This window comes from Coffea arabica, chromosome 1c (assembly GCF_036785885.1).
Source record: "Coffea arabica cultivar ET-39 chromosome 1c, Coffea Arabica ET-39 HiFi, whole genome shotgun sequence".
Lineage (NCBI taxonomy): Eukaryota > Viridiplantae > Streptophyta > Magnoliopsida > Gentianales > Rubiaceae > Coffea > Coffea arabica.
Window position 1 is genome coordinate 51,301,369 of NC_092310.1, and position 141,974 is coordinate 51,443,342.

Below are 141,974 nucleotides of genomic sequence, written 5' to 3' on the forward strand. Positions count from 1 at the left end.
GACCAGATACTTTTGAAGATGTAAATAGAACTTTTGGCGATTGTATATATTATAAATAGTACCCTTTCGTTTATTATAGTTTTATTAGTTTTGTGTTTCGAGTCCTGGCGCGAGTTAGGCAGGCGTCCCGCCAATACCCTAGGGTTTGCCCTTGGGAGAAGCGAGGGCGTCACAGGTAGTTAGTTTTCTGTATAATCAAACCACCATAAAAGTAAAATCAATGGATGCATCCACCGAATGGAGGAAAGCAGGTAGTTTAAAGGTTTTGAAGAGTTGGCGTGCTATGGCAGTGTGTTCATCAACACACATTTTTTTTCCATAGACATCGATTCATTCCTGTTGTTTTTCTGGTTTTTCTGGCATAAACCATGTGGCATCAGTAATAAAAGTCTCTACTGTTCTTGTTGTCCTTGAAATTTCCTATAATTTTATACGGTAAACATACAGAACTAAAGAGATCCATTTACCAATCTACAAGAATTCTTGTCTTGCATGGTTACAAGACTGCAAATTATTGCCTTTTTGAATGTCAAAATTCTTTTTCAATATATGATTTTTTAACCTTCCACCTCTCTCCACAAATCTTTGTACTCATAACTGTCAAATTCAGGATTTGAATTTTAAACTTTATAGCAAAAAGAACTTAAAAGAACTCTAAGACCCCTTTCTTATCCACTGGCTAATCCAAGTGATTGCTGCATCAAGGTAAAATGTAAAAAAGGAAATGGGATTACTCACATTGCGCAAGTGCTTTAAACTATGTTGAGGTCAGTAATACATGGCACTGTCAAACTATTGATGAGCAAAGCTGCAGTGCTGAATTGGAGAAATATGAGGTCCAAGTCCAAAACAAGCAAACTCTCAACTACATTTTGTCTCGAAAAACTCATGACATGAGATTAGTAACTTTGTTGGAAGACATTCATCAATTAAGATTGTTGTTTCAAATGTGCTCCTTGTATTTAGTTAGTAAAGAACATAATCATATTTGTAGTAGGATTAGCTCATATGCCTTAGGTATAATTCAAGATGAGACTGATTGTATAGCTCTATTGAGCCTTTGCTCGCAATTGTACAGTTTTGACAATCTATAAGAATCGTTTTGACAAAAAAAAAAAGAGTAATACAATGCACATCCATCTTCATAAGGAAACTTATTGTCATTTTTCTTGTAGTATATAGCTGTTCCAAGGCCAAAAATAAAATCCCCTTTTTAATCTTTATTTAAAGGTTCACGACAGTTTAAAATACTTAGTGAAAATCTAATGTCAAATTAACAAGAGTAATCCATTAGCTAAATTAGCAAAATTGCAAGCAATGGAAGGATTGCAATTAAATTTACTTAATATGCCTATGAAGGTTCCTTAAAATAAAACCAATGGAAGGGTTGTGATTACTGCTTTGCTAGCAAGGCAACTATGAGAATATAGAAAAATTTACCTGCAAGATGTCACCAATCTTAGTAGAGGTTGAATTGTTAGGCAAAAACTTCAAATTACTAAAAATTATATTTTAAGTGTCAAGCAAATGTATTTATTGTGTTTTGTATATCATGCAGCTACTTATAGAATTTGGTTTTGACACTTTGTTCTACATTTTGGAACTACTTTCACAAATGTAATTATCAATTTCATAATTTCTCTCTTATTATTCATAGTTCACATGATTGTGAAAATTGAGAAACATCATGGACTAACTACTTGAATTTCAATCACTTGTTATGGAATTAAACATCTTTGCAACATGGGTTAGACATTCTCAAATAGTAGAGTTATTATTATTCTCCATATAATATGCAAGTATTGAATAGATAAAAAAGAATAAGTAATTGGCACAAATGGTAAACTAGATTTAATTAAACAACTTCATGATAGTAAGATTTCAAGAGGATACTTTTAAAACTGAACATAGAAAAACAGCCATAAGTAAGTGAAATGGTATTTTGAAGTTCTTAAAATTAAAACTCAAAAGAAACCAAAAAAAGAAATTCTTGAAAAGAAAAAATGCAAAATCAATAAACCAGGAAAATAAATATAGCCATTTACAATTAACACCCTGCGAATTTAAGTTAGGTACCCAAAATTTTGCTACAAAATTTCTAGGAAGTGACCGTTAGTTTGAAAAACATTTTTGCTTTTATAAATTCAAAACAAAGAAATTTGTTGGCGGGTGACAACTAAATCACCACAGCTCTTCCCGCCAAATTGTTCATATTATTAAGGTTGGTGTCCTGTTCTATGTACCGTGCTATTGGGATTTTATAGTACCAAAACAGTCCACTAAAGCTCACCCACACTCGGAATTTTATTCATTTTAAGCGAGTTGACTCAGCTTGTCCGCGTCAATACAGATATTTTCTGGCACCTAATTCTTAATAATTTCTTCTGGCCTCTTGTCAATATTTGGTTTCTTGTTGAAAATTTTTCAATTGTTCATTTATTATTTTCCCAGCATACGATTTTGACCCCCAATTACCAATGGAAGAGCACAAACTTGATTTAAAAGAAATTCATAATTTTCAAAATTTATCTATCATTTTTAAAATTACAATTTAAACTGAGTGATATCACTACTACATATTTGTCATGCTGTGGATGTTAGGGAAAAAATTATTTTTAGAGGAAAATTATAGATAATAAAACATGAAATTGATGCTAACATTTTTTTTTGTCATCAAAGATGATGTTAATTGCTTACATTTTTATAGAGGAGATAAGCAGGAAGTTTCAACTTCAAAATCTTCCACTCATAAAAAAAAAAAACTATAATTAGACAAATTAAAAAACTTTTCAATCAAACAAGCTTAGAACAAACAACATAAATAAATAAACTTTATTTATTCCTTAGAGTGAAATTCAATTTGTATTTGTCTTATTATCTTCTCTGAGTAACAGTGAACGTATAGTGCAAAAAATTAGATAAAGTATTCATTTACATAAGTGTATAAGTAAAAATTAATTTCTTACATTTTCTTTTAAGATAAGATGAGTAATTCCCTATTTATTTTTATAACCAAAAAAGTAAAAACATGTAGATATACAACCAGAAATCTAGACCCAGATCTTCTTCAAAGGTACAATTAAGTTCAAACTTTTATTGAATAGTTTTCTTTTAAATTAAATTATAGAAAAAATCGTTGATAATAATGAAATAAATGTAAAATGAAAATCCTCGGGACCGACTCAGGCAAGCGAGTCACAACTCACGAGTGGCCAGGTGGGATTCGCCCTGGTTTCCATCAGCCCAGTAGGCAACAGAAATATAAAAGAAAAAATGAAACACAAAATATGGTAGAAAAAATCATCAAATACTACTCAAATACTACTACTACTACTCAATAGACCCAGAGAGAGAGACCCCATCGCCCTCAATCCCCCAATTCACCATTATAATTGAGCACTTCTTACCATAAATTACAAGAGTGGTTCAGGTTTTCCTCTATCTTTTAGGGCTCTATCCCGAAATCTCAATGGCGGCGAATCATCTCAGAGCAAAGGTACGATTTCGATTTTCCCATATAACATTTGTGTCAAATCGATTGACTGAAGCTTCAAGATATCCTTAATATTTTTTTTTTTTGAATTTCTGATTGATGGTTTTAATTTGATTTATTTGCTATGGAATGAAGCCCTAAGCTTCTGAATTTGGATTTGGTTTTTGTGGTTGTTGTTCTTGTGGTTGTATAGGTTTGATTGGAAGCTAGATGGTTTCTGTTTGTTACTGGAAAAAGGGAGGGCACCTCGAAACCCTAGATAGGTTTTGCTGGGATTTGTGGTGGATTCATTTGGGAGTTGGTTTGGATTTGATTGAGGATTGGAAATAAGATGGAGGATGCGGAAGTTAGATTGGAGAGGAAAAGGGGGCGGAAAAGGAAGAGAGTTGATGTTCAGAATGTGGAAATGGATGTAGATGGGAAGAAGAGGGCAGTGGTGACACGGTCGAAGAGGCTGGTGGGGTGTTATGTGAGGAAGGAATTCGAGGGGAGTGGGTTTTATTTGGGGAAGGTTGTTTCGTATGATATGGGGTTGTATAGGGTTGATTATGAGGATGGGGATTGTGAGGATTTGGAGAGTGGTGAAGTGAGGAGCTTTTTGATTGATGAGAGTGAAATAGACGGTGAGTGGATGGAGCGCAAAAATAAGTTGGATGCTTTATTGTTGCATAAAGACAAGGATGTAGAGGCAATTAATGAATTGAAAACCGAGAATGCGGTCCCATTAGAGTCTGCAAATGTCGTTGCCAATGCTCAGGTCAAAGAAACGTCTGCAGTTAGCGAGTTGATTAATGCTAATTGTGATGCTGAAATTGAGGGCGTTCAAATTGATTATGATGCTAATGTTGACTCAGTGAGTGATTCCTGTGAGGATGAGGAAATCAGTTCAGAGGTGGAAGTGCCGGTTGTTCCGCCACCAGAGCTGCCTCCCTCTTCGTGGAATATTGGGGTTCCAGCAGAGGATGTGTCACACCTTCTTTCCGTATATAGTTTTCTGCGCTCGTTTAGTATTCAGCTGTTTTTGAGTCCCTTTGGACTGGATGATTTTGTGGGATCACTCATCTGTTCTGCTCCGAACACATTGTTGGACTCTGTCCATGTAGCTCTCATGCGTGTTTTGAGGCATTATTTCGAAAAGCTCTCACTGGATGGTTCGGAGCTCGCATCAAAGTGCTTGAGGTAATTGAATTTCATCTTTTTCTGAAAAATTAATGGGTTATGAATGTATTTGTTGGTAAGTTATGTACTAGAGGCAACCACTACCGATCTTGTGGCCATCACATACTGATTCAGTTCTTGGTTCCACTGCACAGTCATACCAATACTGATGCAGATATCTAATTTTCCACGTACTAGATTTCCTGATACTTTATATCATCAGCATCCAGTATCATTTACTGCTCTGTTCTGGTAAGCAAGTATTGCCTGATTAGGAGTTGTTAAAAGATATTGTTATTAATAACCATGAATCCTGTTAGAATTTCCAAGCTAATTGTTGTGCGGTCGTTTTCAGCATTTCTTTGTGCATTGACTATGATAATGGTAAGTTTGAGTTGTGATAGATCTGAGAAATGAAAGCACTGATCACCGCTTTAAGCAATCTTAATTTTCTTATGATGTATGGTAAGATGCAGTTCTTTTATAACATGGCTAATTTAGGTTACTTTTCTTGCTTGCAGAGGCATGGATTGGAGCTTGCTAGATACATTGACCTGGCCTATTTATCTGGTTCACTATTTAATGGTGATGGGCTACACAGATGGTCCCGAATGGAAAGGATTTTTTATCCATGCACTGGAGAGAGAATATTACACTTTATCTGCTGGTAAGAAGCTCTTGATTTTGCAAATCTTGTGTGATGATGTTTTAGATTCTGAGGAATTAAGAGCAGAGATTGACATTCGCGAAGAATCAGAAGGGGGAATAGATCCAGATACGGGAATGGTTGTTGCTCCCGTGGCTGGACCAAGAAGAGTTCATCCTAGAAATTCCAAAACTTCTGCTTGTAAAGGTCAAGAAGCAATGCAAATTATTGCCCAAAGTCGTGAAATGAAGTCATTTTCCAACTCTGGTAATTTGGGGTTGAGTGTTCAGGGACAAGATGGTATTTCGGATATGGATCAGGATGGTAATGGCGATGAATGCCGTCTTTGTGGCATGGATGGGACCTTGCTTTGTTGTGATGGGTGCCCAGCATCTTATCATTCCAGATGCATAGGAGTGTGCAAAGTGTTCATACCAGAAGGGCCATGGTATTGTCCCGAGTGTACAATAAATAAGGTAGGGCCAAGAATCACAAAGGGAACCACATTAAAAGGAGCCGAAGTATTTGGTGTTGATGTCTATTCTCAAGCATTTATCGGTGCTTGTGATCATTTACTTGTGTATGTACTTGTTCCTTATCTGGATTGCTTTTCTTTCGTTTATTTTTAAATGCTAATGAATTTTCTTAAAGCTTCATGTTTATGATTAACATTGAATTCTCAGGCTAAATGCTTCAACAAATTTACATTCCTGCGCAAGATATTACAGTAAAAATGATATTCCATGTGTCCTTCAAGCACTTCTTTCAAGTGTGGAGCATATTGTTATGTACAAGGAAATATGCAAGGCTATCATCCAGTATTGGGAAATTCCAGAAGACATCATTTCATTTACTGAAACATCTGAAATTGCTGATCATCAGTTAGCAGAAGAGCATCTTAATTGCACCATGCCATCATCTGTAATGCCATTGGGCTTGGTAAGTCATAATGTTCCAGAGACACTCCGAAGTGAGGATACTTCAAGCTGTATTTTTGGTGCTAATTCAGGAAACATGAACAAGGCCTCTTTGAGTGCAGTAACATCTGATCATGCTGTTCAACAGGGAAATGGAGATGCATCTATAGAAACAGTTGGCCCTCAAATGAATATCCCTGGGGAGGTTCAAGTGAAATACACTGTGTTTCCAGGTTCTCTTGACCAGGGGACTGTTCAGTCTGATTTCATGTCAAGAGAAAAGTCAGGCCCAGAGACTGCTACATGTATGTCAACAAATATGTTTGGTAATTGCAGGGACTACGTGAGTGGACCTTATGTGACACCTAAACTTGCTGTTGCCCATAAACACATCAAGATCAGGGTTGGTAAAAGTTTCCATGGTACAGAAAATGCTATCTCATACATGGGATCTTCCTTTAAAACCCAGGGATATGTCAATAACTATCTACATGGAGATTTTGCTGCATCAGCTGCTGCTAAGCTGGCAGTTCTTTCATCTGAAGAAAACCAGGTTTCTGGGTCTCACTCATCAGATCGTCGGAAACTTATTTCCGCTAATATATCACTTCAAGTAAAAGCATTTTCGTCAGTAGCTACGCGCTTTTTCTGGCCTCATACAGAGAAAAAGCTCATTGAAGTACCAAGGGAAAGGTGTAGTTGGTGTTTTTGTTGTAAAGCTTCTGTTTCGAGCAAAAGAGGGTGCTTGTTGAATGCAGCTGTGGCAAATGCCATAAAGGGTTCTATGAAGATTTTTGCTGGTCTTCGTCATGCAAAGAGTGGAGAGGGATGTCTTCCTGGAATTGCTACATATATTATGTTCATGGAGGAGAGTCTAAGTGGTCTAACTGTCGGCCCCTTTCTAAGTTCAGCATTTAGAAGACAATGGCGCACACAAATGGAGCATGCTAATACCTGTGGTGCATTAAAGTTACTTTTACTTGAGGTCTCTCTCTCTCTCTCTCTCTCTGTTTGTGTGTCTTTGTGTCTGTTTGTGGCCCCCTTATACAAGTCATTGAGTTACTACCTCTACTCCAAGCAATTTAGCCATTTATTTATTTACATTGTGGATCATGTTTATCTACTGGTTTTGCTAAGTGGACTTTCTGACAATTGCTTACTCTTTCCAACCCCTTATCCACAGTTTAAGTTAACCTGCTATGCAAAGAGTAGTGGTTTCACTTAATGTCGTGGAGTATTTTCATTTGCCTGGTGTATTGAAATCTTTTCCTTTTTTGGTTGAGGTATTGAGGTTTTACTTTATTTACTAAAGAAAAGAAAGGGCAAAAGTTTTTTACTTGACGGTTTAGATAAGGAAAGTTTGTAAAATATGGAAGTTACATTCTCAAATAAATGGTGCAGTAGTGAGTGCTCATTAATCTGGCTTTAGATGAGCCTGATTTTCGTCTGACTTCTTAATTGCTGCTGTGTGAGTTATTTGCATTTTCTATCTATTATATTTCTGCATTTAGCTGATTTAACAGGTTTATTTCATTGCACAAAAGGTTAACATACTTATTCATACATTGGGTAAGGTAGGTTTCAGAGTGAGAATCAAATATTTCGTGGTGGTTGATGGTTTTGTTGCTCATGAGTGAATTGGGGATTCTGTTCTCTATTTCCATTTCCCTTCCCCTCCCACATCTTTCTTCCCGCCCCTGCCCCGCTAAAAGAGTTGAAGAAAAATCAAGTTTTAAGAATAGACTAGCCTTTTCCTTTTGCCATTTATGGCTTTAAAAGCCTGTTATTGTTATGGCTGGTGCTGGTGTTGTTCCATTAGATACTTTGTCTCAGCAACTCATAGGTTTTGTACCTTCATTCATATTGTGCTGTTTTTGAATGTCTAAACTTGATGTTCCAGTTACATTAAGACTGTAATTTTTTTGCAGCTTGAGGAAAATATTCGTACCATTGCTCTTTCTGGGGACTGGGTTAAGCTTGTTGATGGTTGGTCAGCTGAGTCTTCTGTCACTCCAAATGCTGTTAATGCTTCTGGATCCACTCAGAAACGTAGACCAGGGAGACGTGGAAGGAAAACATCTGTCATGACGGAAGTTACTGCGGATGATAGCCAGGACATATTGGCTGACTTTACTTGGTGGCGAGGTGGTAAGCTGACAAAGCTTTTATTACAAAAAGGGGTTCTGCCTCGCATACTGGTGAAGAAATCTGCACGTCAAGGTACTGAAAGTTTTTTTGACTCTTCCATGGAAACTTGAACTGCTTCTATTTTCATTTTCCTATTTGATCTGTGTTACTCTTTTATAAACATAAATCTAGTTGTCATGGCAAGGAGTAACTAACACAATTTGGAGTAGCAGGTGGTTCAAGAAAAATACCTGGCATTTACTATGTTGAAGCATCTGATACTCCTAAAAGAAGCAGACGACTTGTTTGGCGAGCTGCTGTTGAGATGAGCAAGAATATTTCCCAGCTTGCACTTCATGTTTGTTCTCTTCTCAACCTATTCTGCTCTTGGGTGCATTTATACGTGCCCTTCATTTTTTTCTTTGGTATTTTTTCCATCATCAGAATGTTATGAGCTAGTGTGTTTTGGATGGTTTTTACTTTTCAGACTGCCTTTAATTCATGAAATTGACTCTTGTAACAGGTTAGGTACCTAGATTTTCATGTGAGATGGAATGATCTTGTTCGCCCAGAGCAGAATATTCAGGATGTAAAAGGCCCAGAAACAGAGGCTTCTGCTTTTAGAAATGCTTATGTTAGTGATAAAAGAGTCATTGATAATGATGCTACATATTGTGTTGCTTTTGGGAATCAGAAGCATCTTCCTTCTCGTGTGATGAAGAACATAATTAAAGTGGAGCAAACCCAAGATGGAAAGGAGAAATATTGGTTTTCGGAGACACGCATTCCCTTGTATTTGATCAAGGAGTTTGAAGAAAATGCAGCGAAAGTTCTGATACAAAAAACAGACAAGCCCGTAAATGCAACTGTAAACTTGCAAAGGAGGAGGTTGAAAGCTTTCCGGAAAGATGTATTTTCTTATCTTGCACGAAAGAGGGATACTAAGGATATGTGCTGTTGTGCTTTGTGTAAACAAGATGTTTTAATGGGGTAATTCTTCTGCATATTCCTATTTTCTTTTAGTTCTTTTACTATTTGTCAATTAATTGAGGTTTTCTTTATCTTTTATGCACAGGGATGCTGTCAAGTGTAGTGTTTGCAAAGGTATTACAAAATACTTTTCTGTATTTTATGACTTTTTTAGCAAGTTAGAAAGTTATTATGCCTTTTACTTTCTTGTTTGTCGGGTTCAAGTTTTTGAAGATAATGAGAGCCTTGTTATGGTTCAATTCGTCGCCAGCGATTTTACCCATACCCACAATCCCAGAAAAAAAAAGAATGAGAAAAAAAAAAAGAGTAGAGGGCTAAAGTCATGGAGAAAAGTAGGAAAGGAAGATGTTGAATGAAAGGCTGAAGTTTTAATAGCACATCTAGCCTTCCATCCCTATATGTAGGGAAAAGATGAGCTTTAATATGGACATGTAGGGATGGTAACAATTAATTTGGCAGATATGTCCTCTTATACATGCCTATAATCAAACTATTATCAGCTTCGTGAGAATCTTGAAATGCTATTAGCATATGTGTTTTACATGCTCCTTGGGAATCTTGAAATGCTAGTTTCACATGTTTTACATTGTTAAACTTTAAGGAAAGTGACCAACTGTATGCATTTTGACTAAGTCTTTAATTTATTAGAACTGCAATGTTTACCAGATTATATTTCTGTCATGCAATCTTACTTCTATGATAAAAGTGTCACTTGTGACATTCAAGGACTCTCTCACTAATTTCACTGTCTAATAAAGTACCGTGCCACTCTCTCAGTCTTTACCCAATTTACACATGAGACAAACTTGTTACCAGATTGCTCTTCCTAAATTATCACTCTGGTCAGAATTGATCTCATTATCTCTCTCTAGTCAAGACATTGTGTCTTAACAGAAAGGGGAATTACTAATTTTCTTCAAAAAGTTTCTCCTCAAATTCTACCTGGGAACTGTTATTTACCATTCCTTTTCCCCCTGTTCTCGGATCTTCTTGGACAGTTTTCTTTTCAACTTTCTTGTTGTTTTGTAATTGTGAAATCAATTTACCTATGTACAAAACAAAGAACCTAGAATGTATATTCTGCCTAGTTTGGAAGTTTAAGAGAGTTCTTTTGTGCCGGACAATATTTTCAATTTTTTTGGAAAATTTGCAGCCTTAGTTTTTATTGGACTGGAATATGGATAAAGTTTGCTTTGAAAAGCTTCTTTTTCTGCCTTCTGTGGAAACAAATGACCATTTGCTTCCTGTTTCTGCCATTGGAGTGAAGAATGCAGAAAGGGCTTTCCTTTGAAAGCATTGCTTTTGGATTTAGATGTATCTTCTGTTCCTGACAAAATGCTACAAAGGTGTTTTCTTTAAAGCTTTAAAGTTCTATAGATATTTTGGAGAACACAAAATTTTAAAAATACATTGACAGTGCAAAACATTTGGAAATTGTTGGAAGTTGTTTGAATCATATTAGAAAGTTTTGTTTCTTTTTGTTGGATACTGTAGTTGAGCTTCAGACTTTCTATGGCAATATCTGGCTGGCTTGTCCCTTAGTTTGTTAGAAATGTATTTGTTGTGAACTTTTATGTTCTTTCCTTTCAGGGTAGAGAACTGATTTAGATAAAGAAATGTGCCATACATGCACCCTCAGCTTGTCGATGATGCGTTTCCTATGACTCCACAATTTTTTGCATGTGGCTGAATTTATGATAAATTAACTATCTTTTGACATCCAAGCTATTTCAGATGCTTGCCTGTGCATGCAAAGTAAAACATTATTGGTCAACCTATTTCAGACGTTAATCATGTCATTTAATGTCTGTTTTCCATTATCCTTGGGTTAATTTTGTTTATTCTTAGATGCAATGTGATTTTAAACCAGCAAAAAGCGAGAGGCTCTGAATATGAACACCTCTAGGACCACCTTTGGTTTCGTATAGACATGTACTTATTGAGAAATATATATATTTTTTGGTTGGCAAGTTTGGCCCTTCTCATTCTATTCTGGAATTTATTAACTAAAAACTTGACAATTTGGTACAGGTGCCTGTCATGAGCAGTGTACTGTAAGTTCAACAGTTCACATCAATGAGGAAGTTGAATTCCTGATCATTTGCAAGCAGTGCTACCACTCTAAAGCTCTGAGTCAAACTGAAAATAATTATGAATCTCCAACAAGTCCTTTACTTTTGCAGCGACAGGAATTTGCTCCAGTGATGGTGAGGAAAGCTGAAAACCCAATTGGTTGTGATCAGCCATCAATGGCTGTCAAAACTGTACAACATGCTTCAGATTCAAAATCAATTAATGCCTCTAAATCCGGATCCACAAGCAAACGGAAATTATGTTCTTGGGGTCTGATCTGGAGGAAGAAAAATTGTGAAGACACTGGGAGTGATTTCAGATCAAAAAATATTCTTCTGAAGGGCAGTAGAGACTTCGGGCTGTCTGGGCCCCTCTGCCACCTTTGTCGTCAGCCATATAATTGTGATCTAACGTACATTCGCTGTGAAACTTGCTTAAGTAAGCTCAATATACCTAATGTGTTGCACCTGTCTTTTTGTTACCCTTGGTTTTCTGGAAAATAACATTGCTTTGGTCTGTGGTCATTCTCAGACTGGTATCATGGAGAAGCTGTTGAACTCCAGGAGTCAAAGATTTCCGATCTGCTGGGTTTCAAATGTTGCAGGTGTAGGAGGATTAGATCGCCTGTGTGCCCTTACTTGGATCCAGACAGCAAAAAGCAATTAGAGGAGAAGAAGACACGCAGTAAGCCTGCAAAGCAAGATGAGAAGGACCCCAGTGTGGATGTTGTCCCTCAGCAAGTCAAGCTGGAACCTGCTATGCCTCATTTGCCTGCAATGGAACAAGTGGTGTATGTAGCAGAGGATGATCCTCTACTTTTTAATCATACGAGAGTTGAGCAGATAACCGAACAGAACTCTAGTGTTGATTATGAGTGGAATGCTACAAGTGTTTCTGGGTTCGGGCCACAAAAACTGCCTGTTAGAAGGCACAATAAACGTGATAAGGAAGAAGATTGTTCTTTAGCTGGCAATTCAGCTCATGATGACTTGTCAGCTTTTGGAGGAAATGTCTTTAACTCTGCAGACGAGTCATTGTCTCAGGTTCAGTGGGATCCTACTGCAAGTGGCTTTGGTGATGGTATGATGTTCAACTATGAAGACCTCAGCTTTGAGGATATGGAGTTTGAGCCTCAGACTTATTTTTCATTTAATGAGTTGCTTGCATCTGATGATGGTGTTCAACAGGATGTAGTTGGTTCAGCTGAGGATGTGGCAGAGAACTGGGAGAATTCATCCATTCTACCAAGCGATGGGGTTGTTGATGCATCTTTCAATCAGCAAGAACCTTCAAGCTTGGTTAAACATGCAGTTAATGCAGTGCCTTGTAGAATGTGCACTCGTTATGAACCCTGCCCTGACCTTTGTTGTCAGATTTGTGGTATCCTTATTCACAGTCATTGTTCTCCATGGATTGAGCAGTCATTGAGGGATGGTGGCTGGAGATGTGGTAATTGTCGCGAATGGTTTTAGTTGATCTGCAATCCATGTTAGAATGCTGCTTTGTCCAATAAGCTCTTACTTGAGGTGGTAGAGTGGAGTATGCCGAAAGAAAACGCACGCTTAGTGAGCACCATTAAGAGAAGAAGTCAAAACGGTAAGAATTCCTGGTTTGGATCTTTTGGAAGATGGGAATTCCCGTCTCAGCATTGTCCCATATAGGTTTTTCAAAATTAAAGCCCCTATCAAGTTGAGTTTTGGGGCCAATAGAGATAAGCAAAATATTTTTTTGTATGCTTATCTGATTTTTGGTTTGGCTGTATACAACAATGTTTTAGCTGGCATTTTGAAAATCAGTACCAACATCTGTCCTAGCTTTACAGTGATATACGTGTTCTAGCTTTATAGTTGCATTATGTTGGAGATTGGAGGTTCAAATGTCACCCTAAAGATGACTTGAGCCAGGAAAAGTACGGATTTATGAAAGTACCCATCGAGTATAATTTGCTACTAACGTGCTTCCCCAGGGGAAACCTTTATGGTAGGAAGGCGTTCTATCGTAGGTAGAGGAGCAGAGCATGACACGTGTATTTGGAAATAAAGGTGTTAACGGATCGATTATATTGTAGTCGTAACGCGCGTGGAGAATAGTCATATAGAAACATTGTATGTGATTTGGTATATTTTAATACTCTGCCATTTTCAAGACATTGATCAAACATGATCAGTTCAATTTCTTTTATTTTCTCCAAAAACTTTCATTTTTTCTTCTTATATCTTTTCGTTTTCAATACATCAGTTTGGACCAAAAAAATAAAATAAAATTAAAAATATGTAAAAGATTCATAAATTAACTGAAAAACACTTTATAGACTATCGAAAACATTATTTTTGTAACTTGCAAAAACTTCAAATAAACATTCAAGAACTAACTATTGGTATTTAAAAAATGCATTATATTTTATCGAATCAGAATAAATCCTTATACTTTTTTATTTTTATTTGTTTTAAATATACTCAAGTTTTGGTAATAAAAAGTAAGACAACAAAAGGGTAAATTTGGAATTACATTTTTTAATGTACTCAAAATGAATTTTTTAAGTATTATATTTTAAAATGAGTTGTAAATAAACAAATAGTTTAAAGTAAGGGAGGCAAGTGAGTTTCACACCCAAAAAAAAAAAAAAAAGAGAAGCAAGTGAGATTTTTTAAAATTTGTGAGTGCCAAGTAAAATTGTTAGAAACCTTCAGGGAGGTTTATGAAATTATCCCAAACAAAAATTTAGAATGAATAAGTTGCTTTTTATAACGGTTCTAAAGGTTGTTTGAGATTTTATAAATTAGGTGTCTTGAGTTTGCTAAAAAAATTTCTTGCATATCTATAGCTAGTGGAAACGGAGTTTAAACTTGCTATAGGTTAGTTTCTTATTTTTTATTGTATCCTAAAGGGTAATTTGCCATTCAACCTAATTTTATTCTGATTTTATCCAACTAATAAATTGGCTTATGGAAAAATGGGTAAATGGATAATTTATGGAGGAAAGCCATAAAGAGTTGGTGTTTTATTGGAAAACGGGTTTATTTTTATTTTATCCGATAAATAAATTTATTTATGGAAAAAGGGTACTTTGTTCTTATAATGGAGGAAATCCATAAAGAACTGGTGTTTTATTGGAAAACGGATTTATTTTTATTTTATCCGATAAATAAATTTGTGTATGGGAAAATGGGTATTCTATTCTTATAATGGAGGAAAGCCATAAAGAATTGGTGTTTTATTAGAAACGGGTTTATTTTTATTTTATCTGATAAATAAATTTGTTTATGGGAGCATAGGTACTCTGTTCTTATAATGGAGGAAAGCCATAAAGAGCTGATATTTGATGAGAAAATGATACTTTAGAATACCAATGGATAACAGTTAAAACACATTCACAGATTTCGTATTTTAAATAATGAGATTGTTTTTAGGGGTGTTTTTATGGTTGTTTTTTGGGATATTTTTAGAATTTAAGAATTATTTGATATATTTTATAAAAATTTCAGCCACCCACCACCACACACTGGGACCACGGGCTAGCGATTTTGTGTATTTTGCACACCGACCCATAAAGAGCAGATGCTTTGTTCATATGTTGGAGGAGTGCCATAAAGAGCTGGTATGTTATGGGTAAATGGGCACTTCATGCAGTGATAGGGTACAATTTGTTAGTAATTTTATTATTAATTTTCCCTTTTATCCCTGACAAATATTGTGTTAATTGCTGATATTTACTCATATTTGGTATGTGGACGTAATTTCAGGAATAAAGCAGAAAACTACCAAAAGGAGGGATTTTATGGAAAATATGGAGACTTCTAAGGGCTTCAATGCTTGGGTCCTTGAATTTGTGGGGACCACAAGCTAGTGGAAGGCATCTAGTCATTTGGACTCTTAAAAGAAAGCTACGGAAAGAGACTTGGGGGCAAGAAGTACTTTGAAGGCTTTGTCCACATGTGTGGGGACCACCTAGATAGCCTTTAGTCATCTTTCTTTTATTGCTTAAATAGAGATAACGTAGAGTAGCAGAGGGATATCTCTGGTTTTAGTCTTTTAGTGTAGCTTTACTTTTTCCTTCTTTTGACTGGCCTCTGGCACACGCCAGGTGTTCGACAAAATTCCCCAACGGGAAAAACACCTTTTATTCCTTGCTTCTTAATAGAAAACGCTATGCCTTTGCAATCCATTAATTCGTGTGGTGATTTAATTATGCGGCGTGGCTAAATCTTCCATCTAGTCAAGGATCAACTCGACGGCGCAGTCCCGAAAACCTGTGAGATCTAATTAGTTTTCACGCGTTCCTTAATTTATTAATAATTGCACGTTGCCTGCTTGTATTTTCATGGGATTATTTTATTAATTGGATGTCAAGGGCCCGATGTTCAATGTGATTTATTAGTCTCGTGCCAATTTAGTCAATTAAATCCGTAATTGTTTGATTGATTAATATTAGTGGCAACTGGTGTGTTTACACATTAGGGGAACGTGCAATCTAATTTAAATAACCCTCGTAGCGTGTTATTGGTTAGGGCTAGGTTTTTCTAATATTAATGCAATTGGGAAATTAATTCCTACGGTCGTACCTAGGAGTATTTTCTGGTTAGGGGTGATCAATGGTCGTACCTTGGTTATCAATAATTTAAGGAAAAATTGGTCGTCAGACTATAACTAACCTATTAATAAATTAAGTGAACCTCTCCTGCATCAATGATCGGATAAATGGACTGTGCCTGAGTAGTTGTATCCTTGGCTAGAACTTATTTATTCTTGATTTAATTCCTGCTTTACTTGTGCTAGTGATTTATTTATTTTTAATTAAATTGTTTAATTATTTTTAGTTCCATTCCGGTGAAATCCCCCCTTATCAATTGGACTTTAAAAAGAGACAGATATCCCCAGTCCCTGAGGAGACGACTTTACTTGCCACTGCCTACTATTTTTGCCAACTAATTAATTCTGGTATATCGGGTTCAGCAAACTCTTCGGGAACAGGGTGAATCAAGTAACCCATTGCACACCTAGAGTCCCTGCTCCAGTACCTAGGATTAATTATTGACAGCTCTTAGTGGTATCTAGGTTCTATATTATTATTATTATTGCACAGGTTGACGACCTGTCATGCAGCAAAACTGTAAATTGGTAGCATTTCTATAAAGAATAAATGAAAAACGGGTATAATTGGCCATTTGCTCTGATTTTATCTGATAAATAAATTAATAATCTTACGATACCCTGCATAACTAATAAAAATTTTTTGAAAAAATGGGTATAACATGTTAAACCCACATATTCGCCATTTACTCTGACTGTATCTAATAAATAAATTATTAATCTTTCGGTACTCTAGACTTATGAAATGGAGACTGGTGGGTTATGCATGCAACATGAATTAAATAAATAATTCATGGAGGAGTGATATAAAGAGTTGGTAATTCATTGAAAAAAGGGGAAAATGAGCACTTTATGGAGGAAAGCCAAAAATAAATAGTAATTAATGGGAACACGGGTATTACATATTAAACCCATTTATTCACTAGAAATTTTACTCTGATTTTATCTTGTGAATAAATTAGTATTTTTGGAATTTATATATAATTAATTTTTTTCTTTTGCATTTCTATAAAAAATTAATCGAAAATTTTTTTTCGAGAGCGCAAAAATTCACAAGTCAAAAGAGTTGGTCTAAAAGGGAAAGAAATAGCTGAATATCATTGTTTTAAGTACTAAATAAATAGATGTAAAATGCTTGTTAAAAATTGGTACTTTGATCATATAATGAAAGAAAACTATAAAGAACAAGCCATTTACGGGAAAAGTTTTCATTAATAAAAATACGTAACCTGAGGGGGAGAGGGGGCCAATTGGGGTGGGAGTGGTAGTAGCAGTGTGTGGTGGGTGGCGACAGGGGTGGTGGTGGGAGGGAGAAGAAAAGGGAGGAAGGAGAGGGAGAAGAGAGGAGAGTGAAAGAGGAAGAAAATAGAGAGAGAGAGAGAGAGAGAGAGGGAGAAAATAGAGAGAGAGAGAGAGAGAGAGAGAGAGAGAGAGGGAGGGAGGAGAAGGGGGGTGGCAATGGGTAGGATGAGAGGTAGGAGTAGTTATCAGATGGACCGCTCCTGAACTGTTCACGGCTAAGATTTGGCCCAAAAAAATTGTACGGTTCAGATCACTTCTTGTACCTTGTTTTTAACAATGTGTGTGGAGCCCACAAAAATTTGTTCTAAAGTTACGCGTTGTGTAAATAAAGTTACGTCATGTGCAAACAAAATTACGCGGTGTGAAAATACACAAAATCGCTAGCCCGTGGTCCCAGTGGGTGGTGGTGGGTGGTTGAAATTTTTATAAAATATCTCAAATAATTCTTAAATTCTAAAAATATCCCAAAATACAACCATAAAAACACCCCTAAAAACAATCTCATTATTTAAAATACCAAATTTGTGAATGTGTTTTAATTGTTATCCATTGGTATCTTAAAGTATCATTTTTCCATCAAATATCAGCTCTTTATGGCTTTCCTCCATTATAAGAACAGGGTACCTATGTTCCCATAAACAAATTTATTTATCAAATAAAATAAAAATAAACCCGTTTCCAATAAAACACCAACTCTTTATGGCTTTCCTCCATTATAAGAACAGAGTACCTATTTTCCCATACATAAATTTATTTATCGGATAAAATAAAAATAAATCCGTTTTCCAATACAACACCAGCTCTTTATGGTTTTCTTCCATTATAGGAACAGAGTTCCCATTTTTTCATAAACAAATTTATTTATCGGATAAAATAAAAAAACCTATTTTCCAATAAAACACCAGTTCTTTATGATTTTCCTCCATAAATTATCCATTTACCCATTTTTCCATATGCTAATTTATTAGTTGGATAAAATCAGAATAAAATTAGGTTGAATGGCAAATTACCCTTTAGGATACAATGGAAAACAAAAAACTAACCTATAGTAAGATTAAACTTCGTTTCCACTAGCTATAGATTATTTTTGCAAACTCAAGACACCTAATATATAAAGTCTCAAACAACCTTTAGAACCATTATAAAAAGCAACTTATTCATTCTAAATTTTTGTTTGGGATAATTTCATAAACCTCCCCGGAGGTTTCTAACAATTTTACTTTGCACTCACAAATATTGAAAAATCTCACTTGCGTCCCTCACTTTAAACTATTTGTTTATTTACAGCTCATTTTAAAATATAATATTTAAAAAATTCATTTTGAGTCTTACTTTAATATTCTAAATTTACCCTTTTGTTGTCTTACTTTTTATTACCAAAACTTGAGTATATTAAAAACAAATAAAAATAAAAAAGTATAAGGATTTATTCTGATTCAATAAAATATAGTGCATTTTTTAAATACCAATAGTTAGTATTTGGATGTTTATTTGAAGTTTTTGCAAGTTACAAAGATAATGTTTTGGATAGTCTATAAAGTATTTTTCAATTAATTTATGAATCTTTTACATATTTTCAATTTTATTTTATTTTTTGGTCCTAACTGATGTATTGAAAACGAAAAAGATACAAGAAGAAAAAATGAGAGTTTTTGAAGAAAATGAAAGAAATTGAACTGATCATGTTTGATCAATGTCTTGAAAATGATAGAGTATTAAAATATATCAAATCATATACAATGTTTCTATATGGCTAACATTCTCCACGCGTGTTAAGACTATAACATAATCGATCTGTTAGCACCTTTATTTCTAAATACACGTGTCATACTTTGCTCCTCTACCTACGGTAGGACGGTAAATGCCCTTCCTACCATAAAGGTATCCGCTTCCCAGTGCCATAATTGAGAAGACAGTTTTCATTCACCCTTTTCTCTGTAGTTTTCTTCATAGATTTGCTGTAGGCCCTCCTAGAAGGAAAGCACCAGTAAAAGGTGGAGCCTGTCATTTTCGAGGACTGGAATCGACTAATGTTTGGGATGAGAACAAATATATTTTCTTCATGGATTTGCTCTATAGGCCGTCCTAAAAGAAAAGGACCAATGTAACGTACAGTCAATCCTTTGAGGAGTGGTGTAAATTAAAAGATTTACAATAAGGGATGAGAACAAATATCTCGTAACAATATTAGTGCTAAGGATTACGTTAAAACTGTTGTCCCAATTTAGAGATACACCCGTCTCACATTCATTTGTATTTCATGGCCGTCTGCTTCAAATTCCTAACTCGTGTACTTTTCCCTCCCACGTACCAGCAAAATTTCATGTTTTCCTTGGTAAGGATTTCAGCACCTCCAAGCTTTGTAAGGATTGCAACACTTCCAAGTTTCTCTTGCCACACTATCCTTTAAGTTAGAGGAATTTAACATCTTTGATCAACCTACCATCGATGACAGTCCAACATATTTTTGATGAGCCTCTGCTTCAGGAATATTCATACAAGATGTTGTTGCATTTACGGGTTCTGGTTTGGTATTTTGGCCAAATGCAACTACTAGTCTCTCAAAATTGATTTTCTCGTCTTCACGCTTAACTAGAAATTACAATTCTTCAGATGAGATCCATTTCATCCAAAAAAATTGAGTGAGATACTTTAGTAGCACTAGTTCTTGAACCTCTCGCTTCCCATCATCCCATGAGGGTGCCCGGGTTTTCCTGAGAAGAGGAAATGTACTGTGTTTCTGTGGTAGCGTGTGTTGAATGGTTGGGAGCAGGGATACTATTTATCATATAAACTATACATAAACATAGTACCATACATGAGCATGGATGATCATAAAAAATACCTACATCCTATGCCAATTATCTGGGAAGTTATAACATGGCGTGGTTATGTAGCGTATATATACCAGTAGCAATCCCAAGGCTACATTGATCAAGAGCATCCAACCAAAAAACTGTTGGTTGATTACTTTTTTTTTTTTTTTGGTATAACCCACAGATATCCGCATGTGTTTTGCAATTTACGACTAATCTTGTTTGAGTCACATCAGACCTCCTTTGCAGGGAAAGTTCTCCTAATATTGTTTTTTTTCCATTCCCATGTTTTTTGAATCCAAGACCTCATGTTCAAAAGATGCAAGCCTCTTCACTTGCACCGACATCCGTTGGTGTTGGGTGATTACTTAGTCTATTAGATTCCGTTGACAATTCTTCGACAGAATTGAGGGTTGAAGTTGTAGAAAAGCTATCTGGCATTTTGTCTTGGTGGTCATCTTAAATATGCGTTCAAAAGCTGTACGCGCTGGCCAAAATAGATATGGAGAGGGCTGCTTGTGGTCATTAGTCCATCTGGGGATCTTGAGAGTGCATGGAGTAATTGTCGCTTCCGTTTAGATTAACTGTTTTTCGGGGCATTTTTGAAAAATTTTACTGTAGCAGAGTTTTCATAGTATATTTTAAAAAATATTTTGAAATATTTAAGAGTAGAAGAGTTTTTAGAATATATTTTGAAATATTTAAGAGTAGAAGAGTTTTTAGAATATATTTTAGAATTTTTTTAAACAAAAAAAATTTTTTGACTACTTTTTAAAAATTTTAATAATAGTATTTGGAAAGCTAGTTTTTGAGAAACTCTTAAATCCAATTTGAGAGTGACTGTTTTTTCTTGGGCTGAGACTCGTAGTGTTCTTTTGACCAATTGTCAGCTAGGAGTAGTGGCTTGGTTTTCAACTGGTGGTAGAGCCGCTGGCTCAGCCACAGCAGGTAAGCATGCCAAAACATTGTATCTAGTCAGATTTCTGTCCTTGAAGGAATAGTAGATCCTGATTTGGAAGTAGACAGTTTCATCTCTCAATCTTCATTTAGGAGCTGGATATGAGGCCCTTCATTCTGCAAAGGGAGATAATGGAGGATAGCATCGATGAGTTTTTGTTGGACTGCACGAAGCAAAGAAGAATTCTTGATAAAAACAAGATAACCTGGAGCGCCATATCCGCAACGTCTTCACTTGTAATTCCAATGAGCATCTCAGGTAAGGCTCCAAACAAAAGCAGATGTAAAGGGAAAATCACAAAGAAGATCGAAGCTTGTTTATCCGAGACCCTCACTCAAATATACTGTATATAGATCTCTTGTCGTCTTGAGATATACGATCACTAGCCTAAAGAAAATAGATAAATCAACATCACGACCTTTTCTGTGCTGAAAAAATTGCTGTTTTCTGTTAAAAATACATCACGAACAAATCTAATAGATACAATTGGTCGGAACCACCCCAGGCAATCCCATGTGCTATTTCATTATACAGAAACCAATTAATGAAGCCTCGCTACTTTAGAAGGGGAAAAAAAATATAAGGAAAAGTGAGAAATAAGAAAGCCCCCAACCCGGAAGGAGAAAACCTCACTCAAAGAACTACATGGTTGAAAAAGAATCTCAAAACTTCGATCTCCAAGAAGCCCAACACCAACAATGCTAAGCCGATCAGATACAATGGTACAGCCCTGAATCCCGCCAGCCCTTGCACTGTATTGTTCGAAACCCACCTCAATTTCCGGGGATGCTTGGGCAGGCTGTCTGTATAATCAATTTTACAATAATCGTCATTGACAAATTCTTCAATGATGAAATAAGGAACTCAAAACAAGCCAGCAAGCAAAGCCCCGGGATCAGATGTTGCCGAAGGTGAGGGTGGAATTGTTGGCTGAGGTTGTGGAGGTACTGGTGCAGGCGGTCGGGCAACTAGAGGGATGCTGACTAATTGTTCTTTAATAAATTCCTTCAACCTGTACATCATCCAGAAGAGCATGTTTCGGGTTCAAATTCAAGCTTATATCATACAATTGAAAGGTAAAGACTTCTGATAGAACTCAAAGCAAAACACGTACTCAAAAGTTAGAGTAGGATCGCCTGAGGCAACAGTCATCCGTAGTTGAGTTCTATCTGCTGGATCCGTTTCTACTCTAAGCTGCATAACCAACAGACCATCACATCAGAATGATAGACATGTTTTCATAGTAGCAAAAGAGAAATAAATCACAAGCAACCTTTACTAAATAAAATGGGACGAAAGTCTACGGTACTAATAAAATAAACAAAGAGGAAAAAAATAATGAAGTACATATTCTTGGAATAGTTTAATCACGTATATTAGCATTACGTGGAGAAAACAAAGAACCAAACCCACTCAAGAACCCGGATGACAGTAAAATGGACAGTAAAGTGGCAGCCATTCTTAGAAATAAAGCCACAACTGGCTTACCAAACACAACATAGCTCGTGTACTCTCTGAATAGAAAGTTGTGCTGGCAACCAAATTGTTTGGGTTTGGATCCTGCAAAGAAAATAAGAGGTTAATGCTATGAGCATTTATATGCAGTTAGGAATGATTCAAATGTAAAGAACACAAACAGGATAAAGTGAAAAACTTACAAGCCCTGGACAAACCATCAACCTGTAACTGTTGAACAAATTGGCCATTTCTAGAAGTGGCATTGGTCTTACTCCTCTAACCTGGTCAAATGGAATAGGATAGTCAAGTTATACAAGTAGATCACTATTGCTGAATATATAGTCAAACTAAAAAATAAAGCGAAAAATACCACTTCTTGAAGCTTTAGAGGAGGTCCAGAAAGTGATCTCCACTGGGGGAAAAACTCTTCACCGGACACTTGTATAGGCTGAAGAAACTTATTCAAGACAGCAGGAAGGCGAAGTTTTACATTGACCTGTTAAGTGATCAGGGAAAGATTATTCAGAATTATACCACAAGTATTATGAGAAAATAAAAAGAATTCCAAACCAAAACCCAATAAAAAAAATATAATAAATGACCCTAGAAATTTCATACTCAAAATCAGTTCGTTTAAATGCCAAAAGCTTTATTATGGGGTTACAATACCACATGACTCGAAAACTTGTAGGAAAAATCCAGAACAGCCACATCCCTACTTGGCCGGAGATTAACAACCTCAAGTGGGCATTGCACCTAAACAACAAAACCAGATGCTTTTAATGGATGAACAATCTTAAAAGAAATGCACACAGAGAAGAAAATGGAAAATAAACCTGCAGTTAACCAACCTGTGCTCTTGGGGGTATAGTCTCTGGTACAAGTGAGAGTTCCAATTTTAAGTGAGCTGGGGGCAATATTAAAGCTTGAACTGAAACAAGTGGTGATGTATTCTTATTTCCAAGGAAAAGCACTAATCGCCCATGTGGGGCTCTCCATTCTGCTTTAATGCCAATCTGAAATTACTCAACCCCAAGAAATCAGTTGTCTACAGAGAAGGCTTAAAGGAGGCTTGAGCAGGCCCATCCAAACTGCAAAACTGAGAGCATACCTGAATATAAGGATCCTCATACAGCACGCCACTGTCCTTTAGGCACAAAGCCTGAAACCTTTCGGCAATATTTCCAATTGGCTGCAAGCAATGATCAGAGAGGAAACTCAAAATCATAAACACCACAAGAAATGACATAATCATCATAAACACCAAAGGAAGTCCTATGCCATTTGCAAAAACTAAATGTACAAAAAACTCATCAAAGTCATTTTCCTTGACATGGAATCTGTATGGAGAAATACGCTTGCGTGTTACAGAAGAAAACAGTGAAAAAGCTAAAAATTAAAATAAGAACAAACTCATTCACGCAAATTACACCCTAGGGAAAAATCCAGCTAAAACTTCTTAATGTACTGCCAATTCTTAAATTTTTGCAACCGTAAAATCTAGAAAATGTTGTCTCCACTACTGGACAGTGCTAATATTAGCCTACAACTTGCACAAGAAAGCACCTGGACAGTGTTCATCTGGCCTTCAACAGGAGCAATAGCCAACGCCTCCCCTGCATTTGGCGCACCAGCCAAACCAGAGGCCTGAATATGCTCAGCTTCAGCAGTAGCACTAGGAGGGCCTTCAATAGCCATTGGACCCAGGAGATCTTCAAAGGGCGGATCCACAACAGTGAGTGTGCCATTTGCTTCAGTCACAGCTGGATCTGGAGATTCACCATCCTGAAAATTTATACATCAAATTATAATCTGATGTGACAGTGAAGAAGTAGAGCGTCCATATCAACAATTGGCTCACTAAAATCCAGGGAAGGTCATCTCACCACATTACTCATGGCAGGCACCTTTACAAGACTGATCTGGCTCACAGTTGAAGGTCCATTAGCAGGGTGCTGGTCGGTCACCACCAAAGCATTAGAGTTCTGCTGCTGAGCACGCAACTTTATTGCACTTTGCTCAGCAGTATCAGCCTCAGAATTTTCAGCTTTCTTAATCAACGCAGACTGCATAACAAAAAAACATCACCACAATTTTTATCAATCATGGATCAGAATAATACAATAATCAACTTTAAAATGAAAATCAAGTCAAAGAGTGCTTCTTCCACAATGCTGATTGCTGTAATTGATGAAACAGACAATTGGAGAATAAATGAGAAACTCATATGCACACCTGTCGCTCAGGGAACTTTGGCATTTCAGCTAATATATCCATCAAAGCTGCACCTTTCCTACTCAGTTCAATATACTCAACAGCCCGCTGTTGTAGTTCAACATCAATACAACTTCCATACCTGAAAGTATGTTAAAATGTGCCAGTGACATTGAAGAAATTAAGTCATTCACTGGATGAATTTCAAATTAAAACGTGAAATTATCTCACTTGTTGAATATTGCCCCAATTTGAGACTGTAGCTCCGGGTCAGGTGGTTGGGTGTGCATCAAAATCTTTGCATATGATGAAAGAAGAATAGAAACTGTTGGAGTCCTGAACAAACATATTGAAATGAGGGAGGGATAGCAATGAATAAATACTGAGAATGAAAGACAACAAAGCCCAAAATCCTTACGAAACAGAAGGAAGCTTCTCATGTATGACACTGAAAATTTCTTTTGGATTACATCCAGGCCGTCTAGCCAGAAGATGGCTGTACTCTCCAAGAATATATGCACTTACCTATTCCAAAAAAAATTCAGAATTACAGGAAACTCAGTATTCAGAAAGGCCAAGTGGAGTCTACTTTATCAGTTGACTGCATTAAAATAAAAAGCACCACAAAATCAAATTCTGCTAATTGATTTTCCTCCTTGAAGATCAACAAGTAATATGCAGAATGCTTGGCATGTCATTAACATGAAGCTCTATAAAAATGTTCAAATGGGAAATTGATCTAGTAGAGTCTCTGATAATAGAAAATATCAGCAGGCATAATTAGATAGAGTAAGTGAAACTGATAGATAAAAGAACTATGTTCATTTACATCTCTGTTATGTATGCATAAACAAAGTACATACAATGTACATATATATATGCTTATTCTCCCCAAAAGACTACCCATTGCGTTGATCGACATGATTTTGCTATTTGGAAACCAAGACTAGAAGGCATTGTAAATGATCATCATATTCCTGTTAATCAAATTTGAAGGCAATGGGAACAAACCTTAACCATAGTTTCATGAACAGCAGGCTTATCAAGATACTCTCTGGCTTTCAGTGCAGCATAAGGCTGATAAAGAATACAAAGACATAGGTTACTCGTATGAAGATTTAAATTATATAAATCCAGAAAAGAGCTACCCTCGTTACCTGTAAATCCTCGTTATTCGTAACGAACTGCACCACACGAAACCAAATGTCATCACTGACAAAATCCCCTGCCTTGTCAATCAACTGAAGGATGACATCCACATACCTACAAGTGAAAAGTGAAAAGCATTACATATGGACTCTATTACTAGGTTACTGAATATTTGTTTAGGTTGGTCTTTGAATGAATGGGCGGATCAAATCCCATACCGACTTTTTGGACTTGAAAGCCTACAAACTATAGTACTCGAAGTTCCTGAGTTTCCTACTACTACTTGTTAGATTCAAAATTTGTGCAAATTACAGTACTTGAAGCTCCTAAGAATACCAATCCCACCCAGGAATTTGCAATTCAAGCATACACCAAATCAACCAAGTAGAATGACTAAGCTTGATAGCAAAATATGTATTTATCTTTGGAGACATTTCCATACCATGACAAATCAGGGGCAAACTTCTCTGATAGAATTGCAATTTTTAGTGACAATTCTTCACGCATAGCAAAGTCTGCAGAGCTGAGATACTGAAAACAGATAAACATTAGCACGGGAAAGAACTTCATTTGCATTAGTACAAAAGCAACTACATACGAATAATAATTTAGAAGCTAGACAGGACATCTGCAGTGCTTGGTCCAGCATATATATATATATATATATACAGACATACATATAGATATATACCTGTAATAATTCTTCAACTATGTCCTTTGCGTTGGAAACATCACACATGCCATATAGCAAATCAAGTGCACGCCTTCGGATGCTGTTGATAAGAATAAGAGTCAATCATAAGAAAGATAAATAACAGATTTTTGTATTTAGTTTGTGAGAGACTTGTGGTGTGATATAATTTGTGTTTCATCATCACTTGTTTTGTGCCTCAGGTCCGGCCCCTATTAATTCTATATTTTCATTGGGTACTACTAAACCTTACTTACCCAAAAAAAAAAAAAGAAGATAATTAGCGGATGGCTTAACACTCCAATGTATACATGTTAAGAAAAAAACCACACAAACACACACACACAAAAACAATCTCACAGGAAAAAAAATATTTGAACTGAAAGACCTTAATAGTAACCTACTGATGTTTTAGCAAAATAAAGAAGCTCCGACATCCAGTGAAAATTTCTTATTTCTTTGAATTAGTATCTTAAGTTCTAGGTAACCAACCTTGTATATTACACGTGAAAATATTTCTTACATGATACGACCATGTATCTCACTCTACATGCCTTCAGTTACCTCTTGTGCAGCTGTTAGAAAAGAGAACCACGAGGGAAATTCCACAGAAGAACACAAAGTACTTCATCTACCTGATATCAGGATCCTTTAATGAGGTAATGATCTGGGCTTGATGTCTTTTTATAATGTCCTGTACATCTGTTACCATTAACATCCGCGTCATATTCTCCTGTGTCACAGAACAAAGAAAGTAACCAGGTCAGTGCCACCATCTCAAACTTTCTAATATGAGAGTGGATGGGCCACATCTGCAGGCTCTAAACATCACTTATTAGGACAATGCAAACAACCTATTTAAGCAGCAGAAGTATATAGGACAATACAAAAACAGCAGGAAGGAAGAAGGGTAGGACATCAGAGACTTCAGTGCATAGAAAGCGGAAAGGAACAACTTACCAAGCCAAGATATCGAATATTTGGCTCACGCACAGCAATAAATTTCCCAAGCAGTGCAACACACTGGGACATCATCTCTTTTTCAGCATCAAGATGCATGACCTGAATAAAAGATGACAAAATTTGGAAAAATACCACTAAGTATGTGCATAGATGAAATAGTTTGAAATGAACCACTACTTCAAAGCAAGTTGCATCATGGTTTTCTAGAGCAACCTTAACACATTTAAGAAAGCAATGGCTATAACTGAGATACAATTAAACAGCATATTTGCAATGATATATCAAGTTCGGAATTCTGCCTAAAAGTCTCTTGAAATAGCATGACACAACTACCAAGTCTATTCATTCTAGCCAGGAAACATAAAGAGCTAATAAGAATAAGATTCTTTTTTTTATGAGACATTTCAAGAACAAAATTCCACAGCAGTATAGCTCAAAACCAAAATGTTCATACTTGTTTTTTTACTCATTTGATACTAAATCCAAATTCAGAAAATCAATTACTTCTCAAATTTTGTACTTGCAGTAGGAAAGGAAATTTAACTGACACTATTACCTTTCCACTCATATTGCTCAATCTCAAACATATCTCAAGCAGTAATTATAATTCTTCCAAAAGAAACTATGGAAATAATGCAAATCAATCGGCCTCTTGGCTCAAATTTACTGTTGAAAAATCTACCCATCAAAAGAATCCTAAAACAAATGATCACTAACTACAGTACAACACACTCAATGGTAACTTACAAGAGCAAGGGCTTCAAAAAGCACAGCATGGGATGCATTATTCTTGTTGACATTTTTCACTACATCAGTTCCCATGAGTATCCGTTGTAAAACCTAATTAACCAAGATAAATCAAACATCATATCCAATAACAAGTAATACACTGGGATATAAGATTCAGTGAAGAAACCATCAAAAACTTCATTTGTAAAGGAAGAACACCTCAAATAATGATCTTCTAGTGTTTGGATCTTCAACAGTAGGAAAATACTGAAGAGCCCTCATTGTCTTAACCTGGATCATGTAATAGTGATTATTAAACATAACTAACAATTTAAAACGTCACTTAAAGAAATATATTGCATGATACTAATTGATGAAAAAAATTGAATTGATATAATCACCCACTTTTTTCCTTTTTAGAAATCCATTCACACCACAAAATTATGCAAGATGCAATGGCAACTAAACTACATCAAAGAATACCCTTCTACATTCTATAACTGCTTCTCTCTAAGTGCGTACCCGTTCATCCTGTAAATCAATCTCGTTCAACCTAAGAACTTACAGATAATTTAAGATTTAAGATCATTCCTAAAAAAGTCCTAAATCATAATTTTTGTTGCTAATTGTAAGAGCAATTTCTGTAAACGTGTCTTGATTTATGAAGGCTCACCATAGAAACCTGCAAAAAGTATTATGCACAGACAAGTTTCTTGGTACTTACTGACACACACCAGAATATGTTGAAATACAAAAGAAGAAAGCCCATCAAAGAAAATTTTCTGCGCTATACCTACCAAAGGATTTTCTCCTGCGAGTAACATGATTTCCCTTGTATGCTCAATTCAACTCCAATAATGTGATTTTAATAAATGCACCAAGATTAACCCCTCAAATCAATTAGTTCCAGCTTTGAAATTATAATCCATGCACTTTTGGGATTCACAAATTCGTAGTCCTCTAAAATCTAGAATTATGCTCCACCTGAATTGTCCAAATTAAAAAAGGATCCAATACAAGTGAATTTACATCTTTACAGTTTAAGATGGAGTTCTCTGTTGAGAATTATGCTCAAACCCAAAATCTTGGACTCAAGAAACAATAAATGCAAGTTAACCATTCAACATGAGTTATTTACAGTATTGCAGCCCTAACAACTAACTCGGAGTTTAACAGAAAAGGCATACAAACCTGAAGCCAGGGAGATGGAATACCATAGTAAGTGTATTCTTGTGGAATATCTTGGTTCCTTGCCAGCCTTTCCAAAATTTTAACACACTTTGGCAGACAACTCCAGTATGTGTCATGGTTATGCGACACTAAGGCAACTAAAAGGCTCATTGAAGATGTTAAGACACCCAAATCACGTTCATCTAACAGTTGTGCCATTCGATCTGACCTGATAATAACAACAAATAGCTTATCAAATTTGCAATGGTACAATTATCCATCAAATATGTCTACAATTTTATACTAATTACCAGCCATCCACATTCACAACATCAGGATTTTTTCTAAACAGGCGTAGGAGACATAAAGCAGCCTTCTTCCTCACAAGGGGCCTGCAACTACTGGATAGCTGAAGGGAAAGAAACTGTCAACAAAAATATTCAACTCATTAGTACTCAAACAAAAGTCAAGAAACTGTCTGCTTACAAGTAATTTTTGAACATCAGGTGCAAGTGATTCAGCAAACTCCCTCCCACCAATATTTCCGACCTGTACAAGGCAACAAATAAAGACATAACAAAAATAAAACGAAAAAAGAATAAAAGAAATTTGCTAATTATCTAGAAAGGTCTATAACCATACCAGAGTCAGTGCTAGGCACTGGAAAGTCTCATTTCTACCGATGATATCATTCCGGACTGTATTAATAGCTAATCTCAAAAAGTCGTGATTCTCATTTAGCAAACACGATGTCACTATGTACCCAACCTGCAGCCAGATCGAGTCAGTTGAACATTCCCACAATAACATCATTGTCCCAAAGCAGAATCAAATTAGTTTAGTAGAAAAGTTCATGAATGTAAGCAGTAAATAAATCCTATGAAGGATACCCTAAAGCATCTATTTAACAAATTAGGAAGAATTTTTCTACATTTCCCAGGCAAGAGCTAAATTCAAAAAGACATCAACATCCCTATTGCACGCATATTACAGAATCAACTTTGAACATTCAAACGAAATTCGCTGACTATTTCCAGATTTTATAATGGACCTGTTTTTGTGCTGCTGCTTTGACCTCACAATGTGCCAGAAAGCTTACTAAGCAAAGTCACAAGCAACATCCGCTCAGCATTTGATAATTTTACTGGTTCAATGGGTGTAGCAAACGACTGTCCATAAAATTGGCACAAGGCATCCAAGAACAAATCCAAAAATCAAAAGTTCTTAATCCTCCAACTGATTGTTGCATTCAATTGGCAATAAAGTTTAAATCATTTCAAAACCAATAGTTACAGTTTGATTCCATCAATTATTACAAGTACTGCATAAGGATGGAAAAAGCACATCTATATAACAAATGAAAAAAAATGTAAAGTGCTGCAGCAAATTCAAAACTTTTTAGATGCATGCTTAACATGAGATAATCGTCATGAGTTGACAGGATCCAGTTTTTAATGAATGTCATCTATCTCACACAGAGTCTATTTTAGTGCATGTAAGCAACTAGAAATATAGCATAGCAAAATAATTATCACACATGCAATAAGAACTATCCAGCACATGTATTGTAGTGAACGACTAGCTTATTTAAGTTGATTGCAATCAAACGTAGTTGGGTTCTGAGTAATTGATTGAAACCTTATTGCCAAAAGTAACAATACTAGCATTACAAGACAAGATCATTGCATTGTGTTATCAAAAACTGAGGTCATCAGGTACCTGCTTTTCAGGATACTTGGGAGCAGATATTAAAGAAACGGCTTCCATGTGACCAAAGTCCACATCATAACCAAGCATGTATATGTAAAGCATTTTCCAGACGTATTTCTTCTTCTCATAAGGAGTCAAACCCTGTAGTGAACAAAACATATGTAAAAAAACTCATACAATACCAAAATCAGACTCATCTCTAAGATACAGTTGAAAATTTTGATTGCACAGAATATAACAAAATTTGCAAGCAATATGAATGCCAAAATGACAAGCAGAGCAATATGCTGAAAAATATTGCTGACAAAAAATTTCTAAAAAAATATTAAACTTGACCAGCCCCAAGGGAAGCTACAAACTCCAAATTTAGCAAATAAAAACTGGCCGTAAGAGACACCCCGAAAATTGTAAGTAAGAAAAAAAAAATGCAGACAATTTCGATTCTGCAATAACACCCTAAGGAAGTCCATTACTCAGAGCTCTTGTCATAACTGAACAGTTTGTTCAACTTCATATATCTAAGGATTGGTTAAAGAATTTGTAACGACTTTGGGTCACATACTACTCACAACTTGGTTTACGCAATTGAAATTTCTAATTCTGCAACAAATGAAGGATCAAGATCAAACAAATAACCAGGAGATCACATCAGTAGTTTGGGCTACAAAAGTTGTTGGCATAGGGCACTGATTTGTTACAGTTTGCACCAGAATGGCCCCCTATGGTCTCGCAACGTGGTGAATTGGGACATTGTTAGACAATGAAGTAACTTCACAGCATGTTCAACCAAGGACAGGAGATGATTGCAAGACATGAAGGTTCATTGAGAAGAAATACATAAGGCTGAGTTCTGATAACTTTACCTAAGCATTGCTGCTGATGGACAGTGATTAGGCTACAAAACTTTGTTTAAGTAGCTCAGGCCATGGTAATTGCAACTGTAATTTTGAAAAATCAATTTTCAAAGACATCACCTTCCCAAGATCCCCACCAAAAAACAAAAATCAGTGAGCTTCATGTAGCTCCCAGTGATTGCGCTGATGATGGCTATATGCATTAGCCTCAGGATCAGAGTATGGCCACAATAAGTGACAGGCTCAAGTAGATAAGTAAAGCAGGAAAAGAGAAAAAATAAAAATAACATAGGTCAGCAAAAATGATACCGCACACAACAAGAACGTTTTGATAAATTAATCTTCATTTTAAGATTGAAACAAAGAAGGACTACAGTTTCCTTCTGCCTTTGCAGTAAAATATTCTAAAATTGAAGAGGAGGTCTTGGTTAGTGAGCATTTGAAACAAGGAAACTTCCACAATCCCAAATAAAAGCCTACTTGGCTTTTAGCTGAAACGAATCTCACCATGATTACTAGGGGAAATCCTTGGACAACAACGCCAGTCACCTCAGAGTCAATGACGCACAAACATCACTTGCCATATCTCTCATATTTTGAAAATGTTACTATATACCCTGCTTCCTGAATATCAATCTGTCGTGTACAGTCTTCTAACCCTTATCCACTTAAAACTTGTCTCTTTCACTACTTAGTTGAGCATTAACAAACTCCATGGATTACCTTTTTCCCTTGCTATAGGCCACCACCCAGAAAAGGAACAACAACAAAGAGGCTGGTGCAATTTATGTATGAATGCTTAAGTCTTCTTAACGATTCTACATATAGCAACAAGGTCATGAAGTTCAAGGCTTAATCATAACTTAACTGAACATACTAGCGAATTATTCTAAACCACAAATCCAGGAAGGTATGGTGGGACCCCCAGCTCCTACCAGTTCACACAGATCATACCATGTCTTTGCCATGGATTGAATGTGTTATAAGCTGTGCAAGTAGTGCAGTACTTTCCCGATTATACTGAATTTGGAGAAATAGCCGTGCATGATCTAACAACGTCCATCAAATAACATCGAAGAAATCACAACTTTCATCCAAGTAATTTTCAGTGCTGAAAGTACAAGAAGAAAATGAAGGTTTAGCGAAAAAGAAAAAAAAAGCAGCCACAAATGCCAATATTTCAACATTACTCGTCTACACCCCTTCCGAATTATCAGCATTCACTACCAACAAAATGCTAGCTCATTTTCATTTCTTAACACATTTTTTCTTCTTTTGTCCAACTAACCCTTTCCAAACATAAATTCCATCTAAGATTATCAACTCAAAATTTCTGAACTAGAAAGGCCTCTACTAATCAAATTGCCAATGACAGAATTCAAAAAGAAAGTAAGCATCCAAAACGAGCCAAAATTACAAAACCATAAAACACTCCAAACACATTTCGACTAAGCCTTAAAAAGTGAATTCGGACTTCAAATTCCACAAATTTTAAACTAAGCCAACACATTCAAAGCCCTCTTTATTCGATAAAAAACCTAATTTACACAAATGCACCACTTAAACACAAAAAAACCTAAACACAACTCCACAAAAATACAGTCCCCTCAGCTCAACAGCTCATATCGAATTAAAAAAAGCTTTTAAAAAAATGATTACAAGAAAGAAAAATAAATGAAGTACCTTTTCATTTTTGAAGCGAGTACGGATATTGCCGAGCTCTTTATCGACGCGGAGGCGTTCTTGTTCTTTGTTCTGGCAATTGCGGACGTCGCTGATGAACACCGACAGCCCTCTCATGCCAGACAACGCCATCTCCAAGCGGTCCGATCACAACTCCGGTCCAGATCCAACTCAAAACGCTTGGTCCGGTTACAATTGAAAGATCTTAATCCTCTGCTTTGGTTTCTTCAAAATGAATGCATCTAATCAAAATTCCAGGTGGAATTCACCGAGTAAAAATCAAAATGCTGAGAGTGAAAAATAATGTTTAGGGTTTGAATTTACAAATAGAGAGAGAACAGTGGGTGTGTGGAGGCGTGATCTAGAGAGAGACAGAGGTGGACTGAGGAGAAAATTTGGAAAGAGCCGTCGGGGCCCGATAGATAGGCTGATGAGGAAGAAAGACGACTTTTTTTTCCCTTTTTTTTTAGTATACTACAATTTTTTACAGCAGATGACGCCATCATTTCGCTTTTTTTTTATTTTTGTTTTATTTATTGACTCCGCTATAATAATTAGCATTAACATTTAAAACTCGATTTTTATTTTTCTTTTTGGGTTTGGTTTTTAGTTCCCAATTTAAAGCTTGTTGACTGGAAAAGAACCAGAAGGATGTGGATCCGGGACCCGAAAAGGGATGGGTTTGTGGTTTGACCGTTCGAAGCACAAATGCGAAAGGCCTGTTGAAAATGTCAGAAACTTTCATCAGTTGTTCTTTTGCCTATTTTGTGATTTTCCACCGAAATTTTTTTTTACATTTTCTATGAATATATTTACCGGTCACCTTCTTTTCTCACATAAATAAAATCGTTATAATACGTTTTTTTATTAAAAAAAATCCTAAATATAGCAATTCAAACACCTAAATCTCCCTCTTTTTTTTTTATAGTTTTTTGTTGATGAATGCTGCCTATGAACTTCAAGTTTATCATTGGTTTTTTATTTCACATTTGGTTAATTGTTTTCATAAGTTGAAGTGACCGTACGTTTTTTTGTTAGTATTAGGCTGCAAGAAATGAAGGCAAAAGGCTATAAATATATCCAAAGCAAAGCAACTAAAAAGGCATAAAGAGATATTTTAAATGAAAACTTAATTGTTATTACTGCAGTTTTAAATAGTAGCAAAAATAGCCCGAACATATACCATATAGTTCTTTCAAACCTATCTTACCATTAATTAGATTGTAGTATTGTTTTATTTTATCATACGGTCTGTCTAACAGGAACTTTCTGAGCGCTTGTTAAAATATATTTCAGGTATTAAATTTTTAAAAATGTAAAATTAATTAGAAAAAGTGTATAAATACAAAAAAAAAAGATAATAACTATTAGTATGTATATGCATATAATATATTAGATAGAATTTAGACGTATTAATGATTGTTCAATTGTCATATTTGATCGGTTAAAATACAAGCATTTAGATTCGAAATCTAATTATTTATCACACATAGTAGAGTAATTTAACTCAGACCAAATGTTCAAAGATTTTTTTCACAAATGGATACTGTGGTAATGAGGGAACAAGAAATTCATGAAAATCATAGGAATGTTGTTATTCAAGAAATTCCAGTCTCCTTCCGTCATTTTACTTGGTTCTTTCCCTTCTGGACATCACAGATGTAAGCCTGATAATACCCTTGTCGGGCGAATACTCGACCCTAAACCACCAACTTGAGAGAGAAGGTCCAAATAAGGCTTATCTTTGGCGTTTCTAGAATTGATTTCCCAACCATATTATGACCTTCTATGATGTAAACGGGTTGAACTTTGAACCATTGTGCTTTTGGGCTCGAAGAATTTGGCAAAAGTCGGTCCACTTTTTTGACTCTTCATAGGCTCGTAGCACTCAATGCTGACTTGTCAAAACAACCCATTGGAGACAAGAGGAAATTTCGCTGCAAATGTTCACACATAGACTTAGGACGCTAAAAGTTTCAGCAGAGATCATTAGGGGTGCCCAGGGTCAGGGATCATAAATTCCATGTATGTACGAATTCACTGTCGCTAATCACACGTAGCGATCAACAAAATTACATTCCATACTGTAACCCAGTTGAATCGGTTAATCTGTGAGATAGGATTTGAGTGTACATGATAATTTAATCTTCTTCTACGTATAAAAAACAAAAAAGAATTAGATTAACAAATCAAACAATACAATATTTTTTTTCAAATCAATAAGAGTATTTAATCTAACAATTCTAAAAATCTATCAACAAAATAGAAAATCAAAACACATTAGATAATTTAAACACCGAATATTATAAACATTTGTTTCCGTTTTCTCTATTTCTTGAAAGCAATCGATATTATTTTTTTTAAAATAAGGATGACAAGTTACTCCACAACCAAACATGTAAGTTTTAAACATTAAAAACAAAATAATTAGTAGAGTGATGGAGTTGATAGGATTTACGAGAAAAGAAAAGAAGTTTTGGAACAAAAAAAAAAAGGGAGAAGAAGAGTAAATGAAATTAGTGGCGACGCATGTAGAAAGTGAAAAAGGTAATTGGGAGATAGAATTAGATAGATAAGTTTATAAGTTTTGAAAAATAAAATATATAATAGTTCTCATAATTCAATTATTAGTAAATTAAATTGACTAAATAATTATGAGTTGGAGTTGAGGTTTGGATTTGGCTACTAGTTATCCTAACCCATCCCACATATCCTAGATAGGGACGGCAACGGGGCGGGGTTGGGGCGGGGGATGCTGCCTACAAACTCCCCCCACCCCGTCCCAGCCTCGCCCCGCCCCGCTTCCCCTGCATGTGCTTTCGCGGGGTTAATAAAAATTTGTTATATAATTTTATTATGATTAAATTTTAGCAAATAATCAAATACTAAAATATCAACACATCATCAAATTATTATTCATTGTAATTTTATAATTGAAACTTATAAAAACAATCAAACAAAAATTATTTAAATACAATCCAACATGATGAAATAAATATAACTAAAGTAGTCAAGTTTTCACTTTTGGCACAAATACAATCACTAATTCATTATTGTGTTTGTGCTTTTTTTAAGAAAAAAATGTTATTGTATTAAGTGTAATTAAGAATTTAGTATCAATGTATTAGTAAATTTAGTATAATCAATTAATAATTTGTATTAGTACACATATATAATTATTAGTATAATTAATAATATCAATTATATTATATATACTAATAGACATTATATAATACATATAACTAATAATATCATTATCATAAGTTTGTAACTAATTAAATTATATATTATATGTATAATTATATACATATATTTATTTTTTTAAAGCGGGTGGCGGGACGGGGGTACACTCCCCCGGTCCCCGCCCCGGTTAGACGCCCCGTTTCTAAGCGGGGAGAAAAAAATTCCTCCCACCCCCGCCCCAACTTCCTCCCCATTAGCCCCCCGCGGGACGGGTGCTCGCGGTCACCTGCTCCCATTGTCATCCCTAATCCTAGACATTTGTGCTACAGACGCATATATGTCCAAATAATCATGATTTTCAAAAATTGAGAACCATATTCTAATATAATTTTTTAAATAGATTCGAGTAACCTAATTATTTCAAGAATTGCAAGTTCATTACCCTATTTTTTTATTTGGATTAAGTCGATTTTCTTGATTATCTACTTTTTCTTCTATTCTTTTTGAACACCTGATGGACTATATATATATGCAATCAAATTCCTGTCTTTCTACCATGTTTACTGTACATGTCTTTCTACCGTCCAGCTGACATCCTGTTTGTTGTTAAAAAATCAGAGCCATTTCTTTCTGATAATTGACACATTTTTAAGTCCAACGGATATATGGCACCAAACAAGCCCCAAGATACAACAGTGCATTCTCCAAAAATGTTCTACTTGTTTTTTGGACTCCCCACTCAAGCTTGAAGCAAGGACTTGCCAAAAACCAAAATTTACAATTAACATTGCATAGTTTTGAAATAAAATAATTTACTTCACAAATTCCAATCACTTTTTTATCTTCTCAATTACCTTTTATCTCACATACATCACATCACTAAAAGTACTACAGTAATTATCTCAAATAAATCATTCAAATAAACTCCTATCGAAACAAACCCAACAATTTTTTTGCTCAAGCCAAGGGCATCATCAGCTCTCTCTCTTTCCTTTACTATTTCTTCTTTCTGCTATTTCCTTCTTTTATTCAAGCTAGGGAAAACACCACTCTCCTGGCAGCAGGGCGGGGTTGGAGAAGGGCTGGGAAAGCTTAAACCAAAAAAATCTAACCTAATGAATATTTCAATCAATCAAAAATACATGGATGAGATATCTGATGGATGCTATTATTGCACTCCACTCCATTTTGCCCAATCTACAAACTGCATTCCACCATAGATGTTGTTAGCAAATCGCACACCAACTGTGAAGGCCATTGCAACAGGTGGGACTCGCTTTGCTACAGGCGATGCTTCGACCAATCGCTCCAAGCCATTAATAATCTGATAACGAGTATTGGAGGAGACTGCTAGGAAAACACCTGGCGACAAATGAGAATAATGAATAACACCAAATGAATGAGAACAAGCAACTCATGGCAGAAGTTCTCTTAAAAAATCTTCCAATTCAAGCCCCAAGCAACGGCTTGTCCAGAATACTGGTTAACAAGTTAAGACTCTTAGGTTCTTTTTTTCTGAAAGAAGATTGTTGGAGGCTTGAACTTTAGCCACATATCTCAAGGAATTTAACCAGAAGGAGAACACCAAGGTTCAAGCATAGGTCTTTCTTTTCATGTCCGTCAGCAACTTAAATCAAAGGCACATGAGATGGCAGAAATAAGAAATCCATCAGATTGTTATCAAACATGTGCTTCAATGACACAGGCAGAAGGAAGGAAAAATGACTAGCACCAGGGAAACGAAGAACAATGTACCCAATCAAGTTATTAAATTTCAGAAAAATTTGAAGAATAGCTCAAACCTATATGATTCGCAGACTACATCCAAATTTAAGAAGCATAAGATCCTTTCATAGAATTGTATTCACTCAAGCGTTCTTTTCCAAAAAAAAAAAAAATCACGCGGTTGATTTGACCGTGCAATTGGCACTTACCCTGCGCCTAAGAAATTGGAAGTCATATGTTCATCAGGCCATCAGGAAAAAATTAGAAGAGAGAAAAAGGAAAAAAGAAAAGAACATAGATAAGTCAGAGAGAGTCCAAGTCTTTAAGGATTGAGTGCCTCAGAATCAAAGTATGCAACATGATAATAAAAGGTAGTGAAGCTTTAAATGCATAATGGAAACCTCACTCTGACGCAACAAAATCAGATAGTACACGCAGTGGCAGCAATAGAAAGGATAGGTTGGGTAGTATCAAGTAAAATACCCCAGAGAGCTGCACTCTTTACTAAAGGGGGAACTGGAATATCCTTTTCTGACTTCTTGATGTTCCTGAAAGATAAAAAGAAGCACGGTATAGATCTGGGGCCATTTAAGAATGTGCACTGCCAAATTTTCTGGACATCTCCACTCAAATTTCATCAGAATGACATATAGTCCATTAATGCTTATCCGAACAAGAAAAATGTGAAAGAATAGACTGAATAATTGTGCCACAGTGAGGTACGTAATACTATCTCGAGTTCCTCATTTTGTGTGCTTAATTGAAGGGATTTATGGGGCCAATGTGAAGGTTAATATGAATAATGGCTCTCTCAATACAGTGGAGAAAGCAAAACTTTAATTCTTTCAAGTGTGCTGAATATGATGAACTTACTTTTCTAAAAGGTTGATTTAGGAAAATAATGGATAATTTGACCAATTTGTTCCATCATCAAAATTGCTGCTTTCAACTTATTATATTATTCAAAATCCACTTTCTAAGAGCAAGTGATTAAAAAATTTAATCTCTTGTTTAGTTTCACTTCCCATTTTTCAGTGCAAAGATTACTTTTTAAAAACTGCATACACCAGTGAAATGATAATTAGAGATGTGAATCATATTTTTTGTTATTTCATGCTTTCAGTCCAGAGCTTTACAGTGAGTTTAAGAAAAGATAATTACTTTAATTCAATACCCAAGAGAACAACATACAATAAGAATTATTCTCGTTCCAAAAGCCTAGAAACTATTTCATAGTCCAATAGCAAGTAATAGCACGAAGTTATCTAAAAAGACATACACCTTTTAGCAGTCATAATCAAATTTGCTATGCCTTGACCGATAAGCCCACAGCCAAATCCAACTGCACCATATAATACACCCTGGATCGAGCATAAGTTAGGTTGTCAATAAGAGAAATATTCAACAAGGATCCGACAGAAAGTAGCACAAAAAATCACAGATGAACTGGGAAAGCAAGATGTTAACATTGGAACAAGAATGCATGCCATTAAAAGAAAAAAGTGGATCAGGGAAAGCTTTTAACTAAATAAAATGAGATGATAGGGGACATATGCTCCCTTCAAGACTTGAAGCCTGGTAACCAAATATAGTAATTGTCACCCGGTGTATTTACAAAATGTATTACCTTGTAAAAGTATGTAGCGATTCGTTGCCGGACTGAAAATTTGCATCCTGGCCTTTCAGCTTCAAAAACACTAGAACCAAAATATTCACAATTAAACACCTAAATAGTCAGTTGTAACAGCAAACAAGATGCACGCAATTCTGCTAGCCCAATAAACACCAGAAGTATAAGACTAAAAAGGGGCATGGGATTGAGGTATTCACAGGACACTCAAGTATTAACTAATTAATCTTATATTAGGCACAAACCCTGTCAAAATTGGGATAGTAGCAATTAAAATACAATCAGCTGATAGTTTGCAATATTTAATGGTATTCAGTACAACATGGGGTAATGCATGCTTTAAAAGGAGAAAAATCTTTAGTCCTAATACTTGGAGTAACTCTGAAACTGAGTTATATCTCTAACATGCAGACTAGTAATTGAGGCTATAAATCCTAATTGTGCAACAGAAGTAGCTGGAATTATTTATATAAGAGCATCACCTAATGATCGGTTGATTGCCTAAATCAACAACCTTTGAGGTTTTGACCAACACAAGCAAAATTTTTTCCTGTATAATTTGGCTGGTCATGACATATGTTGGGTAATCAAAGACACTCAGTTGCTAGTTTTACTTTACAGCTTTGCAATCTTTAAAATGCATTCCAATCTGGAAGAATAGGAAGCAATTTATTCAAATCTTATACACCTGACTTGACTTTAAGGTTTCTATACGTGAATCTCTAACTTTCAAGTCACAACAGATGTTTTCTTTTGAAATGCAATATTTTATCATCAACTGCTTCCTACCACCAGATTGCTGGTTTTCAACAGCCCCTTGATCAGCTTCAATGGCAATATCTATGTTATGATAAAGTCAACCACACAAGGGGTCATCACTATACTGTTAAAAGATGAAAGAGAACAAATGACAGTAACATTAAGATCCTATAAGCTATTATACCTGCTTGGGAGAGAAGCAGTGGCAAGTTGTAGTCGCCCTAAAAAGCCACTCGAAACAGATCTCTTCCCAATACGAGCATAAGGTGCCAGCATGCCAACCAGAGCAATGTCAACTACCACCCCAACCAAAACATCTGCAGCATACAATTCGAACTCGGCCCAAAAATCCTTACCCCTCTTCTGAACTTCCGCAAATGTTGCACAACAAGTATCAATGACCACCTAAAATACAAGACATCCAGTTACTTATGACAGCCCAACAGAAAATACATTAACAAAAGTTGGATAACTTGTTGAAACTAAACTGGAAAGTTCACCACAAAAGTCCAGTCTACAAGGTTGAAAGCTACAAACTCGATTTCAACCTCATCCATGAAATTATTCTTTAGTTTGTGCATTTTTCTGCCATGCAACTTCACAGGTTCAAAGAATACAGGAAAACAGACATAATGCATCACTCTAATGTCAATGTTGTCACTTCAGGTTCCATTTGGTATTTGTGTCAAGCATTTCATGCATCCACAAGAAAAGCAAGCCCTGACAAACTCCAAAAAACAGCCGAAACAGCTAAACGAGTATCCCTAAACCATTCCGTATGGACCAAAATGAGCAACTGTCCTTGATTAACGATTAGAATAAAAACACACATCCCACAGGCATAACTGCCATAGCTAAGCTCAAAGAATAATCCTTTTTGGCAAGCAATACATGTTCCCATACATAATAATTCAACATTATAACCCAGTTCAAAGTCTTAAACTAACCTCTGTCCCAACTTTAAACAAAAACGCTGGATCAGCAAGCATTCGATTCCTGAGCATAGAGCAGTACCTCATCAAGAATCCCAACGGCCAAACTGACCCCTGCATTATGAATTCAATCCAGAAACACTCCAATTAACAATCCATCGACCAACAGTATCAAGATGGCAATAGCAACAAATCCATGACCAGGGGAAAAAATTTAAACATCATAAGCAGGCATTTCCACCTGTAAACCCAAATAACGGCTAAGAATCAAGCTCCGAATCCCGGTGGTCTCGGCAGCTTCTAACATATCAGAAGGCAGAGTCGCCCCTCGTTTTTCAGCTTCTCTCATCACTTCTTCAAACTTCAAAAGAGGCCCAAACTCTTTTTCATCAAAATCACCTTCTTCTTCTTCATCTCCGCCCCCGCCCCCGCCACCGCCACCGCCACCGCCAGACGGCAATCGCCCATTGCCGCCATCTCCTCCACTTCCATTATCAATTCTGGGTTCCTCTATAACCTCCTTGAGAGCACTCGTTTTCGCAATATAATCCGATTCGCTACATTTGAGCTGAAACACTTGGCAACTGTTACTCCTATTATTTTCCCTGAAACTACCATCATTTCTGATTGAAAAGCTGGAAAAGGTCGAGTTTTTGGAAGAACCCAAAAGCCTGAACTGGAAGTCAACACTCTGGGCAGCGAATTGGTTGCTTTCATTTGGCGAAATTGACAGGTTTTTCAATGCCAAGCTCAAGCTCTGGGAAGAAATAGCCATACTTGTCAATGTAAAGCTATTACCAAAAATACAAAAGTTCTATACCTGTTTCCTTTTTGGCTGTCAACACTTAAATCAGTTATCAAGAAAAAATCCAGCACGAAAGCTTTGGGCCTTTTGGCCTTTTGGTGAAGTATCAGGAATCCGGTTCCGTATAGGCTGCAACTCGTAAGATCCCACATAGTAGGGTTTATGGCACGCTGTTGTTGGAGTGGCAGCTTTATTTGTACGACTATTTATATTTAGACACCTGGAATTTTGTCATTTTGTAATTATGCCCCATAGAATGTTACAAAGTTTCAGTATACAGTCCCTGGCCGTTGGCCAACTACCAAATGTCAAATGGGCAAACAAAGCATGAAAAGTGGGAAATATTGGCTCGAGTTATTTTATTTTTTTATGTAGAACATATTATTTTTATTTTTCCATCATGCAACAGGCAATTCAAGAAAAAAGAGATATAAATTCAAGGGCACTACTTTTCTTCCCTAATTCTATAACCTCACTCGTACTCTATTAATAATCATAGAAACAGCTTTAATGAGCAATTTATGCCTGATTGTTATAGTAATTGAGATTGATTTTTCAAACAATTTTCAATAAGTTACACGAGTAGAGTTAGCCTTTTTTACTTTGTTGATAAACATGCATAATATGGGTATTATTATACACCATATATCTTGTACAATTGAAACAGAAGCCCAATTTTGCAAGTGAATTTTTTTGGATATTTGTCTAAAATTTTACCGTAACTTATTGTAGAAGTTGTAGAAAAAATTTTAAAATGTGTAAATTTTTGAAAATTTTGAAGTGTATAGCTTAAAAACTTTGAGAAATTTTTTTAGATTGCTGTAACTAAAATTGTTAAAAAAACTTGTAGCAGACAAACTTGGCTAAAAACTTACTTGCCAAACAATGCCTGAAAATCGTTCCAAACCCCATCCCTCCTTTTCCTTCTTCCCTGTTCTCATAAATGCTTCCTACTTCCAAACCTCTAACAATACACACACAATCTTTTCTTTACAAAGAAGAGGAGAACAATATATAGAGTCTTGTTTTCAACTTATTCTTGTTGTATTACTCCAATGTCAGAATATTATAACTATTAATGTAAATTAGCCTCCATAAGCACAAGCAGCAACTGCAATATCAGGACACATTTTGCATTCATCCTAATTGTGTTCATAGAGGGACATGCTCAGAAGTCACAGCATTGCATCAGAACTTGTTTGATCCCCGTCCTTGGCATTGTCAGTTCCTAATATAAACATCTCCAGAAGCATTTTGCCTCTCCGATTTTCACCTCAAAGCTTAGACAGCAAAACCAAGATAAACAAGCAAGAAAAGCCTTTGAATTTTCATCTTTCTCGGTGCCTGAAGCAACTTTACCAGGTGATTACTGATAAAACTTACCGTGGTGCTATACATTAGCGAAACAAAGAGCCAAAAGCATACACAGCAACATCGACTAATTTGCTAGGCATGCGAGTTGGATGTAAACCAAGAATTTACATGGGTTAAGCAGCTTGACTATTTACTTTTTTTATCTGAAAATTTCATGAGATGAACATGTCACTAGATTGTTACTACATTTCAGACATAGCGATCAATTGACTTGGACAGAGTTTCTGTCCAAATCAACCAAAATTTCACCTGCTTACAAAATCACATCCTATCAAATGGAGCTGTACATGTATGAACCCAAAAGAATCTGAAAACTATAAATGATATACCTCCTTTTTTCCCTCTCTAGAGTCGACTTAATGTATTTACTCGCCTATACTAATGTTGAGAACGGAATGTCAGCCAAAATTTTTGAGAACGAATACTAATTTGTCTTCAAATTATCCTTCCTTCCTTCCTTTTCCAAGAAAATTGCATTATATTTCACCAAATCAGTACCTCCTTCAAGCCTTCAAAAGTCAAAGAACATCTTGACAGCGAATGACTTGGCACCTCAATATACACATTATATCATGAGAAACGAGCTCAGACCCAACCTTCCAGGGTTACTATCAGGGTATCTAAGAAGACTTGGTAATGTCACGATTTTTCAAAACAAAGAGAAACTTTTGCGGTGTCTTGACTGAAGGGAAAGTCTTCCATGCTCACCTGATGCCCTAGGAGTAGGCGCTGTACTTTCAACAACATCTGTTTGAGCTTCTGAAGACTGGGGAAGCAGATTGCATCCCATCCTCCTTGCAATGAAACGAGGAGAACTGATAGAGCTGTATGACTTTGCCACCCTTTTCATCTCTTGCTTTATTTTAGTGAATTCTTCTTCAAGCTCTCCAACTCTAGATCTCATCCTTTCCATGTCTACTTTTAATACCTGGTTCGCACGAGCAACTGTCATCCACCCATCTCTCTGGAGAATCTGACCCGCCATGTCACTCGGGACAGTCATTGGAACAGGAGGAGCAGTTTCAGCATCCAAGACATGGAGGCAGCCGGCAAGAGCTGCCCTCAGCTGCAACTGCTCAAAGAACAGCACTTGAAGAACAACTCTGAGTGGCAACCTTTCATTTTGAGATGCATGAGCACAAGCATCAATGGACAGCTTCCGAAAGTCAATAATGTTGCATAGCAGTTCCTTATCTTTCTCAGGAAGCCAAGGGTGTTCCTGTCCACATTAGGATAATAACAAGCTTTATTGGTCACCTTTGTAGGAGTATAAATAGCAGGTACACAGAAAACTGCGTGTATCTGTGTTGAAGCATGTTATACGCATGTGTAGCCAAGACGCACTGCATATATCAAGTGAAGGCTAAAACATAACACAAAATCACAAGGGAACTGTTACAAACTAGACATATTCAAAAATGTCCCCAATTGGAGATCACGAGTTTAAGAAAAATAAAGAGTCTCTTTGCAATGAAATCAAACAAAAGCTGAAACAATTAACTAAAATAACATTTTCTGGTCTTTTGAAGAAAATTACAACTGCTTCAGAAATAAGAACTGAATTATAAGGAAGCCTCTAGCAATTTAAGATGTGCTGTAACCAGAAAGCTGAAGAGGAAATAATGATACGAACTAAGAAAAATCATTTTCTAGAGCCCAATTTTCCAAGAACAAGAACATGACTTGTTCACATCATTTGGGGAGATTCTTTGACTATAGACAGCACTTTAATTCAGTTGACTGCAAATACTTTGAACATAAAAATTACTTTAATATGAGAGAACCTGTCAGCCAAACTGTCGTCCATCACACTTTCATTTCCTTTTTCTTTTCCTAAGCAAAACTCAGCTTCATCTGGATCATAAAGGTCCTAAAGGACTGAATTAAGTTGATTGCTGTGTATCAAATGCAAAAGGATTTTGCAAGTAATTTATACACAAGTCATGCAGTACCACAGAAAGTCAGAAACACATCATTATGCAGAACTCCTAACATAAAGGAGAAAAAGGAAACTGCTTTGGAGTTGCACGACATTCCATTAATAAAACTAAGTTACCAGCAATTAATTCACAAATTTTACGTGACACACAAGTTGATAAGCAGCAGTGAACTTATTGTTACCTTTAAGTAAATATCCAGCGCTCGGTACAATCCATCATGCAAAGATCTTGAAGATTCTGGCAAGGCTTCTGCAAGCAAACGCATTTTGTTGGGTTTCAGGTTCACATCAGAAGCAACCTCAGCAATGTATCCATCTACCAACTTTGCCACTCTCTTCAATGGTCCTGATGATGGAGATGTTTCTAGATCAAAAGATGATGGGGATAGAGAAGTTAGCCTCGATTCAGAAGACATAAAATGATGAATCATTCGCTCTACACAATCAGTATTGTATAATGTATCAGAGTCTGAGTAACATGGTATCAGTAGACCATCTAGAGTAGCTTGATCCAGTTGCACCCCTATTCTTCTCTCTAAAGAGTCCTGACATGTATGATTGACACCCAATATCAATGCTACTCGTAGAAGCCCTAACAGAAATCGGCAAAACAATGTCCCCTTTTTTTCAGGGAGCAGCTTTGTAACACTTTCTAAAAGAACCTTTTGGTCAACAGCAGCTGGAGTCATGCTGAAACTTGCAACAGTTCTGGGTTTACCACTCTGTCCACCCTGCCATCTGCCCAAACCAGGAAGGTACTTTCTGCAGTAGTGCATTATAGCACCTGCTAAATTTTCTGGTTTTATACCTTTTCCTTCCATTGTATGAATCAACCTCTCAAACAAATGCACACTCAGATATGAAATGTCTTCATACCACCAGTCTGATTCCATGGTACTTTGGATCTTTGCACCTGTATTGATTCCATTCCATAGAATGCTACCCCCAGGGCTCTGTAAACTACCATACATCAACATAGGCCATCCAAAGAGACTAGGATCTGTACAAACCATCACGGAGACAGCATTTAAACATCTACTGACAATTTGCAGCTTGTCTGCTCTTGAAATTACTGGTTCACAACTTTGGAGAGCCAAAAGGCAATCCTTCCAGTTCTTTAGAACATTATTGTGGAAGAAACCTTCTGACTTTGACAATAAGTTATCTTCTCCATGCTCGTCTGTCATTTCAAGGTAGTCCGCAGCACAATATACCATTACTATGTTTCTTGCTGTAAATTCCACCCGCCCACCATAACAGAATTTTATTATGACCAAAAATGTCTCACTGCCACCAGGGAAGTCTTCAAAAGTTGTGATGAAATTCCCATCAGTGGATTCTTCAGATTCTTCGATTATCTTGGAAATCCTCCCACATCTTGATACCAGTGGAAACTGGAGACAAAGAAAAATTAATATTATCCTCAGGATTAAGAAAACTACAAAAAAAAAAAAAAAGACAGAAAATGAGGATTAAAAGAGAAGAAAAAAGCAATTCCAAGGAAAAAGTCAAAGAAATCCCACACAACTCAAATTAGTACTGACCCCTCCCCTCAGCCACAGAAGAGGAAAACAGTTGTGCATTAAGCAAGAAGAAGGCAAAATTTAAATTTAAAAAAAATTATTAAAATTCTAAAACCACTTAAGAACCTAATGAACAGAGGTGCTAAAACACAAAGAAATGAGCTATTGACAAAAAAACAGTGTACTGATTTATAGAGAGATCGCAGTCATTTCAAACAAGACAACATCCTTGGAGTCCTCACAAATTGTTTTAGAGAAGAAACACTTTTGTTGCTAAAAGGCGGGACATTGGAACTTCATACATGTAACAAACAAAATGTCAGAGAGAGATTCATAGTAATTGGAAAATTGCAAAATAATCAACTGACGGTCACGTTCTAAAAGCAATGGACATGCAAAAGCAGACATTTGTCAATATGCTTTGATGTGAGAAGTTTAACACAGTACAAGATCATTGCCTTCGACCTACTCAGATACAAATGGCACTACATCAGTAACCAACTCAAGATGAACAACAGAAAAAGTACCACCAAAAGAACAACAAAATACAAAAATAGATCTCATATATTTCCAGATGCACAAAGAATAAGAAATACCTTGTGAAGATGGAAGTTAACACCATCTACCACCACAGTTATGTCACTTGGTAGAGTTGCATTATAGAACCTGTGAAGTTCATTATAAATCAAAATCGATTTAAAGCTCATGTACCAGGTAAGTATGTGTAACGTATCTAAAGTCAAAACATTAACGTATGTAAAGTCAAAACATGTTCGGCATCCTACTACATGTCAGGGAATGAAGAATGACGATTAAACTCAAGTTCCAACTTCAATAAGAGAGATAGCAATTGTTTTTGCTCATAATCATGCCTCCTTCACATTCCTCACTCTGACACCAATTCGTGTACAGGCAGTTCAATAAATTCAAATCTTATTCTGAACTATAAACCATATTTGCGACAGGTAACTGAACTGAACAAGGACAGTCAGGATATTTACCCAAGGACAATCAGGCTATAAGAGCCACAACTGAATTCCTATTCCTTGATCCCAATCATGCGTAATAATGGAGGCACTGCAAATATAACAAGTTCCACAATTCACCACAATCTATATCTACTATATTTGAATGCCAAAGACTAATTCTATAGTGTTAAAGAACATGATGATTATTGACAGGATCAAAGCAAATAACTTGAACAAGTCCCGGAGCTGATGCCTTCACATATGATTTTTTATCAAGAATCTAACATAAATAAGCAACTAAGTAATAGACAGAAGCATACCAGTCATTGCCTTCACGGCGGAAACCAGTAACTTTTGCTGCAGGAGCCATATCAATGCCTCCCCTGAGGACTCAACAGACCTTCTCCTCTATAAGAACAATTAGTCAATCAGTTCAGTCCAATTTAACTCTCTTCCTCTGTTTTTCGCTCTCTTTTGAATTGAATAGAAGCATCAGAGGACCAGATAAGTCCTATCACCAGATTAAATTAAATAAACCCCATCCTAAAGAATAAAGTCAGGGCAGGCCACCAACCATAGCAACCACAAGAACAGAGTCAAAATGAGGCAAACCCAAATCACCCCTCCAAAATTAAGTAAATTCTGAGCACAAATCAATCAAAGTAATCATTTTTACGTTCAGGGTCCTCTCTTTCCCTTTCTCGCACCACTTTACAGCTAAGCCACTGAGTCCCCAGTAATTCTTGCACACAAAAAGACTAGCTCACTGCTCTTGATATCCCCTACAAGACACAAGACAGCAACAGCATGGTCCATACTCCACACGTTGCTTTAATACACTCCCAAAAAAAAACATACATATAGAGAACCCACAAGCCAAGACACGCAACCGGCGGAGAAAAGCATCGTTTTCACAAATTTTCGAGCTTTATCCCACGGCCCATTGCTATAACTTCGGGTTTGAGTGTTTGACCCCTTCAGATAATCTAAATTTTGAGAGAATTTAGGCCGGCAGAGGATTTAAAGAGGGACAAGGGTACATGACAAATGATATGAGAGAGGAAGCGGAGAGGTGGGGGAATAGTAGAATAATAATAAGCGTGTGTGTAGTTGGGTCACGCTTTTTGTCGAACAGATGGTCGGAAGGAAAAACAGGGAAAGCGTCCGAGGGAATATCGAGGTGAATCCAACGAGCGGTGCGGGCTTGTGTCCTGTGGGTGGTGGAATTACTAATGAGATTGTCTGATAATTGATGCCTACGTGGTGGTGTTATTATTTCATGGATTTTTTCTGATTGGGACATTGTTGTGATTGGTATAATTGTGGTCTTTTTTCCTTTTCTTTTCTTTTCTTTTCTTTTCTTTTCGGGAGTGATTGTGGCTTTGTTGGTGGCTAACCCCACGTGAAATGGTGCTAAATTAGTAAATTGTGTGTTGGCATGAGAAATTCTTTGGGTTAGCTTTGCTTTCTTTTGAAGGCAGTGTAAAGCAAAATTTTGTGACTAGAAGATGCTCAAGTGCTTCGTTATGTTCTATCATGTGCAATTCGATGATAAAGAATGAGTACTATGAAGTCTATCATTATATTCAATTCATATGTCTGTAGTTAGATGGTAAAGATTGAGAATTCTGATTATGCTTTCTAGTTGGCATTGTTTGGATTAGGGTTTTCTGTAGAAAAGTTTCTATATTTTTGGTAAGCACATTTTCAATCTCGTTTTTATCTCACATACATCATCGTTACAATTACCTTTCTACAAAAACTCCTAAAAATAGCAAGCGAGACGGATTTGAATACTTCTACAATTAGAAAAGTAAATTAGTGTCAATTGTCTTAAACATAAGCAAAAAGTTACAGATATAAATGCTGAATACTTACTTTTATCAAAAGCCATTTAGTGTGGGATTTGTCTCGATGGACATTTGTCAGGATAGAATTCAAGTATCAATTCACCAAAAACTTGCAAAGATAGATTTCAAGTGTTAATTTCTTGATAAAATAAAATTACATAAGATAAGTATTTAAATGTAACAGGTCAATAAATGTGAATGTATATGTATGTTTTGTATGTATACTATCTTAAAAACTTTTCATTCATTGCCATTTCGTAGTTATAGTTAACTAGTCAAAGACAAAAATTACAAAAAAAGATGAAAAGCATGAGAGGGAGACTCGAACAGGTCACCTGAGTGAATCATGAATATGAAATGAAGAGGCCACGAAGCAACAATTAATGGTGGAGAGTTGCATTCCAATCCATTTTAGAAAAAGATTAAACTTCTATATACTGATTATGTAATGCAATTCATTTTAAAAAAGATATGTATAAATTATGCATAAAAAAAAACTATATATACATTAGTGGGGTTGGGTACATGCACATATACAAAACATAAATTTCAAATTAAAATTAAAACTAATTGTCATATTTTTCAAGTTTGATAATATATACACTATCGGAATATTAAAAAAATAATTATTTAATAAAAGTCACCATACCTGCGCGAAAATCTTTGGCAAAGCAAAAGGTGACACTTTCCTTTAGTGAGAAAATAATGTGAAGAAGAGGCTAAACTGCAATTTGACGTTATAAACCCTCATACTGGAAATACATCTTGATCATAGATTGTTGCCGTGAATTTCTATTCAAAACAAATTTTTTTTTTTTCATGTACTCGTATAGTATTTACAAGAGATTGTGAATTTATTAAACTCAATTGGATTTTGCCATGTCCAACGGCTTATCAAACTATAAAACTAGGATTATATATGACTCGTATAGGGAAACAACCAAAGCGCCTGTGGCCTAATGGATAAGGCGTCTGACTTCTAATCAGACGATTGTGGGTTCGAGTCCCACCAGGCGTGTCTTTGTATTTTTCGGGACTTTCATGGATGCGTTATCCAAAACCGGACGAAGATGTTTCAGGGCCTTTCGTGATAAAGTTGGTGGCATAGATCTGTTTTTATTTTTTGTGTTTTGTAATTTTACAGATTCTGTCCAACAGAAATATTCGATCGTGAATGAGGCGAAATGTTTATGTGCTAACCCAGAGATACAGCATATATCTGACTAGTGGTAATCAAATTGGCAAAGCATGATTTAACATATGACAAGGAAAATTAGTAGCCGTCTGACTTTAAATCAAGAGATACATGCTTTATTTAGATCTATGTGTGCGTGTGTGTGTGTATATATATATATATAGAGAGAGAGAGAGAGAGTTGCTTCCTAACACCTTCTTACTTAGGAGTACATTGCAGTAGCATGGATGGTTTTGGATCAAATTAAAAGCTCAGACCAAAATCCATGGCAAGCATTTTACATCTTTATGAAACTTAAAAAATCGATGGTGCCAACACTAAGTAGGTAGCAATAGTTTGTCTAACGAACGATTGGTAGTGTAGCACAGAAATAGGCAAAACAAAAGGCCAAGTACTAACTAATTCCAATCGCCTTGAACCATCACATGCTTTTCAGTAGACTAGGTTTGAAGAACGGTGAAGCATCTTTTAATGCACAAAGCTTCTACCAAGGTCTTCTTAAGCCTTTAATCAAGTCAGGGCAAATAGCCTACATTATTTGTTGGCAATTCTTTAAGAGCATTTGCAAACGCGATGGTTATTACACTTAACATAAGCCTTGAGAGGTCACGAGCTGATAACAAAGACCCCAGCTAAAACCCAAACCTCAGCACTCATTCACCAGGGTGTAATGGACCGTTTACTGCCGGTATGTCATTTTAATGCTGAGAAGCATCTTCAATACCTTGACAAGTAAAACTGATCGCAAGCCTCTTCGTAAATGAGAAAAGGGCCAATAGTCACGAAAAGAATAATATATTAGGGAAATGAAGCCTGAGGAGGCAGAACAAAATGATACAACATGATCCCGTATAGTTGTGGTATGCATTAAGCAGCAGAAGAGTGACCACAAATTACAAACAGTACATCTATCCTTCTACAGTTCTCCAAAGTGTCTTAGATAAAGCATCACAAGTCTTCCTACTAAAATGCCGCCCTTAAGACCAACATTGAGTTTCATGTTCCTTGTAACTGCACGCTATGGACTAGGAACACTTTGAAAGTGAAAAAATGTGGCGTATATGACAATGAACCATATAGATATACTCAACAGATCCGTAGAAAGAATTGCAAGACCTGCCAACAAGTAGCACTTGAGAAAGAACCACACTATACTGTTTCTTAACTTGCAACAGGCTTTGAAATTGCTTTTCTGATAGCCTCTGCGTATGTCCTGTGTTGATAGGTAAGGGTGGAATCAAGTAGATCCCAGAGAGATGTTTTGGGATTCCATCCTGGAAATCATCCAACAAACATTGACAATCAAATTCAGTGAATCCTCAGTGACAAGAAATTTAACAGAAGTACAGGAAAACAAGAAGTTCATACCCAGTTGTTTGTTGATTATAGTCATATCAGGAATTCTTTTATCACTATCATCATAACCTTCACCATAAAATTCTTTGGAGCTTACATCTATGGTAGCCGCTTCTAGTGGAGGCTCTCCACTAACCTTTGCATAAACCTGCCGAATGTGGGTAGAAGATGGTAAGGAATTCAAAATATAGACAAATCACAAAAACAAACACAAAATTAATGATAAAACACACTATGACAAACATCATTCATATACCTCTGTCATCATTTCAGCTAGCTGCCTGACTGTAACTTCATTATTAGGATTACCCACATTGAATATCTGACCATTTGCCCTAGCAGGATTTTCCTAAGCAAAAGTAAACCACTCAGATCCAAATTCAACAGTAACATGTGTAACAAACCAAAATGACACCAAAGCCAACATACAATCATCAGATGAACAGCTTCAATTGCATCTTTAATGTAAACAAAGGTTCTCTGTGATTGGCCTCCATCAACAAGTTTTAGGGGCTCACGCCTCAATAGATTCTGAAGAAAAAGAAATGGTAGAATATGGTTAAGAGATAGGACAACCACAAAAAAAAATTACAGACTACCAACATGAAAACAAGAAATGAGACTAACATTACTAAAGCATGCCAGAACTCTTGGAACACCCTCACTGGGCCCATCAATTCCAGGTATGAAATCCATTCTAGGACCAATCCAGTTAAAGGGCCTAACAATGGTAAACTCAAGACCGTTTTCAGCACCCTCAGCTGCATTGCAAGGCCAAGTCAGAAATATCCAGTGCAGTATCTAATATTGAAAAGACACATCAACAAAAAGGTAGCTCACCATAGATCAATCTCTCAATTAATTGCTTTGCGCATGCATAGGACCACCTCTGCTTCTCAATGGAACCAAAAATGCAAGGGGAGGTATCTTCCTTGAGAACATAATAAGCAGGATCCTATTTCATAAAGCAGAAAAGACTCAATGGATTTCCACCGCTTTAAATCTCGCTCTACCAAAGTGCCAAAATAGTAGTAATAGTAAAAGAACTGGGTTACTAAGTGCACCAAATATGAAACCTAAGACAAAATGCAGCAAGAAGAAATAGCTCATATTAATATTTTCAGCAACATGAAATAAACTAACCAAATTTTACCATACAGCACATTGGCGTGCTCTTAAACTAGTCTTCATTGGAGTCGATCAAAAGAAAAGAGCAGCAAGCCCCATCAAGATTCCAAAGTGATGTTGAAAAACTTTTTTATTTTCAGTTTGATTATTGTGACAAAGCAGAACCAGAGACGAAACATACTTGGGGAAAGGGGGAGTTTCTTTGAAAAACTTTACAAACAAGATGCGGTTTTCCATTTGGAACCACCTAGTACAAAAAAGATGACCCTATGCAACTCAAAAACATGTATGTTAGCACATGTATTAGAATTTTGAACAGAAAGTAAAATGCCAAGTACCAGTCAACATCAAGTTAAATTAAAAGGCAAACTATAAATTGCAATTTACAACATTTGTATCTTATTTAAAGGTTCTTTGCCACTGTTATTAATAAAAATCGCTTCTATCAATGCCATTCTTGCAGGAGCCAAAGTAGAGACAACAAAAATATGGAGAAGCAGAGTAAAGAAAAAATATCTTCCTATGTTTCAAGTTATAGTTGAAAGACTTCAGTTTTGGCCTCTTTGCCTAACTACCAATGTCAACAATGGTACAAACACGTAATCCCCTAGCTCAGACTGGAATAATTTCCCAGACACAACATGTACCTCCAAGATTCCCAAAAGATCAACTTAGCTTCTCAAAATTAAATGGAAGCCACAGAACAAAACCTCACTTAGATAACTTGCAGCACACAAATGGTAAATTCTGACCTCCACATGTTTTTCATTTACTGGTCAAATATATGGATATTTGATTTGTAACAAGTTTCCCTCTTCTGGAAACTATATAGAAGTCCCAGCCATGCTAAGATCCAACTAAATCCATGAAATAACGGGCCTGATACACATGCACCCCTATCCATGCCATAACAAGAATTTTCACATTCCAACATTACTACTTATGAAAATTAAGGTTTCCACAGGGAAGTATGAAATCACTAATAAAATCAAAAGAATCATCTATAGTTTAATGCTTTCAAAAATTTTATTTATCATAAGAGTAGCCAGCTCCATAAATTTGTCAAACTGCCTCCAAAAAAATCTCTAAATTTCGGCACCTTTTCTCAGAGATTTGGATGATATACACAGTTAATAAACTTTACAATCCAAGACAGAGAATAAGATGCAGTTTTAAACAAAAATAACCACATGATATTTTCTTCATCTCAAGATTCCCTTTTGTGACTCAAAATTCCTAGACATATTTAATCCCATTTCATCCAACATATAAATGAGAGTTATCCATGATACTCACTAGTTTAGGACATCTAGTCAAACATCTGAAATAGGTTTTGAAAGCATATCCTCACCTGTCGCAATTGGCTATCTTTGGGTAAAAAACTACCGATTGTTTTCCCATAAACTTCACAGGTAGAGAAGTGAATGAGACGCTTGCCATTTTCAGAGCAATACTTAACCTGCAGAACGCCACAAAATCCGCATTTTCAAGAGGCGAAAGAAAAAGTCAAAAGCCATAGACCATTTTACAGTAACATCAACATTCCCCAGCATGTGAACCAATGCTGCCTCAAAATAGCCAATTCAATCAGATTATTGCAACATCGCCCCAACCTTTCATCCCTCTTAATAAAGAACATAACTAGAAGTACCGAAAAAACGCAAAGTTCATACCACTGGGAGAGCATCAATGAAGTTGCTGTAGATTGTATCGAGAGGTCGAGTATTGTAATCAGCTGGAGTACAGATCGCGGCAAGATTTATAGTCTACATGACAATAAATACCCAATAAGGAAAAGACAAAATAAAAAATCAGCAGAACAGTCAAATCCCACTTACCACTTACCATTCCAGTATTTGACCCTATCTCAAGACTAAAGCCCCTATAAACAATTGCATATACTATTATAAATACAGAAGGCATATAAACCAACCTCGAGAAACAAATCTTTTCAGCCGCCAAGATTCAGATCTAACATCTATCATTCAGTATACTCGGAACAATAAATCAAGAAAATTACTGCAAAATTTTCCATAATATGCAATAAAAAAAAAGGAAAAAGAGCAGTTAAATGCATGCAAACAACCATATTTCCCCGGTTTCCCTCTTAAGAACAGGAAAAAATCACGGAAAATCACTAGACAAAGAAAATTCAGAGGCATGACAGAAAACATGGGGAAATTGAAAATGCCAAACACTGAAGAGAATAAAGAAATTTACAAGATCTGCCATCTTGATGAGGCCTTCAAGGCGGGAATCGTTCTTAATATTGAGGCGGTGGAATTGGATACGGCCGGCCCAGGGCAGCGAAGCCGGCTCCAACAAATGCTTGATCTTGTCGCTGTAGACATCCACGGCAAGGACTTTATGCTCCGTTTCCGACATCAATTTCTCGCAGAGGTGGGACCCAATGAATCCACCGGCGCCAATCATGCAAATTGTCATCGGCTTTATCGGATTCCCATCCAGATCTACTCTTCCTGCCATTTCGTCTTCCCGAAATCCTTGACCCTAGGTTTCGCTACTGTGTTCTAATAAATGCTACGGTGTAATTGGAGTGCGTGAGTGTGTGAAATTTGACGATGGATTAAAGGAGGTGGACGGAGGAGGAGAACGGTGGGGAAGTTGAGGGGCCGTATTTAAAGCAGAAAAAAGGAGGGAGGTGAGAGCAGAGGCTGTGAGAGAATACGGCCCTACTCGCGTTCAATTTGTATTATTATGGGCATGGGGAATTGGGATAGCTTCAACTTATCTGTACGCGCGGGAGCATTTCGAGTGGGGGATTACGCGCTCTGAGATCGCCGCGTGATGATGTAGAGCGATGTACTGGATATTTGGACTTTTCTGGGTTACGGTTTTGTTTGATTAGTGGTCATAATTGGTCTTAAATGGGTATGATTTCTTGGTCATAATGTAACAAGTTCTCTAGTCTATTAATGTAATAAGTTCTCTAGTTTGGAAACATTAGTGTAGATTCTTGATTAGGTACAATGGACCAGTTCTCCAGTTTTTCTGGATGAACAAAATTTATGATTGTAGTTTTCTAAGAAAATTTTTATTACGTTTTTTATAAAAACATTTCCTAAACATTTTTTTATTTTACATTCATCAAATCGTTATAATACATTTTTTTATAATAGACTTGGAGATGTTCGATGGGACTTTTGCTTATTGGGGATAATTATTTGCTTGAATAAGTTGTGAAAAAAAAAAAATCAAACTTGATTATTTTCTGTCTATGGTAGCAGTTTTAGTTAAGTGCGTAGGATAAAGAAAATGTTGGTTGAGAAGCCAAATCAGTAATTTGAATATATGTGAAATAATTTGGTGATTGAAAAGATAAAAATATATTTTTTCCAAATATGTTTCTCAACGTTTGGATCCACAAAATCACATATTTCTTGCATTAATTACTCATAAGTAATTTTTTAATAAAATACTATATTTGCTCTTCTGAGTCAATTGAAATGCCATCACAAAATTGACGGGTTTTGTCACTTTTCCCATGGCACCAATTTCAGCTATCATTACCCGTTGCCATTTTACTTAATTTCACCTTTCCCAGTGCTTTATCTTTTGCCTTGGTATTAGTTGAACTTCTAGAACATACAAAACACAAAAAATCCAACAACAAATATAGCATTGGATCCTCTCTGCCATTCTCAACGAGTTGTCCCGTATGCACCGTCCGCATTCCAGTACAAATCAGAAGAAACCTACTGCCCGGATTTTGCACAGATGACAAAAGAATGAAAAGCCCAATTTTTAAATTAAAGTAATATACAAAGAAGAAAATACCTCTCATCTTTTCTTACTTCGTTTTACTTCTTCTCCCCTCCTCAAAGAAAGGCTTTCCTCCAAGGAAGAGAGACCATGGTATGATGATCTCCCTCCCATGAATTTCATTTTATTTTGTTTTACAAATAAAGCATCCGTTAAATTTTTTGGTGAGAGTTTTCTATTTCTCTTAAAAGTTCCTAGTATAGCTAGCACGGATGTTCGCCTTGTAGAAGGCGAAAGATAGGGTAGAGTGAAGGGTCATTTTCTTCTTCTATAAAAAAAGAGGTGGGGGACGAGAGAGTATACCCTCGCCTTATCAGAGTTATCACCCTTAAATATATGTAACATATATTATTAGTTATAAGTATCAAATTATGTATATGTAGTATAATTAATATTATTAATTATACTAATAATTATATATTATACTAATATAAATTATTAATTAATTATATTTATATATTTATACTAAATTACTAATTACACTTCTTACTAATTATATGCATTTTATCCCCCCACAAGAAGCGGGGTAGGGCGGAAAAAATGTTTGTGCAATGAGGCGGGAGGGGTCTCCTCCCCCAACCCACGCAATCTCTTGCCCCGTTGTCATTCCTAGTTCTTGGTAAAAATTTTTTGTTCTCATAGGGTTTCTACAAGATCTTTGTATTAATCTTTTTTTTCTTTATTTTGTTATTAGATCTAAATTTATTTCATATCTAATTATCATATCTGAAATTTTGATAGATTTTAGATTTATTTCAGCAGATCTCATCATCATTGCTGGAGGCTAAAACCATTGATTAGTAAATCTGACGATTGTAACATGCACAGAAAAGAGTTGCAACGATTTATCTTATTAGAAGATAGTGAAATTTCTTGTAATTTTCAACCTATAATTTTTAGTACATGTTTAACCTGCTATTATGGCAGAAATGGAAATCAAAGCATGTTTGACGTTTTTCAACAATCCGTTAATAAACTTTGTCTTTTATTTAACAAAAAAAAAAAAAGAAAGGGAGAAAATATGTAGTTGCACGTGTAGTGATCGAAATTATCATCCACTTTGACAGATTGATTAGATTTGATCTAATTCAAATGAGTATTAGCACAAAATTAGAGTTATAATCTTGACATCAGCATAACTTGTGTCGACAGTACAAAATTGCTTCATGCGGTGCCATGGTAAGTTATACCAGAAAAACAAATTTCAGTAAGCCAATGAAGTCTAAATCCAATCGCGTAAGCAATGATGAATTGTCTAACCCAATTGCTCCTAGTATTATGTAAAGAATTGACAACAATTTACATCTTTGCAAGGCAATGGACCACTATGAAGAAGATGTGAGCGTAAGCATCCATCCACTGTCATTAGGACGATGCATGCATGATTAATGCAAGATAATGATAATACAGCATAAAAAATCACACGGAGCAGAGGGATTCCATTAGAAGAGACAGAGAGATTACAAAGGCGGTAACAAAATGCTGCCTTAGGAAAATAGATTAATTTTACATATACCGATGTATATGAAATCTAAATTTGAGTTCCATTTTTTAAATTTGTGACATGTATTTTAGAATACTAATATATACACTGTCAATATATATAAGATTAACACTTGATATTGCTCGTCTACCATAACAATTAGAAAGAATTGGTGAAGATTATGCCTTAAATATTCAATATTGCTTTTTATACTATGGAAATTTCGTATTACTTGTTGACAATTACATGATCGTGATATTACGTAATAAAAATAGGTCGATAAACATCTCTCGCAAAAGTTAAAAGTGATAGGTACTTGTCGGTTAGCCCAACTAGTCATAGTAGTGTCACTTCTTGTTATCAACATCGAGGCTCGGGTGTAGAATTTCAATCTAAACACATCGGTTTTGCTTATAACTCAAAATGCAATCTTCTACGTAAATATTAATTTTTCGACTATAGGTTAATTGTTATCTGTTGCATTTTAGGAATCTTTTTAAGAATAATATTTTGATTATGATAATTGGATTAAAAAAAGTTTTAACTTTCTTAACATAATAATCGTTTTAGAATATTCAAAAATAAAAAGTATGACACATTAGGGGTAACAAGTAACAAAAGTATTCTTAATTTGAGATTGACAACATTGTACAATTCTGAATTGCTAGAATTCAATACTGGGATTGTGATGTGAATATTCAGAGTTAGCAATTACTATAGTTAGATAGGAGTGAACCATCAATCATCATCATCATTACAATAATTTGAGGACGCGTTTGATAAAAATGAAATCTGAAAACTGAATTTTGAATCTATTAAATTATTGAATTAAATTGTTAAATATTAAATCTCATACATTTGAGTGCATATCACATCCTGTGATAAGTGAATAGCTCATCACTTAATTTTGAGAGTAAATTTTGTTTAAAAAATTCAGTATCACTCGTCAAATATTTTTAAATATATTAAAATTTAAATTTATTAAATTTAAATATTATATTAAATTATATATCCGTACATAGAGGTTGGTGTGATTCATAAACAATAATTGAGGGCATCACGAGGAATCCGTTGTAGAGAGGTCGCGAGTGATAAGGGCGTTGACGTTGGCTCGAGTCCTCTTCTTCCATCGACTTAGCGGGTCACGTCATGTGCTGAGGTACAAGCCCACATTGGACGAGCTGTCCACCTTTCATCCTCACGTGGCTCGTATTCTCTTTGTTTCTACATACAGGTAGAAGTATTAGTAATACTACTACTCATCTAATAATACTCGTATGAGTTTTGGAAATATAAACGCGGAGCCTCGCGTTCTAATCACGCTCCATCTCACGCGCTCTTCAAGGACATATCATATCATTTCGTTCTCAGTTTCGCTGTCGCAATTAATTACTCCCACACATGAATTACGTGCAAGATTAGTAAACTTCGCCGGTCGAATTTAGTGCTGTTTAATTGCATTGGTGCTTCATTTTCACCGGAGAAATCAAACACCTGTGATCCTACACGACAAATCTTTTGCTCGTGTTTTGAAAATATCGGTCGCAATTAATTATTTTTTAGTTTCATTATGCAAGTTACTTAAAAAAATATGAATCACGTTATAGGACTCGCAATATTTGATTAATGTAATTTGAGATTAGGTGATAGATAATGAAGTCTTGTGCTACTAAAATTGCATGGATATTCACTCAAGCAACATTTTGATATTTTACGATCCAACGTCCTTTTCTACCACCAAAAAAAAAAAAAAAAAAAACCAGCGTCCTTTTCTTTTCCTTGCCTCTGGAATTATTGCTAGCTATTTATGGTGCAGTTCGTGTTGATAATTTGATATTTTAAAATCCAACATCCTTTTCTACCACCAAAAAAAAAAAAATCGACGTCCTTTTCTTTTCCTTGCCTCTGGAATTATTGCTAGCTATTTGTGGTGTAGTTCGTGTTGATAATTTGATATTTTACAATCCAACATCCTTTTCTACCACAAAATTTTTTTTTTATATTTTACATTTTGATATTTTAAAATCCAATGTCCTTTTCTTTTCCTTGCCTTTGGAACCATTGCTAGTTATTTGTGGTGTAGTTTGTATCGATAACAATAGGGAAAAAAATTGCTTTTCATGGTACAATGACTAGTACATTAGGTCTCATGTATTGATTTTCTTTGTTCCTTCATAATCTAAAATCCACCCCGGAAGGAAGATAAATCATACTATTAAGCATTTTCAAGGCAAGTTTTTTTCTAAGCAGCAACGCAGCCAAAACTGGTTGCCAGAATTCATAATTGTATAGATGATAGATATATAGATCAAAAGAAAAATAAAAACAGCATTCATGCATATGGTTGACTTTATTAGATATCTATGTACTATAGTAGTTTTTTCATTATCAGAACTCAAATGGTAATTTTTTAAGCTTTGGATCATTGGATATTGTTCAACGTATTTTCCAAAAAGTATAATGGTCATCCAAGTAGGTTCAAGCTTTTCGCGGAAAAGGTTATCTTATCAGAACGTATTTAGGGAATTCATGATGAGTAAACAATGCTGTTCGGCCAAATGTTTGAATTTTTATGATTCCAATAAAAATTTTCATATGCTCACATTGGATATCAAACTCAGTCCAAAAGAAGAAGACATTTTCGTCACAAAAGTGGTTGATCGTTTTATGTCGGTGCCTTTTCGATAAGTAGTGAAAATTTTTTTTTAATGTTTAAAAAGTATTCCAAAATATATTCTAAAAACTCTTCTACTCTTAAATATCCCAAAATATTTTCTAAAAATATCCCAAAATATACTATAAAAACTTTGTTACAGTAAAATTTTTCAAAAACAATCCCAAAAAACAGTTAATCTAAACGGAGTTGTATAAAAGATATATCATGAAGTCATAAAGCTAGAAAACATCCGTACTTTAGAATTTTGCGGAAAATGCCTATTGAAAGTTAGGATCTGACACGGCGAAAGTATAGAACTCACTCAGTAAGAATAACTCCAAACTTTTAGTATTTTAAGAAAGGGTTTGTCTAACTATTAGGATGTAATTTAGGTGTTAAACTTATATCTTTAAAAAAAGTTATTTAGAAAAGGTGTAGAAGTAAAAGAGAGGGTATTAATTGTTATTACGTATATTTGCACGGTAAATTAAAGTGTACGTTAGATACATCAACGAACCTTTACCGAACATCCTTGTTAAAAACAAAAAAAAAAAAAACTTTTAAGTTAAGTGTGAAAAATACAAGGGAACGTATTAATTATATGTTCATATGATAAGTATATGTTGGATGTATTAATAATGAGTCTTCATCGGACGTCTCCATTGAGAAAAAAACCCTTTAAGAAAAAATGCATGTATCACATGATACACTGCATTTATATTTCAAAAGGACAAGGGTGTGCTGCAACAGTCGCACGAATGTAGGGAGATAGAAACGCGGCCATGGCGGAAGGCACCGACAAAAAATAAACAGACTCGGTCCAACCCAAGAAGAGGAGCATGCATGGTAAGGACATGTAATTTTTTTTTTTTTTTTTCACAAAATGTCGTATGTATGTTCGAATCAAGCAGTTAATGTATAATTTATAAAAACTTCTGCAAATAATCTATAATTTTAAGAGTATGCAAGCGACTTATGATTTAAAGTATACCCTGATCTGATCTGTGATGATTATCGAATTCAAATTTGTCTAAATATTAACTCCAAAAAAAAAATTACTAGTAAAAATACTCGCACACAACCTAGAAGGAAAAAATTACAGTACTGTTGTGCAGGCACCACGCTATTCCTCGGCGCGTCTCCGGCACTTGGTGACAGTTAATTTCTGTCAAATCACACGTTGTATTCAAATTCTAGAACATCTCATTTTCATCTTTCCTTTGTGTGGGGGAAATTATTTGACGGCTATTCTTCTTTAATCTTCCACCGGCAAAACTTGCAGATGGCGACAAAACCATTGCTCACTATGGAGTACTATTTATTTGGTGTCGCAGGTGGCAAAACAGTAGTATGGTTTACGCGTAATCCTAGTTGTCGAATGGTCAGCAAAAGAGATCACCGGTTTGGCTATAATTTAGCATTCCCCGGACCATGAAGAAAAGGACCATTTTTCCTTCCCCCACCCAGTGGGAGGATCTTATTTGTCCGCCTTTTGAGAAACTAGAAATTTATTGTGCTCCAAATATAATTGACAGCATCCAAGTTATGAGTCTAACTGCATTCTTCTTGCTGTTTAAGCTTCTTGGCTGGGCATACAATGATCTTCTCAAGCTTTTATTTAGAAAAATAAATATCCCTAAAGGCTTAGCTAGTAAAAGGAAAATAAGATTTTTTTTTTTTAAAAAAAATATACTTTATTAATATTTTGGTGCCTTAAAATACCACATGAAACCAGTAAAGTGCATCTATATCTTCTTAAGAAGTATATAAGCCAAAACTTATCGTGAGAGTAAATAGCCAAACATGCAGGCACATAAAACTAATATTTAAATACTTAAAATATCAGCCCATATAATATTAACAAAAAGTTCAGCAAATTAATGATACAAATCAAAGGAAAACTAACCTAGATCGAACAGAAATTTCACTACAAATCCTTTTCTATTTTCGGACCAAAGCTGAAAATTACAAAAAAAAAAAAAACTGATTATACAATATCTATGTTCGTGGTGTAAAAAAAATAAAGAAAAAAAGAATGGCAAGAAATAATGTATTTACCAGGGAACAAAAGGCACCAAACCACTTTGATTTTTTAAGCTCATTTTTTGAACAGTTTCCTCCACCTAGTGGACGGAACGAATGTGGCAGCTGCAAATTTTGTGGGAAGGAACGAGAGAATGTGGCGGAGGATGGATTCAGGCAAGTTGCTGGTCCTATCTTCATCAGAGCTTCCTCTGGTAACTTTAGAATTTCTGGGCTTCGAGTTCATAGAGGCTTTTTCTCAAATAGGTTGTGATCGATGCTGCGGAGGCACCCTTTGACATAACAATCCTAGATTAGGTTGGGTAAGTCTTCAAGGGTTTCTCTGTCATGCCAATAAAACACCAGGCTAACGGGAAAGTTGGGTTCAGTATGGCCTGTCTGGTTCTAGGAAACCAGTGACGAAAAGGAAAAGAATTCTTTAGTAAAGAGTTTTTTTTTTTTTTTTTATTTGGTTACTGTTGATTCTGATTAGGAAACAAAACAAGGGAACTGCTACGGAATCTCCTACCATGTTTCGCCTAAAATGAGAAGGAATCAGATTCCATCCAAAAACGTGCCAATGCGGCTGGAGCTGCCGCCACTCGCTGGAATCAGCCACCACCACCGTGAGTTGGAAAATCACTGTAAAAATTCCTTAACCCTTTTGCTGCTGTTACTCTTCTGTTATTTTCTAAAAATGAAATGTCACGTGTCTTCTTGCCTTTTAATTTCTCTATGTGATATTTGTTGAAATTTCAATGTTCTGTGATTGTGTTTGAATTAGTTTTACTTTCTGCAAAATTTCGGGCTGACTACTATATTGTTTCGTACAAAATCTTCAATCTTTCTTGTGCCTACAATCCGTTTGATAAAAGGCTCAAATGAAATTTTGATTCAACATTCTTGTACCCTATGCGCGTGAGGGGAGCACTTCCGGCCAGTAAGTAAAACAAAACGGATTTTGCAATAAGACATACATATCCTATAAAGCCGCAAGCACCCTTTTCTTCCTCCGCTTTTTAGTACTGATTCTACTTCCTTCTAAATACGCAGCCATCAAATCGAAGTCGAGAGAGTAAAATTTTGAGGTCGTTGGCAAAGATGTGAAGGTTGAGAAATAAGGGTTCGTATGGGCTTAGTGAATCAGATGACGGACCATTTTTTGGGCCAAAAAAATCCCCGACTTTTAGGGCAAAAATTTACACCTAATCCATGGAAAGCTTTGCGGGTTTCATGTCTGCAAGTACAAATAGCTAATAGTAACCAAGAATTCCACATTTCACCCTTTTAGAATATGATTGCCACGTGAACTATTGCTTAGAGTAGTTAGTCATCAAAAAGAATTGTATAACTTTACTTGGGTATAGATCAAGGAATTTGATCAAGGTATTCTTAAAAATTCAGGCTTTCGTGGAAAAATTTGCCAGCGGATGTCTATACACCCATTTGAGTTGGTGATTTAGTTCCTTCTGAATTTTTCTTGGGCCTTTTTAGATCCTCTCTCCTCCTAGTACAAAGGAGGAATAGGTCTAAAATAGATACTACCTATCCAGAAAAAAGAAAAAAGAAAAAAAAAAGAGTATGATTGCCACGCAAAGAGGAGAGATTATGTAATAAAAAAATGAAAGATAAGAAACGATAGATGTAATCAAGCATGGATGGCAATTCTAAGTTCTAACTTCTAAGGTCTAGTTTCAAGTTGGAAAATTGGCTGAACCAGGCGAAAATCATTAGCTGTTTACATTTCGAGTATTAATACAAGGCATCCCAATTCCATTATCATATTGTCCTGTTTGTTTGGTCACCGAATGTTATGATTTCGAATCAAGAGTTGCAAATGAACTGAATCGATTCGAGTTTTAATCTAATCGAGCAGTGTTTTAACTCAAATTTATCAAGCTTGAAATTGAGTTCAATCTTGATGAACTTTCAATGTAAAACTCGAAATCGAACTTGATCTGAAGTTTAAATCTAGTCGAACTTGAGCTCGAGCCTACTCAAGTTTTAAAAAATAAAAAAATAAAAAAATAATTATTTATTATTTAGAACAATGAATTTTTCTTAATAAATAACAAAAATATTAGGAGTATATATGTTATTTCACTATTAAAATTATACATATACATATATACACATATACATATATATATATATATATATATATATATATATATATATATATGTGTGTGTGTGTGTGTGTGTGTGTGTGTATATAATTGAGTCGACTAGTGAGTGGTTTGATTTATTTGCAACCCTAGATTCGATGTATAAAATTTCATTATGATCAATATGTTTAATCGAGACTACACGAAGATATATTGAAAAACTGTATCCCACATTCAAGACCTGTTCTTAGTTAATTATTTTTGCTGATTATAGATTCTGATTATGAACAATCAGTTGTTGATGATGTTCTCATTTGCTATTCTATCTAGATTATAGTCTTTTAATAGCTAAAAATGTTAAAATTCATAATCAGCTAAAGAATAACTTTTATCGATTCTGATTATTCTTTGTAATCACTTTTCATAAATTAAATTTTGCAAAATCTAAAACAGGTGAGAACAATGCCTTAATCTCATTCATAAGAACTTAGAATAGTCCAATTTCTATCATTGATCTTGCAGTAGGATTACACCAGTTATCCTAGTGGTAGCCCATTTGCCTCGAAGATGCTAGCATAGGTCATTACCAATTGACAACATCAACGGCGACATACATTTAGGATCTGAGACTAGTGGGAGCATACACCGTACGCTTGATTATTGCTTCAAGAATATGTACTTAGATGCAGATCATATAGAAATGTCCATAGATTTGATTTCACAGTGTTTGGGCTTTGTGACGGGTCAAAAAATTGGGGCTAACGCCTAACTGTATGCCTTTCGTTACGGGCTTCCACATCACTAAATTGGACCTGGTTCTCAATAGTATAAAGCCTCAAATTTGGGCCTAAAGGCCTAAGCTGGACTAAATGAATAAAGATTTTTGACATTTTGTTGCTAAGAGCTAAAAGGTGCGTATGGATTGCCCCTTCTTTGGTATACTAGTTTTTGTTTTTGGAGTTCACATTGACGCTCCAAAAATACTTCAAAAGCATGTCAATTTTTTCAAATACACCTAATAAATAAATACACATACACACACACAAAAAAAAAATTTTAGCACCGCTTTCTTCTTTCATCTACCACGCACCACCCATCACCACTCCTCTCCTCTCTTCTCCATTGCCACAACCCACTTCCCTGTCCCTCCTATTTTTCCTAGCTTCCTCTTCCTTCACTCCCTTCCTTTTCCCCTTCTCCGTAATCCCCTCCCCTTTGGTTGTCGGATTTGGTTGCCATCGGTGACTAGAGGAGGGGAGCGAAGAAAAAAGAGGGGAGGAGGGAGGGGAGAAGAAGGTGGCAATGATATAAAAGGAAGGATGGGAGGGGTGGCGATGTGTGGTGGATTGGAGTGGAAGAAGAAATTGAAAATTTTTTAAAAATGTACTAATAAAATTTAAATTTTCATAAAAACTCCCGTACATATACAATAAAAAGTTTTTTCATATACAAGTTATAGCGTAACATTTGAAAAATACTCCCAAGAACACCTAACTGATATGCACCCAAAATTTCCTCGAATATTCTAGCAATAGGTATATATTATGAATGACATCGTCAAAATGATCCTGCAACACATTAAAGTTTAATAGGGATGACAAATGTTCTGACATTTGGTCAGATTCGATTGACAGTCTTTGTACTGCTTCCTAATTGTGCGCAGGACTTTCATGCTTCTCCGTAAATAATTACCTCCAACTGACATTTCATTTCACATAGAGAATAATCAAAGAGAAAAGTATTCCAAGAGTTACTTTTTTTAGAAACAAATAAGAAATTTGCTTATGCAGTAACCGCAGTCGCTAATGAGCTATGCAACTCATGGTAGCATGTCAATTTGCTGATGTCTATTTCTAAATCGGGGTTAATGTTCGGTGCAAAGAGAGAAAGGGACAAACTTTGCAACCACTTGATCAAATTGCCAAAATATGGAATTTCGCAAGCATTCGACTCATTAGCTACGTAAGTTGAAGCAAACCGTGTTTGGCTAGTCAAAGCTGATGCTAAATAAATCGGAAACCAAAAGTCCCAACTGATTTTTTTTTTTTTTTTTTTTTCAAAAAAAACAGTTTGATAAGTTTACAACGAAATGATGAGTATGTTAAGATCATGAGGGCCATGATTTAGTTTCAACACGATTCTTGACATGATTTTTCAAGTTACCAAAAAAAAAAAATTTTTTTTTTGGCCTCTAATATGAAGTAGGAGGGATAATTTTAGAAATCGTTCTTAAGGTTTCATGAAATATCATCTAGCTCTCCTGAGATTTTCAAAATCTTGCTTAGCGCGCTTAAAGTGACAGTGGAACCATATGTGACTATCAAAGGTGAAGAATTATTAATAATACCCTCATACTTAAAATTTCTAAACTTGTTTTTCTTTCTCTAAATTTCGTGCTTTTCTTTAAGAATGTGTGTGTGTGTATATATATATATGAATTGCAAATGTCAATGAAATATAGGATTTAATCAATGAAATATTCAGTACATTTGGAGAAAAATAGCTGCAGGTTCTTTTTTTTTTTTCCTTTTTTTTGTGTTTCATAGTTATATTTATCTATTTATTTATTTGTTCCTATTCATGTAGAACGCGAGAGAACGAAGTAATTGAAGCTCCAAACTCTGTAGTTTTTCAAATTCTGACTTTTTCTTTTTGTAATACAATTTTCATCTTTTACACCCATAAAAAAGTCAATCTATTTTAAGTAAATTATCTGTATAATATTGAAGTTGAATTTCATCTATTGCTCAAATGTATGAGTTTTACATGCCAATTGCTTTCAATACTATAGAGGGTTTTATTTTTATAAATGGTTTAAAGAATAATATTTGCTTTTACTATCTCTCTTTTTTATGGAAGTGACTATCGGTTATAACATAAATTTGTATCGACTTTCATCCCCTCACTTTTAAGATGGTTCCAATTTAGTACTTTTTTTTCTTGGTTTGTAAAATGTTCACTTTTTATAGTCTAAGGGTATTAAGGGCACTAAAATAGTCTCTCTCCTCAGACATGAATTTTCTAATATTACTTTTGATTAGAAGGGTCGACAATGTTACCAAAATGTCAATTCAATGAATGATAAGTGAGATATTTAAAATCTCAAGAGAGATAAGTGATATTTCATGAAACCTCAGGGAGGTCTTTGAAATTATCCCGAAGTAGGAATAGAAAATCCGTGTTGTGGAACAAGAATTAACATCGTCGTATTAAATCTTGAACTTGAGATCTTTTACACTTGCCCCATCATTCTTAATTCTTATACCATAGAACAATAAAAATCCACAATTTTTACTCCACTTAAGTATCTTTTAAATTCTACCCAATTCAAAAGCCTGATTTTGACTTTTACCCCCATTCATCAGAGTCATTCTGCACAGCTTGATTGCCAAAGCCTGATTGGGGATATGATATTGTAATTGCTTATAGTGCTTTCTTATCGGGTACAGAAGACGATGTCTTCTATGCTGTAAAGCTTCACTTGGTTGGTTGATTCAGAATCCTAGGTGTTCTAGACATAAAAATATTCTCTAACGTGTACAGTCTTGTACCATAATGCAACCTAAATTCTTTCCACTGCAAGGAAAAAATGCATATTCTATACATTGCCTAGAACCAACCGTACCATTTATGTATCTGCCAAAATTCACCTTAAGTACAAAACTAGGAGGCAGTGCTTCCACATTATATTGGAATCCTTCTAGTAATCAAGTACAATCCTGCTGATCTGCCAAAAACAATGAAGACAACATTAATTATCCTAGTAAAAGAATCACAAACTCTGAACTAATCCAATCAATTTTTGCCTGTAGCTTATTGGCTACTGATAATTCTATGTCTTCTAAATCTGAAAAGGTCCATTAAATGTTGGGGACCATGATCGATACAACAAAAAGCAATTGTGAAAAGGCTAATGATGAAGCAGAAAGTTCAGACCAAAAATTTTTGGTAACATGTTTTTCTGCAATTTTCTTACGATGTTGACAGAGAGGTTGTTAATAACATACATTTTCCGGCCGTAAATTCCAATCCACAAAGTCCCTTTCTTCATCACATTTCACACTGTTCTTTTCCAGCAAAACCATTGCTGCTTCCCGGAAATCAGCTGCACAAAAAAGAAACGACATGGTCACCCTGTATCCCCCCATCTTTTCTTGAACATTGTGCCCAAAAATCATTTCTTTCCAAGGAAGAATTAAATGTTTATTCCTATTCGTCTACACAGTAATATTGCATAGGCAGCCATCAAACTTGCTTGTCTGAATATGTAACATTGTGACATTCTCTATTGGGCTTTCAGCTTTCAGGTCCACGCCATCCCCACTACCATTGACGGTCTGGGATTCTGTGTTTTTCGTAGTGTGTGCTATGATTTCCGATGATTGAGGGTGTCGCAAGTCCAAACTGCTAATAGTCGTAAGTAATAACACTAGTAATACTGCTTCGCTTGGATTCTTTTCTCCCTGTGAAACACATAATAATTCAATCTTCACTGTTATTCTTCACTTCCAACAGTGAACAGTGACCACAAGTAGCTTTCGCCCTCAGCCGTCTCCATACCTCTGGACTTACTGTTTCAGACGGAACCCATAAAATTTCTTTCCATTTTATGCACTCATTCCTCAGCCCCCGCCTGACCACCCCTTCCAGCTCTCGCTAGCCCGAGAAATCTCCCACGTGAAAGAGGGCAATATAAAAACCAAAGAGTGCCGTTGACACGAGGTTGTAGAGTTTTTTTTTGCATGCAAATACCAAGACAAGTGTCCTTCTGAGCAACTACGTGATGAGTCCTCTGGTTCCATCGCACCGCAACAAGTTAAAAAGTAGAGTCCCAGACCGCATTTTCATTTACTTCTAAAATTTAAGAAGAAGATTAATGAGATTTTTGGTATTTTTTTCCCTTGTCTCCCTGCTTGACACCTCTATGTTTTGCTTCCACCACGTGTTTCGTGGTTCCGTAGCGCCGCCTATTTACTTTTCTTTGACCTCAATCTTCACGTCCAGCTCTCATTGTACCTTGTGCGATGTTCTTGATCTCTTCAAAATTTTCCATCAATTTCACTCAAATTGATGCTCTCATTCTCCAATTCTTGTCCCAAGAAAAATGACATGATATTTTTCTACAAAGCTATTCTGGCAAGTTTTCGGAGACAATAAAATGTCCTCTAGATCAATCAATTTTCGACTGTCAGTGAGCGTAAACTGAGTGTAAATTTTTCGTTATTCCAATTTTGGTACAATGGCTTCAATTCTTCGGTTCAGGAAGCTGTGCATTTTAGTGCCTGTCAAGTGTTCTCCAGTGAGCTACGAATCACATGATGCTCCTGAGGCAGGAAAGAAAGAGGACAGTCCAATTTCCGCAGTTGAACAAGTTTCTGAGAAGCCACAAGTGAAAAAGAATAAGAGGCAGCCAAAGCAATGGAGATGTATAGATAAATATTGTCGGATGATTGGATACATTTGCACTACTTGGTGGCTGATCCTGTTTTCATTCAATTGCTTAACTGCTAATTTGCCTGGGCTAAAAGTGCCTGAACCTCCTGGTGCTAGACTCAGACGAGAAGGCTTGACAGCTCTCCACCCTGTTGTTTTGGTGCCTGGGATTGTTACAGGAGGCCTTGAACTCTGGGAAGGGAAGCCTTGCTCTGAAGGCCTGTTTAGGAAGCGGCTTTGGGGCGGTAACTTTGCTGAAATATTCAAGAGGTTTGAGTCGCATTTCGGAATTTCTGTTTGTTTTAGTTTTAGAGGTTTTTGAAAGTTACATTGAGGTAATGACACTCAGTTCTGGGAATTTGTTGTGAAATTTAGGCCTTTATGTTTGTTGGAGCATCTCTCTTTGGACAATGAAACAGGGCTTGATCCTCCTGGAATTCGAGTTCGTGCTGTTGCAGGACTGGTTGCAGCTGACTATTTTGCTCCTGGTTATTTTGTTTGGGCTAACCTAATCGAGAATTTGGCAAAAATTGGCTATGAGGGTAAGAATATGTTCATGGCTGCTTATGATTGGAGGCTATCCTTTCAGAATACTGAGGTACTATTTTCCTCAATTAGTCATTCTCAATGATATTTTGGACAGATATTTCTAGACTAAAGTTGTTCCCTGTTTTGGTCTCTAGCAGTCCGATAGTATGTTCATCAATCATTATACAAATTTAAAGCATTTGTGTAATACTTTATTCTCTGGAGTACTGTCATAAATCATTGAAGGGGCGATGCTGGTGCAGAACTAATGCCTTTTAATGCTGCACCCGAAAATATATATTAGTAACACTCGGAAAATAGTTAGACGCGAAGCCTTATTTATTATTACCCGTATGCCTTCTTGTCCCATACTAGACGAATTAGGTAGCAATAAATAGAGCTATGATGCAAATTCTGTAGCCCCGTCTGCATGGACATGTTTTTTTTTACTGTTGTCAAAGGGGCTTTCTAATATATATCATTTAGGACTGTTCATTATGCGGCTTTTGAGTTAGCAGCCAACGACCCTCCTAGGTTGATTTTCTGCAAATACGTTTTAAAGCTGTTACAGTAACAGGTCCATGATTTCTGATAAAGTGTGAAGAGCTGAATGTAATTGAGCTTTCTCTGATTAGTTTATGATTGCCTGTAAGCAGATCAGGGACCAAACTCTTAGTAGATTAAAGAGCCAAATTGAGCTTATGTATTTAACAAATGGCCGAAAAAAGGTGGTAGTGGTGCCTCATTCCATGGGGGTCATATATTTTCTGCATTTCCTTAAATGGGTCGAAGCCCCTCCCCCTATGGGAGGAGGTGGTGGCCCTGATTGGTGCAACAAGCATGTCAAAGCCATAATGAATATTGGTCCAGCATTTCTTGGTGTTCCCAAGGCTGTTGGCAGCTTATTGTCTGCGGAGAGCAAAGATGTTGCATTTCTCAGGTTGGTCTTCTTGCCCTCATCCAAGGCTGTTTGGGAGCAATTTTAGGCATTTTAATTTTCAGTAAAGTGAATTTTTAGAAAAAAAACAAGACAAGGATCTACAGTGAAGTTAGATTAAAATGGAAATGAATCTACTGATGCGAAGCTATTAATTCTATACTACAAAGAAAAATAAAAAACTGGCACTTGCTAAGCGAAAGGAAAGAGCCTTGGTTGCTACTGATATATGGTACTACTACACAAGTAATGATTACAACTTTTCTGAGGAGCAAAAACTAAAAAGAGAATCAGATTAATGAAAGGCATGTTTCGTTAACCGTCATTTTCAGTCATTGTGGTTAGCTAATTCTTAACCTGATTTTGCAGAGCAATGGCACCTGGTCTTTTTAGTTCTAAGACTCTTGGCCTTCAGACACTGGAACATGCTATGAGGGTTGGTCGAACATGGGATTCAGTCATTTCTTTGTTACCTAAAGGGGGAGAGACTATCTGGGGTAACCTAGATTGGTCACCTGAAGAAGGACATGTATGTGATTCGTTGAAGAAAAGGCAGCTGCAAGCCTCTGCAAGTGACGATAAGGGCAACAACAGTGACTCCAGAAGGGCTTTCCATGTAAAAGAGCTGACAAAGTATGGCAGGATTGTATCTTTTGGAAAGAACGCATCAGAATTGCCTTCTTCACAATTCTCTCCTCTTGTTTTCAAGGTAGTGTCCGTGGACCATGTTCTTCTCTTCACCACTTCAAAATTATCTTGACTCCTTTATTTAGACATCATAAAACGAGTCACAAAGTTTTGCAATACAGGTGGCATATGATGTATCCGTGAGTATAAGTTTTTAATTACAGGTACTTGATTGAGATGCATGCCTCAAGCATGCTTGTGCACGTCTTACTACCTGAAAATTTATTTTCTTGAATTGTCTTGCGAGGCCGAATCGGATTGACAAATCTGATTCTAATCTTGGGACTTGTCTCCTTATCCACTGATTCAATCTGTGCTGATAAATTCTGCAATGGCACTGATGTTGCTATTATACGTGGACTGAATCAATGAACTAATTTTTCAACTTTCGACCAAGCACAACCTTTGAAAGCAAGTTTTGTCATTGTCTTCTATCTTACTTTGTTCTTTTATGGAACATGCAACTAATACTTTATGATACAACTGAAATATAATCAGGGAAGTTCCACCAACTCTGCCGGTGTGTCTTGTGGAAAGGTATGGACAGAGTATAATGAGATGAGCCATGACAGCATCAGAAGAGTCGCTGAAAACAAAGCCTACACAGCAGAGACTGTAATGGATCTTCTCCGCCTCGTGGCTCCAAAACTGATGCAGCGTGCTGAGGCTCAATTCTCCCATGGAATTGCTGAGAACTTGGATGACCCCAAATATAACCATTACAAGTACTGGTCAAATCCTCTAGAAACCAAGTAAGTTTGAATGCGACTCGGAGTCTTTACCTGTGCATCGAAATTAAAACTTGTAATTGCTCTCGTCGGAGGTGATTAAAGCTCATTTCCAGTGGTGTACTGTTCGGTGAAATTCTAAATTTTCAGGTTACCTAATGCTCCAGATATGGAGATTTACTGTCTATACGGTGCTGGACTGCCCACTGAAAGGTCCTATGTGTACAAGCTCACACCTCCAGACAGGTGCAAGAGCATTCCCTTTCAAATCGATGGCTCAGCAGATGGAAGTAACAGCTGCTTGAAGGGTGGAGTGTACTTCGGGGATGGTGACGAGTCTGTACCAGTTTTAAGTGGGGGATTCATGTGTGCTAAAGGCTGGCGAGGGAGAACAAGGTTCAATCCATCTGGGATTGCTACTTACATAAGAGAGTACCACCACAAGGCACCAAGAAGTCTGCTGGAGGGCAGGGGACTAGAAAGCGGTTCACATGTCGCTATAATGGGCAATGTGGCCTTCATTGAGGATGTTCTGCGGGTCGCAGCAGGGGCTTCTGGTGCAGGGTTGGGAGGTGACAAAGTTTACTCTGATATAATGAGAATGTCTGAGCGAATAGATATCAGACTTTAACTTGCTCTATTCAAGGGACTGAGGTTTACTGCTCTGCTGAAAAATGTTGTAAACAACTGGTCAATTCAGATAAAAGGTAATGATAATTGAATTTGGTAATTGAAACTCCCATCTACTCACCAGACCCAAAAACAGCAATCTAAAAAAAAAAAAAAAAGAAGAAAAAAAGAATAAAGGACTGCCCATTTGGGCTTCTATCATCACCATAATTCTTCCACTTTATCATGTTTGACTATTGAAATCGTGTATTCATTTCTGTCAATGGGCTAGTGACAATGATTAATGACTACGGACCCTTATGATAAAGGGGAAAAGCAAAAATCCGTTGTGCTGAGAACAATCTCTTACAGCTAGCCTTTTCTCTTACCATAAATCAGACCAAATTATGTCCTGTATAAATGGCCTTGTTTCTTACCATAATCAGATTAAATTATGTCCTAACTCTTACATTTGACATTAATCCACCATTTTAAAGTTGTAGATTTATTTGATATGTTCTATGGTCTGATAATTTATATTGAAAGACGTTATCTGCACTTCTATTTTTTTAATTATAATATTTTTATTTATTACACTATATAATAAACAAATGCTGAGTGTGAAAATAACAAAAAAATGGATTGCAAATAATTTTACCTTGTTTAGATTGTAATTTTTTTTTGGAGTTTTTATAGAAAATATATTGTAATAATTTGATATATGTGAGATAAAAAAATAATTGAGAAATGTGTATACGAAAAACATAAAAAATTTTTGATGAAAACTGGCTTTCCAAACAAGGCAAGGTTTTTTGCTTCTTCGTACAAAATGTAAATTACTCCTATTTCTTCACCGCGAAGGATTTGGAATTTGGAATTTGGAATGTTCCAAACTTATCCAGCAGTTTCTTTCCTTCAGCATCCTTGAATTCTCGACCCCACCACCCTAATCTAGATTCCATTCCCATCACCGCCACCGTGTCCCCGGCCCACCTCCGCCCGCGTCTTCCTTCTCTATAAAATACTTAAAACTAACTTCTTCCCCTATAGGCTATAGCATTCCTCCAAAACCAGCGAATTTCCGGTCAACTATCGAACGCAGTCTTGAAGAAATTGATCTTTCAATTCGGAACAGGAGAGCTAGATCAGAGAAGAGATGTGCTTGGTATTCGTCTGTGATGAAGATGAAAGAGTTCTGGCAAGGCAAATAGCACCAGGGGCGTGCCCATACTGCGGTGGGATGGTTCAAGCCCTGGATGTGGAGAAAGAATGGCGATTCTGCTTTGTCCCTCTTTACTTCAAGGCCAAACGCAAGTATTTCTGCACCATCTGCGCCAGGCGCCTCACCATCCAATAATCTCTCTCTTAAGCAGAGATGATTGTAATTAATTAGATGATGACTCATCTAATTGTATATAATTAATAACAAATACACTTTCTGATTTGCTTTTTACTTTGCTTCAGATGTGATGATGATGATGCAAGAATAGTTTTGTGTGTGTGTGTGTGTGTGTGTAAATATTTGTTGATTGTTAATCCTGAGGTTAAATGATCCGCAATTTTGTGTTTATGCATGGAGAATTAATTGATGGTGCTCTGGGTTTGTTTCTTGCCGTTCTTTTTATCTGAAATTTAAGCTCAGATTAGGCTCCCATGAATAGTTCAAATTTACCTAGTTACCGTCTGAAATTGTGATTTATCTTTCATTCTCGTAAAATCTGGGCAAGAGCGAGGTGATCGGACCATGATTAGCATCACTGATAAATATAAAGGGATAATAGCAGAAACCTCCCTCGAGGTTTCTGATATTTGCACTGACCTCCCCTATGATTTGAAAAATTATACTAACCTCCCCTGAAGTTACTAATTCTTTGCAAATTCAGTCCAAACGATTAAAATATTATTTTAGGGAGTGAAATTAGAATTTTTTACCAAATTTTTCATATGTATTACATGTCTAATGAATGACAAAATATTATAAATCAATTAACAATTAATAAACTTTAAGGAGTATAATTTATAGGCAAATACGCATTACCTATTTATAGGCAAATTTATAGCATTTTGTCATTCATTGGACATGTAGTACAAAGGACAAATTTGGTAAAAAATTCTAATTTCACTTCCTAAAACAATATTTTAATTCTTTGGGCTGAATTTGCAAAGGATTAGTAACCTCAGGGGAGGTCAGTGTAATTTTTCAAACTACAAGAAATGTCAGATCAAATGTCAGAAATCTCAGGGGAGGTTTCTACAATTATCCCAAATATAAATGAACGCTCGAAAATATTTATAGTGAATGAAGTTTGTATAAGTCTTCTATTATTAACGCAAACTTTATTTTTTTAAAATTGATTTGACAATGTGATCGTTACGTTGGAAAATATGAAATGACATAAAGTGATAACAAAATCTTTACAGTAAATTCCCTCCTCTTCTTTTATATATAATAAATAAATTAGTTGGAATGGCACACCCTATATGTGTGTAAATCTTAAAGGAAAATTTTTTAAAACATATATTAAACTTTTTAGTAGTTGTAGGAGGTTATGTTTTAGGAATATGGATTGACGAATTTTGTTTTTTGTTTTTTTTTGATAAAAAGTTGTTGGCAATTATTGTAGCGTTAGAAGTTTCTTTAGGCTTGGGGTGAGGAGGGTATATACATGTCTTTGTATGTGTTTATTGTACTTATAGTTACGTGGGGATGAGAAGTTTAATAGATGTAATGTGGATAGATAATAGTAAATATTAAAACAGTATATTTGATAAAACAAATAATGACACTTTTTTTAAGGATTAATATTCTATATACTAATAGTGTATATACTTTTATCATTATATGTTGGGAAAGAGATACCAGTACAGGTACACAATATCAGAATTAGCTCAAGATAAATTTCTCTTTTCCCAAGTACCAGTTAAAATAGGAATAAATCAAATCATCAAATAATAACACCAATAGTGATAATAAAATGCAAGAAAAAATAAAGGCATAGGACACCAAGATTTTTACGTGAAAAACCTAAATTGAAAAAAATCACGGGATCTAGTCTAATTAAAAAATCTCCACTATCACAATAATGAAAATACACGGATCTATCCGAAATATTCGGATGACAATAATAGCACCAATATCAACCAAGCAAATCTGCTATAAAATCACCCTCCAAAACTATAACTGTCAAAGAAGTGGGTTTGAAAATCTGTTATCAAACGAAGAGAAATTTCGAAATTTGAATCAGTAGATGAGTAGAGTTTGATGAGAGGATCCCGTGTGTAAAATTTCGTCTCAATTGGACTTCAAATCACCTTTCAATTGAGGTTTTAAAGTTGTTTCTCTCTCTCTGCTATTTTCTCTCTCTTCGATGGTGGCTGTCCTTTTTCTCGCATGCAAGGACCGAAAGCTTCAATGCAACGTGCGGCTGCTCCTTGTATTTAAGCTTGAGATACCCTCAAGCATTGCTTTCATGCACAAATGGGTTGGCCCACACCCAACAATCTCCCCCTCCAACTCATTTGGGGGGTTCCATTAAACCTGTTTCTTGTTTGCAAAACAAGAGTTTCTTTTTAGGCAATGTCTTGGTCATCATTTCAGCACCATTATCATCTGTATGCACCTTCTCAAGTGTCAACAACTTGGAATCTAACACTTTTCGAATCCAATGATACCTCACATCAATGTGTTTGGATCGACAGTGAAATGTAGAGTTCATACACAAATGAATAGCGCTCTGACTGTCATAGTAAAGACTATACTTCTCTTGTTTCATACCCAACTCTTGAAGGAATTTCTGCAATCAAAGAGTTTTCTTGCATGCTTCAGTGGTTGCAATATACTATGTCTCCGTACTAGAAAGGGCAATACATTTCTGTAACTTACTTTGCCATAACACTGCCCCCCTGCAAAAATCATCAAGTATCCAGATGTGGCTTTCCTACTATCAAGATCACCTGCCATATCTGCATCAGTGTAGCCATCTAGTATAGTTTTACCATTACCGAAACATAGACACAATCTAGGAATTCCCTTGAGATACCTGAGAATCCATTTGACAGCATTCCAATGCTTCTTACCAGGATTAGAAAGATACCGACTGACCACTCCAACTGCATGAGCAATATCTGGCTTAGTGCAAATCATAACTTACATTAAGCTACCAACGGCTGAAACATAAGAACATTCTTCATGTTTTCTTTATCTTTCTCACTTGTAGGACACTACTTGATATTCAATTTAAAGTGGCCTGCAAGTGGAGTTGAGACTTCCTTAGCCTTGCTCATGTTAAACCTGTTAAATACTTTCTCAATGTATTTTTCTTGAGACAATCAGAACTTCTCATTTTGCCTATCACGTGAGATTTTCATCCCCACTATCTGTCTAGCCGGACCCAATTCCTTCATTGCAAATGATTTATTTAACTTCTTTTTCAACATGTCAATTTTCACAGTATCACGACCAACAATCAACATGTCATCAATATATAGTAAGAAAATAACAAAATCACTATCTAAAAATTTTTTCACATCAACACAGTGATTAGATGTAGTCCTGTGATACCCATGGTCTGTCATGAAAGAATCAAATTTCTTATACCACTGCCTCGGTGCCTATTTCAATTCATACAAGCTCTTCTTGAGACGGCATACAAGATTTTTCTTACCACTTTCTTTGAACCTCTCCGCTTGCTCCGTGTAGATCTCCTCTTCCAAGTCGTCATGCAGGAAGGCTGTCTTCACATCAAGTTATTCGATTTTCAAATTCAAACTAGCTGTAATACTAAGAACAACTCGAATTGATGACATTTTTACTACATGAGAGAAGATTTTTTCAAAATCTATACCTTTCTTTTGACTAAATTCCTTTATAACCAATCTTGCTTTATACTTTTGTTGTGAGGTGTGCTCTTGAGTTTTCAACCTATAAACCCATTTGTTCTTCAAAACTCTTTTACCCTTAGGTAGTTTCACTAAATCATAAGTATGATTCTCATGCAAGAACACCATTTTCTCTTGCATGGCTCGCAACCAGTTTTCTTTATTATCATGTTCTAGAGCCTCACTGTAAGACTCGGGCTCTCCTCCATCTGTCAACAACATATATTCATGAAGATTATATCTGCTAAAAAGTCTTTTCTCTTTGGTAGATCTCCTAAACTCATCTTGTGGTGGTAGTGGTGGAGTAGGTGGTGCTTCGTACTCAGGTTCATCAGCAGTGGGATTATCATCATCATTAACATCCTCTCTTTACTCTGTCTCAGCTCCCCATTGATTAAAATCAACAGGTACTGGTATTGGATTTGGATCTGAATTTGAGCTAGCAAGAATGTCATCTGAAGATTTTGAATTATCACCTTTATCAATATCTTCAATGATTTGATCTTCAAAAAAGACAACATCTCTGCCTCTGATCACCTTCTTATCAATAGGATCATACAACTTATACTCAAAATTTTCATGTTCATAACCCAAGAAAATGCATTGTTTTGATTTTACATCAAGTTTTGACCTCTCATCTTTGGGAATATGAATAAATGCCCGACAACAAAAAACTCTCAAGTACTTAAAGGATACATTTTTTTCGTCTATACTCTCTCTGGGATGTCACCATCGAGAGGAACTGATGGAGAAAGATTAATTAAATCGACCGCAGTCCTCATTGCCTCACCCCAAAAGGATTATGGCAAGAAATTATGAAATGAAATGGAAAGAAATAGTTGTACTGGAAACGGGCAAAATATTAATGAACAACCAGGAAATAATCCAACAACAATGTATCAGTTTTGCTGCTCTCTTTCTTTGAGTTCATTGTATGGCCTCCTCAAAAAAGAGTGCTCTTAATGGTGCTTGTTGTGACTTGTGAGTCGTTCGCGTTTAAACATCATAGAGAAAGAAATTACTGTTGAAATTGCCTACTCATAGAGATAAAATGGCAGTTCCCCCCCCCAGTTTTCATTTGTTCCAATTCCTAGGACTATTGGCTTTGTACAACAGAATTGCTGTTTCTAGCTCTTAGGGAAATGCTTAACTCAGCTACAGTTATCAGAAGTTTATTAGTTTTTTGGCTATTGCATTTCCACATCCAGCCACTTCTTACTAAATGCTTGCACACATAGACCTGATGCATATCGCTGAATCAGCTTTGGAAATCTCTTTCCTGTATACGTAGCATTCATCACAAAAAAAAGAAATGTCAATATTTCCTTCTTGACCATCAATCCGATTCTCAGGAAACTGTGAATTATATGCGCAGGCCTCCATAAGCAGGACACAAGACTAAGAATCTGATCATGGACTGTCAGGGCTTGAACTGTCGCCTGAAATTTAAGCATGGAGAATGTAAATTGGGTAGCTGATGTTTTGTGACAGCAAGGTCCTTTGATGAAGTTTGTGTCCCTTTGGTATGCCCACCTGCTTATCGTTTGCCTACTTTGCTTAATGACTTACCAGACTTAAAAACACCTACAACAGTGTAATGTACATGTTATGTTTTTAAGTAATGAACTCCTTGTTTGATCCTTCACAAAAACTATAGTAGCATTCTCATTACTGTATTGGTTCATCTCAACTTTCTAATTATTCCAACATGGTCTTTTTCCTTTTGATTCTTCTCTCTCACCATTGCTTTGTGCAGCTGATACCATTAAGACTTTTCCTATCTTTTATAGGGCTATGCTGCGTATCATGTATGTTTTAGACTTTTGAGTCAAAACAGTGGCACTGAATTGTTTTTCTCAGTTCTGGAATGTTGAAAAACCAGTTCGCCCCTAAGTATTCTCTCTTCAGTGATCTTATTTTCCCTTATCTCCATCAACTATCTATATTTCATAGATTAGATAACAGATCAACGTAAGGCTGGATGATTACATTCTTAATGTTTGTAATAACTTATCTTTCGAAGTATATATATATAGACTGCATGTGCAATAATGTTTCTGCTACTTTCAAGAAAGGACATTTTGAGCAATAGACAAAAATTTCTTCTTAAAACTGTTTGTTTCTGAATATCGCGTGGATGTTACCTTCTACGTACCCTAAATTTTACACTAATTGAAAGAGTATTGGAAGCCATCATTTGGAGCTCATGCCCACAAGCGATGGATGAATATTCAAAGAGGACAAACTGTGTGTGTGTGTGTGTGTGTGTATATATATATATATGTAAGGATGCTTTTTGTGAATAGCACAAAAATTAAGCACTGGATCAAGAAGTGATATTAGCTATGTGGTCAATCTACTTCATTGGCTTAGAAAGCTGCCTTACAAATAAACTTTATCTCATGATTTCTACTGTTATATTAGACACTCGACATGCTTTTGGCTTTGTTAAGCGAAGATAAATATTAGGCTTGTTTCTTCTTTTTCTTTTTTTTTTCTTTTAAAGTAATGATTCTATCATCTAAAAGAAATCAAGAAAATATGATTAATTATTGAAGCACATCACACTTGTAATTAACTTTCTTACACGATTCAGCATAATCTTAAAAAACATTAGGAATTCATCTAGAACTCTTTGGAGGAATGGTATCAAGTAATAACACCAATATTCATAAATTTTAGATTTTACTTTAACACCCAATTATGTGTTTGTTACTATCAATTCGTGCTTAAAATTATATAGAAAATCATGTTATTTTCAATACAAAATTGTGCATTTGTTACTATCACTTGGATGCATAATGGTAAACTACAAAATCATGTATGTCTTCAACATAACCTCCTTTAACTACTTATTATTTGACTTTAAAACATAGGATCTCTTATCCTTTTCACTTGTGTGAATTTAATTCCTCATAATTTAAACTTTAACACATTTGGTCCCTCTTGCTCATAAGTATATCATTTTTTTTGTCATTCGTCGCTATTTTATCTATGTCATACTTTATTCTAATCTATCTAAGGAGAGGCCCAACTGGATTTATCGGAGGTAAATGGAGACTGAACCACCATCGGACCAAACGGATGCACTACGCACCCGTCTGGATTTTTTAAAGAACCACTTAGTGTGGCAATTGATAGAAGTCATGGTTTAAAGCATTGACCTCTCACCCCACCAAGCTCAAGGCTGGTGGTTCATAAGTATATCATTTGGTGTGTTAAATGATGATCCTTCTAAAATTATAGAAGGCCAAATATGTCAACCATGAAACATGAAAGACGATAGAACACTGAAATGTAAACCGCGCAAACCAAAGATATCATTACTCCTACTTAGGTGACTAAATTAGAACTAATACTGAACATAAGGGACTAAGAATGCAATTTTCTTCCAAATGAGGCTTTCTCTCTTTTTATGTTACTACCTAGTAGGCGTGTTCATCATTGGAGACAAAGAGACGCGTGACCGTTGCAACACGCCTTTAAGCCAGAGCGGCCATTCATAATTCGATATCAGGCCTCAAAAGAAAGCGGGATTTTGCAAATTCGAAGTTCATATGTTGCTTAAACCTTGAAAGCCTTTCGAAACCTCCGAAGCTAACAGTAAAATTCTGAGGATCAATTTTCCACTTTTTCTCCAGGTATGACTACTTTTCCCATTTCTTGCCTATTTTGTTATTTTTCTTTTTAATTGTTTTAACTAGCTTCTTTTCTGTTTTTGTGGATTTGTAGATATGTGTTACTGGGTTTTGGATTCTGGGATAGTAAGTTAATTTGATGATTATTAGTTTCTGGGAGAACATGCTATCAAGCATTTCAGATGATATTAGACCTGGATTTGATTACTGAAACTTTTTTTTTCCCGCAAAATGTTGAATATTGTTTTATATTTGGGTTCCTACTGGTTTTGTGGATATAATAGGTCAATATTTGATTATTTTCCATTCGATGGGACGGAAATAAAATTGGGAAAGTAAAATTCTCCGCGAAGTCAGGAGGTATTTTTCTAATAAGCTGCTTTGATGGTAAAGTAAAATTCTGTTTTGTGGGTTAAATACCGGAGCTGATATAAGGGATGATCTGTAGCCAAAAAATATACTGTAGAAGAGAGATTTTAACGACTGAGTTCTTCCTTAACCTTTTAATGTTTGTCATGTTTGAGTGTCGAAGCCGACTATGCTCTGAAATTTAGTTCAAGACTATGATCTGGATTTTTATTGTCTTTCATTTCTGCTTCTTGTTGTTCTCACTCCATGGGCTACTGTTTTTCTCACTTTGGAGAGTGTTGCATAAGGGGATCAGTAGGGTTATCTTATTGCTTACTTCTTAGATTTCCTATATTCAATTCACTAGGGTTTATATTAGTATACTAACAACTTAGTAATACATTCTAGCATTGCTATATTATCCATTGCATATAAGCTCTGATGGATGATTAGATAGTTTTGTCCAGTTACATGTAGAGCTGTGTTGTGCCATTCAAGAACTTTTGCTACCATGGGTCCTTATGCAATAGAGTTGTGCAAAAAAATTTTTTTTTTTTCCTCCCTTTTCTTTTGGTTCCTATTTTTAGATGCATCTCATTATTTCTTATGGAGCTCATTTTGATAATGTAGTTTCTATAGGAATGGTTAGTGGTCTTTTTGTTTTGTATTGTAAAACTTGCCTAGTCTAGATTCCATCTTTTTCTCATTATGATCTTTGCACTTCTTGATTTGTAAAATACACTTGTTTACTTTCTGCAAAGATGAATATCTTAGTTTATTCTTTCTGTTTGTTTATAATATCATTTTATTAGCTTGATAGAATAGATGTCTTAGTCAATACTAAATCTTTGTTGAGATCAATTAGATGCTGTAGTTTATGCCCCAGAAATTCCATGAGTTATTCTTTTACTTTCTTGTCCTTTTCTTTTCCTTCCGTGAATTGCTTGCAACTTTTGATTTGTGAGCATGAGTTGGTTTAACAATGTACTTTCTTAGCCTTTATGTGTAACCTGACGGAATTAATTGGTGTAGCAGAGGCTGATAGTGTAATACTTGCATCAGATGTCCAAATCTTTCTGCTTCATTTTCACATTAGCAGAGAGATTTTTCTCTTATATGAACTTGCTGGGTCCTCTGGTCAGATCCAAAAGTTAGCCCGACAGTTCCTGGAATTTTTTGGTTCTTGTTTTACAAAAGGAGATTTCAGGTATCCTTTCTTTTCATTACTTTGGAAGGAGAGAGAGAGAGAGAGAGAGAGAGAGAGAGAGAGAGAGAGAGAGAGAGAGTACATCTGCTTTTTTCACTCTGTTTTTGAGAAAAGATCAGTTCCACATTCAGCATGCCCTCCAGGAATTAAGATAGCACAACATTATTCTATTAAGAAAATAATGTGAATAAAAAAGCTAGGATAAAACAAATCTATCATGTGCATGACTCGACGTTAGTAAAAAAAGAGGAAAAGTTTGATGATCAAATAAAATGATTAACACCTAAGCATTCAGAAGGTGAGCCCAAAAAAACAAAGGCATTCAGAAAGATTCACTACCTATAGTCACCATGCTGCTTTGTGCAGGTAGGTTGAGTTTCTAGCTGCATTAGCCATTCCAGTAAAGAGCTTACACATCATTGAATCTTTCTTTCTTGGTAAAGTAAATTTCAATTTGGATTATTTCATTTTTGTAAAGCTACAGTAATATAAATTTTGCTTTGCGTAATATTACGCTTGCTCTAAGCGTACATGTTCTTTAACTGCATAAGATACTATTATGCCCAATGTACTTGAAACACTTCGTCAGGCAGTTATTGTCCATATTGGAAGTGACCAATGGAATATTTTTCCTTTAAACACTTTAAGATAGTGAAATTGGCTTGGCCACCAATACCATTTAGAAACTTTATTGTCCATGGAAACAGGAAACCGACTTTATTAACTTAACCTATTTCACCCAAAGTCCCCAGAGGGACATGACCTGCCCATGATTAAGGTGTCATTAATTTAGATGACATTTTGTTGTTTTTGTTAATACCCTGTATGTGTAGGCGGCTTTTGCTGAATGCTGCTAATAATAGTGATAACATCAGTATTTGTAGAGTTTATTCAAGTCTGGATATTGGTTGCTGGTTATGTAGGATTTTTTTCTTTTTGAATTAACTAGCAGCACTCAAGAAGTTCATGAAGATGTGAAATTCTGGAGGGGTGAATTGTGAATATTTACAGACAGCAATGGACTACAATCTGGCAGCACTCAAGCTGCTATGCATGCATCTAAAGAAGGCCCAGCAAGTGATTTCTGACTCCCAGTCCTCCTTCAGTCTTGGAGGTATTCTGTTTCAGCGTGCTTGGATCCAGGTAAGCATTCAGCTTACTTCATAAGTTACATCGTCCTTCTCATATGTCCTGTCAAAAATGATTTTAATTCTGAGAAATGTTGAATGCTACAAACTTATGGTAGGGCATTTTAGTCTCGGCAGTGCCTTCCTCTTCCTCCACGGCCCCCAGTGAAACTGGCTGCCGCTTCCTCCTTGATGATGGCACCGGAATCATTGAGCTCATCCTGTCGGGTGATTTCCGTAACCGCCATTGGGAAACAGGTTAGTATTGAACCCACGTTCTAGGTTGTTTTTTTCACTGAGAACAAAAGGGAGTAACACCTTTCTCTTCTTTTGTGTGTAAATGTCCAGGAATGTATGTCATGGTAGTTGGAGGTTATTTTATACAGACAGGTGATGTACCCATGATTAAGGTGAGTCACTACTGTAGACTACACATTGTTGTTCTTCTTTGTACACTTTTATGTCTAGGTAGCTTTTGCTGAATGCTGCTAAAAAATACGGACCCCATTTTTACCTGTGGAATTTAGTTGTTCAAGTCTGGAAATTTCTTGCTGGTTATGTAGGGTTTTTAACTTAAATTAGAGGCACATTACTTTTCAGAACTGTTAATGACTTAATGGACCATAATAGGCTACTTAGTACTTGGATGTTTTCCTTGAGTTTGTCTAGTGCTCTTTGGTGATGCTTGGATTTTTTTTTTTTTGGGCCAGAGTTGATGTAAGGTAAGAGGCCTAAAGGAATTGTTTTCAGATGCTTTACAATGTATTGTGATGGTTTAGTTACATTAGTTGCTTTTGAAGTCTGAGTTGATTGAGCAAATTGCCTGCTACAAGATAGAATAGTCTTTGCAGAGTTAATCATATAAGACATCTCTATTGAATTTCCTTTGTGCTGATTTTCTTATTTTGAATTACTGAAATTCTAATACTAATTTCTTACCTTTCTATGAAAACAGAGTGGAAAGATCTCCTTTATCTTTATATGCTATAAATCTGGGAGTTCATTTGTGGTTGTCTATATAGGCTCGAGCAACAGTTGCCTTGTTTTCCCCTATTATTCTAGGTCACAAATATGTCTGCATTATACGTGTCAAGGCTTCCAGGTTTTTAATTTATATTTTAGCATATATCTTTTATATAGTTACAGCTTCTGTATCTGTTGATTCAGCATTTGTTTTGGGTATCTTAATAACTTGCTTTGATGGTTCATGAGTAATTGGCTGTGGTCCATGATGTGACTATACAAACCGTGAAGATTTTTATAGCAATCTTTCTAACTGGAGTCCTCTTCTGGACAAGCCTACAAATTCCATGGAGTTTTCCAATGAATGCAAATAAACTTTCCATATATGTTTCCAGTTCTTGGTCTAATGGTTCTTTCAAGTAGGAAATCTTTCATGTTATATAAATTAGAACTATGATTCTCTACAATTTCAGGTTCACAAGATTGTTGATCTTTCTGCATTTCCTGATCGAGAGGCAGTGTGGTATCTTGAAGTCATGGAGGCCTTCAAACTTTTCTACCAGCCCTCTATTTGAAGAGTAACAGAGGGAAATTAGTCAGATTGACATATTCATGTTTGTTAAGCGATACCCGTTGCGCTTTTTTTTCCTCGTCTCAGGGGGATATGATTATTGATATTGTTCTTTGGCTTTAATAGTGAGCTTTTGTTCTTTGTTTTTCCTTTTTCTTTTTTTGGAATATTAAGAGTGGTTGTTAAGTAATATTTAATTATAGATACTGGTTATGGATAATAATCAGAATCAGCAAAAACTACTCTTTAGTTGATTATAGATTTTAGTTTTTTTTTTTTAGTTACTAAAAATCTATAATTAGAATACAAAACCAACCAAAAACATCACAAAAACTGATTATTCAAAATCAGAATTTATAATCAGTTAAAACAAACAACCAAGAACAAGCCAACGGTAAGCTATATCATCTATCTATCTTCAACTTATCGTTGCTAAGTAGTTCTCTGGTTAAATAGCATTCCTGGTCCCTTTCTTTATGCCGATCCCTTCTCTTTTACCCCCAAGAGATGCAAAAGCCAGATATTTATACATCTGTTTAAGGGTGTTAGAAAAGGTAAAAGTGTCAATCGTAGTTGTTCAATGTGAAGTTCAAATCCTGTACTTTTCTACCTCAAAAATGATGCTGATCCAATATCATGTTTTAGCAACCAAAAAGGTGTTTCAATTACATATCATGTACTGGTAAGAGGAAGTAATGCTAACAATAATCCGTAAACACGGCTCCATTTGAAAGGAACATCAGATAAAAGAGGACGCTTTCTCACACTCTAAACATTTACGACAATACTGCAGCAATTTATTGACATCTCCTTCATTCACAACGTTTACCTCTGATAAAGGAGCATCCTTAAGTTGAGCTTTCAAGAATTCCCATTGCTTCAGAATATCAAAAATTCTTCTAAGCTATTGAGGAGGTAAAGGAGAACCATGGTAAGGCATATGGTTGGCAGACAAAAAAGTAGAAATTACGAGGCAGAATTGAGAGCAAACTTGATGGACAAAGTGTAATAATATTGAAAGAAAGGATACAGTTCTGGTTCTAGTTCTTCGATACGTGCCATCAGTAAAGCTCTTGCCTTCCTCACTTGCATCAGCTAATTGAAGGTCTACGAATTCCTCTTCAATCACATCCGATTTGCTGACAAGTATTGAGATATACTGATGCAGACTTGACGGGTTACACTCACTAACTTCTATACAAATCAATAGTCTTTCAAGAATGCTCCAAAGTGCACCTTTTGCTTCTATGTCATCATAAGCAAAAGGGATTATATCGAATATGCCCTGTGAAAAACAAAAATCTGGCAGAACCAAAATGTCATTGCTAATTATGCATAAGTTTCTCATGCTTGACACAAAGATTGCAAGAAGGCCCTTCAAAGACCCTGAAAAGTTTAACCTTCTGATATTTCACTAGCAAGATGTTCTACTTCAGGCAGGATATTTGCAACCAAAACTGCTGCAGTTACGCAAGAACTGGCAACCTGCAGGAAAGAACAGCCACATCATTTATGCCCACTACAGCTCCCTTAAAATAACCTGATAAGCTGATTCACATTTTCCCTGTTCAGCACCAATTTCCTACTAGGCATGTGCAATTGAACCACCTGGACTAAATTTATTGATTATTCTGCATCTAAACTTTGATAATAGTAACTCTTAACAGATTAATGGTCCATCGTTGTGGTTTAATAACACTTAAAACAAACGAAGGAAATACTGTTAACCTAATAATAAAGTGATTTGTACATTATAGGATATTGCACCTGGACACGAAAGGAATACAATTAGTTGAAACTAAAGTACTTTACAAGGCCATTACCACCGCCTGGTGATGCCCATGCTCAATGACCTATCCTGACTGTTATTAGCTGTTTATTATTTCAAAAAATTAATTAAGTTTTCATAAGGACCCCCAAATTAATTGAAAAAATTAAAAATTATCAACTAGCTCAGTTGCAAAATTTTCTATGCATAAAGCTGCAAGTTTTTTCAACAGGTGGAGGCACCTTAGCAGAACTAACACACCCAGGAACAAATTATTAGAAAGTTTCTCACATTTAATCCTAGTAGCCATGAAAATTCCAGAATGAGCCCAGCTATTGCTTGGCCTTCATCAGATCATTGCTCGACATGATTCTGCAATTTCCTCACTTAACAAGATGCATTCTATATGTAACTCGCAATATGTATATGACCAAGGAAGTTTCCAGAAAGTTTTGCTTTAAAGGGGTCCCCGTACAAAGCCTCTTGTTTCTAATATAAGTACAGATTGTTTCCCTCAACCAGGAAGATAAGTTAGAAAGTGAATTTTGGTGGAAGAACTTCAAGAAATATAGGGCCTCCTTTCTTGCTGTTGCAACCTTAGATCAGAAAGGGGAATTAAGAGTTGCAGCAGCAGAACACAGAATGGTCAGGCTCAACAGGAAGTGCAGCACCCATGGAAAACCAAGTGACGATGTAAGTTATTGGGAATCTAAACCTGGTAAGGTTGCAAGAGAAAGGTATTTGGCAATTTTAGAAAACAAACTTAGAGCTCTGATACTGAATATCAATATGATGCACATTGGTAAAGCCAGGACCACAGGGCAGGGGCTCTAGGATGTGATAGTTGAGGGTATCTTTTAGTATGAGACAATGTAACCATCAGCATGCCAAGAGGAACAGGAGTTGCAGTGACTTTCTTCAAAGTCTAACACTGAATATTGACTTATGATTAGGTGGCTTCGACCACCTGTGGCACATGAGGGTAGTTGTATATATTGAAAATTAAAATTCTTCTTTGCAATTTGCATAAGTATTTTGTCCTGAAGCAGCTTGAAGAGTTTATTCTTAACATCACATCTATGACCAATTTAGGAAAGGTCCAAAACACTTGTGGAAGGTGATTCATCCTGAAGTAGTCCTTTTAGGGGGATAGATGAGGGAATTTCATCAGCAACTAAGATGCAATTGTTAAACCTTTGTACTTTTCTACCCACAGAGTAATCAAATTTGCTGCACATGGGGGGTTGTTGGGGGGGGGGGGGTTCTGAAAGCAGCTATGCACCTCAGTTTTATCAGGAAGCTTGATCAGGTCATTGAGTAGCTTGAAGAGTTCCCTATTGGAACATATATATGATGAAAAATCATCAGCAGCAGAAAGAGCTTCAAGTGCCTGGAGAATTATGTCCAGAACGGGGTACCTGATGCACCATATTTTAATTAATTAGTAAGAAAGATTCCCACTGCTTGATAGCACTTCAGTCAAGAATCAACAAAGCTACAGTAATGAAGTACACTAGCATGGGACATCACAACAAAAAGATGCTTCTGAAATACTTGGAAGTTTATCGCACATTTTCAGCCACAGAAAAAAAAGATTCAAGCACAGACACAGGAGAAAGCACAGTTTTTGTTTTTGTCCCGTCTGCTACAAAAAGCATAGTAAAACAGAACATAGATTCAGAAACCACTCATGCTGGATCAGTAATTACATTAAAGAGGTCCGAAAATATCAGTCTGAAAAGGTTCAAAGAAGATAGAGTCATCTTGAAGTTTACAAGAGCGATACAATACTTCTAAACATCTAAACCTCAAACCACAGTTCCGCTAATAGAAGAGAAGAGAAGTACCTTTCAGGCATTCGCTCTTCTGTCAGCTTGCTCATTTCAAAAGAAAAAAGGTTAATCAGGAGATTTGGAAGACCAAACTTCATCAAAGGTGGTAGAAGAACCCTAGCTATCTCCTGTTCGCTTCCTAATATTGCTGAAAGTAAACCAACACTCTGTTTAAGACAAGAATTTGACAGAACATGAGAAAACTGTGGATATGATGTTCACAGTTTAGACTAGTCTAAAGATTAAGAAACTTCACAAGGTAAACAAAGAATTACATTTCTCAACTAACTCGAAATGAGCATCCAAGAATGCTCTTACTGTCCAAGACTGAAAACTCCCTATCTATTAAAGTGACTAAATGACAGACATAATTCAATACAAAAGCAAATCTTCTAGCAATCTAACATTGCTAATTCCCAAACAACAAGAAGCATGAGTGAATCATTCTTTAGGATTGAAGTCCTGTATCTTGACTTGTAAGATATTGCAAAATTTTCTTTTTTATTATGGCCAAGTAAAATAAGAATGTGTTTCGAGCATCATGGGAGTGCATCCCAAATCAGCACAGAAAGTAAAGCATATGAGATCATGGAAAAGCTTGAAGCACAAGCCTGTACTACAGCTCCTTGCTTAAGCAAATGTTTTGCTCACTTTCAACTAGTATGTGCCAAACTCCATTACTTCGCGTATAGTTTGTTAAACATGCATTTCCCCAACTCCGCCAACGAAAATTAAATGGATGCAAATTAAGTATGATTAGGAAAAGCATCAATCAATGAATCGGGGGAAAATTTGAACTGCACACATACATAGTTTTGAAAAAAATAAAGCCAACAGACATAAAAACTGGTGCTATTGTGTAAAAGAATATACAAAAATACTTCAAAATGAATCCAACAAGCTAGACCTCATTAACCAATGGCTCAGCTTCCAGAACAAAGTGAGATCAGATAAAAGCTCATTACCTTTTCTATGAGCGGCAGATTCAAGGTGTTCTCAGCAATCCACAAAATACGGGATAGAATATGCTCAGGTGTTAATGCTTCTGTCCAAACAACACCTTCACCACTTTGAAAACATAACGTTATTACCCTGCATGACATAAGAAAAGCTCAATGCACCGAATGTAAATCTCAAAATATGCAGAACAAGTACTATCATGATAGACTACATCATATGTAAAACATTCAGGACACAGAAAACGCAAAAAATCAAGAACAGTCCAAATACATAGAATGTCCTACAAATCAGAGAGGAAGAAGCTAAAAAATCTCAAATACAGAGACATAAATGCCTATATGTAACCTAGGGAAAATAGTTAGTGCAGGTAGCAACTACCTAACAATAAAAAGAGACAAGAGCACAGTTAAACACCCCCTGCCCCCCCCCTCCCGGCACACCTTTCCCCCACTGGAGGCACTAAAGAGGTCTCCCGTCCCTTATATGGGTAAACCAGAGTACTCAATTCAGTCTAGAAACATTATGACAGATGCTTGCTATTTGGGGTTGGCCTCTCTTCAGAGTCTACAAATTGCAATAATATAAATTAAAATGGAGTAATACAACACTGGAAAACACGTCTCAAAATTAGACAACTAGTTTTGGGTAAAAATGCTGCATAATTTCGAAATAATACTACCGGAGTGCTTCACAGAGGCATTGAGCATCATCCAGAAACAACTGATCCACAATTGTCTTTATCAACCCATTTGTCGAGGCTATGTGTTTCCGTGAAACTTCATGGCAAGCCAGATTTCCAATTATTCCGAGGCTTATCTCCTGAAAATATAGAAGTTTCAAACTAGCTTCTATGACTTTGCAGTATCTCCTTATCATCGTTAAGCAGAAAATTGATTTAGCACAAGACTGAGAAGTAATACAACTGACATGCTGTTAACATGAAGCACCTAAAATTGAGTGGGAACCTTACAGTGATTCGAGCAGATTGAGAAACCATTAGGTTAGCCAGAAGCACTTCAAGAATGAGATTTTGAACCTGTTTGGAATCGCAGTAGATGCAACTCAGCCCATGAACGCAACTTTTCCAGCCATGACCCTCAAGATGCATGTAAAATAAAAAGATGGTATAATGCAAATCTCATACAAATTCCATCTTCAGAGAAAGGGGGAGATAGAGAGAGAATGGAGCTGCTAGTGTTGGAGATGAGCTGGAGGCAGGGAAAGAATGCAACCATTGTCTACTGTTGATGCACAATCAAAAAAAGCATGAAAGCCAGAAGATTTTTCCTTAAAAGATTGACTCTCTCAGCAGGGGAAGCAGTCTCTCTCATATTACATTTGATTTTCGGAGAGCTAGAAGCATTATCTATTTCACTTTCCCACAAACCTAAGATGGTAACCTTTCTTTGTCTTTAGTTGACCAGTAACTGGAAGAAGATTCAGAAACACGTGCCAAAGGTAGAGCTTAAGAACTGTTACTTTCTAATTGTGGAGCAAATCAATACTGAAAAGGAGAAACCTGGTACCATTAGTTCAGCATGAGTCTCATTAGCCGCAAGATCCCATAAAGTGCATCCATGCTCTTCCCAAGCAGCTTCTTCCCCTGAAGCAGACCGATGCTTCTGTTGATCTTCCATCGCATCTTCCGTAAATCCTGGTGGATTATGTGCTTCACTAAAATTTTCACAAATGTTCCTAACTGCATTTTCACAGCCAGCACATGGTTGAACTTCTCCACCATTAAATGGAGACACCATTGTTCTCTCACCATTTTCAGTTCTAGGCCCTTTGCTAGGGGAAACATGAACTTCACTATCTAGAGACTGGTTGCTGTATTCTGGTGGCAGGAGTTTTCTTATCAAGGATATTAGATAACTAGGATCTACAGTCGTTGAAATGTCAAATACCTGCATTATAGAACAGAGAACTCTCAGTTAGCCCTCAAATAAAATTGGAAAAAATGGACAAAAGAAGATATTATCTATACAGAAAATAACAACATTCTGAAGATATATGGCAGCTCTCTACCACAGCAAAATTTACTACAGTAAAGTTGGTGCCACAAGCTGGAAAAATGGTGCCCCCAATATAATATAGAATGCCCGATCAACTTCCATAACCAGAATATGATGGCAACAAAAAGGGAAAGAACGAAAGAGTTGGGGAATTAGTAAACCAAAAACTATAAAGTAATTTTGGGATTCAAAATTTATGATGGCATAAGAGATTCCTTATCCAATGGCTAGTAATATGACTTAATAGCGTTATTTTACCTGATCAATGGGGATATAGAGCACATGTACGCCACAGCTCCCCCATTTTTTATCTTATAGTTACTATGAACACTCCAAGACCATTATTTCAATATCTAACAAGATCAAATTTGGCTACAGGCTTCTGTTCTCGTGCATTGGACAATTGGACCCAAGTTAAGTCTCAAAGCTAATATGAACAGAGATCACCACGAAATCACTACTTCGATCACTAAATGAAAAACAACAAAATCCCCACTTTTTGCCATTAGAAAGCAAGTGTCTATCCATTAACCATTACTTCAAACAAATGCAAAAGAGATTCTTTCAATCAAATCTTGGTTTTTCACTTTTTCTTTTCACCCTTTTGCAGCCACACCTCCACCTTTTTCACAACATAATCCAACGACAAATTCACATCCTTAGAACAAAATATGGACATAAAGGGCATAAGATGGCTTAATTAGCAACAAACAAGAAAAGCATTTGGCATGGGTTTTACTTATAGTACCTCGTGGGATGGCGCATAAGGGTGGTGATGGGAAGCTTGAGGCTGGAAATCCTCATTTTCTTCAGAGGGTGGCCCTGCCAACAACTTACAAGAGTATTAGTATTTGTATGGTGGGCTGAGCAGCCAATAAACTTCAGCACGAAACACAATATTAGAGGTAAAAATCACGGTATTGGAGGCAAATAGAAGAGATTTATTGACTATTATTTATTGATAAAAGCTTGAAAATTTACCAAAACTGTACTAACCCGAAAAACCTTCTTCTTCAGCTGAATCGATGGAACTTCGCGCCATGGACTTCGGAGCTAACGTTGGGGGAGCGAAATTATGAAACCTTTTTTAGACTATAAATTTGTACTGAAATATTAGTACATTTATTTTCCAATTCTTCCTCCATAAAGAAGAAAATAGGTAAGAGAAAATTGAAGAACACTGAAGGCGTGGGTCTTCAACGCTGGTCAATCTCACGCCATTAAATTATGTCTCAGATATAGTGGCCATAACTGTTGTTGGGCCTGCCGTACCGTTCCATGGTGGCTATCTGGGCCAGAAACTGATGGATGGGTCGGGCCTGAAGTTATTCTGCTACCTGGCTACCTCTCCTTGAGTTAGACATGAGATGACACGAGGCATATGAAGATCAATGGTAGGTTTCATGTTTCATTGATAAGTCTCTTCTAATTTTGCAGATTAATAGTTAAAATCTGTCCTTGTAGCTACTAATTACTTTGGCAAATTTTACTACATTCAAGACCAAGTCAGCGTAGATTTTACCTTGTCGGGACAATATGATTTTGCTACTGTACAAAAAAAAAAAAAAGAATTTACGATCGCTTTTTTCATCACCAGCATATCATATGATCGAGGCAATAAAAATATTAGGAAAGAAATAAACGAATTAGCAAAAGGAGCTTGTGAACTAATGCCAAATTTATCCAAAACAAAAATAAGATGAAGTATCTAACTCAGTCTATTTTCAACACCCAATAAAAAGAGTTTACGGTCATTTATGTGTTTTTATCCTTTTACCCCGTAACCTGACCATGAACATATAAATTAGTTGCTTCTTACTTTAGGTCACAATATGTGCTGCCATTTATTGTAGGTCCAATGTCTATTTTTTTTTTTTTCGTTTATTGTCACCGTCTACACCAACTCCTACTCCGGATCCATGTTGTAATTAGCTGGAAATCAAGTTAGAATCTTTAGGGCCAAGGTCGCCGGGGATCTTTTCTGCCAAAATATTCTTGCAGCTTTTGTCCTGGTCTGATCAATTTACTCACCGTCCCAGAAAAATAAAGAAGATGAAAAACTCAAGAGAGTTTTAGTTAACCTTTATCCTATCCCTTTTCCTTGGCAAGGGAGTTACGAAAAATTTGTCAAAGAAACTGTTTCCTTTCATGACTAGTAGTAGTTTGGAATTAATAATATCTGGCGTGGTAGCAGGGGCGGATTTAAGGTGGGGGCACGGGCCCACTGTCCTATTAAATTCCTATAATACTTATACAATTTTAATATAATTTTAGAATTAATCTTTCCAACACTGACAGTGTATACATTATTAGTGTTGGATAAATGCCAATAATGCAAAATTTGAATTTGAAATTCAGTTTTTGCACACATATCATGAATCCAACGATGATAGTGTATACACTATCAGTGTAGGAAAGATTTACTCAAAATTTTAAGTGTGTCCTCAGAGTTTTTTTTTTTTTTTTAGAAAGGACGTGAAAGAATTACTTGATTTTTTAAGTTAGTTCATAAATTAAAATTCTAAAAAGATATGCGGGGCAACAAAAACCAGATAGGCATCTGATCCGAGTTGACTTAAAACCTCGTCAAACAAAAACTCAATTAAAAACTCGATTGAAAAATCGAGTTTGACCACAAACTAGAAAAACCGCTTCAAACCAGGTTTTTTCCATCTTTTCTTTTTTTACCTTTTTGTTTTCCTTTTTTTTATACCATAAATATCTCTCAAACAACTCCAATGGAAGATCTAAGTTAAAAAAGGGATAAACATAAAAAAAAAGTAAAAAATTCACCTAGAAACATTTTATCAATTTTATGATTTGACCTCTCGAGTACTAGAAAACTATTATTACACCTAGAAACATTTTAAAACTTATAGCTACAGCCCTAAATTCTTGTACTACTTTTCAAATAAGCCTTTCAATTTGGTTTTAAACTTGTTTTTTTTTACCTCAAGGATAGAAACCCACACACACACACTTACACTCAGTAGACGCAGAGAGCATCGAGAAACCGGCCCAACAGAGCAATCTAAGGGGGACCCACAGAGAAACCCTATCCAGCCAATTGGTAATTTGGTTTTAAACTTGTTGACTATGCCTTAAATTATAAATTGCATTAATTGCTACTTAATTATACTACCTTATTTGTATTTTCTTGTAAAGTATCTTAGAAATATCAAACACACATTGAATTTACCTTTCTTAATATTAATATGTTTTTAGAAATTTTATATAATATATTAATTTTTAAAATTAAATATATTTATGACATTACGATAACATCATCCAATTCTTGGATAGGTTTGATCAAGGTGAATCCATTGACCTCTAACCTTGACCGAGTGGATGGCCGATCCAAGTTGCAAAACATTGTGTGTTATTTGGAGAGAAAGATAACAACCGTCTCTCTTTCCGATCATTTGCTCCCACAACATGGTGCCATCGTACTACGTAGCTCCTGTAATATTCTCCATCATCACCTGGCATCACCACCAAAACCCTCAACCTCTCACTCCTTTGAAGTTTTTCTCAGTCCCATCTATTTCCTTTTCACCTCTCAAAGGTTTTTCATAGAACAAAAGTGCCCATATTCAACAATCAACTATTCAACCGTGTCTGTACCCATTGGTTCTTACCCACTTTGATATTCTTAGGCCTAGCATGCTGGTTCTTTGTGGCCACTCATCTTTCACATACTCATCATTGTCATGTTCTAATTCTTGTCTGCATAATTGTCCATGGGCTTGTCAGATTATCTTTGATATATTCATACTATACTATCACACTAAGATTCATGAGTGGTTGGCTGGTCATGCGCCTGGTGCCCTTCTCCAAGCTATCTTTCCTATACTCTTGTGTGCGGATACTACATTAGCGCGTCTAGCTTTTGCCCTTGAGCTAGCATTCTAGACGTGCTATCTTTTTCTTGTTTTTAATGGCTGTTACAATACTGTGCCGCAGGAGGTTGGTCAGAGCTCCAATTGATATAGGATTCATGGCTTTTTTTTTTCTGTAGTGCTACTATGGGCCTGTTAGGAGATGTAGTTTTTTAGCAAGTTTGTATAAAACTAGTTTTTTAACAACTTTTGCTACAGGAATCCCAAAAAATTTTTCTAAATTTTTTACCTACACACTTCAAAAATTTAATACACAAAAACTTTTTCTTCAACTTTTCTTCTTTTTCCTTCCTTACCCAACCCACCACGCCAGCCATCACCTCTACCACCTCTTCCGGCGCCGATCACCTCAAAAGTTTTTTTTTTCTGTCCTTCTCCCTCGCCCCCTCTCCTCCCCTCTTCCCCTCTCCCTCCAGCTAGTTGTGATATGGTCGCGCGACCAGATCGCAAAGGGAGAGGGGGTGGGTGGCGGGGGAGAGAGAGGGGAGGGGAGAGAAAAAGCTAAAAAAAATAAAAATCCATGATCGGCCTTTCTTTGGCATCGGAGTGCGAGGGGGAGATGGGAGAAAAGGGGTGGCGGTAGAGGGAGAGGGAGGGGTGGCGGGTAGAGGGGATGGCGGAGGAGAGGGGAGGAAAGGGATGGTGGGCAGAGGGGGTGACGGGGGAGAGGGGAGGAAAGGGGTAGCGGGGGAGGGAGGGGGCAAAGAGGAGAAAAGGGAAAAAAAAAATTTGTATGTGTTTGCAGAGTTCGGGAGAGGGAACATGGGAGGGGGAGGGGGAAGGGAGGAAGGGAAAAAAAAAAGAAAGGAAGAAAAAGAAAAAGAACGAAAAAAAAGGAAAAGAAAAAAAAAGTTTTTTCATCTTACAAAAGTTTTTCTATAATTTCTACAGCGATCTACAGTAAAGTTTTATACAAACACCCAAAAAACTCACCTTCCAAACAGGCTCTATATTTGTTTATGTACTGGAGCATTACATTAGTTGAGAGACTTCACGTGGGATTATCAGCAATTTTGGTTTTTGTTAAGGGTGCTGCCATGCACTTTGATGCATGATCGACCCGGCCGTTGCAGCAACATGGGTTTTGCTTGGATTTTTTGATGTTTGGGTTTTCTGATGTCTGCCATCTTGATATGCTATAGTTGAGCTTCAGCTAGGTACCATTAGCCTCACTATCTTTCTGACACTTGACTTTATCGCTGCTGCATTAGTATGTTTGACCTTTATTCACGAGCATACTAGGTATGGCATGTTCTTCTTGTTCTCTTGTTCTCCATGGCACGAGCGATTGTTAGAACTCGATTTGATGCTGCAAGAGATGGTTAGAACTCCATTTGACATAGGAATATTGGCTTTTTCTCGTGTCGCTGTATTTATTTTATACTAGACCATTAACTTGTTGAGGCATATGACTTTACATGGAATTGGCGGCAATTTCTGCTTTTGCAAGAGTCATTGCTATGAACTTTGATCCAAGATGCACCGGATGTTGCAGATATTGCATAGGCCTATCATATACTACTTTGATGTGTATATCATATGTTTTTTGGGTTTTTAGATCTACTTTATGATTTTGTTATTGCAATTGTGATCCTTTTATTTTACATGATTTGAGTTTTTGATTAAATCTTATATACACTTATAGTGTACGCACTATTATAGTAGGATGCATGATATATGTTCAAAATTTAGATTTTAAATTCAAATTTAGGTTAGTGGTCATGCATTTAAACCTGAAAATATCCGTAGTGTCAATGAATAAAAAATTTAATCCTTCAATTTTTTATGTGCTCTACTATGTTTTTATCTTTTCAAGAAGTTTTACTTTTATGGTTCTAGAATATATTAGTGTGAAAGGATTTTTAACTATGATTTTGTTTTAGGAAGAGGGGATGGACTAGGTGATTTGGGGTTCGAGAAGAGGTTCCAAATTTGAACCCCTCTCACTTACACAAAAAATTATAATTTTATTCCCACTTATATGATTTATGATTGTGTTCCTACTTATGTGGTTTTATTCCTACTTATATGGTGGAAAAGAATTATTGAATCTATGAACATGAATAAGGTCACTCTCCAAGTGTTCTCATTTGATTGATTGTTGGTATTATACTCTAGGCTCCGTTTGGATTCAACATTTTTTTAAAAATAATTTTTTCATCTACAATGTTAAGTAATACACAAACAAAAACAACTCCAAAAACACATATCCAAACAATATATCAAAAAAACTCCAAATATACAAAAAAATTAGGAATTTTCAATTTCAAATTATGCGAATTTGGTTCGAATTCGGTAGTGGAGTTTTTGAAATCCAAAATAGAAATCAGATTTTTCAATTTCAATTTCGTTTTATATTATATATATATATATTAATATTTATTTATATATAATATTTTTTATTTCAATTTTGTTTTATAATATGTATAATTCAATTTGTATATTTCAATTATGTATATTATATTATATATAAAAATTATATTAATATGTATATGTATATTTCAATTATGTATATTAATATGTATGTTATATATATTATATCAATTGAAATAAATATATATTCATATATAAATATTAATATTTTGTTTAAAATATATTTATATATTTATATAAATTTATAAATATATTTATTTCAATTTTGTTTTATAAATATATATAATATACATAATTTAAATATACAAATTGAAATATACATATTATAAAACAAAATTGAAATAAATATATTTATAAATTTATATAAGTATATATAAATAAATATATATTTATATAAATATATTTATATAAATAAATATATATATTCATATATAAATATTAATATTTTGTTTAAAATGTATTTCAATTTTGTTTTATATATATATATAAATACATTTTAAACAAATTATTAATATTTATATATGAATATATATATTTATTTCAATTGATATAATATATATAACATACATATTAATATACATAATTGAAATATACATATACATATTAATGTAATATATATAATATAATATACATAATTGAAATATACAAATTGAAATATACATATTAATATAAAATGCTAAGATGTTTAACTTTCTAATTTTTTCTGAATTATATCTACTGTTCTAGAGGTTATTTAAGATATCCTACTGGATTTCTTCTAAATTACCTTCCTCACAGCTGTTAAAATGTAAATTGGTTCCCTTGAGATGTTTGGTTAACTCCCATTGGCCAATCTGAGCTTTGGGTAGTTGTTGTGCCATCTGTATCAAAAATTGTGTTAGCTATTCTAGATAAATAATTTGCTAATTGATTATTACTACCTTTCTGATGTTCAAATATTACTTTGTAGCCACTACCTATTATACTATCATAAAAAATTAACCATCTTCTAGTGCTACTTCTTTTTTCTCTATGAGTATTATAAAAGCTAACTATCGCTTTACAATCAGTTCTAAGGGTTATTTCTGGTTTATTTAAAATGAATAATCTAAAACTATCTAATCCGTATCTGACTGCTAAGAGTTCAACATCTATGCTGCTAATATTTCATTTTTCTTTATATTTTCCACTATTGTATCTACAAATCTGTTCTTCTGTTTTCTTGCTATATTTATTTGATTTTGCTAACAAAATTGCTCCCCATCCTAAGTTACTTCCGTCACATTCTATTACTAAATAATCTGTGTCTAGGGGTAATTTTAAATCTCTGAGTTTGCTAATTTCTTGCTTTATTTCTTGTACTAATTTATGTCTTCTTTATTAAAAAACTCCTGACCTTTTAAAGATGTCTTGCTATAAAGAGGTACTACTAATCTATTTAGATTTGGTACAAAAGGTCTTGCATAATTTAATAATCCTAAAAATTGTTACAATTTTTTAGTTTCTTCCATTTTATCTCCCAGGAATATAGGGGGAAGAATCAAAATTCTTCACAAGTATATAGGACTCATTCTTTTGATACTATGGAGATGACTGGAGAAAGGCCTCCATACATGTCAAAAAGAATCCAAGAGCTTGACTGCTCAGAGGTCCACGTACATAAAGAATTGATAGATATAGAAGAAATTTTAGAAAACTATGATGAAATAGAAATTAGTTTAGAACTTTTAGGAAATGAAAAGATCTATAATTTATTAGAAACATGGCATAATGAAATAGACAGTTTAATTAGCAAGTTAGAAAAATTAGAAATTTTTGGAGAAAACCCACAAAAACATTGGGAAAAAGATAAAACCTTATGTAAACTAGAAATCTTAAATCCAGGATTAAAAATTAGCACAGCAAAGATAGAAGCTAGTAATGAAGATATTAAAGAATTTGAAATGCATATAGGAGATTTAAATAAATTAAAAATAATTAGAAGAAGTGAAAGTCCGCATAGAAGTGCAGCATTTATAGGTAAGAAACATAGTAAAATAGTTAGGGGAAAAAGTAGAATGGTAATTAATTATAAAAGGTTAAATGATAACATTAAAGAAGATAGTTATGATATACCAAATAAAAATGAATTAATTAACAGAATACAATTTAGATATATATTTAGTAAATTTGATGGTAAATCAGGATTTTGGCAAGTTAGAATGCATCCAGATAGTATAGAATGGACAGCTTTTACATGACCACTAGGTCATTTCGAATGGCTAGTAATGCCTTTTGGACTAAAAAATGCACCAGCAATATTCCAAAGAAAAATGGATAATATATTTAACAAGTATAAGGATTTTGTAATAGTATACATAGACGACATATTAGTATTTTCTAAAATCAGGAAGGAAGCTTTTTATAATATATATTTTAATTTTTATTATTGTGAAATGTCAATAATATTCTTTATTTAAAATTATATATAAAATATTAATTTTTATTACTTGAGTTTGATTAGGTTTGATTGAGCTCGAATTAGCTTGATTGAGATTAATTTGAATTGATTACATTTAATTAAACTCGAGCTCGAGTTCCATAAATTGATGTCAAACTCAAATTTTAAAAACTTGACAAGCTCGAGCTCGAATTTAGTTATTTTGCCTCACACTACTCGAGTTCGACTCGACTCGATAGCAGCACTATGTAGGACATTTAAAATTAGTTTTTGCAGAATTCATCAAACATGGTATAATAATAAGTAGCAAAAAGGCACAATTCTTTAGAAAAATATAGAATTTCTAGGAACAAAAATAGGACAAGGTAGAATAAAATTACAACCACATATTTGTAAAAATATATTAGAATTGAAATATATATATATTTATTTCAATTGATATAATATATATAATATACATAATTGAAATATACAAATTAATATATAATAATATACATATTATAAAACAAAATTGCAATAAATATATTTTTAAATTTATATAAATATTTATAAATATATATTTATATATTGATATAAATATTTATAAATATATTTTAAACAAAATTAATATTTATATATAAATATATATATTTATTTCAATTGATATAATATATATAATATACATGTTAATTTTCAGTTAATTGAAATATACAAATTAATATATATTAATATACATATTATAAAACAAAATTGAAATAAATATATTTATAAATTTATATAAATACATTTTAAACAAAATATTTATATTTATATTTATTTATTTCAAGTGATATAATATATATAATATACATATTAATATTACTATAATTTATATATATAATATAATATACATAATTGAAATATACATATTAATATTACTATAATTTATATATATATAATATAATATACATAATTGAAATATACATATTAATATATATTAATTTGTATATTTCAATTACGTATTTATATTATATATAATTTATATTATTATTAATATGTATATTTCAATTAACTGAAAATTAATACGTATATTATGTATATTATATCAATTTAAATAAATAAATAAATATTTATATATAAATATTAATTTTGTTTAAAATATATTTATATCAATATATAAATTTATTTATTTATATAAATTTATAAATATATTTATTTCAATTTTGTTTTATAATATGTATATTAATATATATTAATTTGTATATTTCAATTTGTATATTTTAATTATGTATTTATATTATATATATAAGTTATATTAATATTAATATGTATATTTCAATTATGTATATTATATATATTATATCAATTGAAGTAAATAAATATATATTTGTATATAACTATTAATATTTTGTTTAAAATATATTTTATTATATGTATTTACCTAATTTTATAAATATATTTATTTCAATTTTGTTTTATAATATGTATATTAATATATATATATATTTATATATGTATATTAAATATATATTAATATACATATATTTAAATATATGTATACATATATACATATTTAAATATATACACATATACATATATATTAAATATATGTATTTATATAAATATATATTTAATATACATATATAAATATATATTTATTAATATACATATTATATAATAAATTGAAATACAAAATATTATATATATAAATAAATATTAATATATAGAAACAGAGCCAGTATATACTTAAAAATTTCTAAATTATAAAAATATTTAAAAATATATTTTAAAAATACCTCTAAAAACAATCCAAAAAATTTTTCATATACACAGCAAAAGTAAAATTTTTAAAAAACACCTCAAAAAAAACTAATTCAAACGGAGCCTAAATTTTGAAAAAATCAATTTTATGATGTTTTCTTTTTACTTTTGTATTAAAATTTTTGATTAATAATTTAGAATTTATGAAAGTAACTTTGAATTTTTCTAATAAGTGTCCAAGGCTTCTGAAATTATTTTCCGGCAAAACGAAAACGCATATTCGAGTTCAGCAATTTAGGTAAAGGCGCGGTTGGGGAAGATCGAAAGAATTAAAAAAAAAGTTTGGGGTGAAAAAGCACAAACTTCACTTCTCAGAGAATGAAAAGTTGAGTTATTGCCACGCCAGATATAAAAATTGAAGTATTTCTGATTTTAATTTCACAGATTATTCACCACCACCAACTTCATAGTTCCTTCTCTCGCTCAGAAACCACACACAGACAGCACCCACACTGCGTGATCTATGTACGTATACCTCTACACAGAGAGATGATTGACGACGACACCTCACCATATTATCTCAAAAGACACACTCACACACTGATAAAACCTCCTCACATGATCGCTACCAATTCGCTATGGCTTCTTTACAGTTCCTCCAATTACCAGTTCACTCCTCCCAATTTAACGATCTCCTCACCGGATATTCACTTCTCCGATCGCGTCTGGAGGCATCCGATTCAAAAAATGCGTTGCTAGTTTTGCGGAGTTCGCTAAGGTTGCGTAGAAACTACGGTGAAGCTCTCCGGCCAGTGCCGGTGAGAGTTAAGTGTTTTTCGAATTCCACGGAGGAAAAAGAGGCTGAGGTTGTCAGTAACGAAGGTAATGATGAGAATAATGTCGGGAACCAACTGGATTTGGCAAGGCAGGATTTGCCGAATGGTTCCGCCAATTCGCAGAGGATTGTTACATCCACAGGGGATTCACTCTCCCTTGGGATCCGCGAACCTGTTTATGAGGTGATCATGTCATTTTTACTTGGTTCCTAAAAGTTTTGAGTGTGATTTCGTGATTTTTGGAATTAATCCTGAGTTTATAATTTGTGAAATTGAGCTAGTTGGTAAGCAATTAAGATGAGATTATTGAAGCAATTGATATTTGTGTTGCTGTGGAAATCAGAATTTGTGAAATAGCTTGCAAAATAATCTCAGAAAAGGAAAACTTTGTTACTCGGCTACTGATGCAGAGCTACTATTAATTGTGAAATTTGTATGTTCAAAATGAAGCTAACGAATCGAGGTAGTATGGTAGCTAACAAGCAAAATTTGTATATTGTGAGCGAATAGTCCTTCACATGTTAGAGATGCAGAACTATAGGCTTTCAACCAGTAAAAATGAAATTTATAGTAAGACAATACTTTGGACGGAGAGATTATGTCAGAAGGTTGCACTTGTAACAGTCAGCAAAGAGGTTCTAATGTTCGAAAAAGTTCTAAGAGGCTACAATAGAATAGGATTTTCAACCAAGAAACCGTTTTTGGAGTGAACATAGAAAGGAAGTTTTTCGACTTAGTTACTGATACGGTGCTACTATGAGTTCTGGAATTTATTCATTTTACTTGAAAATAAAGGAAATTTTGAGAAAAGTTAAGGAACTATTCTTGATATGTGGAGATGAGGAACTATGGGCTTATCCACTTATAATGAAGTTTCTAATTTGTATCAGCAACTTGTGTGAATGCTCTTTTGATTTGATTACCTTCGTTTTCTTCTGGGATATACAATCAGGAGGATTATGTCTTACATGCTAATGGATTTTCCTCCAATAGGTGGTGGAAGTGAAGTTAAATGGGATGGTATCTACACGGAAAATAAACAGACGGCACTTGCTGAAGTCAAGTGGTGAGCAGGAATCTTCTTGAAATTGTTTATTTTCTTTGAAACAAAGTTGAGTTTTCTTATTTCGGAGGTAAAGATCTGTATAGAGTTCAGAATTTGATGCAAGATAGATATATTGTGAGCTGGAGCTTAGATTGTAGAATTTTTTTCTTTTAGGAATATTTGGTATTTTGTATGCCAAATATTTTGTATGCCATTCCATGTGGATATTCATGGATGATTTTGTATTTAATCTTGAGGCTTTCACATAACCTGTTTCATTTGGTCTCTCTCTCTCTCTCTCTATATATATATATATATATATATATATATATCTATCTATTTCTCCCTCTCTCTTGAAATAGATCTCATTTTAATCTCTTGATATGTACTCACTTCCAGGTCTTCGTCCTCGGGATGTTAGAAGTGTCGACCCATCATTGTGGTTGACAAACACAATGCCTTCTTTGTTGGTAGGCATCAAATCTCACCCTTTCTTGCCTGTGACTGTTCCTCTTTTAGTTGCAAAATTAGTTGCAGCATTGCAATGTTTATACTTTCTCTTGTGCCCTACCTAAGTCCATACTGGATCATATATGCATATATGTTTACACACACACACACACGTCTTTCTGGAACTACTTAAAACAGGATGGGGATTGATATAGTTGATTAGGGTCTTCTCTCACCAAAACTTGATGCTGAAATGTGGAATTTCAGATTGTTTTGCTTAAATTCTGTCTGATTCTGATCTCCATTGACCTCTGCAAATCTCTATTCTAGGTTCGCGAGCATGCAATTCTCTTGAACTTGGGCTCCTTACGGGCAATAGTGATGCAAGAAAGTGTTTTAATTTTTAACTATAACCGGTAAACACCTGATTACTTAGATGATGCTACTTAAGTAGACATTTATTATTGCTTTTTTGTACTGTTATTTTAGTTAATTAAATAGTTAAGGTTATGATCGACGAGAACAGATTAATTATTATGACCCTTGCTTTCCTTATCTTTTGCAGTAAAGGAGGAAAAGCTTTCATTGATGCATTATTGCCTCGCTTAAACCCTGAAAACATGAGTGGAGGACCATCAATGCCATTTGTGCTTGAGGTAGTCTGTTACCATTAGCCTATGATTTGATTGTGAAACTTCAATTGCATGGTCATTAATCCACAAACTTCTTATTTCTCGTAGGAATTAACTGTCTCTGGTTTCAAAATATTAACCAGGTTAATGCCATTTAATGTCAGAAATAATCCAAAATCATTCTCTCTTGCTGTTATGCAATTGACCATGACAAGTGGCTTTTAGATTGCAAATTCAGATGCAATAGCTATCAGGATTAGTAAGTTCCTCAGGGGGCCAATATGTGATTAAAAACTGTGGAAAATTGAGGCAAATTAGAATGACATCCAAAGTTGTTTTTGTTGCCCAAGTACCATTATCTTGTAATTGCCAATTTATTTTGTATTGCTCAAAATGATCCTTCGGACAGCATCTCTTCATATTCATATGTGTTCTAGTTGTGAATTGCTTCTTTTGCTAAATATCCTTGCCAAAAGCTTTATGGCCTTCCGTAGCATTTTTTATCTTCATCAACTTTCCCATGCTTATTCTTTTATCTAAACATGTTAAAGCTGAATCCTATCCTGTCCTTGTTTTTAAATTACATTTCTGAGGTTTCCCAAAATCTTCATAAGCAAATAATTTCAGGTGGTTGAAGCAGCCTTGCATTCTCGAATACAGCGATTGGAGCATAGACTAATGGATTTAGAACCACGTGTGAGTATGGAGACACTGTGAGTACATTGATTTATTTGCATTTTGAACAATTTGATGATAGGTTGACTATGGAATGGAAGAATTGGGATTTAGGGTAAAATTGGTCACTAGAACAGACCCTAGTCTTCTGGTACCACTCTAGCATTATGCTTTTGTGGACTCCAAGTTTACTTAAACATTGGAGACATTTATCATGTATATATTGGTTTTGGCATAATATTGAAAGAAGTAGAGAGTTGTCCTTGTTTCAATTAGATTAATTATGTTTGAAAACCATGGTCTTGTGCATCATGCTTTCCACCGTGCGATATGAATTCTGATCCTTGTGTCTTACTTTGCTGGCTCACAAACATATGCTGCCACTTACTGTAGGTCCAATCTTTACTGGAGGTTTTGCCAAACCGATTAACTGCTGATATGTTGGAGCAACTTCGTATTAGCAAGCATACATTGGTATACAGTTAGTTTATGCCTTTGCTCAAGATATATTAAGATGTTTTCTGAGAAGTGATTTTCTGAAATAATTTAGTTGATGTGACTGTTTTCATGAAAGGTTGAACTGGGTTCAAGGGCTGGGGCTCTCAAGCAAATGCTTCTTGATATTCTTGAGGATACTCCAGAAATAAGACGTATATGCATCATGGGAAGAAATTGCACCCTTAACAAAGAAAATAGTGAGATGGAATGTTCCGTTCCTCTGGAGAAACAGATTGCTGAAGGTGAGGAACATATTGATTTGTCTATGGTGCTTCCATGTTCAGGATGACATACTTTTGGCAAGACGAAATGGGCTATTTGATCTTATCATCTGCTATTTCTTGCTTGTTTCTCGTTTGCAGAGGAGGAGGAAGAAATTGAGATGCTTTTGGAAAACTATTTGCAACGGTCAGTTCTCATGCTCATTTTTCTCCATGTCAAGCGCTGAAATCTAATTTTTCCATTCACTCATATCAAACACAAGCAGAGCCAGAGATGCTTCCTTCAGACCACGTAGAGTCCTGATATTACTGAAACATTGTCATGGATGTTTTCATAAGGCTAAAACCAAACTGCAAGATGCCTTGTAGATAATATGAGGATTTGTATTCCTATCAATCTGTAATTATTTGGGATTTGTAATAGCTTGCAATTTTCACTGATATTTGAATTTCACCCGAAGGAGAGGTTGTGAACTAGAATTTCCTAGTATGTCGGCATTTAGGCACAATTAATTTTGCGAACCTCACCTCTTAACCATTGCATTAGTGACTTTTGCGCAACTGGAAAGATAATTAGCAGGCCATTGGCTGTGGGTAGATATTGATTTGGGAAGATGCATGAGATTATACTATAGGTTATGCTTGTCTCTATTGATTTCTTCTAGGAGTGTATTTTGTGCATGGAAATTTATCCTGTTAACTGTTCCTGCTTGAAACTGGTTTGGTGTGTCCTGAACTTTCACAGCATTTGAATGAAGAAGTTGAAAATACCTGGTCAATTAAGTCAAAAGAGGTGCACCAGGGAAAAGTGATCCCAGTTGTTGCTTTGTTTCAAGGTTCATTATCAGTACAAGAAAAGCCTTCTTTTATGGTCTGAACATTATAAGCCGGCTATAATGTAGTCCTGAAAATTGATCCTGTAGTGGTTTCAGTCTTTGAATATTTGTTCAAGATAATAGCAGCTGATGAAGTACTGCAGTCTCTCTCCATGGTGGTGTTTTCTACTATGTTGATTGGTGTCAAGAAGATTCTTTATAAATATCTTGCCATATGTGTTAATTCATCATGTATTTCTGGAGTTCCTTACTTTCTTCCACTTTATGTTTGTCAATTTTCTCTGCCTCCCTAGAAAAGGCTATTAAAAGATGCCCACTGACCTGCATTTGCTGCAGCAAAAATTATCGATGCATAAATATATATATTTTTTTTACAAATGCATTTATTAGGAGTTGTCTTGTTCCTTTTTTTTTCCTTTTTTGGATTTTGGGATATGTTAATCTTAATTACTTCTTTCTACTGTAGATGTGAATCTTGTGATGGTCAAGCCGAGAGGCTTCTTGACTCTGCAAAAGAAATGGAAGACTCAATTGCTGTTAACCTAAGGTTAGTGTATTTCTCCAGTGTTCCTTAGTTTTATTTGTTTCGGGATAAATATTCAAAGAATTAGATCTTTCACTTTGTAGAGACTCCAATAAAAATAAAAGGATGAATGAGACCCGAAAGAGAAGATGTCAGGATGCAAATTAAGGATGAAGGCTTGAAAGTGATTAAAACTAATAACTGTGGTTTTGCAAGCAATATATTCTGCAAATTACTAAACATGACCAGCAAAGCAGCACTGTTCATGCTGGTGAAACAACATGGGAATCCAGCAGCTTGTGTATTGTAAACTGCTTACCTGCAAATAATAGTAATTAGTGGCTTGCATATTGCTGCATGCTGTGAAGTTTGAGCTGAGTTTACTTAGTTGAAGTCATCTTCAAGTATTGCAAGTTTTGCAACTGAAGTAGCTTGTACGCATAAATTTTGTGTGCTGCTGGTGTTACTAGGATGCTCTAACAATAAATACAGTGAAATCTAATTGTCGTATGAAAGAACTTAACAATGAAATTACAAGTTGTATAGAGCAGACGTTGGCTACTGGGAGCAGTCGCTAGTGCCTTAAATCTGTAAATATTGATGCACAACTAATTTGGTAGAGTTTTCATACTTAAACTTTGAAGTAAATCAAAATGATAAAAATAGTAACAAGAAATTACTTGAAAATGATGTCAGATCTCATTCTTGGTGATGTGGTCTTAACCAAGTACAAGCAAAAGCATAGATGCAGTGCATAATTGCAATAATATTTTCAGAGACAAAAAAATGCAGACAATAAGGATAAAACAATGGGCATAGGGAACCATTAGTCTTGTACGTGTGTTACTATCCCCAGAATAGTAAATGCATAGGTAATTATGGTTTATCTGTCAATGTTATGGATGCAAGGCACAAAAGGCAATGAAGATAGTAGCATAATCTTTTATCTTTAAGTGATAGTACTCTTCATTGAAGCTAGGAATTTCGCCAGTTGTTAATGGTTTTATTGGTATAATGTCTCTTTTCTTATTTAGCTCCCGGAGGCTTGAGGTGAGCAGAGTCGAGCTTCTTCTTCAGGTTGGCGCATTCTGTGTTGCAGTTGGTGCTCTAGTTGCTGGTATTTAGTCCTTAACTATGTTTGCTTTTATTTGGACAATCTGTATGTTCTTTACTTGCACTGTTTTCTTCTCAATCATCGAGTGTTAGAGATCAATTTAAAGTTCTTCCCATTTACATCACATTAGATTAGGTGTTATCAGTTGATCATTTTTGTCCAAATGAAGTGATGTGTTTCCCCAAATTGTGAGCGACTGTGATGTTCTGCATTCCAGGCTATCAATTGGCGAAATCTAGGAGATCCTATGCATATGTATGTCTCACATGCATCTACTTTTTCTGAAAATGAAATATTTGAAAGATATCTCAAAGTGGTAATCTGCATATGAATCACAAAATGTAGAGCATAGGTATATTGTCCATATAAAAGTACGTATGAGAAAGACACCTTCTTTCTTGATCTGAAATATGAAGTGCAATTAGTGTAAAGTTGTTGCATCTGGTCTTGAGTGATACAACTTAAGATGTGCTTGAATTTTTTTAGCTTGACTCACACACATGTGAACACCCAGCTAGAGACATGTTAAAGAGGGGCTCTAAAGAGGGAGGGATACAGTATATACATTGTTTCTTGTTTTTTTAAAATAATTATTTTTATCAGAGTCAAGACATGATAATTGCTATCAAGGCATTACAAATCCTTGTCTTTCATTATCATGCATTCGCTTTTCAAGAGCCTGTTCTGGAATAGCACATTTGGTTTTTTCACTTTTCAGTCTTGTAGGACATAAGCATATCTTTCTAGTTTTGATTTTGTTAATTATTAGATTCCTGCTTGACATCTATGCTTCTGATTAGCAGTTTCAGGTAGCTTATGTTGATATAAAATTGGTTGAAGCTGTGAAAGCCAAAAGCAAGGAGAAATTAGGTTCTAGTTCTGATGTCAGATATATTAGCTAATTATGTTTCTAATAGTGGCTAAAACCTTCACAGGCTTAAACTAGGTTTCTTTTTATTTTTTATTTTTTTGGCAGTGGGTTTTCTGTGCGTTGGTTTTTTGTTTTTTTGTTGTTTTAGGGGGGGGGGGGGTTGCAAATAGGAAGATCCATGATCCATGCTGCCTGACTCACCTAAAAATTTTATTAAAACAAACTTGGACCATTTTCATTTTATATTAGCTCTTACTGTTGTCTAGTGCACGATTTAGTTCGTTCGTTTACTAAACCGGCTTTTGGTAGTATCCATTTGAGCACTTTTAGAAGAGAGTAATCACATGTGCAAGGATTGTTGGGTAAGCATACATAGTAGAAAGTCGGATTCAGGAGATTCAAGTGTACCATGTTGTGGAAACTCTTGTCATAGGTGCATTGGAGCTGTGTGTGCACTTTGCATGAAGGAAGATTTCAGAGAAGCCAAAGTGTTTATTGCCATGACTCTGTCAAATTGAGTTTTATAAGCTATAAGAGCTTGACTTCCCTACTAGAAATATTTGGATGCCACGGATACATATGGGTTACGATTATGATTTTAATATCCTACTTTGCATTGATAATATTCTGACTGGAGGGTGGGTTTTTTTTGGTTTTTTTTTTTTTTTTCTTTTGTTGGGGGGAGGGGGATGGGGAGGCTGATAATCTCAGTTTTATGCAAGGAACTTGCATCCATCCAGACTAAAAGATGAGAGTACTGTTTATGCTGTTACCCTTTCTTCACAAAGGATTTCCGAATCATTTAGTAGTCTATATACACCTCCAACGCATTACAGATAAGCTTTCTGCAGACTGAGTAAGAATTAATAGAAAATTATTGGAGTGAATTTACTGCATATTGAGAACAGAAGTGTTCTTATGACTAAAATTGCAAATCTGAATTTTTGAGTTTCCAATTTATTGGTGTGTCATTAGTGAATTTTAAAAACTCAATCTGAGGTCACCCTTGTGCCTTAGTTCTTTCATTTCTTCAGAATGAAGACTATTTCCAGCATGAGCTGCTAATTTGCTCATGTTTTTTACAGGTATATTTGGCATGAACTTGAAATCGTATCTTGAAGAGCATGTGGTATAGCTTCTTTGTCCACTATGTACTAGCTTCCGTCTTTGTCTCTGTATTGCTATACTGTCATTCACAACTTATTCTGTATGTTCATCTTCTTTCGAATCGTGCAGTTTGCATTTTGGCTAACAACAGCTGGGATCATATTTGGCGCTATTGTGGGCTTTTTCCTCACGTATTGGTATCTAAGGGCAAGGAAAATCCTGTAGACATTAAAGTAAGTTTAACTCTCTTCCCTTGCTGGTGATGAAGTTTCTATAACTGTATCGTTTCTCAGATCATGTTTTCAGTAAGTTAATAAAACAAAAATGAATTCATCAGGAAAGCAAAAGGCCCCAAAGGCAGAGAAAAATCTCTCTTTACTGGTTTTCAAAGTTACTATAGTAGTCGTTTTTAGGATAATGGTTTCTGTAAAGTAAAAACTACCCATGGCAGGTCTTTGGCTTCGTATTGCCGATGCTTTGCGAAAGCCTAAACTGTCTCAAGTGAAATTTATTGCTTCCTGTTATCTAGGGTGCTTCAAGACAATTTATCACCTGATACCTAATGAAAATGAGATCCACAGGTTTTTCTTATTTCAAGCAATCGAGTATGAAAGTCAACTCTGAAAGATAAAATGCTTTGTGCTACTAGGATAAGTTATAAGACCACTGTGGAGATTGGTTTGTACTTGTGACGCATACAAAGTTGCAAACCAAGTGCGAAGTATGAGAGTGGACGAGAAGGCTGCATTGCAGTATAGCATTGTTCGACACTTCCAACTGTTTCCAGACAAATTGTCAAACTAATGGAGGTGGATTTCCATAAAGACTTGAAGTTAGGGTTATGGATGAAAAGAATTCAGCTTCAGCAATCATACTTGCAATAGTCATATATTCTAGTAATATTTTGACAAAAACATTTGTACAGATAATTTGTTCATGATCTGTCTTCCCTTCCAACGTAGCTGAATTATATTCTTTGTCGGGTTGGCTCCAATTAAGTTGCATTTGGAAAACTAAGGTTGTGTTTGGATTGCATTTTCCGTCATTTTTCATGGAAAAATTACTGTAGCGATTTGATATATGTGAGGGAAAAAGGTGATAGGGAAATTTAATCACGGAAAACGACAATATTTTCTGACGAAAACAAGCAATCCAAGCAGAGCCTAATTATTTGGAAGGTTGGTTCGACATTATGGCTTAAACATGCTTTTTCTAATCACCTTTCTTATTTTTCTAGCCACTATTTTTTGTCTCATTTATATCATATCATAAAAAATACTACATTGAATTAACATAAAATGGTTTTCAAAATAATGACCAGATTTGTGTTTGTTTTCACGTAGAAAAACATTATTAATTTTTTTTACACGTGTGATATTTAGTTTGAATGCGCTATCAATATGTTAAAGACTGATTCATATTTCTATCTTGTTCAATTTTTTTTGGAACTTTATTCAAGAGAATGCATGATGTAGTTCTATATAAAGTATTAGCACACAAAAGAACAAATTGAAAACAAAAATCAGTCGAGCCCAACTTTATTGTTATCTAAGATTGGTTAGGCTACTTAACAAATGTCAATGTGAGCTCGTGAAAAATCACATTCAAAGCGAGATCTTCGTCCTCAAGCTCAAAGTATTCATTAAATTCTCCGGTGGTTTACAACCTTTCAGATTAATTGCGCACAGCCACAGAGAAAACCATGGTTCCCAATAGAGCAACAGATAGTGCCACAAGCAAAATTACCCTTATACTTTTGATACACAGAAACAATCACTAGCAATATAACCATCCCCAATAGAACAAAGCGTTTATGTGCTGCTGGCTCTATCAAAAAGAACTTGTACTACTGATGGGCTGGATACTCGAATACACAAAGAAATAAATTGCTATCCTCTAACAGCTTAAACTTTTTGATGATTAATGAGCAAACAATTTAATTTACTAAACTTTGTGAACCACAAAAGGGTCAACGGCAACATAAAACAAAGCAATACCAGAATAAATTAACTATCACTGTTTTGGTAGGTTTACATTTGATGGAGAATCTTTAACTTGCTTTGATTTTCCATCAATGTTCATATTCCCAACTCTAACTTCCATCGCCTCCCTCTCATCCTTATCTCTCTTCTTTTCAGCACTGCCATTTTCAATTGCCTGCATTGGAGGATTACAAGAAGATGGCACAAGCCGCCTGGGGCCTGTACTGATCCATGAATGACTAAGACATTGTGCTGCAGTAGGTCTTTTCTCAGGCACAAAATCAAGTATCGGTATCAAGAAATCTGCCAGATCAGTTGCCTCTTGCTCACTAAACTCGTATTTTTCCATTAGCACCTTGTTAAGGGGCCAGAATCTTAATCGACGAATATGCCTTAGATCTCCAAATCTGTTAAAGAATTCCCGTGAATAGCGGCCACCCAAAGCAATCTGCAAGATGCATCTAATGAGCTCAAAAATTGTAGCCTTAGGCAACTATACTAAATTTAAGTTCAAAAAGACATTTACAAAAGATTGTTCATTTAACATAATAACAGGCGGGGGTAATGTATTCTTTTCACATGCGTCAGCGCAGCATAAAAAATCCCCTCACCTTACGTGGCATCATCCCAAGAAGCTCCATCATCAAGGCCAAGTGATCCTGCAAAAATTAGATATACGTAAGGTTCTATGATAGACTAGACAACAATCACCAATATTGCATCTAATTGAATCCTTTGCCAGGATTAAAGGACTGGTTTTTCACTTAACAGATAGATAGCTGGAATTAAATAGGTACTTAAAAGAGGTAAAAATAGATCTTGAAATGCCAACAAAAACTTGAACGAGTCACAACTTGGCAAGGATATCAGTTTTAAAGGTCACAATCAAAGTACCTAAAAGATAATCAGCTGCAGATGATAAAATTAAAGAACCAAAGGCAGAGAAAAACATACATTTGGCAAGACGATCCCTGTTAATGTAGGGGTATTTACAGTTTTGGAATTGATGGATTATAATGCTCATTTTAGTAATACATACCTCATCCCTGTCATAGCTGTCGCCACTGTGAGGATCAAAGAGAACATCTCCAGTGGCCAGCTCAAAGCATATGCAAGCAAATGACCATAGATCAGCGGATGTTGAGTACTTAGATCCAAGAATGACCTCCGGACACCTGTACTGCCTCGTCTGAATATCACTTGTAAACTGTTTATATGTCCAACATGCATTTCCAAAATCTACTAATTTACACTTAAGATCAACCTCACCGAGCAGTTTCTGCCTAATAGAACGGCTACCTCTTTTACTCCCCTGATGTCCATCCTTTGTTCCTTCACCTAGCGGTGACTTATCTTTGGCAGCCGAAGAGTTGGATTGCTCTTCAGCAAGGTCCACACTGGTTTTCTCATCATGGCAAGATTCTTCAGCACTTGTTGCCTCATTATCTTGCTCAATGTCCTCTGCAGCTTCCTTCCCTGCACACCTTTGTGCAGCTCGTTTAGCTTTTCTACGAATTTTCTTTTTCTGATTCTTTGTTAGGTCACCGTTCAAAGTCTTGGCATCTTTAGAGGACCCAGCCTCAGTTAAAGTCCTACTCTTACTCAAAGGAAGAATGAGCGGTGCACCTGATTGCCTTGGATCTTTAGATGGATCAATCATTGACAATAGTAGTATATTTTCTGGCTTCAAATCTGTGTGTATTATAGAAAGCTGGCGATGCAGGTAGTCCAAACCGACCAAAACATGAAAGCAAATTTCTTTGACCATGTGAAGCGGGATCCCTCGGTAGTCCGAGTACTTAATAAGGGTCAGAAGATTGTCACCCAGATACTCAAAAACCATACATACATGCTGCCCATTAGGCCCTGAATGCTTAAAGTGATCCAATAACTTCACCACACACTTCTTATCCTCTGGGTCTCCCTCAGCAATCTGCTTCAATATTGTAATCTCATCCATTGCAGCTTCAGTGTAATGTTGTGCACTCTTCTGAACCTTTAAAGCAACATACCTCTAACCCCCAAAAGCAGCAACAGAAATATTATCACATTGTCAGTTACCAGCACAATACAACAAGTTCATGATATAGGCATCAATGGCCCAGAAAATCATGCATTTTCTAGTTACTCTGTCACTGTGCCTCCTAAACCTAACCACCACCACCCCCTCCCTGGCCCCCTAACCCAGGCCGAAAAAAGACCAAATGCAAGTAATTGCTAGAAACAGAAAAATAAAACGACCAGTAAGCTCAAGTTACAATTCAAACCAATGCGAATCAAAAGCTATCCCATTATATACTTCCCTTGCATCAAGAAAGCATTGCCATAACAAATTCAACTAAATCAGTCCAGATTTTAGGTCAGTTATACAGAAAAGAACCAGTAATTTCATAGACATGCTTAATTCCTAAACAACATAATCTCCTCACGTACGCATCCAAACACACACGCATCATTCTTTACACATGAATTAAATTAGCATCAGCAAAATGTGTAGACAAACATATGCATTTTTCTATAGAGATTGGGAAACAAAATTACAGATTTTTGAGAATCCCAAGCAAGCCAAACTGTGGAAAAATGGCCCCAACCAAGCTTGCTCTGCACCACATATCGACCGTGCTTGAAGGAATCGCCGATTCGGACAGCGTGGTAGCCTCCGCGCCTGTAATCCTCGGTCCCTTCATCCTCCGACGTGTAATCGTAATCGCTGGTCTCACTCCGATCGTCTCCATTCCTTTCCTCCCGGACGTTAGCCACCTCCGCCATCACCAAATCACCGGCTATCGAAGCCCCGGAAAATTATTAAACCCGCCGCAATCCAAATCTACGGTCGAATCTGAAACCACAGCTCGCTCGCTCGCTCGCTCTTGGAATCTCTAGATTCTTCTTACTATGTGTGCGTGTGTATGTGAGAAAGGGGGAGACAACAGGGAAAATTTAGGGTTTCTACTGTTCTTTTTTTTTTTATATTTAGCGATATCATTTATTTTTAGTTCAAGTGGGAGAGAGGAGGGAGATGTGTGAGTGCGGTTTTTTTTTTTTATTACAGCATTAAATTGTTTTTTGTTTTAATTTTCGTAAATTAGTTTTGCTTATTTTCCTTTTTTATTTTTCTTATTGAATTTGTTTGGATTGAAATGATTTCAAATAAAATAATTTATTTCATAAATTTCAATTACCTTTTTATCTTTTCAATCACCTTTTTATTTCACATACATCACATTATAAAATATACTATAGTAATTATCTCAAATAAATCATTCAAATAAATTCCTATCCAAATAAACCCTTTTTTTTTTGGGTTTAGGAGATTATTTTTATTACTTATTTGCAGCAGAGTACTTCCTTTTTTTTAAGGGAAAAAAAAGGAAGATAAGAAATAAAATGGTTATAGCAATAAAGATGCGGGAGAGGGGTCTGCCTTGCCGGGAAATTAAAGCAATGAAGTAATGATTGATAGTGACGGTTTAGTTCTCAGTGCCATTGTGTGTGGAAGTGGTATATCCTGCTCCACTCTGTAATGGATCACTGATTTGTACAACCCCACAAGTATACGTGATTTGGGGGGAAATTTTGTTTTTTTTTTTCAACAAACGATTTGGGGGGAAATTTTGAACAAGTGAAAAAGTCTGCTATTTTCTGAATTGAAGTGCATATAATTCGGGAGTTTGTTTTTTAATTTAACTCTGAACTTCTATATCTATATGTATTGCAGAAAGAATTTTTAGTAGGACCCTCTCAATGGCTTCCTCTTTTTTTTAGATTTTTATATTTATTTTAATATATAAAAAGTAGTGAGGTATAACCAACCTTATCACCAATCAAATTTAAAATTTAAAACATTCCCACTGTCTACTTCATGTTATCACTTGTAGTTTATTATTTATACTTTAAATCATTTTTACTTTTTAATTAAAGACAAATGTTCATTCGTATGCTATTTTAATACAATGTTACATTTTTATAATTAAAAAATATTTGTCACCACACTAACCCTATAATCACCCCTACAAATGAGTTTTGCTAATTACAATCACGTTTCAAAAAAATCACAAATGTACTATTAAATGTAAAGTTGAGAAGGCAAAGTGCAGCTAAATTTAAAGTTAAGAGCCTTACTATATTTAACTCTAAAAAAAATCCCAAGAACGGAACATGTAGTGAGTTATAGATTTTTGTATTTATTTTAATGCATAAAAAGTAGTGGGTTATAACCAACTCTATCACCAGTCAAATTTAAAATTTAAAACTTTTTCATAATCTACTTCATAAACAGTTTATAGTTTGTTGTTTACACTTTAAATCTTTTTTACTCCTTAATTAAAGACAAATGTTTATTCACATGCTATTTTAATACAATTTTAATTGGAAAGCATACAACATGATCAAGAAACAGCAGAACCAATTAGAACTAGATTTTAGCCAAAAAAATTAGGTCTAGATGCCACTGGCACGTTGCCGTAACTTGCGATGCCAATTAGTACTATTTAGCGTTTTTTTTTTTTGTTAGGACACTGTAAATCTTATTTAGGCAAACTTTGGCTCATCAGTGATTTGAGTATCAAGTTATTGAATATACTACAAATCCTATAATATCAGTCTGCTACCAAAAATAATATTTTACTAGCATGTGGTATTTGCGTACAAAATTTCAGAGGTAAATCGAATACTTTTACTTATATTCTATATAATTTGAATAGTTTTTAACGAATATAATCATACTATGCAGGACCATCACTTTGTACAATTGGAGCTAGCAAATTGTATATCAATCACAATTTAAAATTTGCTTGATACCTGCACAGTTGGTGAGTTCCATCAGTAACACTACATCAAACTTTTAATGTTGTTTCATACTCTTATTAACATGTGTTTCAAAAATTTGTAGGTTTGAAAAATATACATATGCTAGAAAATTAGTTATGTGGTTGAGGTCAAACAATTTTATAACATCATAAGCATTGTTGATAGCAAATTCAAAGAGAATATGGATGTCCGAATATACAATCATGCATACGGTAAATTTACTCTATTTAATTTAATTACTGCACAAATTTTTTAAATTTATAATCATAACCTGTACCTTCTTTCATTCTTACTAAATTAAATATTTTCGAATGCTTGCTTACATTCAAAGTATTAACATAGAAAACATATTCTATGAATTATGTAAAAATTATGGATAACTATGTGAATGTCATTTTTCAAAAACAGTGTGTATGCATTGCAATACAATATTAACATACAAATCAGAGATTCCAGTGGTAACATGCATCTTAATCTACATGACAGACATGCACGATTCGTATTTAGTTGTGAGGTTTCTTATCTCAGAGAATTACAAAAAAAAATATAGAATTTCTTGATATATATTTATTTTTTATAATGCTATTTATGAACTATGTAAAAAAATACATTAATTTTGAATTTCGCACGTACTTAATTCTCAGGACAATAGTGATAAGTTGTTCAACCAACGAATCAATTCTTACAAAGACCGTGCATTTTCATTTGTAATACGCATTCCACAAAATTTAACAGAATTAATTAAATCACCACTTTTGACTTTCGTACTAAAAGTTGATTGGTGTGAAGAGTGTTCGCACATTCATACAAGATTATCAAATCGAATGCATAATATTTGTAAGTATTTCATTTTAACAACACTTAATTACATTCATTTTTATTCATATATCATTCATTTTCTAATATAAATTTTTATTATTTTTTCAGGATCTATCTTTCGAAAAGGTAAATTTTGAATAATATACACATTCTATCATATTTCAAACTATTGTTAGAGAGATACTATATTTTAATTGTATTTGTGAGGACCCGTAAATTTTCTATATTTTTCCTCAAAAATGCCTTTTATTTGAAAAATTATTATTTATTAAGGTCCTACTACCCAATTGTTCAACAATAAGTGCAGATGAACCTGAAAATAGGGTTTTACACTTCGGTTTCAAGATTTGAGCAAAATTAGGGTTTTCGCGATTTTTCGCCGGATGAATTTTCGGTACGGACCAAGGATCAAATTTGGTGATTAGAAGTGATTTTCAAGTGAGAAATAGTATGTGATTAGGAGCAATGATATAAGGTTAGAGAATAGGAAGTAAAAACCCTAGTACGTGAGTTTTTAAGAAAAACGGCGCGAACCGACGGGTCCCGCGCATTACCGATTGAACGCACCACTTGACCACCACTTTCATACCCTACAAGCTCATTGATATTTGAGCAAAATATCCTCTCACTACCAGCTATTGTTGACCGAAAATATTGACTAAAAATGCAAGGAAAGAAGAAAACAATTTGTGTGGATGTGGTAGTGCCAAGTGTTGGCCAATTTGTGACTTAAACTAAACTTAATCCTCTTACCTTCTTATCTTCCAAACTTAGCTAAGTCTTCCTCATTTTTTCTTGCTAAGAGCCGAGACAAGGGAGAGAGAAAAGAAGAGCAAGAGCAACAAATTTCCTTCTTGATTTGCTTCAACCCAAGTTAGAAATCCAAATCTAAACCGATTAAAGTGCTTAGTGTGAGTTGGGAAGCTTGAGGAACTAAGAAATTTCAAAGGGGGTGAAGGTTCACTCATTCAAACCTGGTTTTTGAGGTGAGGATGCTGATTTTCCTGATTCTTACCTTTAATCTTGTGTAAATTAGCTTGGTAACTCAAATTTGTGGTGGAATCATGGATGCTATCATGTTTTGGAGGTTTTCCCCTTTTGATTATATGAACTAGGGTTTGAGGAATTTCTGCCCAATTTGATGTATGCTGCCTATATGTTGCAATTAATGTTGTATAAGGTGTTTTGGTAGTGATTAAAACAAGAAAATTGAGAAAGTTCCATTAAATACCAAAAATTCCAGAATGTGGAAAATTTTCCCCATCATTCTGTCTGAATTTGTAACCCTATGTTAGAGGCTGAATTGGCCTTAGGTCAAAGAATAAAAGTTGTAGAGAATGATATTTTATAAGTGCCTACAAAATTTCAGCTCACTCGGAGCAACGTAGGTCGTGAAAAGTCCAAAATACCCTTACTATTTTTAGTTTTTCCCCAGCAGTCCGTTTCATCAGTTTGTCCAGTTTATCACGTTTTTTTCACTAGGATCCGTACTGATTTAGCTTTTTACCAAAACATTAAAGTTGTAGTATTCTGACTTAGCTTTCAAATGCCTCTAAGAACACTTGAGTCGGACTTTTGTACTCTGAGATATGACCATTACAGTGTAATGCGGTTAAATAGCCGACGAGTTGAATTTCGGTTCTGTAATTTGAGGATTTGACTAAGTTACATTAGGAACTGGACTAAGTGACCTTCATGAACATTGTAGCCCTGAGTCTTAGCTTCGAAACGGAATAGGTTGCGCCTCAATCCGATAAGTGTAGCCTCGGATATGTTATTTCCGCATCCATACGTCAAATCTGTCTTTTGCTAGATTGTATTTCTGCACTTGCTATTATTGTAATTCTTGTTCTTATGATATTGTAAGCCTATGGAACGGCTTTTGACTTGAATTGCTGATATGTATGATGTTGGGTTTTGGTTGAGGAAAAATAATGAAGCCTAAATGGCTGGAAAATTAGGTAAACACAAAGGGCATGCTGCCCAAATTTACGCTCGAGAACTAGAAAACTATACTTGCAACTTGAGTAACGGTTAGAAGTGATTATCACTTGAACTATCGAGGACCTTTGTTACTTGTTTATCGAGGGTTACATGTTAGGACTTGGCCGAACTTGTACTCTTGAGAAATGAAATAATGAGGGTTCGGAGTACGTTTTCCTTGTACTTTCGACTCGCATGACAATTTCAAGTATAAATATTACAAAGTTTTATCATTGAAAAAGTGAGCAAATATTTCACGAGTACTCTCCAAGTGAATTTCTATTTATTGATTCTTATTGAACGAAACGTATAAGTTTCGAATTCTAGTCATGTTTCAAAGTTCTCAAACTGAATTTTATCGCAGATTTGGACTCCGAACCCGGAGTATAACCTGAAAGTGACCAGTACAGGCACTATATCTTTTGGTGAGTGCTTTCAAATACTGAATTGAGCTTGATACTTGTACTAGATACGTGACCAATATGATTACATGCTACATGCGTGAATTGTTAGGGTAAGAGTGTACTTTATCGCACTTGCCCTTACATGATATGTACTTGTTTATTGTTGCAATTGACTTGACATACTTGTTTATGATGCGCGCACTTCCTGGAATTCCAGAAACCCTGTGGCTAGTTAATCGAGTCGAGCCGGTAAGGGCCTGTTCGATTAGATAACAAACCCTGGGTCACTAGTAAGGTCGAGTGGAGTGTTATCTCCTCGGCAATCCGGTATACTTGAGTATTACCACCCGTGTTTATTGAGGATTTTGGGCCCAGTAGGGGGTGTGAATGGTGGACGGAGAGTCGTGTAAGTGGTGCTCTACTGGATTGGTTCCTTTATTTGAAAGTTGACGGAGTGTCAACTATTACGTGATCAAGCTCCTGATGATGAAATGGGAAGTTGGCTCCTGAGAGCCATCCGTATCCTTATGCTTTGGAATGATTATTGCTTATTGGATTATTGTTTATTTTGAAAAACTTTTTCACTCGCTCATTTTTAGATTTCTATTTGACGTGTTATTGCTCACGTTTACGAACTCTTCATGCTCGTTATTTTGTTATATCGAAAACTTGTACTTATAAATAATAGTCAATTTGTTATTTGGAACCTCACTGGGCTTTTAGCTCATACCACGCTATTTGTTTTCCTTACAGGGGATACGAGCAAGACATGAGACATGTAAAGACTAGCGTAGTCTAGTTGTTTTAACTTTCGACTTTTGACTTGTACTCGCGCTATTCCTCGAATAGAATGTTTTGTATTTAGATTGTATACGTTTTGAACTAGTTTATGTATATCGAGACTTGTACCCTGATTCCCATCAATGTAAATTATAAGCTTGAATTGTGAATGTTATCTATGGTTCATGGTTGTGTGCACGTGATTCGAGTGAGTGAGTCCTGGCGAGAGTTGGGCAGGCGGTCCGCCGAATCCTCTGGTACGCCTTAGGGGGAGGTGGGGTCGTCACAGATGGTATCAGAGCTCCTATTGAGCTCGTGCCGGGAGAGGGTTCTCGGACTATGGGGATTGGTTTGTTAAGTGTGAAACAATTGTTTATTGTTGGGGACCTTAGATATGTGTGTTGGGTAGGAATTTCTAATACGGGTGATTTGCTCTTGAGCCTGGCCAGCTTGAGTGGTGAATTATCATATTTTTGGATTCTTGTCCCCGAATACCAAGGAGTAACACCTTTACGATCAGTTGAGATCTCGCGTAATATTGAGATAAGTTTGGATTGCGAAAGCAAAGGCACAGGGAATGCGAATAGTATGGACTTGAAATATAATGAAGATATTCATGGGATTTGGGATCTTTCTTATTCACGTGTTTCGAGCCTTGATTAAGTTTAGTGCTTGAGCGATACCTAGGGTTAATGCTTTATAAGTTATGTGACTTGTTTTGATTGAATGTGTTGTATTGCCTTGTTTTATGATTTAGAGGGGTTTATGATTTGCATTATTCTGTTTTGTGCTGTTGATATTTATATAGTTACTTAGTGGCTATATTCTATTATTGATTAGTTGGTTATATTGTTATAGTTGATTCGCTACGAACCATGGAGGGTAGAAGAAGTCAAGTTAGGGGAACTAATCGAGGACGCGGTCCTAGTCGTAGCCGTGGGGGTAGACATGCCCAGGAACCGGTACGAGAACCGAGAGAGGAAAGAGAGGCAACGGTTGAGCCACAACCTGAACCCCAAGCTACAGGGGGAGATCAAGTGGCAACTGCCATCCAGCAAATGACCAATATTCTGGGCCGTTTAGTGGAACAACAGGGTCAAACTCCTGTAAATCAACCTAGGGACCCTGGTAATGGACAAGATAGGGCCTTGGAGAGATTCCAGAAGTTCTCTCCACCCAAGTTTTTAGGAGCGCCAGACCCGTATGAGGCTGAGAAATGGCTGGAGGCCATGATAAATATTTTTGCTGCCCTAAATTATACGGAAGAGAGACAAGTCCAATTTGCTGTATTTCAGTTTGAGAGGCCAGTTAGGGCCTGGTGGAATGTAGTGAGGGCCAAGTGGAAGAGAGAGAGAACTGCATGGACTTGGCTAAACTTTGTACGGGATTTCAACGAGAAATATCTTCCTCCTATCGTCCAAGAGAAGCGAGAGGACGATTTCATTAAACTCCGTCAGGGAATGTTAAGTGTAACTGAGTATGAGACTCAGTTTACAAAGTTGTCTAAATTTGCTCCCGAACTGATAGCCACGGAGCAAAGAAAAGTACGGAGGTATGTGCAAGGGCTGAATGTGGAGTTACAAGAAGCTTTAGCGGCAGTCCAAATTAATACATTCACGGAGGTTCTAGAGAAGGTTCTAAGAATAGAGACTGCTAGGGCACAAGTGAGAGCTTTTTATGCAAAAAAGAGAGGTGCGCCTGGTGGAAGTCAAAGGCAAGGACAAAGTGATTTAGATATGTCACCTTCTAAGATAGGTCGAGAAGATGGTAGTGAGAAAATTTCAAGGACGGCTAAGGAAAGTACTCCAAGAGGAGCTTCGCGTGGCTGGGGCCAAGCAAGAGGTGCCTCACAAGGAGGTCAGACCTCAACCCCTCAAGTACCTTGCGGGTACTGTGGGAAGGCCAATCACGTGGAGAGTGATTGTTGGCGAAAGGCGGGAAAATGTTTATGGTGTGGTAGCACCGAACACCAGCTTGCAACCTGTCCTCGTAGATCACGCCTAAACCCTGAACAAGCAAGTGTAGGAGGAACTAAGCCAAGAGTGCCAGCTAGAGCGTATGCCTTGAACCAACAGCCAGTACCTGAACCAACAGAGATAGTAGAAGGTACGATTTGTAATTTTTATTGTTTAACTAAGTTTGGCTATAATGAGACCTAACAGCTGGAAACGAATATATAAGAAAAATACCCTACGTCATTTCGAAGTGCATGTACGAATTTCGAGGTCGAAATTCTTTTAAGAGGGAGAGGGTGTGAGAACCCGCAAATTTCTAACATTTTTCCTCAAAAATGCCTTTTATTTGAAAATTATTATTTATTAAGGCACTACTACCCAATTGTTCAACAATAAGTGCAGATGAACCTGGAAATAGGGTTTTACACTTCGGTTTCAAGATTTGAGCAAAATTAGGGTTTTCGCGATTTTTCGCCGGATGAATTTTCGGTACGGACCAAGGATCAAATTTGATGATTAGAAGTGATTTTCAAATGAGAAATAGTATGTGATTAGGAGCAATGATATAAGGTTAGAGAATAGGAAGTAAAAACCCTAGTACGTGAGTTTTTAAGAAAAACGGCGCGAACCGACGGCTCCCACGCATTACCGATTGAACGCACCACTTGATCACCACTTTCATACCCTACAACCTCATTGATATTTGAGCAAAATATCCTCTCACTACCAGCTATTGTTGACCGAAAATATTGACTAAAAATGCAAGGAAAGAAGAAAACAATTTGTGTGGATGTGGTAGTGCCAAGTGTTGGCCAATTTGTGACTTAAACTAAACTTAATCCTCTTACCTTCTTATCTTCCAAACTTAGCTAAGTCTTCCTCATTTTTTCTTGCTAAGAGCCGAGACAAGGGAGAGAGAAAAGAAGAGCAAGAGCAACAAATTTCCTTCTTGATTTGCTTCAACCCAAGTTAGAAATCCAAATCTAAACCGATTAAAGTGCTTAGTGTGAGTTGGGAAACTTGAGAAACTAAGAAATTTCAAAGGGGGTGAAGGTTCACTCATTCAAACCTGGTTTTTGAGGTGAGGATGCTGATTTTCCTGATTCTTACCTTTAATCTTGTGTAAATTAGCCTGGTAACTCAAATTTGTGGTGGAATCATGGATGCTATCATGTTTTGGAGGTTTTCCCCTTTTGATTATATGAACTAGGGTTTGAGAAATTTCTGCCCAATTTGATGTATGATACCTATATGTTGCAATTAATGTTGTATAAGGTGTTTTGGTAGTGATTAGAATAAGAAAATTGAGAAAGCTCCATTAAATACCAAAAATTCCAGAATCTGGAAAATTTTCCCCATCATTCTGTCCGAATTTGTAACCCTATGTTATAGGCTGAATTGGCCTTAGGTCAAAGAATAAAAGTTGTAGAGAATGATATTTTATAAGTGCCTACAAAATTTCAGCTCAATCGGAGCAACGTAGGTCGTGAAAAGTCCAAAATACCCTTACTATTTTTAGTTTTTCCCCAGCAGTCCATTTTATCAGTTTGTCCAGTTTATTACATTTTTTTCACTAGGATCCGTACTGATTTAGCTTTTTGCCAAAACATAAAAGTTGTAGTATTCTGACTTAGCTTTCAAATGCCTCTAAGAACACCTGAATCGGACTTTTGTACTCTGAGATATGATCATTACAGTGTAATGCAGTTAAATAGCCGACGAGTTGAATTTCGGTTCTGTAATTTGAGGATTTCACTAAGTTACATTAGGAACTGGACTAAGTGACCTTCAGGAACATTGTAGCCCTGAGTCTTAGCTTCGAAACGGAATAGGTTGCGCCTCAATCCGATAAGTGTAGCCTCAGATATGTTATTTCCGCATCCATACGTCAAATCTGTCTTTTGCTAGATTGTATTTCTGCACTTGCTATTATTGTAATTCTTGTTCTTATGGTATTGTAAGCCTATGGAACGGCTTTTGACTTGAATTGCTGATATGTATGATGTTGGGTTTTGGTTGAGGAAAAATAATGAAGCCTAAATGGCTGGAAAATTAGGTAAACACAAAGGGCATGCTGCCCAAATTTACGCTCGAGAACTAGAAAACTATACTTGCAACTTGAGTAACGGTTAGAAGTGATTATCACTTGAACTATCGAGGACCTTTGTTACTTGTTTATCGAGGGTTACATGTTAGAACTTGGCCGAACTTGTACCCTTGAGAAATGAAATAATGAGGGTTCGGAGTACGTTTTCCTTGTACTTTCGACTCGCATGACAATTTCAAGTATAAATGTTACAAAGTTTTATCATTAAAAAAGTGAGCAAATATTTCACGAGTACTCTACAAGTGAATTTCTATTTATTGATTCTTATTGAACGAAACGTATAAGTTTCGAATTCTAGTCATATTTTAAAGTTCTCAAACTGAGTTTTATCGCAGATTTGGACTCCGAACCCGGAGTATAACCTGAAAGTGACCAGTAAAGGCACTATATCTTTTGGTGAGTGCGTTCAAATACTGAATTGAACTTGATACTTGTACTTGATACGTGACCAATATGATTACATGCTACATGCGTGAATTGTTAGGGCAAAAGTGTACTTTATCGCACTTGCCCTTACATGATATGTACTTGTTTATTGTTGCAATTGACTTGACATACTTGTTTATGATGCGCGCACTTCCTGGAATTCCAGAAATCCTGTGGCTAGTTAATCGAGTCGAGCCGGCAAGGGTCTGGTCGATTAGATAACAAATCCTGGGTCACTAGTAAGGTCGAGTGGAGTGTTATCTCCTCGGCAATCCGGTATACTCGAGTATTACCACCCGTGTTTATTGAGGATTTTGGGCCCAGTAGGGGGTGTGAATGGTGGACGGAGAGTCGTGTAAGTGGTGCTCTATTGGATTGGTTTCTTTACTTGAAAGTTGACGGAGTGTCAACTATTACGTGATCAAGCTCCTGATGATGAAATGGGAAGTTGGCTCCTGAGAGCCATCCGTATCCTTATGCTTTGGAATGATTATTGCTTATTGGATTATTGTTTATTTTGAAAAACTTTTACACTCGCTCATTTTGAGATTTCTATTTGACGTGTTATTGCTCACGTTTACGAACTCTTCATGCTCGTTACTTTGCTATATCGAAAACTTGTACTTATAAATAATGGTCAATTTGCTATTTGGAACCTCATTGGGCTTTTAGCTCATACCACGCTATTTGTTTTTCTTACAGGGGATACGAGCAAGATATGAGACATGTAAAAACTAGCGTAGTCTAGTTGTTTTAACTTTCGACTTTTGACTTGTACTCGCGCTATTTCTCGAATAAAATGTGTTGTATTTGGATTGTATACGTTTTGAACTAGTTTAAGTATATCGAGACTTGTACCCTGATTCCGATCAATGTAAATTATAAGCTTGAATTGTGAATGTTATCTATGGTTCATGGTTGTGTGCACGTGATTCGAGTGAGTGAGTCCTGGCGAGAGTTGGGCAGGCGGTCCGCCGAACCCTCTGGTACGTCTTACGGGGAGGTGGGGTCGTCACAGTATTGGTACAATTTTTTAACCTTTTTTAATTCACCTTTTATTTTTATTTTTTTTAATAATATCAGCACGTGCATAGCACGGGTATTCACACTAATTTTATAGTATTCCTGACTTAATTCAGGAGTTACTGAATTTTCCATGTATGCCTTATATGATTAAGAGTAACCAAGTGGTTATGAATTGTAAAAGAAGATTTATGTTATGTGCATGTAAATCTGTTGAAGATTAAGCATGTTTAGATGCAAAATTATTTGAAAAAGTTATAATAATTAATATAACACATTTTCTAATGTGATATGTTTGAAATCAAAAGATAGTACAATAGATAAGAAGATCAGAAAATGTGTTTATTGATGTAAATAAATTTTTTTCCCAAATAGTCACACATCCAAACACACTAATTGGTCTTTTAAACTAGGAAAAATTGCAGAAACCTCCCCTGAAATTTCTAACACTAACACTCACTTTTCCTATAGTTTAAGAAATAGCGCTAACCTCTCTTGAACTTACTGATTCTGTTGCATATTCAATCCAAGCTAGAAAAAGTGCCATTAAAATATTGTTTAAAGGAATGAAATGAGAAATTTGTATCGAATTTGTCCTTTGTGCTGCATGCTAAGTAGTATTGGCAAATGAATGATAAAGCACTATAAACCAATTAACAATTAATAAACTTCAAGATGTTAGTTTATGGGTAAATGGGCATTACCTATTCAAAATACCAACTCTTTATGGGTATTTTACTATCAAACATTTAATTTATGATAAATATATAAATGTTTGCAAGTAAAATTCAAAAGTGTTACAGTAATATTCTTACGAAAAGGAAGCTGGTAGGTTATTTATTTAACAAAAATTAAATATTTTTTAAAAAAGAAATGGCCCATAAAGAACTAACTCTTTACAGGTTTCCTTAATTACATGAACAAAGTACCGACTCGTTATGGCCATTTTATTCTGAATCATTTAATTTATGTTAAATATATAACTGTTTGTCACTAAAATTCAAAAAGTGTTACACTAATATTTTTGCGAAAGGGAAACTGGTAGGTTTTTTATTTAACATAAATTAAATATGTGAAAGTAAAATTAAAAAAAAAAGAATTTGCCCATAACATACCAGTTTTTTATTGGTTTCCTCCATTACATGAATAAAGTACTAGTTATTTATGGACATTTTACTCTGATTCATTTAATTTATGTTAAATACATAAACATTTGTAAGTAAAATTCAAAAAGTGTGACACTAATATTTTTACAAAAGGGAAACTAGTAGGTTTTGTATTTACATAAATTAAATATGTGAAAGTAACACTCACTGGTAGTTTAATTAGTTACTTAATTTGTTGACAAGAAACAAGGTTTCTTTTGCAAAATTCGTACATTGGGTTTCTCCAAATAATTAGGGTATAAAGGTAAAAATTTTCACAATCGTTTGTTAGCAATAGGGCCCAATTTCCTCTTAGGGAAGGTTAGTGTTATTTCTTAAACTATAGAGGAGGTGAGTGCTAGTGTTAGAAACCTTAGGGGAGGTTTCTACAATTATCCCTTTAAACTATTTGTCTATTTTCTTTCATGAGTAAATCCTTTTCTCTTTTATTTCCATAATAAGGATAATTTCAGAAATCTTTCTAACATTTTTCATAATATCATTTAGCGCCCTTGGATTTTTAAAATCTCACCTACCTCCCTTGGATTAACATTTTTTGTGACATTTTAACCTTTTTAGAGGAAATGTAAGAAAGATAAAATTTTTTGTTCCAATACTACCCTTATGCCATCCTACTTATGAAACTTACAACAACAATAAAAAATAAAATGAGGTTAAAAATAAAAAATGAAAATATGAGCAGTTATAAATATAATAACAAGTAATTTTGTAGATATACAACAACTATTACCTAATATAATGAATGATGTTTAACAAAAAAAAAAGAGGATATTCCTAGATATATATTTGGCCATTAGATCATGTTTTATTAATTTTTAAAATTTTGGCTTAGTTATAAACTTTTCTATAAGTAGGATTTATATTACGAACCACACGTATGATGAGGTTATTTGAATTTTCAAAACAGCTTAAATTATATGATGCATTAAAACATGTTTCCTAAAAGAATTTATTAACTTCCTTATAATTTTTCCACAAAATTTTATAAGATGTTAATTGCTTACCAAAATCTTTCTAAGTAATTGACTTTGAGTAGATTTAACTTATCCACATCTTTTGTTATCCTACCATCACCTTGATACAAAAAAATAGAGATCAATATTGGATAGTGATTTGTTTTTTTAATCTACCTTTTTTTATTTAAAATTTCTCTTTTTGTTTTGACTTTTTAGTAGAATAGTTATTAAGAGTGAAAGGATAATGTTGTTAATTTGTGATATTTAATCGAGACATTTGGTCTTGTCAAGTTAATAAAGAAGGTAAGCGAGAACTTAAAAACCTCAAGAGAGTTGAGTGATATTATGAGAAACCTCAACGCAGGTTTTCCAAATTATCCCTACTTATTACCCATGCAAGAACTTTGGTTTCCGGCCGCATCAATCATTTCTCAGTATTTTTTTCAAGAGAGTTGGTAAGGACAAGTATGGAATCAAGAGCCTCAGCAAAATATTATTAAATACGCCTTTCCATTTTGCTACTCAATTAGTTCTTTTTGATTCATGGTCGGTCCTCCCTGCCAATTAAGATTATACAGCGATCAGAATTGAATGGCCTAAGACCCTTTACTTTAAGCATCCATTATAAATCATTCATGTGTTTAATCAGCACCAATCCTTGTAACATCAATCAAAACTTGGCTCCAGAGACTCGCATTAAGAAATTATTATACAGTTAAACACCTACTACCTACTAATTTAACTCTATTCGTGTCGTCTTTAACAAACGTGGACGGGATAGCGTCCACATGAGAGTTGCTAATTAGTTATTATACATGTATCATGAAGGAATTATCATAACAATTTTAACTAGTTCAGCAGCATCTACTTGAAAGTTGATTTTGTGGTCCAACTTAGGCACAACGAGGACTTACTAAATCGAACAAATTCAGGGGAAATCACTAAAATTTTCTGCTGAATATACATACAGCATAAGTATACATGGATGATCTGTTAACATGAAATTTTACTGGGATTTATGATCTCAAGTTACATTTCTATCCATAGAAGAAATGGTTCAATGTGTCCTTTGAACCCTGCTTCGTCAGTAGCAATATACAATTTGATTAAATCAACCAATAAAAAAAAGTTAAAAAAAAAAACTCAATGGACTTGGTATCACAGGAAGCATCAGCCGATCAGGTCAGGGGAGGCATTTCTAAATTCTAAGGGTAACAGATTCACTCCATGCTCCATAGGCAATTCCCCGACTCTTGCCAATTTGCCATGAACGTCATGAAGAATTCCCTTTTGATTTATCGTATTCTATGGCTGTCATATCCAGCCAGAACACAAGGAATTGATTACAAAGTATGCGAAATGATAAAAGTAGTCCCTAAATTATTCATCAAAAATTGAAATAGTCTTTGAACTTTAATTATAGCCAATTTAATTCCTCAACTATATATGCTCGTAACCAATTTAGTTCTTTTTTAGTTTGACCACCAATCATACAAGGTTTTTCACTAAAGACTAGGTGAGCAGAGGGGCAAAAAAGGAAACTCACATATCAGGATTTTCAAATAACATTATTATCATCGCTAAAATAGGGACAAATCCAATCAATAGGAACGAAAATAGATTTTGGAGACCTACACCCCAAATTTCAAGTCCAATTGATTGTTAGATGTTAATGGGATTTGAAATTTGGGATTTAGGGTTTGCTTCAAAAATCTATTTTTGCCCCCAAATTTCAAGTCCTTCACATTTGAGTCAACACAATAATTGATTTGTCCATTTTATCCTTTAAATTTGGAGCATGTAATGGGTCCCTGGCACATTCTGATTAAAATTGTTTAGAAGAGCTGTCGGAGTACAAAAAATGATCACTTTTTATGTGGTAGGTACTAAAACCGCTCATTTCCATTTGGAGAAGCTAACTTTTATTATACTCGACATGTGAGGGATAATCTGTGCAATTTTTTTTCAGAATAAAAGTTAATTTACACTTAGAATGAGAACAAAAATAGAATGGATGTTGTTTCTTTCTTCGTGGTAAAAAGTTTCCTTTTCTAATTCTTTGAAAAAGGTTGAGGATAACCTGCACATTTCCCAATCAATTTCCGATTTTCAAAGCATTGCAATCAGGCATATCTTTTGCAGGTCGAGACAAGAGCAATTGTAGTTCAGTCTAGGGTGGTTGGGATGCAATTGGCTTTATCTTCAACAAGAATGACTATTTTAAGGAACGTAGAAAGCGATTTATGGGCACGCGTGATAATGCGGGAGACACAAAGATGGATTTGGGCATGATGGACAATGATTAATTCTGTCAAGCACAAAAGTTTTAGGTTGTGTTTGAATTGTATTTTTCATGAAAAAATTATTATAACTATTTGATGTATATGAGGAAAAAAGGTAATAGGAAAATGTGATTACGGAAAATCACGTAATTTTTCGACAGAAACAAGCAATTCAAACAAGGCTTTAAATAGCATCTAGATTGATTCAAGCATATCCAGTGGAAACAATTCACGGACTATGAAGAAGAGATTTACGAGCTTTTAAGAACTGGATTTATTAGCTAGCTAGCAATAATACATATGTTGCCATAAGTATACATTCTAACTTCTGAGGTATGAGAGTTAATCATTAGGAAATAGTAGTATTTAAACAGGGTAGGGTAGAAGATGTATAAAAGAGGGAGCTCCAACTTCAAGTCCTTCATACATGTAAATTAAAGCTGAGCTGAGAAAAAAAATACTCAAAGCCTGTTAGGTGAAGTCTCTAAAGTTTCTCCAAACTCAGTCCAAGTAGACATTTCCATTTTCGCTTCTAAGAGTGCTCAAGTTTCTGATATGGTGCCAACAACCAATGCATTTGTATTCATGTGCTTAACAGTCTACTTTTTTTTTTCTAAGGGAGCTTTCTACAGATTCCGTCTGCTTTTGTTTTATTCTACTGTTTATTTTCCAATTTCTTTCCTTTCTTGATTTTTGGCCTTTGGGGTTGTGGCTACGAGCCATCATCGAGCAGATCTTTCGCTCTCTTTTAGAAAGCCGTTTGCATTGATATTTTTGAGAGATTTTATAAAAAAAAGCTTAATGTACATAAGGTAAAAATGTGATCAAACAAAATGATCGGAGATGATGGTTCACACTTCACACTTCCACGGACAAATCCCTTATTCGGTTAATCCTACTAATAAATACACCTAAGAAACAAATGGCTTGATGTGACCAAATGTTGGCATATGAGAAATACACATGAGAAACAAATGGCTTGATGTGAACAAATGTTGGCATATGAGTGTTGACATATATATATATATTGAAATGATAATTGTTGTGTAATCTATTCTATCCTATACTAAGGAGAGGGAGAAGATTTGAAAAGGTCCAAGGATAACTCGAAAGGGACTGAACCATCACTAAATTAGACAGGTATACTACGCACTTGTCTGAATTTTTTAAGTAGAGCCACTTAATGTGACAATTAGTAGAATGTAAGGTTTGAATTCTTAACCTCCCATTCCACCAAGTTTTAATGCTTTGGTGATGCCCACCAGCCCAAATTCGGGTGGTTGAGTGTTGACATATATGAAACCCTCCAAATATCAGTTTACTGACATCACTGATTACTGACATAGATGCTTATTGACCATGATACTACGAAGAACAATTTTCTGTGAGTTGCAAACCAACTAGCAAGCGGCAACAAGGCGATAGCCTTTACTTAGCAAGTCTTATTCTTGGACTCGCTTTCGAGATCTATCAGATTACAAGCCTGGTGTTACAAGAAGAAACGAACTTGTCAAAACTATTAACACATAATTTAGCAAGTTAGTTTTACATGTCATAATCAAGCCCAAATCATCACGTACGTTGTACATACCTCGAGAGCAAGCAGAATAGTAGTAGTTAAATTTTCAGCAAAGTAACTCTGAAAAATTTGTGATTTCTTAATTTTCTTTTGGTCTTGTTTCTTATGTTCACTTGAGAAGAGTGTTCAAATGGCTTAAAGTTAAAGGCGGAGAAAAAGGGAAAAGAGAGAGAAAAAAGGTTAAATACTAAAAAGCCCCTTGTAGTTTGCCAAATGCTCAACTCCTTATAGTTCGAAACCTACATTTTAGTATCTCGTGGCTTTAACTAAATTGGAACTTGAACAGAAATTGTCTAAAATAACGGGGGTAAGACCAAAAAGCTCCCAATGGTGTGCCAAATGTGCCAAAATCTAATGATTATACTTGAATTGTCAATATTCCCCTTGCCATATGTGAAGTGCTTTCCGTTCAATTTTTAATTTAGTTGAAATTGCAGGAATCTATAGTTTAGATTTTCAAATTAAAGAGAGTTAAATTAAATATTCGGCAAACTATAGTGAGTTCATTTATGCAGAGGCAATGTTGACATTTCATGTACTACTGTTAGATTGGATGCTTTTCGTACAATCTTTAATTTAGTTGAAATCATAGGGAGCTATAGTGTAGATTTCCAAATCAGAGAGAGTTAAATAAATAATTGGCAAATCACAGGAAGTTTTTTGGTATTTTACCCAAACTAACAATTGTATGTGAAATCTCAAAATTGTCCTTTGTAAATAATATGATTAAATACACAAAAGCCCTTTGTAGTTTTCTGAATCATAAGGAGTTAAGTTGAACATTCGATAAATTATAAAGGGCTTTTTGGTACTTAATCATATTATTTATCAAGGACAATTTTGACATTTCACATACAACAGTTAGTTTACTGTTTCTGTTCAAATTTCAATTTAGTTAAAACTATAAGATACTAAAATGTAGGTTTTTGAATTATACGGAAATAAGTTGAACATTCGACAAACTACAAGAGGCGTTTTAATATTAAACCCAAAGAAAATGAAATAACTAGAACTGTAGCCGGTAGCCTGTATTAGTTGGGGAGGAGGAGGAACGGTTGCAAGAAGCAATCGTTTCTAAAGGTTCATGGCCAAGATTTGACCAAAAAAAATATAAGGTTCAAATTGCATATTGTACATTGTTTTTTTCACTGTATGTGGGACCCACAAAATTTTGTTCTATAGTTACGCGTTGTTGAGAGTGAAGTATATCATGTACAATGCAAGTTACATCTTGTACATCTTGTACAAAATGCACAAAATCAGTCAGAATGTTTTCCTGGCAACCGTTCAGGCCCGTGTCCAGTTCTAACTCCCACAAGCAAGCATGAGTAAATGAGCAATGGAATTCTACAGATCTACTACTGCTCACGAACGCTTCTAAAGTTGCCCGCAAGATGACTTTCTGCCGCAACCGTTGAGGCGATGGGATCCAGTTCATGTAGAGCCCATCTCCATTTTCGCTTCTAAAGGTGCTCAAGTTCCTGATATGATGCTAACAGCCAATATCATCAGTTTTACAGTTTATTCCGTTTTATTTTTACTCCCTTTTAGGGAGCCTGCTTTTGTATAAATTTTCTAGATTTTTGGCCCTTATGTTTGTGGCAATCGGCTACCATCAAACACGATCATTCGCCCTGTTCTATATTTGAGATAAGACATCTAGGCCTAATCATACACCTAACTGTCCAAGTCATCAAGCTCCGGCTATGATTGGAAATGGTTCACACATCCACCAATGAATCTAGTATTAGGTTCACCTAGACAAAAAATGAAATCATATTGATTAATGACTAATAAGAATTTAAATTAATTTTATAAATAAAATATATATACTAATGGGTCTAGATGCATGTCACATATGTGAAATCAATCTATAAGAATAATCCTCAGCATATTGCTTGGACTTAAATTAAGTCACTTAATGTAAATTCTTTTTGGAGGGCACAACATGCTTGCTACACTTCACGAGGTTAAAATCTCACAAGATAATCACTTATAAGTTACAAAGAATACCCGAGCACATTTGAAATCACATGTCTTACAAGTTAGAGTTTTATCCAACTAAAACTAGATAATACAATTCTTACAACTTTCGGTATGAATTAGTGTACGTAATTTGGGTGTGAACTTGAATTTATCAACTCATACAAGCAAGTTAATTATGCCAAAATATTGTACAATTTTGTAGCAAACGTAGTCAAAATTTCGCGAATCATAAATTGGATATGACTCAACTTGCGAGATATCTGATCCGCATTATTTAATCACAATGAAGATTTCATAGCTTCAAAAGTCTTTTGAATTTTTTTTAAAAATAATCTCCTCAGGTCCGTGTCCAAAGAAAATATTGGGGGTGAAAGGTCCACTCCATAGTTATTAAACCCGGCCCGGCCCGGCGGTTCGACCGGTCAACCCGGCAAACCGGCCACTAAACCGGGCCGGTTCTTCAATTGGATTGTTTCTGCATATGAACCGTTGACTTTTCAACGGACCGGCGGTTCAACCGGATTAAACCGGAAACCCGGCCGGTTTTGTGGGCAGACCGAGTTTGAGGAAAAAATATTTGTCCAAGCCTTTGCTTGGATTCAAACTTCCGACCTTCAACTTTGTTTGAGGAAAAAATATTTGTCCAAGCCTTTGCTTGGATTCAAACTTCCGACCTTCAACTTTGTTTGTGCGTAGCTCACCACCAGACCACTTTGTCATTTGTTCATTAATGGTCATTCTTATGCTATATGAATGTTTTGTTAATTTCATCTTTATTTTTTTTTAAACTCTCTCCAAAACAAATGTATTTGGAATCTTTTAATAAAACTTATGACCCTTATATTCTATAAATTATAAAATAGATTTCAAAAATAACATATTACATAATTTATTTTAAAGACAAATATTATTTTTTAAATATTTTTTTGCATTTAAAATTTGTAAATAATCTAGATAATTACAGTAAACATCTACACTTGAAGTTTGGTGGATTACTAATTAAATTTATGTTTTGCTGATTCTTATATGAATTAAATATTCTATAGCAAATTAAATTAAATGAATATTTGTTATGACATTATTTATTACAATTTATCTCATATATCCTATATCAAATTTATAAAATATAATATTTAAATATATGTAGTGACCCACCGGTTCAACCACTCACCCACCGGTTGAACCAGTGACCCGTTGACCCACCTCCTTCGCCGGTCTCCTCTCCGGCCGAGTTTAATAACTATGGTCCACTCTATTATTTACTTGAATCATACCATTTTTCTTGCCGATTTATGTCATGATGACACAAATTCATATACATAATATAATGTTCCAGACCCGGGTGGATAAGATTCACACAATCGACCATCCAAGTTTCAATTGACATGTAAAATGCAAGTACATGAATCACGAAATTAGAGGAGCTGCGGTCTTCCTAAGTGACGTAACATTGAGAACAAAAACATATTCATTATTGTTCTCCTGAAGGCGGGTCAATTAAGTGGAAATTCATGACCCAAGAAATGCCAAAGACATCATAAATTGTCAAATTTTCATAGTAGCAACTGCCAATAATCGAACACATAAATAGTACAAGCCTATTTTGTCACCGCGCGATTAGATATAAAAACTCACGAGGGAGGAATTGTCTAGGGGAATTTTACGTGTCAATGTTTAACTCCATATTGAAGAATTTCTGTCAACTTCTAGGCCGACCGAACAAACCAAACACGAAATTTACAGCCAAAACTTAGTTCTTAAAGTCCAAAATTTTTGCTCGGATTGGTTAGGTTGGAAAGAAGAAAAATTTTCTAGGTAGTATGTGCACCAACCTCCTCATTGGCCATTCTGATTTATTAAATATCCTCAAATACCGACAGTTTTTTTCCCCCAGTGCAGAGAATAATGTGGAATATAGTTTGATGTTACAGGATAGACTATTCAAACGACAATAAAGCGAATCTCAGTTATGCTTTCAGGTGTGAACGTGGGGCACTGGTAACTTGGTTTGAAGAAACAAATTATGGTTGGTGTTGACTCTCATGTTTGACTGGATATATTAAAGTTTTTGCTGATCTTAGTGGATTATCAAGTCCATCGGCGGGGTCTCTAATTTCCTTTCTTTGTTGCATACTGACGAAATAATTATATGATCTCTTAAGGTAAGTAAAACATGAAAATTTAATAATCTTTAACTTATTTGCTTTTACTTACAAAAAAAAAAAAAGTGTTTTTGACGTCGTAGCTCACTGATATTTCATCTTTTATAACACGAAGGCATTGAAATTGAGGAATTTTGTTAGTTGGTTAGGAAATTCTAGTGCCTAATTAACTTCATAAAATGGCTCATATAAACACATATCCCGTCTTTAAAGAGTAATTCGGTATATATAAGCGTTCGAAATTACTGTCCAAAGATCGATGTTGAGCAAGTTTGCTTGTGATTAATCTTCTGAAAACAGGATTAAGTTGATAGAGAGCATAAGAATTTAGAACCATAAGAATCATTTCACATAGTTATCTAACAAACAACACGCTTTTAGACTCCATAATATTAATTCTAATATAGATTACACATTGAGCGAAACAGAACCAAGAAAGTTCCCTTTAAACTTGTTGTATATTCATGGTTTTAAATTGGAATACTTGTACGTGTTCTAGACTCTGATCTATGAAAACTATAACTCAAAGGTAAACAAGTTTTGATGCACACATACAAGTAGTAAAAATATGATGAAAATGAAAATGTCATCATGATCAATGTACATAGAGCTCTAACTCGTAAATTCATAAATTTGTAATCGAAGCCAATATTTAATTGAGAAGTAATCATTACCTATTGTTTGGATGATCGTTGAAATCTTGGACTTGACGATGACATAATAATGTAATTTTCACCAGGTCCAATTGTTAAACCTTATCTGTTGAAGCATACTAATTAAAATCGATGTTTCTGGTATGGTAACATTACAGTATTAATACTTTATTTGTTACTTCGAATTTAATTAAGGCCACTGAGTGACAAAAAGTTGGAAATGTGCATGTAGGCGCCACCAACTCATATTGGCTTCATGCATGCGACTTGCTCCTCCAGGCACCAGATAGAGAACAAATGCCGGAGTTCAACTTATCCAATTATTCCAGTATGATTTGAATATACATGCAGAATAAAAGTACACAAGAGATAACGAGTCCTAGCAACATTAATACATCAAAAGATGTTACAAATAGGTAAGAAGCTCCGTCAAGAAATCAAAAATATTGTAGAACAAACAATAAACATATTATAGCAAAGAGGTGATGAGCATGAACTAAATGCATTTCTTGTCCCAGTATGCCCACTCGTATTCAAGGTTTATTCTCCCATTCCTCTTCTTTCCTATGACGTCTTTAACCAAAAAAAAAAAAAAACAAGGGAACGACATTATTCCTTCTTTCCTATTCCAATTCATAGCAAATCTGCTTGAAGGCTGCCAAATGGTCTTCAAATAGTGCAATAACAGCATCAATGCTTCCATCACCAATGAAAGACGGTAGAAGCAAAATGGTGCCCTCTAGAGGGTAATAAGATGGCATGAAAACATAAGGGGACCCTCCTCCAAGATCCAGGTCATAAAACGGAAACCTTAGCCAGCTGCTAACGTCCAAATTAGGGCATTCTATTACAGATTGGCCCATGTCAACAACTGGCACGAGGTTCTCTTCTTTCACCTTGTGGCTTGCAAAGTCGATGAATGATCTAAAGTAGTTGTCGTTCACCTTTGCAACTGTGTCATGAATGAGTTTGGCTCCGTATGGCACTGGCTCACGCAACAAGTCCTTGACTTTTGCAGTGGGAAGTGCCCAAAGAACCAAATTGCCAAAATATTCATTTGGAATTCTTGGATCCATCCTCATGCGACCATTGACTGAAATTCTCACGCTTGTTGTTTGGTATGCACTCAGTCCACGAGCTTTCGTCACAGCTTTCCACAAATGTGCCACCAAGCTCTCAAATGTGCTATAGGACTTGTCATTACCATTCCTAGAGGAAGCCTTTGCTTTGAGCTTGGCTAGAAAGCCTAATGAGAAGTGGAATTGATCCACTGCAACACCGTCGACGTCTTCATCTAGGAGAGGGTGGAATTGTTCGAGTTTTGGGTTCTTAAACTCGACCCCTCGAT

The 141,974-nt window shown here is 35.4% G+C and overlaps 12 protein-coding genes, 1 long non-coding RNA gene and 1 other non-coding gene across 25 annotated transcripts in view; 7 read left to right on the forward strand and 7 right to left on the reverse strand.

Annotated features, from left to right (window-relative positions):
• The first annotated feature begins 3,252 nt into the window (after window positions 1-3,252).
• On the forward strand, window positions 3,253-13,229 carry LOC113726983 (DDT domain-containing protein PTM-like). Of its 3 annotated transcripts, XM_027250932.2 has the most exons (11): window positions 3,295-3,496; window positions 3,687-4,672; window positions 5,173-5,877; window positions 5,981-7,199; window positions 8,143-8,434; window positions 8,575-8,699; window positions 8,865-9,331; window positions 9,417-9,445; window positions 11,363-11,385; window positions 11,515-11,842; window positions 11,936-13,229. In XM_027250932.2, the coding sequence occupies exons 2-11, from the start codon at window positions 3,825-3,827 to the stop codon at window positions 12,874-12,876; spliced, it is 4,977 nt and encodes a 1,658-aa protein (XP_027106733.1). In that variant the 5' UTR covers window positions 3,295-3,496; window positions 3,687-3,824; the 3' UTR covers window positions 12,877-13,229. The 3 variants fall into 3 exon arrangements, with proteins under 3 accessions (XP_027106714.1, XP_027106733.1, XP_071932412.1); XM_027250913.2 differs by having other exon boundaries at window positions 3,253-3,496; window positions 11,363-11,842; XM_072076311.1 differs by lacking the exon at window positions 3,295-3,496 and having other exon boundaries at window positions 3,693-4,672; window positions 5,981-6,236; window positions 6,363-7,199; window positions 11,363-11,842; window positions 11,936-13,125.
• An 8,242-nt stretch (window positions 13,230-21,471) lies between these two features.
• LOC113726995 (AP-2 complex subunit alpha-1-like) lies at window positions 21,472-34,136 on the reverse strand. 2 transcript variants are annotated; one of them, XM_072076316.1, is made up of 28 exons: window positions 34,016-34,136; window positions 33,692-33,916; window positions 31,164-31,295; window positions 30,087-30,212; window positions 29,931-29,993; window positions 29,756-29,853; window positions 29,466-29,673; window positions 28,494-28,565; window positions 28,293-28,385; window positions 27,543-27,644; window positions 27,218-27,315; window positions 26,583-26,664; window positions 26,334-26,422; window positions 25,900-26,005; window positions 25,754-25,819; window positions 25,161-25,267; window positions 24,974-25,078; window positions 24,764-24,884; window positions 24,415-24,594; window positions 24,095-24,313; window positions 23,640-23,720; window positions 23,380-23,544; window positions 23,198-23,284; window positions 22,899-23,024; window positions 22,729-22,809; window positions 22,559-22,630; window positions 22,185-22,264; window positions 21,472-22,082 (listed from the first exon to the last, which is right to left on the reverse strand). In XM_072076316.1, exons 2-28 carry the CDS (start codon window positions 33,821-33,823, stop codon window positions 21,935-21,937), a joined length of 3,039 nt encoding a protein of 1,012 aa, XP_071932417.1. In that variant the 5' UTR covers window positions 33,824-33,916; window positions 34,016-34,136; the 3' UTR covers window positions 21,472-21,934. The 2 variants fall into 2 exon arrangements, with proteins under 2 accessions (XP_071932417.1, XP_071932420.1); XM_072076319.1 differs by having other exon boundaries at window positions 23,201-23,284; window positions 33,692-34,100.
• Window positions 34,137-37,685: 3,549 nt separating this feature from the next.
• On the reverse strand, window positions 37,686-42,842 carry LOC113742130 (protein RETICULATA-RELATED 1, chloroplastic-like). The gene is made up of 7 exons (XM_072076323.1): window positions 42,162-42,842; window positions 41,936-42,034; window positions 41,173-41,393; window positions 40,227-40,296; window positions 39,881-39,960; window positions 39,083-39,147; window positions 37,686-38,236 (listed from the first exon to the last, which is right to left on the reverse strand). The coding sequence occupies exons 1-7, from the start codon at window positions 42,693-42,695 to the stop codon at window positions 38,043-38,045; spliced, it is 1,263 nt and encodes a 420-aa protein (XP_071932424.1). The 5' UTR covers window positions 42,696-42,842; the 3' UTR covers window positions 37,686-38,042.
• Window positions 42,843-44,202: 1,360 nt separating this feature from the next.
• On the reverse strand, window positions 44,203-50,043 carry LOC113727002 (BTB/POZ domain-containing protein At3g44820-like). 3 transcript variants are annotated; one of them, XM_072076331.1, is made up of 5 exons: window positions 48,850-50,020; window positions 48,563-48,638; window positions 48,158-48,227; window positions 46,221-47,432; window positions 44,203-45,318 (listed from the first exon to the last, which is right to left on the reverse strand). In XM_072076331.1, exons 4-5 carry the CDS (start codon window positions 47,253-47,255, stop codon window positions 44,749-44,751), a joined length of 1,605 nt encoding a protein of 534 aa, XP_071932432.1. In that variant the 5' UTR covers window positions 47,256-47,432; window positions 48,158-48,227; window positions 48,563-48,638; window positions 48,850-50,020; the 3' UTR covers window positions 44,203-44,748. The 3 variants fall into 3 exon arrangements, with proteins under 3 accessions (XP_071932432.1, XP_027106754.2, XP_071932434.1); XM_072076333.1 differs by lacking the exon at window positions 48,563-48,638 and adding an exon at window positions 45,884-45,969 and having other exon boundaries at window positions 44,933-45,318; window positions 48,850-50,043; XM_027250953.2 differs by lacking the exon at window positions 48,563-48,638 and having other exon boundaries at window positions 48,850-50,024.
• A 1,281-nt stretch (window positions 50,044-51,324) lies between these two features.
• TRNAR-UCU (transfer RNA arginine (anticodon UCU)) lies at window positions 51,325-51,397 on the forward strand. Its single transcript has one exon. It is a non-coding gene; the product is annotated as a tRNA-Arg (tRNA).
• A 953-nt stretch (window positions 51,398-52,350) lies between these two features.
• On the reverse strand, window positions 52,351-56,763 carry LOC113727012 (UDP-D-apiose/UDP-D-xylose synthase 2). The gene is made up of 9 exons (XM_027250963.2): window positions 56,279-56,763; window positions 55,732-55,824; window positions 55,410-55,517; window positions 53,771-53,885; window positions 53,558-53,691; window positions 53,360-53,461; window positions 53,187-53,279; window positions 52,943-53,078; window positions 52,351-52,848 (listed from the first exon to the last, which is right to left on the reverse strand). Exons 1-9 carry the CDS (start codon window positions 56,543-56,545, stop codon window positions 52,736-52,738), a joined length of 1,161 nt encoding a protein of 386 aa, XP_027106764.1. The 5' UTR covers window positions 56,546-56,763; the 3' UTR covers window positions 52,351-52,735.
• Window positions 56,764-63,788: 7,025 nt separating this feature from the next.
• LOC140035418 (uncharacterized) lies at window positions 63,789-64,785 on the forward strand. The gene is made up of 2 exons (XR_011839627.1): window positions 63,789-64,325; window positions 64,496-64,785. It is a non-coding gene; the product is annotated as an uncharacterized lncRNA (long non-coding RNA).
• Window positions 64,786-71,133: 6,348 nt separating this feature from the next.
• Window positions 71,134-75,150, forward strand: LOC113727019 (putative phospholipid:diacylglycerol acyltransferase 2). Its single transcript, XM_027250976.2, has 6 exons — window positions 71,134-71,810; window positions 71,916-72,138; window positions 72,725-73,008; window positions 73,375-73,714; window positions 74,191-74,444; window positions 74,571-75,150. Exons 1-6 carry the CDS (start codon window positions 71,347-71,349, stop codon window positions 75,049-75,051), a joined length of 2,046 nt encoding a protein of 681 aa, XP_027106777.2. The 5' UTR covers window positions 71,134-71,346; the 3' UTR covers window positions 75,052-75,150.
• Window positions 75,151-75,867: 717 nt separating this feature from the next.
• On the forward strand, window positions 75,868-76,482 carry LOC113726356 (uncharacterized). Its single transcript, XM_027250073.2, has one exon. It carries the CDS (start codon window positions 76,186-76,188, stop codon window positions 76,384-76,386), a length of 201 nt encoding a protein of 66 aa, XP_027105874.1. The 5' UTR covers window positions 75,868-76,185; the 3' UTR covers window positions 76,387-76,482.
• A 9,569-nt stretch (window positions 76,483-86,051) lies between these two features.
• On the reverse strand, window positions 86,052-95,547 carry LOC113727027 (uncharacterized). Of its 4 annotated transcripts, none has more exons than XM_072076355.1 (12): window positions 95,333-95,547; window positions 95,085-95,158; window positions 93,848-94,228; window positions 93,292-93,357; window positions 93,001-93,140; window positions 92,327-92,453; window positions 91,377-91,528; window positions 90,812-90,947; window positions 89,162-89,246; window positions 88,792-89,063; window positions 88,591-88,665; window positions 86,052-86,291 (listed from the first exon to the last, which is right to left on the reverse strand). In XM_072076355.1, the coding sequence occupies exons 1-12, from the start codon at window positions 95,376-95,378 to the stop codon at window positions 86,283-86,285; spliced, it is 1,563 nt and encodes a 520-aa protein (XP_071932456.1). In that variant the 5' UTR covers window positions 95,379-95,547; the 3' UTR covers window positions 86,052-86,282. The 4 variants fall into 4 exon arrangements, with proteins under 4 accessions (XP_071932456.1, XP_071932447.1, XP_071932452.1 ...); XM_072076346.1 differs by lacking the exon at window positions 86,052-86,291 and adding an exon at window positions 88,086-88,293; XM_072076351.1 differs by lacking the exon at window positions 86,052-86,291 and having other exon boundaries at window positions 88,345-88,665; window positions 88,792-89,006.
• Window positions 86,118-87,906, forward strand: LOC113727035 (uncharacterized). Its single transcript, XM_027251030.2, has 4 exons — window positions 86,118-86,243; window positions 86,347-86,485; window positions 86,576-86,637; window positions 87,664-87,906. Exons 1-4 carry the CDS (start codon window positions 86,118-86,120, stop codon window positions 87,763-87,765), a joined length of 429 nt encoding a protein of 142 aa, XP_027106831.2. The 3' UTR covers window positions 87,766-87,906.
• Window positions 95,548-105,186: 9,639 nt separating the features above from the next.
• Window positions 105,187-114,567, forward strand: LOC113727064 (magnesium transporter MRS2-11, chloroplastic-like). Of its 4 annotated transcripts, none has more exons than XM_072076358.1 (14): window positions 105,187-105,765; window positions 106,576-106,648; window positions 107,027-107,097; window positions 107,408-107,493; window positions 107,643-107,733; window positions 108,337-108,405; window positions 108,778-108,858; window positions 108,959-109,124; window positions 109,245-109,290; window positions 110,406-110,486; window positions 111,497-111,579; window positions 113,533-113,576; window positions 113,684-113,787; window positions 114,136-114,567. In XM_072076358.1, exons 1-13 carry the CDS (start codon window positions 105,385-105,387, stop codon window positions 113,777-113,779), a joined length of 1,368 nt encoding a protein of 455 aa, XP_071932459.1. In that variant the 5' UTR covers window positions 105,187-105,384; the 3' UTR covers window positions 113,780-113,787; window positions 114,136-114,567. The 4 variants fall into 4 exon arrangements, 2 of the variants coding, with proteins under 2 accessions (XP_071932459.1, XP_071932460.1); XR_011839636.1 differs by having other exon boundaries at window positions 105,250-105,765; window positions 113,533-113,598; window positions 114,136-114,256; XR_011839637.1 differs by having other exon boundaries at window positions 105,250-105,765; window positions 113,533-113,598; window positions 114,204-114,256.
• An 884-nt stretch (window positions 114,568-115,451) lies between these two features.
• Window positions 115,452-118,541, reverse strand: LOC113727073 (uncharacterized). Its single transcript, XM_027251051.2, has 4 exons — window positions 118,078-118,541; window positions 116,576-117,550; window positions 116,148-116,195; window positions 115,452-115,984 (listed from the first exon to the last, which is right to left on the reverse strand). Exons 1-4 carry the CDS (start codon window positions 118,303-118,305, stop codon window positions 115,568-115,570), a joined length of 1,668 nt encoding a protein of 555 aa, XP_027106852.2. The 5' UTR covers window positions 118,306-118,541; the 3' UTR covers window positions 115,452-115,567.
• A 22,383-nt stretch (window positions 118,542-140,924) lies between these two features.
• Window positions 140,925-141,974, reverse strand: part of LOC113726434 (agmatine coumaroyltransferase-2-like) — a 1,696-nt gene continuing 646 nt past the window's right edge. Inside the window, exon 1 of the mRNA XM_027250190.2 lies at window positions 140,925-141,974. This exon is cut by the window's right edge and continues 646 nt beyond it. Coding sequence (XP_027105991.2) covers window positions 141,250-141,974 — 725 coding nt within the window. The 3' untranslated portion in view covers window positions 140,925-141,249.

Excerpts from the sequence above, each read along its gene's own strand:
- LOC113726983 (XM_027250913.2), top strand. The coding sequence starts at position 3,825 with ATGGAGGATGCGGAAGTTAGATTGGAGAGGAAAAGGGGGCGGAAAAGG. Across the intron at positions 5,878-5,980 it reads GCTTGTGATCATTTACTTGT|GCTAAATGCTTCAACAAATT; the intron begins GTATGTACTTGT and ends TTGAATTCTCAG. Across the intron at positions 11,843-11,935 it reads TCGCTGTGAAACTTGCTTAA|ACTGGTATCATGGAGAAGCT; the intron begins GTAAGCTCAATA and ends GGTCATTCTCAG.
- LOC113726995 (XM_072076316.1), bottom strand. The coding sequence starts at position 33,823 with ATGGCGTTGTCTGGCATGAGAGGGCTGTCGGTGTTCATCAGCGACGTC. Across the intron at positions 24,885-24,973 it reads ATTGGGGCAATATTCAACAA|GTATGGAAGTTGTATTGATG; the intron begins GTGAGATAATTT and ends ACATACTTTCAG. Across the intron at positions 23,285-23,379 it reads CTATACCCCCAAGAGCACAG|GTGCAATGCCCACTTGAGGT; the intron begins GTTGGTTAACTG and ends TTTGTTGTTTAG.
- LOC113742130 (XM_072076323.1), bottom strand. The coding sequence starts at position 42,695 with ATGGCTATTTCTTCCCAGAGCTTGAGCTTGGCATTGAAAAACCTGTCA. Across the intron at positions 42,035-42,161 it reads GCCGTTATTTGGGTTTACAG|GGGTCAGTTTGGCCGTTGGG; the intron begins GTGGAAATGCCT and ends TTCATAATGCAG. Across the intron at positions 39,148-39,880 it reads TTGATTATGACTGCTAAAAG|GAACATCAAGAAGTCAGAAA; the intron begins GTGTATGTCTTT and ends TTTATCTTTCAG.
- LOC113727002 (XM_027250953.2), bottom strand. The coding sequence starts at position 48,899 with ATGGCTCCTGCAGCAAAAGTTACTGGTTTCCGCCGTGAAGGCAATGAC. Across the intron at positions 48,228-48,849 it reads CGCCGTGAAGGCAATGACTG|GTTCTATAATGCAACTCTAC; the intron begins GTATGCTTCTGT and ends TGAACTTCACAG. Across the intron at positions 45,319-46,220 it reads CGCTGGATATTTACTTAAAG|GAACACCCTTGGCTTCCTGA; the intron begins GTAACAATAAGT and ends TAATGTGGACAG.
- LOC113727012 (XM_027250963.2), bottom strand. The coding sequence starts at position 56,545 with ATGGCAGGAAGAGTAGATCTGGATGGGAATCCGATAAAGCCGATGACA. Across the intron at positions 53,886-55,409 it reads AAGATAGCCAATTGCGACAG|GATCCTGCTTATTATGTTCT; the intron begins GTGAGGATATGC and ends TTTATGAAATAG. Across the intron at positions 53,280-53,359 it reads AAGCTGTTCATCTGATGATT|GAAAATCCTGCTAGGGCAAA; the intron begins GTATGTTGGCTT and ends ACTTTTGCTTAG.
- LOC113727019 (XM_027250976.2), top strand. The coding sequence starts at position 71,347 with ATGGCTTCAATTCTTCGGTTCAGGAAGCTGTGCATTTTAGTGCCTGTC. Across the intron at positions 71,811-71,915 it reads TTTGCTGAAATATTCAAGAG|GCCTTTATGTTTGTTGGAGC; the intron begins GTTTGAGTCGCA and ends TGTGAAATTTAG. Across the intron at positions 74,445-74,570 it reads TCAAATCCTCTAGAAACCAA|GTTACCTAATGCTCCAGATA; the intron begins GTAAGTTTGAAT and ends CTAAATTTTCAG.
- LOC113726356 (XM_027250073.2), top strand. The coding sequence starts at position 76,186 with ATGTGCTTGGTATTCGTCTGTGATGAAGATGAAAGAGTTCTGGCAAGG.
- LOC113727035 (XM_027251030.2), top strand. The coding sequence starts at position 86,118 with ATGGACTACAATCTGGCAGCACTCAAGCTGCTATGCATGCATCTAAAG. Across the intron at positions 86,486-86,575 it reads TAACCGCCATTGGGAAACAG|GAATGTATGTCATGGTAGTT; the intron begins GTTAGTATTGAA and ends GTAAATGTCCAG. Across the intron at positions 86,638-87,663 it reads GTGATGTACCCATGATTAAG|GTTCACAAGATTGTTGATCT; the intron begins GTGAGTCACTAC and ends CTACAATTTCAG.
- LOC113727027 (XM_072076344.1), bottom strand. The coding sequence starts at position 95,378 with ATGGCGCGAAGTTCCATCGATTCAGCTGAAGAAGAAGGTTTTTCGG. Across the intron at positions 95,159-95,332 it reads TGAAGAAGAAGGTTTTTCGG|GGCCACCCTCTGAAGAAAAT; the intron begins GTTAGTACAGTT and ends AGTTGTTGGCAG. Across the intron at positions 88,666-88,791 it reads GAAGAACTAGAACCAGAACT|CTTAGAAGAATTTTTGATAT; the intron begins GTATCCTTTCTT and ends CCTCCTCAATAG.
- LOC113727064 (XM_072076358.1), top strand. The coding sequence starts at position 105,385 with ATGGCTTCTTTACAGTTCCTCCAATTACCAGTTCACTCCTCCCAATTT. Across the intron at positions 107,494-107,642 it reads TTAATTTTTAACTATAACCG|TAAAGGAGGAAAAGCTTTCA; the intron begins GTAAACACCTGA and ends TATCTTTTGCAG. Across the intron at positions 109,291-110,405 it reads TTGGAAAACTATTTGCAACG|ATGTGAATCTTGTGATGGTC; the intron begins GTCAGTTCTCAT and ends TTTCTACTGTAG.
- LOC113727073 (XM_027251051.2), bottom strand. The coding sequence starts at position 118,305 with ATGGCGGAGGTGGCTAACGTCCGGGAGGAAAGGAATGGAGACGATCGG. Across the intron at positions 117,551-118,077 it reads CTTGGGATTCTCAAAAATCT|AGGTATGTTGCTTTAAAGGT; the intron begins GTAATTTTGTTT and ends TTTGGGGGTTAG. Across the intron at positions 115,985-116,147 it reads TTGGGATGATGCCACGTAAG|ATTGCTTTGGGTGGCCGCTA; the intron begins GTGAGGGGATTT and ends TGCATCTTGCAG.